General features: G+C 40.5%; 13 protein-coding genes and 4 non-coding genes across 29 annotated transcripts; 6 read left to right on the top strand and 11 right to left on the bottom strand.

Annotated features, from left to right (window-relative positions):
- Positions 1-5230: 5230 nt before the first annotated feature.
- mfsd8l2 (major facilitator superfamily domain containing 8-like 2) lies at positions 5231-21165 on the bottom strand. 2 transcript variants are annotated; one of them, XM_086172437.1, is made up of 11 exons: positions 20953-21165; positions 20577-20762; positions 19563-19625; positions 19349-19468; positions 19046-19125; positions 17868-18153; positions 11822-11934; positions 11249-11462; positions 9708-9830; positions 9430-9560; positions 5231-8133 (listed from the first exon to the last, which is right to left on the bottom strand). In XM_086172437.1, exons 1-11 carry the CDS (start codon positions 21089-21091, stop codon positions 8053-8055), a joined length of 1536 nt encoding a protein of 511 aa, XP_086028563.1. In that variant the 5' UTR covers positions 21092-21165; the 3' UTR covers positions 5231-8052. The 2 variants fall into 2 exon arrangements, with proteins under 2 accessions (XP_086028563.1, XP_086028564.1); XM_086172438.1 differs by having other exon boundaries at positions 11822-11895.
- A 3958-nt stretch (positions 21166-25123) lies between these two features.
- Positions 25124-28614, top strand: kcnmb3 (potassium calcium-activated channel subfamily M regulatory beta subunit 3). The gene is made up of 4 exons (XM_086173129.1): positions 25124-25295; positions 26009-26212; positions 27488-27662; positions 28258-28614. The coding sequence occupies exons 1-4, from the start codon at positions 25216-25218 to the stop codon at positions 28612-28614; spliced, it is 816 nt and encodes a 271-aa protein (XP_086029255.1). The 5' UTR covers positions 25124-25215.
- Positions 28615-30242: 1628 nt separating this feature from the next.
- LOC147219145 (phosphatidylinositol 4,5-bisphosphate 3-kinase catalytic subunit alpha isoform) lies at positions 30243-42262 on the bottom strand. The gene is made up of 21 exons (XM_086172400.1): positions 41877-42262; positions 40604-41019; positions 40158-40367; positions 39791-40041; positions 39253-39498; positions 39045-39130; positions 38858-38963; positions 38219-38371; positions 37752-37886; positions 37513-37637; positions 37308-37389; positions 36974-37138; positions 36713-36816; positions 36382-36553; positions 35024-35130; positions 34669-34790; positions 34224-34302; positions 33815-33985; positions 33546-33663; positions 33301-33452; positions 30243-33088 (listed from the first exon to the last, which is right to left on the bottom strand). Exons 2-21 carry the CDS (start codon positions 40953-40955, stop codon positions 32818-32820), a joined length of 3207 nt encoding a protein of 1068 aa, XP_086028526.1. The 5' UTR covers positions 40956-41019; positions 41877-42262; the 3' UTR covers positions 30243-32817.
- A 373-nt stretch (positions 42263-42635) lies between these two features.
- LOC147219144 (calcium-activated potassium channel subunit beta-2-like) lies at positions 42636-48975 on the bottom strand. 3 transcript variants are annotated; one of them, XM_086172468.1, is made up of 7 exons: positions 48639-48975; positions 46671-46758; positions 45755-45826; positions 45231-45350; positions 44972-45142; positions 44631-44826; positions 42636-43932 (listed from the first exon to the last, which is right to left on the bottom strand). In XM_086172468.1, exons 4-7 carry the CDS (start codon positions 45287-45289, stop codon positions 43648-43650), a joined length of 711 nt encoding a protein of 236 aa, XP_086028594.1. In that variant the 5' UTR covers positions 45290-45350; positions 45755-45826; positions 46671-46758; positions 48639-48975; the 3' UTR covers positions 42636-43647. The 3 variants fall into 3 exon arrangements, with proteins under 3 accessions (XP_086028594.1, XP_086028592.1, XP_086028593.1); XM_086172466.1 differs by lacking the exon at positions 45755-45826 and adding an exon at positions 45475-45680 and having other exon boundaries at positions 48639-48663; XM_086172467.1 differs by lacking the exon at positions 48639-48975 and having other exon boundaries at positions 46671-46924.
- Positions 48976-52215: 3240 nt separating this feature from the next.
- LOC147219143 (F-box-like/WD repeat-containing protein TBL1XR1-B) lies at positions 52216-72704 on the top strand. 7 transcript variants are annotated; one of them, XR_015108702.1, is made up of 16 exons: positions 52216-52455; positions 54374-54437; positions 59001-59104; positions 59258-59403; positions 59591-59819; positions 62142-62274; positions 64906-65047; positions 65323-65386; positions 65467-65564; positions 66144-66204; positions 66750-66871; positions 67150-67224; positions 67378-67505; positions 68131-68296; positions 68883-69932; positions 70928-72704. XR_015108702.1 is itself a non-coding variant. In XM_086172431.1 (16 exons), exons 3-16 carry the CDS (start codon positions 59047-59049, stop codon positions 69709-69711), a joined length of 1551 nt encoding a protein of 516 aa, XP_086028557.1. In that variant the 5' UTR covers positions 52216-52455; positions 54374-54437; positions 59001-59046; the 3' UTR covers positions 69712-72704. The 7 variants fall into 7 exon arrangements, 6 of the variants coding, with proteins under 6 accessions (XP_086028557.1, XP_086028553.1, XP_086028559.1 ...); XM_086172431.1 differs by having other exon boundaries at positions 68883-68984; positions 69685-72704; XM_086172433.1 differs by lacking the exon at positions 52216-52455 and adding an exon at positions 52658-52857 and having other exon boundaries at positions 68883-68984; positions 69685-72704.
- A 3961-nt stretch (positions 72705-76665) lies between these two features.
- LOC147219142 (lactosylceramide 1,3-N-acetyl-beta-D-glucosaminyltransferase A-like) lies at positions 76666-85740 on the top strand. 3 transcript variants are annotated; one of them, XM_086172445.1, is made up of 3 exons: positions 76666-76837; positions 76978-77025; positions 83194-85740. In XM_086172445.1, the coding sequence occupies exon 3, from the start codon at positions 83467-83469 to the stop codon at positions 84637-84639; it is 1173 nt and encodes a 390-aa protein (XP_086028571.1). In that variant the 5' UTR covers positions 76666-76837; positions 76978-77025; positions 83194-83466; the 3' UTR covers positions 84640-85740. The 3 variants fall into 3 exon arrangements, with proteins under 3 accessions (XP_086028571.1, XP_086028570.1, XP_086028569.1); XM_086172444.1 differs by adding an exon at positions 81163-81278 and having other exon boundaries at positions 76666-77025; XM_086172443.1 differs by lacking the exons at positions 76666-76837; positions 76978-77025 and adding an exon at positions 81035-81278.
- Positions 85741-88541: 2801 nt separating this feature from the next.
- eif4a2 (eukaryotic translation initiation factor 4A2) lies at positions 88542-93167 on the bottom strand. The gene is made up of 11 exons (XM_086172442.1): positions 93072-93167; positions 92156-92213; positions 91938-92070; positions 91575-91714; positions 91027-91195; positions 90718-90827; positions 90250-90393; positions 89763-89900; positions 89583-89672; positions 89377-89456; positions 88542-89300 (listed from the first exon to the last, which is right to left on the bottom strand). Exons 1-11 carry the CDS (start codon positions 93098-93100, stop codon positions 89156-89158), a joined length of 1236 nt encoding a protein of 411 aa, XP_086028568.1. The 5' UTR covers positions 93101-93167; the 3' UTR covers positions 88542-89155.
- LOC147219141 (small nucleolar RNA SNORA81) lies at positions 90020-90203 on the bottom strand. Its single transcript, XR_015108761.1, has one exon. It is a non-coding gene; the product is annotated as a small nucleolar RNA SNORA81 (small nucleolar RNA).
- Positions 90480-90660, bottom strand: LOC147219140 (small nucleolar RNA SNORA81). The gene has a single exon (XR_015108762.1). It is a non-coding gene; the product is annotated as a small nucleolar RNA SNORA81 (small nucleolar RNA).
- LOC147219139 (small nucleolar RNA SNORD2) lies at positions 91277-91351 on the bottom strand. Its single transcript, XR_015108758.1, has one exon. It is a non-coding gene; the product is annotated as a small nucleolar RNA SNORD2 (small nucleolar RNA).
- LOC147219138 (small nucleolar RNA SNORD2) lies at positions 91801-91873 on the bottom strand. The gene has a single exon (XR_015108759.1). It is a non-coding gene; the product is annotated as a small nucleolar RNA SNORD2 (small nucleolar RNA).
- A 3160-nt stretch (positions 93168-96327) lies between the features above and the next one.
- On the bottom strand, positions 96328-98241 carry setd9 (SET domain containing 9). Its single transcript, XM_086172462.1, has one exon. The coding sequence runs from the start codon at positions 98206-98208 to the stop codon at positions 97348-97350; it is 861 nt and encodes a 286-aa protein (XP_086028588.1). The 5' UTR covers positions 98209-98241; the 3' UTR covers positions 96328-97347.
- A 282-nt stretch (positions 98242-98523) lies between these two features.
- On the top strand, positions 98524-102681 carry dcun1d1 (DCN1, defective in cullin neddylation 1, domain containing 1 (S. cerevisiae)). Its single transcript, XM_086172470.1, has 7 exons — positions 98524-98567; positions 99174-99387; positions 100498-100666; positions 101230-101360; positions 101458-101540; positions 101623-101719; positions 102022-102681. The coding sequence occupies exons 1-7, from the start codon at positions 98565-98567 to the stop codon at positions 102096-102098; spliced, it is 774 nt and encodes a 257-aa protein (XP_086028596.1). The 5' UTR covers positions 98524-98564; the 3' UTR covers positions 102099-102681.
- A 571-nt stretch (positions 102682-103252) lies between these two features.
- On the top strand, positions 103253-114038 carry ccdc39 (coiled-coil domain 39 molecular ruler complex subunit). The gene is made up of 23 exons (XM_086172405.1): positions 103253-103427; positions 104099-104218; positions 104317-104463; positions 104556-104714; positions 105104-105196; positions 105364-105492; positions 105623-105814; positions 105936-106039; positions 106117-106249; positions 106364-106558; positions 106645-106809; positions 106894-107031; positions 107578-107786; positions 108145-108268; positions 108354-108513; positions 108624-108730; positions 109362-109502; positions 109638-109817; positions 109971-110059; positions 111026-111720; positions 111853-111936; positions 112007-112086; positions 112173-114038. The coding sequence occupies exons 1-20, from the start codon at positions 103329-103331 to the stop codon at positions 111177-111179; spliced, it is 2838 nt and encodes a 945-aa protein (XP_086028531.1). The 5' UTR covers positions 103253-103328; the 3' UTR covers positions 111180-111720; positions 111853-111936; positions 112007-112086; positions 112173-114038.
- A 1777-nt stretch (positions 114039-115815) lies between these two features.
- On the top strand, positions 115816-118886 carry LOC147219133 (uncharacterized). The gene is made up of 5 exons (XM_086172482.1): positions 115816-115954; positions 116832-116940; positions 118139-118249; positions 118326-118404; positions 118646-118886. The coding sequence occupies exons 1-5, from the start codon at positions 115857-115859 to the stop codon at positions 118735-118737; spliced, it is 489 nt and encodes a 162-aa protein (XP_086028608.1). The 5' UTR covers positions 115816-115856; the 3' UTR covers positions 118738-118886.
- Positions 118887-119406: 520 nt separating this feature from the next.
- On the bottom strand, positions 119407-127854 carry LOC147219132 (Y+L amino acid transporter 2). 2 transcript variants are annotated; one of them, XM_086172436.1, is made up of 10 exons: positions 127698-127854; positions 126895-127425; positions 125354-125479; positions 125092-125236; positions 123600-123723; positions 123295-123398; positions 123081-123177; positions 122822-122971; positions 120951-121134; positions 119407-120826 (listed from the first exon to the last, which is right to left on the bottom strand). In XM_086172436.1, the coding sequence occupies exons 2-10, from the start codon at positions 127391-127393 to the stop codon at positions 120732-120734; spliced, it is 1524 nt and encodes a 507-aa protein (XP_086028562.1). In that variant the 5' UTR covers positions 127394-127425; positions 127698-127854; the 3' UTR covers positions 119407-120731. The 2 variants fall into 2 exon arrangements, 1 of the variants encoding a protein (XP_086028562.1); XR_015108703.1 differs by lacking the exons at positions 119407-120826; positions 120951-121134 and having other exon boundaries at positions 122943-122971; positions 123273-123398.
- Positions 127855-128167: 313 nt separating this feature from the next.
- ripk2 (receptor-interacting serine-threonine kinase 2) lies at positions 128168-139250 on the bottom strand. Its single transcript, XM_086172423.1, has 11 exons — positions 138582-139250; positions 136099-136252; positions 135331-135486; positions 134982-135139; positions 134536-134585; positions 134292-134453; positions 133610-133695; positions 132179-132280; positions 131962-132052; positions 131044-131256; positions 128168-130949 (listed from the first exon to the last, which is right to left on the bottom strand). The coding sequence occupies exons 1-11, from the start codon at positions 138788-138790 to the stop codon at positions 130555-130557; spliced, it is 1776 nt and encodes a 591-aa protein (XP_086028549.1). The 5' UTR covers positions 138791-139250; the 3' UTR covers positions 128168-130554.
- Positions 139251-139984: the final 734 nt, after the last annotated feature.

Below are 139984 nucleotides of genomic sequence, written 5' to 3'. Positions count from 1 at the left end.
TCGGACCATCATCTGCCAGTTGATCTCACAACTTGCGGCTAAAACCTTATGAAACGGAACATCAGAGAGAAATTGGGGTGGAGGATAAGGAGGGAGAAACCAAATCTGCGACTGGGTTCGCCCCTCGCCGCTAACGCCGTAAAGTTACCTATGGTTTACGGCCTGTCCATTTGCGGGCAATCCAAACAGAGGATTTACTCCCCCGAGAAGCTTTAGAAAGCCCTTTAACTGCCTGACCTTCCTGTGTTTTTATGGACCGGGGAGCAATTTGACATGTTTTAGTTTCTCGGCTACGACTGCGAAGATGCAAGGATTGATACGGGAGTGAAATCAGCCCGCGGAGTCGGTCCTCCGTGTCTGTTGGACTCGAGCCCTTATCGGCCCGAAACATCTCGACCGCGGCCGTCAGTGCTCGACCCTGGCGGGGAAGTCTGTCCAGCGTTGGTTTATCATAAGACTGCCTTGAAAGTGCATTATGTGATTACCTTGAAATCTAAGGGCGCTGTAATAGAGACATTCAGTTAGCGTACGATGACGCAGAGGCCCGAGCAGACATCTGACTGCATCGGCAATTGACATGGAGACTGGGTTAGAGAAAGGGAGTCTCTCAAAGCCTGCAGACTCCTAGATAAAGAAGCTGTCATGCGGCCACAGCTCCGGTTTGTCTTTTAATTAACATCTCATACGCCAGGACAAACACGCCATCAATAATGCAACGCCGACATACTACAATATTAATGTCAGTTGAGATGAAGTAAATAGACAGCGAATCTATTCCGAGCATATGGCCGGCAAGCGGCCCGGGAGGAAAAAAGAAAGCGAACCTGCTAAATAGAGCCATGAGAAGGAGAGAGCGGTTGATCCCCGTGCGCGACTGTCCCCGACGGGAGGGGACCCGGGGCCAGCGTTTTGCTTGTCAGGATGAACAAATGGTGACAAACGATGGCAAATTGGAGTGAAGGCCCCCTGCTGTGGTATGGTCTGCACACCGGGGTCCCAATGGAGTCAGGGTGCCAGCCGGGGAGAATGAACGCACGCTCGCGTATAAAGTTATCGAAATGTAATAAAAGTTTGGGGCGTGGCGTGCATAAAGAAAGACCTTTGCACGATATAGAAAAATTAAAAAAAAAAAAAGATGGCAGAGAAAGGAGCTGTTGGAAAAGGCAGAGATGACAAACACAAAGGCTCCCTCACTATCTAATCCAATGTTTCACATGAAAGACTTGAGCCTTACCGAGGACTAAAAAAGCATTTGGACTAATCCTATGAATCTATATGATGGAGACAGATGGAAAATAAGTTCTCTGTCTCTGGGAAAAAAGAAAAAAAAAAAAAAAAAAAAAAAAAACAACATTCTGATCTCAAGCCTTCTCCTGAAGCGGAACTCTCTGCGGACTGTAGAAGTAGTAACCGCAACACGGTCATAAATAGATTCTAGGGGCCGGCTCCCGCCATGTACAAAAAGTTTATTTCATTTAATTGGCTGGATAAGACAAAGATTTTTAATTTCCCCTGAGATTCGCACAGCAGAGAGGAAGAACTGCACTCGGAGTGGCGCCAGGAATTTACAATGTTCTCCTTTCCACAGGCGATGCGGTGATTTTTCTCCTTAGGGAGCACCACAAATATTGGATTAATTATGCAGGTGTTTAAATATCAACCCCGCTAAAAGACTCTTACAAGTCTGCGAACCCCGGTGTGTCTGTGAAGGACCTTCCTCGGCACACACGACACACACTTTTCCCCTCTCCCCCTCCCTCTCGCTCCCTACCTTCACACAGACAGGCCATTGTGTGCGGGCACAGATGAGATTTGCATGCGTGTTAGACTGGATTACACACGCAGGCTCTGGGAACCTGGACCCCTGTGGCGTTCCTTCGGTAAAAACTATGAGCTCCCTTTTCAATCTGTGTGTTCAAACAAATCTCACAGCTTAATTGGCTCAGGAGGACACAAAAAAAAAAAAAAAAAAAAAATGGAGGTTGGATTCCTTGATTTTGGAGGAAAAACTTTCCTTGGGTCCGCAGCCGCCTGCCCCCCTACGTTTTTTTTTTCTTAACATCCATCGGATTCATAACTTGGGAAAGATGAGAGTGTAAGAAAGGGTTAATCACGATGAGAAGCTTATCCTTGATCTGAAGATTGTGCGTCTAAGAGGATGGAGATAACAGATAAGAAGTGCCAAATCTCCTTAAAAATAGCTGACATCAAGCAGCAGATGTAACAAACATTTGCAGAATTCACTTTAATTTCATATTGCTGCCATGTCGGTACTTCCCTTGATCATATTTGTGTTTGTGTTCTTTGACCAGGCCCGTCCATCAGCCGTCAGTGTATTTATAGTGCGTTTGTTGACAATGGAACGCCGCAAAAGTGCCTGCAAACAGACAGTGAAAATCTCATCCCAGAGCACGTGTGTCATTTCATTTATACATATGAGCATTAAAGAAAATTGTCAAACGCTGTCTTCTTTAAGCAGCTGAGCCCCACAGAGCCTCTTTGCTCAGCAGGATTATAAATGAGATAGGATTTGATATTGATCCTCGACTGACCTCCTATGAAGTTCTCATCATTTTATAATATTCTTCACACATACAGTTAATGGGATCAATGGGCTCCCACAGGTCCATCCGCAGATAAACCTTGACCTTAGCGCTGCAAGACAACAAGCATGACGGAGCCGTTTATTGCCGGGAGGGTGGAGAAGGTGAAGCGAGACGTGAGGACTCGTCGTGTGCTTTTGTTTACGGCGAATCGGTCACATACAAGAAGGGGTTTCTTAGTCCTCCGTGCGGCGGGTTTGTGACTCTACCCGTGAAAAGAAAGCTTCAACGCCATTACATTTTTGGCTCCGTGGCACATTGAGCCCTAGCTGAGTAGCAGTGTCTTCTAAAGGGCCGGAGCGTGAAATATTGGATAATTTTACCTCACACTGGAACGAAACTGGTTGATGAGCAAATTTACTGTCAGTTCTGAGTCTCACTGCTACTGCCGCTGCTTGTGGAAAAAAAAAAAAAAAAAAAAAAAAGGAAAGAAAAGAAAAAAAAATCTCTCCCTCCCTGTCGGCTGCTCAAAGCAAAGCAGGGTTCATAGGCAAGCCACAAACCTAAATGAGTCTGATAATTATCTGGATGCATTTCCATCGCTATTACAATAGGCTCCAATCAATGCGCCTTAAACTCGGTGCTCATGTTTGTCCCAAAGGCATTAATTTCACCGAGGCCCACATACGAGCACGGGGGCGGATTGTAGGTGTGGGTGGAGGCAATTGATTCAACGTATCTGAAGCGATGCCAGACGAGCAGAATGCAAACAGAAGCTATATGAAATGCAGAGAGGGGCTACCTGAGCGACCGTAGCCTCCGCACATATGCATACTCCTGAGTGCCAGTGTCACATGTGATAAATCAAATCACTTACCTCCCTTGCAGCGCGTACTGTTTTTGAATCTAAAGCTGCTTATGAGAAAGAGACATGAAAAAGTGTGATTTGTATTCATCGATACAGAGCCATGGGCATAGCCTGTCCTTTCTCCTCTCTTCTATTTTTTTTTTCACTCGCCTGTCAGCTCATTAGCAGCCCATCTCCATATTAGTGCTTTCAAACTCTCATTCCTGCTCAAACACACACAAGTGCGATTTCGATAAAGGCAAACTTTCACATAATTGGTCGCAAATTTCCCTCCCAAATAATTGCTCTAGATTTCTCTCCCACTCACTCACACACACACACACACACACACACACACACACGCACACATATATTACTGGATAGGAGCCACACCCTGGCAAAGACATCCAGGTTATTAAATCAGCAACAATGATGGTGAAACAGTAAATCTCTGGCTGAGCAGAGACCAACCACTAACATCTAGCTAAAAGATTCTTGAATAAATGGCCCCATCCAAGGAAGCAGAATGACACCCTGAATAAATATATTCCTGTAAAATTAAATCACTCGGTAAATGATTTGTAAGGTGGCAGCGCGGGGGAAAAATGTGAATTATGGGATGAATGTAGCTGACCTGATTTCATCCCCTTTGTATTCTTCACCAGTGTTACCCATCTATCATCTACAAGCCATTAACAACCATCTTCAGTCCAACTAATACCATCAGGAAGAGCTCTGCCCCTCCGCTGCCACTAACATAATTGTTATACATCGGCTAGAGTCAAATACTGTTTTTCTCTTTTCCACCAATTACCTTTATCTTTGACAACGTCAATTTGCCTTCAGAGCTAATCATTGCAAATAAATTAAAACGGCCCGGCTACGTTTCCCCGGGATCCGAGAAGGGCATTTAGCAAAGATGGAGCACTCCGGTGCGGAGTGAACCGGACTGAAGAGTGATATAACGGGAGCCCCTTTGTTCCCGTCTCACTTTGGGCCACACGAAAAGACGATTTACATGCACGATAATGGCCGGAGATCGGGAGATATTTTTACACCCCGCTGCACGACTAAAATACCTGCTTGTAGCTGAGTTATTCCACTCAGACGGCACGGAAACTGTTGACATCCCAGCGGATGGAAAACACACCGATCCATTTATAGTCGCCTCGTAGTACGGGGTGCTACACCTGCATCTTTTCCACTACCGCTGTCTCCGATCTCCAATTACATAACATCACTTTATCTTTGGCTTTACCTCGCAAACTCCCATCTCCATGGAGACAACCTCTTGTTGAGGGTTCACAGATATTACTGCTAGCTCCGGCATCAAATGGTTGTTCTATGTATCTTTAAAATTTCATAACTTTTGCATCTGCGCCAATCCTTTGGGACATTTAACATAAAAATCCGGGGACTCGATTCTTCTATTTATGTCCCGGGGGAGTGTGTGTGTGTGTTTTATCTGTGTGTGTGTGTGTGTGTGTGTGTATGTGTGCAGAGGGGGTTAGATGTAAGATAGCTGATGCATCCAACCAGGCTATTTTTCAATTGGAGTGTGAGCATCTCGAACGCAGCCGCCCTTTTGGCTTTTGGATTATATTGAAAAGATGGACGGTCAAAGCGGAGCCTTTTTGTATTTAACATAGAGAACACGTGTTTGTGTTGCTGCACTGGTTTATAAATGGTCGGTGCTCAACAGGAAAGAGTTAACATCATATATTCTGCGCACTAATTGAATTTACTGTAGGAAATGATAAGATTCAAACTGCCGCCAGTCTGGGCTGTGCACCTACTTATTTATTTATTATGCACATTATTGATATTGGTTTTCGCCCTCTAACCATCAACATTTTAGCCTATAACTTAAAAAAAAAAATGTTTTTTTTGCCCCAAACGCAACAGCAGGGACCATGTGTAAGTGTTGCATCAAATCTACAACCAACATGTCTGGAATAAAGGAGCATATCATGGAATAAAAGCCTGAAAATATCTGAAAATGTTCAAGAAATTGGCAAGAAAACAGCAACAATACGGCCGGACCCAGGTTTTTGAGCGATCTGTCCTTGTCGGGCTCTTCACAACTCACCGAGGCTTCCTCTTCGGTTCAGAACAGCGCGATCCTTGAGTTTTGTCGACGAAATGCTGTCCAAGTGTCATCTAAAAAGGACACTGTGTCTCAGATTATACCATCTACTTGAGTTTTAAGAGTGCAGACCCAAACTGCAAAACAAAAAAAAAAAACTCACTCATCAAAAGGAACCATAGCTTGGTGTGTTTTGAAGGTTTACATTAAAGCTTCATAACAATCTTGCCATTGTGAACTTGTGCATTCACAGTAGAAGTCAAATGAGTGAACCGGTGCTTAATGTGGAAGAAAATGTTTTTTGTTATTTGTTTGGAGATTATATTATGCTAAAAAGCAATAACATAACACCCTATTCAGGCATATTTCTGATGTGTTGAATTAGTAAGAGGTTCCACAGGACCGCGGGTGAGACTCAAAGGCAAAACCAGTTAAACGATACAATTCTTTCAAAGTTTTACTGCCACGCTTTAAAGATCAGCACCGGGGGAACTATTCGCAGAGTCTAGAATCTTTTTCAAATATCTTCCACAGTCGGGTGGAAATTAACATCCCCGGCACAATAAGGTTTGTAAAGTCAAACTCTAAACTAAAATCACTGAACGATGATGATGAGCGACAGTTTCTGTCAACCCCTTGTTATTTAACGCTCTCGGTGCCGCATGACGTTGACGGTCAAATATTTGGACCCCAGTTTTAGAGATGAGACGCTAAAGGATTAAAAAAATTTAAAAAAAAAACGAAAACGCGCTTATTAAATAGCCTCCGTCATCACAAACTCTAAACCCTGGAACCCCGCCTTGACGGTTCATTACCATTCTTCCAAAATACGACACCTTTGCAAAAATGGATAGAAGCAATATTGAAACGGATTAATAAAAAAAAAAATCTTTTTTTTTTTAATTCCAGTCAATGATTTCTAACGTGATTAACTCTTGATACGTTTTGATAATACGATTGTTGATTTGTTTCGGTGTTCGGTGTCTGTCCGCTGTAAACGTTGGGCTTTTGAAGGATTGTCATTTTACCAAAGCCAACTCTTCAAACACTCCGTCATTTGGATGGTAGGTGATGCCGGTGTCGAGCGAAGACTAACATCCACCCAAAACCTCCAGGATGTGCTGACTGTAGGAACATCACACATGACCCCCCCAATTATTTCCATAATCATCAAACAGTTCAGTGACACCCCTCATCCGACCACCACCCCCGAGCCCCCGTGGATGTGTACACTGTCATTTTGCCGCTCCGGTGAATATCTCAGGTTCTTCCTTTAATTTGTCACCCGTCTGTATTCCTTCACAAACACACACCGGCGAGAATCACGCCGGAAAAGCGAGCTGGTTCAAAGAGCGTAAATTCAGGTTTGACCTGATTCTATAGACCCTGTTATCTCCCTTAAAATGTCAAGTAGCTGAATACGCTGATCAGGGCATGAAAGTACTTATAAATATTATGTCCTTGAGTCCCAGAGATTAAAATTTCCATTTCAGGCGAAAAGCCTCTGGAAAGCCAAACATCACAGGCTGAGTGGAGAAAACTGGAAAGGTTACTGAGCCTTATCTGCAATTATGCAAAAACACAGAGATTGTCCAAACCCGTGATCAGTGGTACAAAGAGAATCTACAATGCCTTGATGTTGCTTACAGCATTTTCCCCTCAGACACAAATACTGTATGTAGCTTGAATCCCGTCCCTTAGGAGATGACGGCCGAGCGGAGACGACTACCGACAACCTTCCTCTAACCGATCGACACGGGCGTTGGTGCTGTTTTAAATCCCACGCCGCTTTCAGAGATAATAAAATGGAAATGGCAAATTAACAAGTATTTTTCTCAAATTTGGTCTCATTTCAGTTGCTTCCCACTTGCACACACTGACAAGGGAGGAATGTAGTCTAATATCACCAACTTTACTTCGCGAGGCTTTGTGTTTAATTTGAATGCACTTTCTCTCTCCGTGCAAATAAATACAAAGAAATTCATGAAGCCTCACACTCTTTTGAACGTTTTCTTCTACCCGCCATAATGACATCAAGCTGTCAAGCCCTCTTCTTACTCTCTGTGTGTCAAGCATTTAATTTCAGTGATTTTTTTTTTTTTTTTTGGAGTGTGCGGGGAGGAGAAAGACTGGCGATATCTGATGCACGGGTCACACGGAGAAACCTGCTCTCTTATCTCTCCATCAACACCTGGGAATATAAATAGTTTGGCTTAAAAATAAAGGCTTTCATCCTCTATTTTGCCTTTGCATATTCAACATGAGAGCAACAGTGCCCCCTAGTGTACAATACATATGCATAATAGTAGAGAAAGTCTGCCAGTTGTGTCCATACAAAGTAAGGTGGCGATAAAATCTACAGACACAATAAAAAAAAAAAAAAAGACTGTGCAAAAACCAAATGACTAACTCTTGGATTTTGGGGGTGCGTTGCTCTCCATGCTCTGCCGGAGTGAATTATCAGAGCATTTTTATTCCACAGTCTAAGATCTTCCACTGCAGAAAAACTGTATTGATTCAGTGAGATGAAGGACATCCCTTCTGTTGTCTTCAGTCTCTTCAGACGTGGTATGGCTCTATCCTCCGCTGTCGGAGCTTTGGGCGCAGTGCACGACCCGCGGCACGGCCAGACGCTCGTAGGATAGAAAAGTCATGACCTGCAAAGTGGGAAGTGAGATGTCATGTTGCAGAACATGGCGTGCTCAATAATAATAACTCTTCACCAGAAATGGCAGATTAGGGTTTTTCCAATTTTTCATGTGAAAAATCTCCTATTTGTAATTCTAAACTCAAGTTAACATCTTTAACTTTACACTCTGAATCAATAGGTGACATTGAGTTTGCGTCTGCTTCTGCGGGGGGGGAAGCAAACATCGGCTCCAATTATACAGAAACGAAAAGGAAATAAACACGGAATTGTTTTGTGATGGAAGTAATGTGAGAAGAATTTGCCTCCGACTGGCTTAGAAAGTTCTCAGAAAGCCATTCAATAAAAAGCGCTCAGAGGTCAATTGGATTTTTTCGCAGAAGGATGGCAAGAATATTGAGTATTCAGTACATAATGTACAGTTGCAGTTTTTTTTGGGATTATTATGGCGTAGCAATTAGTCGAAAACAAAATTATGCATGCGGATTTTTTTTCATTTTATTATTTCTTTATTTCCGTTTTCATTTTTGATGTTTGAAAATCATCTGGCCAAGTCCCACTGTCTTGTGTTGCCCCCCCGCTGCCCCACCTTTGGGGAGCCCTGCTTCCAGGGTGCTCTTTCCAGTGGACAAAATGTGATTAAATACCGCGCGGCTGCCCCGTCACGTATATTTGATGTTTTGCCCCTCAGACAGTCTCAGTCCGCTGCCACAGCCTTAAGGTGATTGTTTTTTCCATAAAAAAAAGCTATGATGAATGTAGAGCTATAGAAGAACTGGATTCATGTACACTATGTCAATCCCAGCCTCTTTGCTGTATTAAAAATAAGACAGTGGTTTAATATTCTTGATGAATGTGAGGATATTCCATTCCCACAATGCATCTCGATTCAAAGATACGACCGAATGCCTTATGAGGATGAAGTATCAGCTCATTCGAATTGGTTCACGTTCTGCATCGGTAAACAAAGAGATTTAATAATTCACAAATTATAGGGCATGTAATGAGAAGTAGCACCTTAAAATATGTAAGAAAACTTTGGAAAAATAGTGATTTAATTAGTTAACTCGCTCTTACTCCATATCCTTTAACAGACTGCTGAAAAACAGCTTGATATTTTGACTGGGAAGTGTTGGATTTATGTCTTGCGATGAAAGAAGAGAGATCCGAAGGCTCGGTGAAAATAGAGAGAGAAAAAAAAAATCTTTTTTTTTTTTTTCTCAATCTAATCTGCCATAGTTAAAAAAAATACAACATAAAACTCCTTTTGTCCAGAGCTGAATGGTTAGAAAAGGAAAATGCTTACTGTGACCATTATGAGGAGAGCCAGCATCATGCCCAGCATTAGGTATAAATTATGGGTCAGCCCTCCGGCCCATAAGGGACCCAGGATGGTGGCCAGGCCCCCAACCGAGCGTCTGACACCTTGGCTGAACCCTTTTGATGGAAAAAAAAACAACGACGAAAGCTTAGTTTCCCCCGAAATGCCAGGTGAAAGTGCAACTTTTGCGGGCTATGTGTTTCCGTGGGCGTCCTTTTGCCTATTTCGGAGATGCGGGAGGTGTCGAGACGCAACTTGCCAACCTTGAGTTTTCTCTGCGGTGACTTTGGAGAAAAGGGACACCTGAGACACGGCGACGAAGGGGAGACCCAGCAGCTGAAGAAACACGCCGACGATGAAGACGAACAGCTGCCACCCGTAGCCACCTGGCGGCATCACAAACACGATTTACACCTGACTTTTTTTTTTTTTTACGGCACAATTTCACTTAAGGTCGTCAAACATCTCCGTCGCATGGCCGGGACTTATTTAATTTGTAAATATCCCCGCTATTCAATCGCTTTTTCTTCCTTTTTATCGCTTATTGCGAGCGGTAATGAAAGCATGTGACAGATTGTACTTCAATTATCCAGCCTCCTTCTCTCGGTTTTTAAGTTCCTTCCACAAATGGTTTGGCAGCGTCGGTGATAGCTCTATCTGAAAACGAAACCACTGCCAAGCTGGCAGCCTCGTGATTTTTGTTCTCTGCTGCTTTGCATCATGCACACGTTTGTGTGAATCTGTGCCCACTCAAAACGTTGGATGTTCCTATCGAAACTGAAAGCCTATAATCTTATCATCAAAATTCAATTTTTGCCAATCAAATGTGTGCCCCGGCGTTCCGAGACAAAGTCAATTCTTGTAGGTATCCTTCCTCTCCATTCCTTTAGCTTCTTTAGCTGTAACTGTAACAAATAGCAAACAAACGCATGATATGCTTTAACAAATAGCATTTTTGTCTAATTAGATTACTGTAATCCTTTTATATGTACTCAGGCAATCCCCTGCTCCGGCACCTGTCACTTGTAATCAGAGTGATAAATGTGACATGCTGAAAAAGACGCGGGCCAACGTGAACACGCGGGATCCTGTTTCTCCGTACGATCTCCTGCCCGGCCTCCGACGGCTGCGTGATATCATTTACATTCAATTCGGTGTGTAACCCAATATGGCTGCACGGTGCATGACACACACTGGCAACACCAGCCACACACACACACCGTTTGGCAACAGGAGGGTCAGGCTACAGTGAAAAACAAGAATACAGAGACATTCAGACACCACTTTGTGATAGATAGATAGATAGATAGATAGATAGATAGATAGATAGATAGATAGATAGATAGATAGATAGATAGATAGATAGATAGATAGATAGATAGATAGATAGATAGATAGATAGATAGATAGATAGATAGATAGATAGATAGATAGATAGATAGATAGATAGATAGGTGATTCTTCAGGCAATTTGACATTGATATTTTTGGGGAATAAAATCTTGAATGAATTAAAATCACGTATGATTAGATTAAGATAGTTCTTCAATATTTTCTTATTTTTAGACACCTGATAATATTCTTGGTTTGTTTTATTATAGGTTTTTGTCCATGAACTTAACTTCAAGGGAAATACTAACAAACTAACGAGCATAAAATTTGTCTCAAAATAAATCACGATATGATATTACGGACTTAACGTAGAATATTTCAAGCTCAAAGCTGAATAGGTGCGTACGTTTCCATCCATGTATTAGTGTGTGTATGTGCATGTGTGTGTGTGTGTATCCTGTGCAGGTTCGCACCTCTGAGGTTGCAGAGGAAGACGAGGCACCAGATACAGGCCATGCAACAGATAAGCAAGCCTGCAGCCAGCACGACGCGGTCCGCCACCTTCTTGCTCAGCCAGCGAACAAAGATGAAGCCCAGAATGACCTCCACCCCGCACAGGCTGTACATTAGACTGTTGCCCAGCTCGCCGAAGCTGAAGTAGTGCTGCGTCAGAGGAGTCACCATGGTCTGCGGATTTTTAGAAATATGTTGGCAAGGTCTCTCAGACAGATGAAGTGATTCAGAGCTTAACAGAGCCAGAATAAGCACCTTTAAAGCTCTTCAAATGCTTTCAAGTCAGATGAAAAGAATTATTCTGCAAAACATTCTGTGATACCGAAATGATTATATAATCCAGGTCACTGCAGCTTAATGAGAGAGAAGCCATCTTGGCTGTTGAAGACTGACAATATCTCGCTATTTTTCGGCGACGTAAGGTAGCAGCATTTGTGGAGGGGAAGGGTGATTCTGATGCGCCTTGGACAAAAACCCGAGGTAAAACGGCGTGACATTGTGTGTGCGGTGGAGAAAAACTCTGGTGCTCTCACCTCCAACGCTGTTTGATTGAAGAGAGTGATGAACTGAGCCGTGAGGACAACAATCACCTCCTCCTTCAGGAACTCTACGGAGTAAGCAAAGGGAGAGAAGTCATAAGAAGCGACTCGGACGCCCACCGTCGCACCGGCGAAGGCTGGCAAAATGAAATCGCTGAAAGGGAGAGGAAAACTTGGACAGTCTGGAAATAATGGTGAGACTAAAAGAGGCAGGCGCTCGGAATCCTCTGCAGAGACCATCTTCTCCTTCAATTAACTGTATTCCTTTTTCTAGACATGAGTCCCTCACATGGCATCACACAGGCCAAAAAAATCTATTTTAATCAATCCCCAATTTCAATAATAGCTTTTCCTGGATAAAAATCCCCCCTCCGTATGGGAGCTTGGAGGAAAGGAAAAATGAACTGGGCTTTCTGCTAAATTTGGATGAAGGTGACAGATGGTTGGAAGAGTGGTTTGATATTACAGTGCATGATCCACCGCGTTATCAGTTATCTCTGACTTATTCATTAGAACCTATTTTAGAAAACTGCTGGTGGTTGCAACAGGGTGTGCCAGTACACGTGTGCATTTCTGCACATAGAGAAGAAATGCCTATTTTGTCACATATGGCTATACATAGAGCACAATATCAGTGACAACTGTCTTTATCCCATCATGAACAGAATGCAGCTAAGCCGGGGGAGCAGTTGGATGTTCGGCGTCTTGCTCAACAGCACTTCGACAGGCTCGGAGGAAACGCTATAACTCACTGCACCGTGCCGCCTGGCGGGTACGAGTTTTAAAGGCAGAGCCGCTTGTCTTTTTTTAACCGGTGCAAGGCCAAGATGCTCTGATATATCTCTGGAACCGGTCGGAACATAGACATATTAACAACCTATGGCACCCGGAGGCTTTCATTAGCATCCTCTTACAGTCACCTGGGGTTCACCTTTTACATTTCAACTATACTTCAACTATACTTCAACTTCAACTATACTTTTGAAATTTACTAGGTCATTTAACGCATTACTCGCTCTTATTTATTGACTCTATATGTAATAACGTTCACTAATTATGATATACTTTTCATAGTTGCATAGTTGTATTCACCAGCAATGTATCTTCGTTTCAGAGACCACATGGTTCTACCATGCGATGCTTTTTATGACTCTATTTATACTGCAGCTTCAGATATCATTTCTAATTCCAATAAAATCAATGTCTAATCTCGAAATTATTATGGATGTTTCCCGTTTTGGGCTTTTAGTCTTGATTGCTGCTGTCATCACAGGGATGTCTGATTGCTTCGTGGGAAAGGTTGTGGCTTGGCAGCTCTTCCACAAATGGACCCCATCATGTAATTTTGCATGTTACTCTGCCCAGTGGAGAGGGAAACCCCCTTTCCCCTTCCCTCCTCTACTCCATTCTATATAAACATTTCTGGGAAACTATACATTATGCTGATGACTGCATATAGCAACCCAAAATAAACAAAAGATTAACTATCTGGGAACGCTGGGGATTTTGGCGGCTCACATATTTATCTTTGCTGTGCACCCAAAACTCACTAATTCAAGATCTGAGGTTGCGCACACTGCCTCTTATCTAAAACACTGAATCCTAAATTTCCCAGAGTGTAACTTGGAGGTATTTTCTTCTGTCTGTTTTTTAACTCCCTGACGGTTCATTCAAGCGTAAAAAGGTAAGTTTACACAAACCCTGAACCAGCTTATCTGTCGGACACAAGAGCAGCAACCTCATTTCTTCACAATAAATCTCCTTACGTCGGTAAAATAGGATATGTAGAAGGAACAATTATCATCATTATTATTATTATTATCATTATTATGTCAGATTTATTTATTTGTTCAAATAGCTTAGAACAAACATATAAAGATATATTGAATTAAATTAAAATCAAAAAATCAAAATTAGACTAAATTAGAATTATACAATGACAACTAGAATACAATAATTGGAGTTGTCGACATGTCACACACAACATGAGAGACGTAGAGCTGGTGTTATAACTAACAATAACTAATACACCGCTCGATCTAAAGCAAAAGTATAGAATAATAGCCACTTACCGCTGCTGCAATACATAGAATGAGATATGAGACAAATCTTCAATTCATTGGCGTAAACACACTCCAAGGAACATCCCCGTAAAAAAAGAACACACAATAATCACAACCCAGTATATGTGAGAAATAAATAAAAAAAAATAACAGCAATCCAGTCCCGTGAGGTGGAATGTAATTTTGAATTCCTCTTAAAAAATGATTCCTTGCGAGCGTTTTCCCTCCTGTCCTCATACAGCTGAATACAAAAGCGGCCATTTATATTTGGAAAATAAACTTGAACAATGCATTTAAACAAAGTTGCTGAAAACACAAGGGGGGGGGGTATTTTGGTAAAAACTGAGGCCAGATAAAAAAAAACAAAAAAACAGTGCTTTTCTTCTATGGATAATAATTCAATAACATTAGCTTATCTTTAATAGAGCAGTCTTAAAGTAAATATTACCTCCTGCAGAAGGTTCCAGGGTCTTTTTCAAAGAATAAAATTGAAAATGGCTGAAATAAACCGCCCTTCTTGTCTGTGCACCCTCACAGATCGTAATACCTCCCAGTTCCCTGGTCCATGTTCTCCATGCACCCTTTAACTTCTTCACACTTCTCACACCTGTATTGTTGTGACATTTCTTGCAACAAACCAACCGTGCTGCTGGATCATCGACCGCGGGGGGAGGAGAGGAGGGCGCGGCACGCAGGGAGTTTTCAAAGATAGGGCTGAAAACCAATATTTCAAGCACACCTGCTGGAGACAGCAATTCTGACAGACACGGGGAAAAAAAATCGCCAATTTGTAACAAATGACCATTTAAAATGAATCAGTCATGGTAAGTGTATTCATTTTTGCCCAAACGCTATGGCACGTCTTCTCTTTGAGGACACTCACACTTCACATTTCTTTTATAATTACTATTTTCCAACTGCGCGGCGAGTCTTTCGTACTTGTTTTCGCTGTCGGAAGACGTACGATAATATCATTAAATGAATGTTTAGAATGCATACACATACATTAGTATTTCCAACAGTATATAATCTGTCAATATAACCTCTGCGGTTTAGATCTAGATACACGGTGGCAGAAACAAAGAGAGAACAGTCAACGTCTCATCTGGTGTGTGTGCACTGAAGAAAGATCAGTGCCGTCCCAATTCTGCTCTCATTACTTTGGTCCCTTGAGCTTCCACAAGCCTGAAGTTCAAATTTCTTCCATGTCACAAAAAGGCACACAATTAGGAGGACCTCGGGGGCCCATATGGGTTTTGGGATAGGGGCCCTCCATGAGGCCAATGCATTAATAAGAGGAACTGAATGAAAATATTAGAGTCCCTGTTGGGTTGAGTTTCTTTTTCACTTTTTTGTAGGTCTTGCTATGCAAGCTACCCTAGCAAAAATTCATTCCTTAATGTCAAGGAACCAATTTTCTAAGTTATAGACCTGCAATTGACCCATTTTGCACTGCCATCCATGATTATGATTTTTTTTTTTTTTTTTTTTCACCTGGATGGATTCATCTGGGAGTTTTTGAGCATTCGTACACCCTCCGAAAATATCCTCAGTCGGTCACATGAACAAAAATTACTTCAATATAGTTTCTGTACCACCGAGTAGCTGCAGGAGGTAAATAGGACGCGCTGCGTGGATACATCTCTAGAGGGAGCTCTCTCATTTACACAGCCCAGAGAGGAGCATCGTGCAACAGCCCTCCTTCAGAAGAATGGACTGGACTCTTGGAGCCCTTGATTGTGTTACAGAGCCTGCATTGCCATGATAAGTAACAACAGACTCCAGCAGTTAGAGAAGAAAATGGGTCAAATTGTGTGGAAGACAATCAGAAAACAGTCCCATTGTTTGCTTGATTTTGTACCTCGGTAAACATTTTCCCAAACAGTTTATGATCTTGAGTATCAGTTTGGCGACTGTCAGCTCAGGGGATGATATGTATAAGCGTGCATTTATCTGGGATCCTCACGATGCTCCATCCAATCTTGCCAATCTTGAGAAATTTCCAAATATTGTCAAAAAGAAATTCAAATTTGCATTTCAATCCACCCCTGTGCAGCAAAGATTAAATGATCTGTCGGGACAAATTCAGAGTTTCTGTCTCCCCCTCCCATGTACAGATCCGTCGTCTTCTTTTTTTTTTTTTTTTTTCAAAAAAAAAAGCTCGTCATTCATTCATTCAGTTCTTATCAAAACTCATAAAGAATTTATCAGCAGCGGTTTACTGACTGAATCCTGATTGGATTAGAGTGTGTTTTTGAAAGATGAAAAGAAGTTTCCACTTTTTTGCACACTTCAATCGTTTCTGGCCTCATATTCAAATGTCCCGCAGTGTTAAGAAGGGCTGGGAAATCTTCAGAAAAGAGAAAACCCATGATATTCAGAGGCCAATTTCTTGTTATCAATACACAGGACAATACAACAAATGTGTATGTCTCCAGCATAGCAAGTATTAGTTTATTCATTTTTTGTAAGGGGGCTTTGGGTCCCTTCCAAATACGTCAGCTATTAACAATTCACATTTAAATCAGCAAAACTCTGGAATGTTATTATTTATGTGTTTTTTTTCTTTTAAATCTATTATTGAACTTGTTTGAAATGAAAAATGAAAGAAACTTTGTTTTGTTTCCAACTTTATTTAAACTGCTGTATTTTGCTCTCAGAATTTTTTGATTGGTTGATTTATGTATACTCTTTCATTTTTTTTTTTTTTTTAGAATTGTCTGTATTCCCACCTAATTTTTTTTTAAATTGCACAAACAGGAAATGTTCCTCACAAGCCATTATTAGATGAAACTCATTGATAAGCCTCGGCCCGACCCATTCATGTCTCGGATGGATTCCCTTCCCATTCTCTGCACTGGACGCCACTCATACCTCAGTTTTCGTAAAGAAACACGATAGGAGTGAATCCGCCTCTGCGTTTCATCCTGCTCTTTGGCACAGAGCTCATTGGCTGCCAATGAGCATAGCCATGAGCATATATACATGGCATGCATATCTTGCTAATTTAAAGCCTTTTAAATCATCCATGTTAAACAAGGGGCCGGGGGGAGTTAAAACATTGGACATTAATTGAATTACTTGTGCATATGTTTACATGGTTAGGGTACACTAAAATCATAGATTTAAAGAGTTCCTCAAAAAGGGTTTGCACAACATTTTAAAGTTTCTCCCCAATACACAGAAAGTAAGATCAATAATTCAGGATAGCAAACACCAGGCTCACTGTAACAGTGAACACACACTCCTGCAGAATGTGTAGGAGCCCCACACACCCCACTAGTTTTGCTCCGGAGATTCTGCCATTGTAGACTTTCTTCAAAACAGAAAGGAATCAATACAAAGAATGTTGACCACATTACCAATTCTGTCTCCATTTCATCCACAAGTCAACCACAGCAAGATCGTCAATAAAAAAGGAAGTCTGCAATCCATCCCTTTGCTACATCTTCAAAGAGTGAAAGAATCAATAGCCAGGTTTGACAGTGCATGCACACACATGTGCACACACTCACACGCACACACACACACACGCGCGCGCACAGCCCCAGGTTAGGAATCAAAGAACCAAAAGTTCATCAGCGACAACATACTGGATGAACAATGCTGCCATCCTTTGTAATCTTAGTGTGAGATGAATCAAAAAGGACATCTGACATTACACACACACACACACACACTCACACACATGCATTCTGATATGAACCAGAACACTGGTCCAATCAATACACATGGAATCTGATTTCACATGCCACACACAATTCTAGAGACAGCCAAAGAAAAGAAAATGTGTGTGAGCCTGAGTGTGTGTGTGTGTGTGTGTGCGTGCGTGCACGTGTGAACGCGAACTTGCATGAAAATCAATAGAACAGATCGGAAACATGTGCATTGGCGGTGACACCTCTTCCTACCTGAAATAAGGCAAAGTAAAGCAGACAGTCATTGCTCAGGACAGGCAGTCAGACCTCATCTCTTACCACTGCTGGCGCTGAACTTTTTGAAGAGGTTCAATACTGAGATGCCGCGGCGGAGAGGCGGCTCAGACGAGGTGGAGTTCTCCAATTGGATGGCGTGTACTGCTCTGTAGGTGAGCACCGGTTCCTTGTCCAACCCCATCAGGGGTAACTCCTCTTCTTGCTCCTCCTCATCCTCTTTAATTTCCAACATTAACATGCCCCCCTCTGTGGAGCTGATGGGAGGCACATCCCAGTAGATCGCCAGGACGACGAACTGGAGCAGCGTCCACAACAGGCACATGAAGAGCTGGAAGAGAAGTAGCGATGTGCTGCAGGTTACGGTAGCTGCAAAATGACATTGTGATTTTTATTTTTTTTTTGGTGGGCACAACTTATTATCTTGTGGGAACAAGAGACCTTGTTCACTCAAATTATGCATGATTACTTTTTTGACCCTGGAAAATGTTCTATACTATTACAGGGTCCCATGAATTACAAGAGAACCATCCATCCATCCAGCCATCCGTCTTCTACCATTTACCCTGCACTCAGGGTTACAGGGGGGATGCTGGAGCCTTTCCCAGCTGCCATCGAGAGGCGAGAGGCGGGGTGCGCCCTGGACTGGTCGCCAGTCGATCGCAGGACCACATATACAGACAGATAATCATTCCCTCACTCAATCAATCTGGGCAATTTTCCCAATTTTTTTCCAGTTAACCTGCTGCGTGTTTTTGGACTGTGTGAGGAAACCGGAGAACAAAGAGAAAACACACGCAGACACGGGGAGAACATGCAAAGAACATGCACATGCAGGCCGAAGGGCTAAAGAGAACCATCAGGGGTAATAATTATTTAGATGTTGATGTAAACAAATCACCTTGCTGTGATGAAACTGTATCAAATAGTGCAAAGGAAAGAAGGAGGGCAACCAAAATCACATCTGAACTACACCAGTGTTACAGGTGTTGTGCTTAGACACTGATAAGTGAGAAAGGATCGATATAGAGTTTAACGGGCCCAAGTTGCTGCAGGTGTTTTGTGCTCCTTCTCCCCAAAGGAGAGCAAAGGAAAGATGCATGTGGGCCAGAAGGGGAGCTGAGTGTGGAGGAACTATTTCTGAAGATTGTTACTGGATTCATGAGGCTTTCAGACAAAAAAAAAAAAAAAACTTAGATTACTGATCATCTGGATGTGGTTACCCCGGGAGACGTGTACTTGTTCACAACAAAGGGCCCGAGTTTGAAATCACACAGCCGTAGGAACAGGTTGAACGCCGGCCCTGGAGAGACAAGAGGAAGTGCTATAAAGAGGAGGTTGGGAGGAAAAAATACACAGGATGTGGAGACAGTAGCCTCCACCTTAGCGATTTTTTCCTCACTGAACATCAAAAGGGACATCACAAAATGCTTCCTAGTGTCTGATATTTCTCAAGAGACGTAGGAGGTGGAGAGAGGTGAAATGATGCCATTCTTTCTGTTGAGATTAAAGGGGGAGAAACTGACCGACAAGGAGGCCAGCCTGTCGACAGGCCATAATGACTGCAAAGATACCGGCTCGCTCTTCGGGTCGAGTGGTCCGAGTCAGGAAACCAAAGATGGAGGATCCCGCTCCGGCTCCGACTCCTTAGAGGAACAAAAAAAAATCCTGTATTACAACAAGAGCCTTTTGAATACGGATGTTATTTCTTTGTGTGTGTGTGTGTGTTTACGTCGTCACCTGCGACAATACGACTGCAGAGCAACATCCATTTTGAGTATCCAACAAAATACATGAAGTTACCTGGGGGAATAAGGATAAACGTCATGTGCGGGATCACAGTGTGTGAAACAAATGATTGACTTGAAGGTCAGCTATTAGAAAACCGCTGTCTCTGTATTTCAGGTGGAACAAGTTACACGTTGGACTCTGCAATATCGTCCATATAGAAAAATAATGTAATAGTTTATATATCGCTGCATCATATTGGACCCTCTTACGTACATGGGACACAGAGGAGGAAAATGCTAAAAAATCAATCCATTATTAAGTATTGCAATCGCAATGAGTTGTAATAAAATAACATCACGGCCCATAAAAACCTGATCCGTATAAAATTGTTGCTAGGAGACAGCCATGCTCAGTCCGGACAGAAATATTTGAGAGGTACAAAAAACATCCAGTTTGAAGTTGTCATGTCTATTTTTGTCATCCTTTTTTTTTTAATGAGCAGTGACTTAATTATCTAATTGGAAGGAGTTGTCACTCAAGCTGACAGCCTTGCCAAACATATGCCTCCTCCATATTGTTTTTTTTTTTTTTTTTGTATGTGTGTATAATAAATTTGAAATTTTTCATTGTTGTTGTTTTTCCAGAAACATCTGTATTCTTCTCAATCAGTCAACCGCTTATTTGAGTGTTTTAGCGATTGTGCAAATGCTAGCAATTACCAGTGAGCTCCCTTCACTCACTGCACTCAGGTGACCCCCTTTGTGTTGTGTTGTAAAAAATGGTCAATAAAGGCAGCAACAATCCATGATGAATTTTGATGGCGGGCAGATGAAAGAAATAACCTCAGACCCAAAATTGTTTTTTATTTTGCCATTTGAGACACTTTATCACCCTTGACATGGAATTCCAATTGTAGTTTACAGAGAAATGTGAGTAATTTTTAACCAAACCCCCAGGAGCCAGCGCTTCGGGCGTGCGGCTATAAAACCTGTCATTATTGGATTTTTGGGTTGACAAACTCACCGGCAATCTCGAAAAGATTTGAGAGAAGGACAATGGTTTTTGTGGCTTTGCTCCAATCCGACCACAACCCGAACAGCGGGCCTGTGAGCAGCCCGCTCAGACTGAACGCAGAAAGACCCAGGCCCAGGAAATATGGAGGGGCCTCCAGAATCTGGAGATATCGCCATATTGTCGGCAGAATGACAGCTGGGGGGCGTCGGGAGGGGGGGGGGTAAAAGGGGGAGAATCACAGCCAAATGTATTTCAATTAAATTCAATGCAATATCCACTACGATGAGAGCGTATAGCCAAAATGCTTGTAGATCTAAGTCCCAGCCCGCTAATGAGGCCATTATCTCATGTCTTCAAGTCTATAAAGCTGCCGTAATGAACTCACCGTACTCTATGCCGTTCAGTGTGAATATCAGTCCAATAGTCAGAAAAGTAAGATTCCTCTTTTGGTGATTATCCATTGTGTTCGGTGAGTTAGGCTGCCTCCGTGCACCGTGTGGATCTGAAATGCTGTTCAGCGGCATAATCACATAATAAGAGTCACAGCATGTCTAATTACAACCGCTCTCCCAGACAATCGGGGATCTGTCACACCCTGGAACAAGGTCACGTCGCAACTTCTTACGGAGTAGTAAATAGGGATCATGTGAAGTTTCTCCGTGCGGAAGAAAAAAGATGTCTGTGGGAGTCCGTCTTCATCAGGCTTTCATTTTAAAGATGAAATTCTCTTTGACTGGCGTCGGCGGAGAAGCACCTTCATGGCCGAGACTAAGTCTCGGGTTACCATCCGTAAATCGAGCTTTATACATTTTTAATTATGTTTTCTTCACATTCGTCAAATTCACACGGTTCTGCTGCAACGCCGGGGCCGTGTGTCCTCTCAGACTGGGGCAGAGCACGTACCTGCACGAGGTAGAGCAAACAAAACCCAGATAAGTATTTACCCCACAAACCAAAAACCCCAGCCTCTCGACAACTGAGGAGAGATGGGGTAATGAAGAAGCACGAGGGAACTGCCCTCAAGGCGCAGAGATATTGATTTTCACTGACTGAAAACCACTGGGGGGTATTAGGTTGAATCATTTGTTGCAGGTAATTATGAGAATTATTGAGAATTAACCCTCCCTTATCTTAGTTGGGCCGAAAGAGTATGAACAGGGGAAGTGGCGACGACGTGAAGTCGTAACCTTTGTTTCTTTTTTAATGTACTAAATTGACTGCCATTATGTAAAAAAAAAAAATGTTAACACTACTTGGCACATTAATAAGTGACTTCTGTTCTGCTCGTCTGCAGAGAGGTCATTACGGCCCATTTCCTGAGCCGTCATGCCGGCTCGACAGGGGTGTCATCTGTGCTGTCGCTCGTTCTCCGGTCCATTTTAATATTATTGTCCATTAAAACAGAGAGCACACTCGAGCTGTAGCTCTGACATTCTTCCCTCTCGCTACGAGGAGGATACATTTCGTCCCCTCTGGGGACTCTGCGGTTGCCTGGAGGTACAATTCAGCAACATGAGTACTGGGGCCCCCTAGTGGTGGCAGAGCTCTCTGAAGGGAAACGGTTGACTTCAAGGGTTCGCCCCCTACGGTCTTATCTGTCTTTCAGCTGCTCTCTCCTACCCATATTCACAACAGACCCTTTGAAATTTCTTGGCGCACACATCAATAACACACTCAAAAGGAATATCAACACAGACCACATCACCAAAAGACCCATCAAAGTTTGTTTTTCCCGAGCTCTGGAGAAAAAAAAAAATCAACGTCAGGCAAAATCATCTCGGTCAGGTTTACAGAACCATCATAGAAACAATATTCAGAATCCGTAATTGCTTTGGAGCTGAAGGCTTGGACGGTCACTCGGTCAAACATCTACAGAAAAGTAGCTGGTGAAGAACCTCCCTCGAATCGATCCAATCATTATGTCACAAATGCTCCGTCGAAGCAGCACGAATCACCACCGACTCGTAAACATAAACCGATCCAGCTAAATCCCTCTAGGAGGCGCTACAGATACCATCTATCGAATCATTCCCTTTCTAACTTCCCATGGCCGACCCCCACCGACATGAAGATGATGAACTCTCTGCACCGCCCGCAAAACTTCATACTCCGATTGTCTTTTTGGCGCATTGATAAGGTATTGTTTGTCTTGCATCCGTGTGCTTTGTCTGGCATCATGTGACACCGCAGTTCCAGCGACGCTTGTTCGTGCTCTCGGTGATGAATGGCTCGTCCCTTCCTTGTAAAAGAAAAAAAAAAAAAAAAAAAAAAACGATGCCAACCTCTAATTTTCGATTAGGTGATCGCAAACACATCAATTACCACACGAACAATTCTTTGCACGCACCACTCAACATTAGTTTGGACAAAAGCAAGGCTGTAATTTAATATCCCCATGACACGGGCCTAAATAGCAAAAGTGCATTTATTGGCCGCCAGCTCCAGGCCACCACTCTGCGTAACAACAGATGTACATCAATCAGCAATGTGTTGCTGTTTATTACTTCCTGCAGAGTAATCAGTGGATTCTTTACGCCCCGTCTGAAAACATCCATCTTCGCCACCTCATCCCTTCCTCTGTTGTGTTAGTATATTTATGGCGGCTTACATGGCTATAAATCATATGCAAAGGTGTATCTTGGAAATACATGTTTTGTAAATGGCGTGCCTTTTGACAGAGTATCAACCGAGAACCGCCCGCTCGCTAAAAGGCCCCTTTTCTTTTTCTGCACTGTAGACGAGGCACTCTGACTCAGAGCACCGAGCGATACTTCATTCTCTTGGTTCTAATAATATCTGTATTTACACACCACTTATCAAAAACTACTTGAAGTTAAAAAAAAAACCATACATGAAAACACTGCCGCTGAAGTGCTAAACAAGGGACAAAATTAAAAATGTCACACGAATTTAATAAAAACTGGATTTAGATAAAAACAGAAACGGCAGTGTGATAAAAGTAAGCTTTGATTTAAAAAAAAAAAATAATAAAGATCCCCCTTCAGCCTACAGTATATCCTCAGGCAGGGTGTACTCGAGCCTTGGGATTCTCATTTCAGAAGCTCCGTCCCCCCTTTCGTCTCCGGCTGAATAAGAGGAGCAGATAACGAGGCACGGCAGAAGATCTTAATGTACAAGAAGTGTCGTACGCAGATAAAGTCCTTCGATAGACTGAGAAGTTCAACCACTGAGTTGATAAAGGACCGTTGAAATTAAGATTTAAAAGAAATGACGGGTCTGAATCCAGCGTGGAGAGGTTGAAACCAGACTGATGAGCTAAACCCATTTTTTTTCTAGTTAAAGCATTGACAGTAGCACATAAATCTAAAATTTCTGTGCATGACTGTGATTTACACAAACACAATGCGGTATCATGTTACTTACCAATGTATTACACTCAACTTTTTATTTGGTACAATAAACAGATCGTTCAAAAGGGTAAATGCCCATTATTCCGGAAAATCCGACAGCTTTAAAGTAACCAAGCTCTCCTCCCAGATTCCCATTTGCTGCTCATTTGCATCTTGTCGACGGAAACTCCGATGGTGAGGCTGACGCTGCGGTCACCATGACATCTGAACTCGGTGAAAATCTGCTCCCTGGTGCAAAACGAGGATTGACTCAGCGGTTGCATTTAACAGCATAGCTGTATGCCAATTATAAACACCATTAAAATGGAGCAGGAATTTTCAGTATTAGTTTGTTAGGAGAGCTTGCCGATGAAATATGTTACTCACAATAGAATATACACTGATATGAACTCAAATTCAAACATTGTGGACGCCTGTTTATGTGACATGGCAGGACGTACTCCCTGTAAGGAAACAAAAGTTCCTTTTACCTCAAGGACAAACACAAGACTTCTCAGGGAAAGATGATTCATCTTCACCAATAAAAATGTACTAATAATTATTGTGTTTGGCGCCTGCTGAGACACTTTTCTATATCCATATTGTTCACATGCAAAGGCTTCATTTGAGTGTGTATAAATGAAATTATTCAAATGCCACTGTGATTTCTTTTTTAATGAGCGCCTGGCTCCATTTTGAATCTCCTGCGTTGTTCCTTGCCTTCAGCATTCGTATCAAACAGTACCGACACCATGTTAATACATTCATATGTTTTTTCCAGCGGCCCATGAATAAAACAAGAAGTTTTGATTGTGTGAATAACACATAACTCACTCGTCATCTCACGCGTATCCTACGGTGTCGGAGGAGTCGGAGAGGATTTCAACTCGACGGGCTGGTCGAGATAAGGTTACGTGGAGCCGCGCCAATTTCGGCGTACGTCAAAAGCACATCATCGACATGGTGTTGATACAGCTCTGCTTTACCTGCTTTGCAAAGCTGCTCATGAGGCAGATCGTCACAAGCCCGCAGAGGGGTCATTAGCATCTCACCTGGCTTACCTGTGTTTGTTTCTATAGGAACAGATATGAGGGCGGAAAGTGTTTCGCACTCACCTTTGAGCCTTGGTAAACAACAAGGTGCTCCCCTGCGATTAAGGCTGCAGCGCGGTCCACTCGGCCAGTCACTATACCGCCTCAGATGTTCAGCTTTGACAGGAGGACATTTGACTTTCAGATCGAGAGGAGCTTGTTAGGTGGATATTTGGTGCCGAGTGGCGGCTGAGAATCGGCGTGGGCATGTTCTCGGCTTCTCCCCAGAGGTCATTCAACATCCCAATTAACATCAACCTGCAGGGTCCTCGCAGGCGGCAGACGCGGTAAGGGGATGATCAACTTGGTCAGGTATCGAGGTTTTCAGTCCGTACAGTCGGGAGTTCATTACGAAAGAAAAGAGAGAAGTTTCACAAAAGCGGAAAGTTGCACGAAGTTTATCGCATGATTTCCGGCCGGCCACGGTCAAATATGAAAGTCCGTATAGCGATTGGACAGAAAGGTCAGAAAAGTTTCGTTTCAATGATATGTATTACTTAACTTCCGAGAAGCACACTGTGGAACTGAGAAAATATCCCCGGTGAGGCGATGGCGGCATGTTTTCGAAAGACATCAGGGTTTTTTTTTCAGGCTTGGAAAACTTAACGAAACATTCTTGTCTTGAGTGCTGGATAGACTGGCCTTGGCCTGCTGCTTTACATTTCCCCCTCGAGCTTGGCTGCGGTATGAATTTGAAAACATATTTTGGTTTTGAAAGGCCTTTTGACTGCAAAGATAAATTAATAGACTTAATTCCAGCTGGAACAGTATTGCTGTATTTAACCATATTACTGTGCAATCTGTGCAACTTTAGAAATGAAGATCTCAGTAGTCTTGTACAGGATATTTTCTCATGAAGCCTGTAAAGCAAAGGAAATTAATGAAATGTAGTAAATTACTTCTCGGGTAATGAGTATTGATGAGGCACTGGCACTTGTACTGCGTGGCGTTTTTTTTTTTTTTGTTTTCTTTTATGGGTGTGTGTTTATGAGAAACACAGAGAGATTGCCAACATGGTGGAAGTGCAAGAGCAAGAGTGGAGCAGCGGCGGGGACTCGCGCGGAAGCCAGCGAGCTCGAACCCAAGTGCTGGTCTCCAGCGTGGGGGAGGACAGAGCCATCCTGCTGGGCTTCGGCATGATGGCCTTCTCCGTGCTCATGGTCTTTGTGGTCGGCATCATTCTGGTCAAACCTTACGTCAACAGGTACGGCCTGACTCCGCAACAAGACAAAGAGGGCCGGCTATGGAGCTGATAAATGTGGAGAGGAGATGTCAGCGTGCGTTTGCTCGCTCGTGATTCAAGCAGTCTGAATCCAATGAGGTAGCAGAAGTAACATTTTATTTGGGCGCGAAAAGTAATCGCTTTTTCGTGGCTTATCAAACCGTATCATCCGACTCTCTGTTGATCTACTAATAAAGTAATAAATTTCAGAGAAAAGTAATTTTATGGTTTACACTTTACATATTTACTATAGCTATAGAGGCGTCTTTCTGGCTCAACCACCACCAACAAGTTCGCCAGTGAAGCTGGAATTAATAAATCAAAGTCAAACAAGGTGGGAGGAGGAGCCCCCACGTTTGGCAATAAAATGTGGCGAATTCGGCAAAAGCCAAAATGAATAATATTGAAAAACAAATGTCATAACAAGGAAAAAACATTACTGTACTTTTTTTATAAATTATGTGTGTGTTTTTGTGTGTGTGTGGGGTGGGGGGGGGGCAAAAGTTAATTCAGGGTATTTTTCTTAAGGTGTCAATCAAAGGCCCCCGAAAAGGATCATGAAAGACAGACAGAGGCGCTGTGAATGGACACAAATAAATCATGCCACTTACAAGAAAAAAAATCAGGACTTTATCAAAGATTCTGGAGAAAAAAAATCAATTACTTTTTGCTGTCAGACAAAAATCAGTTGCTCTTTTTTGTTGTTTTTACAACTGTATTATCTAGTATTCATTTAAGTCCTTCATTTGAATTGAGCATATGATAATGATTTCCCTTTTTTCTGTGCAAATTCACTTTTTATAGCTATCTCCCCGAGAGCGAGCCATAGGCAGATCCGCCTCTATTTAATCAAGAGAAAACTGCAAACTAATAAAAAGGGGATCATCTAAAAAAAAGGAAATATCAGCAGGGCATATTACGGAGGAAGACTTACAAGGCTAGGACACCTATAAATTAAGTGCCGGGACCGGAAAAGGTTGTGTGTCCCCTTGTTTGGAGACTTCTCTTTACATATTCCAAAGACGTCTTTTTATCTTGAAGAAACACTGAGCAAGATCCGACGGGGCACGAGCGGCCATCTTCCTCGATCAGCCGGGTTGAGAGGAAGACACAGCTCGCTCTCCATGGCGGAACGCATAATGATAACATAATTTTGAATTATCTTTAATCCGGCGTGAATAACTATAAAAGAACATTCCTCCCTCGTAGCAATAATCTAATAAGACGAAATGCGTGTCTCTCCGTTGTGTGTTCCAGTAAGTGGGAAGAAGAGGGCAGCTGTGTGCTGCTGCACACCGAGATCCTGGACGAGTGGGTGGACTGCAGAGGTGTGAGCGCCGTGCCGTGCCTCAGGGTGACCGTTAATCTCACAACCTCCAATCAGAAGGCTTTTCTCCACTTTGACGAGGAGTCGGTTCTTCTAACGCCCGGGGTAAGGATTTACGGAGGAAAATTCCAGGTACATTTAAGACCTTTAAGGCTGTGAGGTTTTTACCTTTGGGTTTGAATCTATTTCACACCGGCTCGTGAGCGTTTAGCGTAGAATGCCAGGGCAGCAGCCCTCTTAGAGCAGACAAAAAAACCTAAACGCCTCCCGTGAATAAATGACACGGATGACTGCCGAGCGTGGCGGCGTACGTCTAACTTCTGCTCCATGAGACTCTTCCCGACCTAAATTTCATATTGTAATCAAATCAGTGCGCCCCTACACCTGTGAGAATAATAAAATGCAAAAACCTTCCTTGATATACTCATCGGATGCAAAAAGAGATTGATTTGTGTACTTTGGAGATCTTGTAAACAAGAAAGCAGGCTATGTCAGAAGACGCTCTTCCCGCAGAACCAGGAGAAGAGGAGAATTAATAGAAGAGGGGATTAATAGATTTCATTCGTTGATGGACAAAAAAAGAAGTTAAAGAATCTTGCAGCTCTTCTCTCTGATTGCAATCAGGGAATTTAGCAAGTGGGCCAATTGAAAGTAATTGCACTTGATTTATATCGTCACTTTTTTTTTTTTTTTTTTTTAGTGCTTCTACGTACCAAAATGTCAGATGGACCAAACTGATCTTCAAGATGAAATGCAGAAAGTAAAAAAGGCGTTGGACTCCAAGATGGGGAGCGCCTCATCGTGCTTCGCCGACCCATCAAGGCATCCGGGGGACGTTATCCTGACCAGGAAGTATAATTTGAGAAAGACCTTGTTGGCTTTGCTGTGGCCCGGACTGATGCTGGCCGGCGGAGCTCTCCTGGTGGGCCTGGTGAAGCTGACGCAGTGGCTCGCTCATCTGTCCTCCGGCATGTGCGGCGACAGAGCGGGCGGCAAGCACACTTTGAGCTACACCCGGGGCAAACTGTATAAACTCGTCCAGAGATCTCCCACCTAAATCCGGCCCACAAGACAAAAACGTTTAAAATTGAGAACGATTCTAACTGGGGCCCCTTTTTAATGTAAATATCCACTTTCTGTTGATTATCTGGAAGCAAGCAAGCTTTTCCATTTGGAACAAGAGGTTTTCTCATGAGGTGTGTTGCGGTTCCAGTTTATTACGGGTCCCTTTTGGTATCTGGAAGATACTTTAAACATGTTAAAGAGGAGGTTGTCAAAAGGCTTCCACAGCATGATGCCTGACCTACCTGGGTCTTCTTACTGTGAAGGAGCGGCACTGCATCGCGAAATAACCTGGCACCTGTCTGAAGTCCTCACTCTCCGCTGAAACAACCTGCGTGGGATCGGCTGAAAACTGCTTCTCTCTTCCCAGAAAGGAGCGCCAAGGTGAAGGTTGGGAATTAAATATTCAGCACAACAAATCCAAACTGCGGCCAGATACCCCTGCATCCGGGAGCGCGTCTCTCTCCAAACCAGATGGATCGTTGCAGTTTTTTTGTCAGGGTTCCATGTCTGCTATCTGGGAGGTTCTGATTTTCATCTCTGCCTCTCCACACTCTCAAAATTATATCAAAAGCAGAGTAACACCCCCCTCTCCCTGCCAGTGTGTTGAGATAATGTCTATGAATATCAAAACCGGAATGGTTGACAAGAAGCAGCCCTGTTGGCGCGCAGCACCGACTGGCAACATGTTTGGCTTCCTGCTGAGCTTATATGCCCAGTGTGGACAAGCACTGTCCAACGCTGGACTCCAACTCATGACCAGATGTGTTGCAAGGAGGCCAAAACACACAATGCAGTTGTACTCATTCTTGTAATCTTCACTACTACAGATGACTAAGTATGCTTTACAGAGTTACTAACCAGTAACACAAATACTGAAGACAGCTGTCATTTTGGTTGCATAGATCCATCTTAGATGGCACATAAACGTAACAAACACCATAAACACCCAGTGCTCACAAGTGGGAACTCCAACGCTTACACGATGGACAAAATGGATAAACTCTATCTACTCATCTAGAAACCCAATGCTGGTCAGAGCTGGATCAATTGTCCACTCACACCACAGAGCTCCGGCAGTCCCAGACCTCCGGGCCACAGTAAACCAAGACAGTCCTAAAAAATCTCCAGAGCCTGTAGCATTTTCAGGCAAATCTCATCCACGTTGTCCTGCCAGCGAGGAGCTTTTTAACCGCCGCAGAGCCCCATCGGGGATACAGCCGAGGCCATCTCCTCCACAGAGGGGAAGGCCAACGGGGTTTAGGAAGTCCCACCACCTGATGGCGCTTATCCCTTCCAGGTCAGTAGATTTCAAGAAAATCAAATCCAAAAAGACTTTGACCGAACACTTGTCATCTTCTTTAAGAATTATGAATGGTTCATAAAATGGTAGTATATTTACCTTTTTTTTCCCCAAAACATTCTGTCGCCATCAGAAGCAAATAACTTTCCAGTTGCAAGCAAGTGGCATAAAGTGTGTTAAGCTGAAATATAATACACAGCATTAAAAAATAAATAAAATGTTTCTCTACCGTTTTTAAGTCGTATGTCGCCAGTCTAAATCCTAGCTCACTGGTATTATGGTCTGTTTCAAGTCTCAAGTAATATCATAAAAACATTAATAGGGAGAGATGTTTTTCTTTATTTGACAGTACAATAAATGCTTATAGATTTTTATGAGACAGCCACATGAGGATGACTAGAACACATATTTCAAGGTTTCATATATATGTATATACATATATATACACACACTCACACACACGCACACACACACACACACACACACACACACAGATGATAGATAACTAACATGTGAATCTTTCTTTAAACATGCAGGATAGCCTCTTTCTCATTATTGTGCTTCCAGACTCCCACCAGGGCATTGCTCACTAAGTGTGAAAATCGAACTTTGACAACAGCATTAAATCCTTGTCCTTCATTCAACAATTCACCGCAGCTTTGTCATTCATATCATTTCAACAACTAGAAGCTGTCTACTTTTGTATGCGGATGGTTCCACGATGCATGGTTCCTCCTTTTTTTTTTTTCTTTTTTTTTTGGTTAGCAGTTACATATGAGTTGGCTTATCATTAAAAATACAAAAATATATTACCTCTGTAGTTATTCAAGGAAAGCATTTGCACATGTAGTAGCAGTATCTGTTACCTTCATTGTGAATTTGTTGTACCTCACACAAGTAACAAGGTATTTTCTATACATGAAATTCAAGTAAAAAAAAAAAAAACAAACAAAAACCTCCGGTCAAACAAAAAAAAAGATACTCAAGGACCTCATGCATAATGCATTCTGAGAAAAACAGGGAAAAAAATAACTGTGACAAGTACAAAGGAAAATAGCATCTTATAATATTTCTTTCCATAAAGTATATATGTATGGGGTCTAGTTTTCTCAAATTGAATGGGTCCAGCCCACGGTCCTGTAACCTGTACAGAAACGCATGCATCTCAGTGGATCGGTTTCCTGAGCATTTTTACGTCCTTACCCACATACAGAAAAGCATCCTCTGGACTTTCACAGATTTGAGGGACAAAGAAACCGCCCTTGTGTCATTTGGTAAAGCTAGGAGATTTACTGACCTCTGACCTGCATAGACTAGTCTTCCACACATAAGGATAACAATCATAAGCAAGAGGAGGGTAGAGGACACTTGGAAGGTTCCAAACAAGTTTTTTTTTTTTCTGGACATCTTGAACCAGTACCACATGGCAAATATGAAAAGAGCCCATTCTTTTTTTTTTTTTTTTGAGTGCGTTGTTTAACTACAGGGAGACCAAACCAGAACCGAAAACTAGCATTTCAAAGAGTCAACAGATCGCAAGACCGTAGTTGCAAATGGAAACTTGTTAGGGAGAAGCAGAGGAGACAAAAAAGGCATTTCTTACCGTTCTTTTTCATTTTACCAGAAGTAAATGATACCGTTACAGTGCAGCATTGTGCATTTTTTTTTTTCTTCAGTGTTCAGTCTGTACACATTTCAGACACACTTCCGTGTAAGCATTTCGGGGAGATACTGTTGATTCCCACCATTTGATTTTTTTTTCTTCTTTTTTTGCTGTATATAATATATATTAAGATCACAACTTGCATAGTGTAACAGCGGAGCACACAAAAGAAACACTGCACATCCTTCTCCCAATGATTCCAGCTTTTTAAAGCGAGAACTAAACTTCTAATCTGCAGTGCAGCTGGCCATCAGCCATCTGCGTTCCTGCTGCTTCGGGTGGATGACAGACAACATGGCCGAGAGAGGGCACTGAATAATACTGATAGACAAAATGAAACAAAACCAAATACTGCAGAGATCAGTGCTATGAGTACACAAGACTTGGAATAGAGGCGATTTTTTTTTCTTTTTTACAATAAGACTGCAGAGTATTGGGGTTATACATCTAGTACTTTGGCTCAGTAGAAATTACACTCAAAAAAAAAAAGGAATATGTGCACCACGTGCATTGTGTCTTTGATTATACTATTGTACAAAAGTGTTAATGTCAGTTTACTGGTATCGGATGAATTCCAAAACCAAGGACAGATCATCTGTTGGCTACAACAAAAATGTCAGCAAACTGAATGACCTATTGACTAATTGAATGCTAGTTCAGTGTTTCCAACAACACTTCCTCAGCCAGTCCTCTACTTAGTATTTATAACTGTTTCCTTTCTTTTCAACCTGTATGAGCCGCTATCTCCCATGACTTCGTTAGATCCAACCAGGTAGTGAAAATAATAGTCAGTTCGCTGGATGAAGCCAGATGTGCTCGCGGAGTACCACTGTAAATGAACTAAAGGCGGTAAAAAAAGTAAGTGGGGGGGTGTCTCTAGTTTGTTAATATGAAGAAGGCCAAATTTGTTGAGGTCCATCGCACTCGTTTAGTTCCTATGAAGAAAACAGATGAAATATAACTCCATCCTGCCTTCTTAAATGTATTAGTGCAGGGAGAAGAAATCAAGACACCTGAAAAAACAGGAGCGTTTAGGCGTTATGACCCTGATTTTGGCTCCTCTTAGCACTCCTATTTTATGCTGCACCGGCAGATCTTGTTTCAGTCACATGCTGGCAAAATATTAACCAGGCCATAATGTCTTTAGCTAATAACTTGCTGCTGCTCTTTTGGTTCTTAGTGTGCTGTTTGCTGTTTTCACAGTCCTTCGCTTATGTCAGTTGGCTGCCATTTCAGTTCATGGCGTGCTGGCGGATCGTGTGGAAGATCCAGTCCATCTTGGTAGTCCAGCCGCCATGGTGAGCGTCATTCATCTGCTTCATGAAGTAATCGAGGGCCTCCTGCTCTGACTTGTCCAGGGCCAGGGTCTTGCGAATGTAAGCGATGTCGTCGAATGACTGAAGCTCAGGCATTCCGGAGCCCAGCATCATGGAGAAGAGGTTGATGAAGAGGTTGGCATGTTGCCGGATTGCCAAGTATGCCTTGTAGCACATCTCCTGGAACCTGAGGCGCCGATGGAAATAACTTTTAAAGGAAGGATTACGGCATGGAAGTATGGCTAAAAAGACAAACGTACCCAAGTTGTGGCAAAAGGAAGACTAGGATTATAAACGTTTAACCCAATTATGGAATTAAATTGGTTCTGTTGCACTCTGTAAACCATGCATGTTTTTTTTTTTTTTCCTAAATGAATCGCATTTTAGCAGTTTTGTTACCTTTCAAACTCCCTTGTTTTGGTGCATTCTTGAGTTCCTTTGCTAATAACAATCAAGAAGTCCTGCGTCAGCACGAATGGCACACGTTCTCTCTTGTAACCAAACTTCTTCTTTTTATGGTCAAGAAAATGTCCAAAATCTATGTGGAACAGCTGTAAAAAAAAAAAAAAAAAAAAAAAAAAAAAACATTATTTAGCAGCAGCAAAATAAGACATGTGGAAAGGTTGTGAAAACCTGATCTTTACCTGTCCATCATCTTTGACCATGATGTTGCTATTGTGTCGATCGCCTATGCCCAGTATAAATGTAGCTACACAGTAGCCTGCACATGACCGGGTGAAGAGATCAATGGCCTGGTCATACCTGGAACCGTAAACGGGGAATTTCAAGCAAAGGAGGGGCTTCAGAATGTGCTTGCGGCTCTATTCTCAGATACACAGATCATTTCAGGGATAACATCTTCACATTGGTCATCACTAACAGGACAACCACCCTGTGCACTAGGTCCACTCACATCTCTCCCTTGTTTTTATCCTTAAGCCACTGATGCAGTGTGTGGCTGTTAAACTGCAGTGCCCCCTTCAGGCCTCCTTTACACTGGATCTGCATGATCGTGTGAGAATTCCTCACCACCTCAATCAAACCCACACAGTCGCCAATTGACAGACAACCGTAGGGGAGCATCCTGGAGGAAAGAGGACAGAAAGCATAAACAGAGGTAGAAGACAAAGAAAACCTAGATAAGAGATAAGTCTGTCATCCCACACATGAATATGGATGGACTTTATATTTAATGACCCGAGGTGGCTGGCAGGGGTTGCCACTAATCTGCATTTAGCCACAGAGTAAGAAACATGAAAGGTATGCAGCGCCTGTTAATGTGTACCTGCATCCTTGCTGCCATGGTGAAGTAAGAAGCCTACCTGAGATCAAGGCCCTGGTTCTGCCAGATGTTCTCCATTATCCTAATGATCTGCAGCGTCAGCATGTCCTGCCTCAGATCTGCAGAGGCAGAGAGAGACAAGGAGGTGGGTGAACGGGGTGGTGAATATCAGATGCGAGCTGCTCTTTGATCAACCATGTGATGCATTATGGAGCAGAGCTATCAAAGTCAGTTTGGTCACAGATGGTGCAGCAAAATGCACAAGGTGCTGCAGTAAAGTGCAATTCAAAGGACATGGCTTTTCCTTTTGGACGCCATGTAAAAAACATGAATGCAGTTGTGTTTGCGTTCCATGATAGTCCCCTACAGGCCAAGCATTCTCATGACATGTAACTTTTCTGCATGCATGTGTGTGCAACAAAGATGCTCATTCATATATTCATTCATTCATTGATAGAGGGACTGCAAGAACACATTCAACATACCGTCCCCATTTTTGAAGATGATTTCATTGTTCTGAAACAGGAGCTCTGACATCATATCTGGGTTTTCCCAGTTAAGCCACAGGGGTCGCTTGGCTGATGACATCATCCTGCATTCCTCCAGACTGAAACGAGAGAAAGGAATATGTAAAGAGCAGAAGGGAAGGCAGCGAATGAGCACAGCTACACCAGAAGCACACACACAGCTTTATCCAAACACAGTCATGTAAGTAGTGGTTTCTGCATGTTCTACAACTTCATTTCATTTATTTATATGCTTTATTCACAACCCCAAATGTTTGAATTTGAGGTAATAAAAGCTAATGAAGCAAATGCAGTCAAAAGAAACATAACCTACCGGAGGTTTCCCAGCTGATGCGCTGGATTCAGAGGGGAGGTGAAGCTCTGCAGGGCATCCATGTAGTCCGGTCTCCTCATCTGCTCCACCAGAAACTTCATCTGAACCTTAAAAGAAAGAAAGATGACCACAGATAAAAATACCTTGCTGTTACTTCTCCGAAGTGACGAACTGCTGCCGCCCCCCCCATTCTCATCATTCCTTCAACCATTTCACACTGACAACTTCAGCTGTCCTGGAGGCAAAATACTGTCTCTCTCCTAGATGGCCAAAACATCTGCGAACGATGCAGAAAATCATTAACGCAGAGAAAAAGGGAATCAATAAGAATCAAATTGCTCTTACAGCCTACCGAATGTTTCTGTATAAAGGAGAACTCAGGAGGGATAGGCTTGGAATTCAGCCTAAAAAGATAATGTTGCAACAACGTTGATCATGACAAATGCCCACCCAGCGCTACAACGGCAAGGTGACGATCATTTATTTGTTGTCAGGTTTTGCACTGTCTCTCGCTCGGACACTGACACAACCTTTATCTGAGGATCGCCCACACGTTCCGGGTGAGCATTATATAAAGGGATTTGTACTTTCACTATAGTTAATGGCAATAGTTATTATGCACACTATATGTAGCCTTATCATTGGAATTTTGGAATCATGTGCACGAAAAAAATTGTCCCCATAACTTTGATGTACATGCTAAATAAATTAATTATATCTGTGATCAAGTTTTTATGTGCCCTCCATTTTCGTGAATTTGTTGGTGAATTAATAAAGTCTGGGTCATATTTTTCCCTATTTCAAATTTCCCTGTTCATTAGCGGAGGTCTTGTCAGTTGGGGTTTTTATTGCAAACGATTTTTAATTCATCCATTCCATCATAATTTACTAGTCATTTCTCTAACCATGTAAAAACGGGCAGATGATCACTCACATAATTCATATTAGTCCACCTCTTCCGCGTGATTACTTTGTGAAAATATTGTCACGGTTGCACCGCCCCTTTTTGAATTCTACCGGGTTGTAATACTAATGATTAGAAAACCAAACTATACATATTACCAACAAATTGTGTTGTTCTTTTTTATATGACCATGAAACTTCAGTGAATCAATGTGAAGAACACAATATTGTTTTTCAAAGTTTTTCCATCGAACGTTTTCTTATATTCAATTTAATATGATAATTTTGACTTTTATTAAGTGTTAAATAGACTCGGGTAAAAATAAAATGAACTGTCTAAAGTGTTTCTCTGCACAATATAATGATACCTCTGTGGCCATTTGGTCCAGATATTGACAAGATTGAGCTCAGTGATTCAGCAGATTGCCATTAAGAGCTGCCAGCAGTCGGATTACCTTCTGTGCCTCATCCTTCTTCTCCTGTTTGAGGAGGTCAGTGAGATTGATGAGCTTCTCCATGGCCTCCACCTGTCTGCTCAGGTGCTTCAGGTACATACCACAAGCTCGACAGTATGACTCCAGCAGAAGGCCAAACCGCTGGCTAACTGTCTTATTGTGCATCTCTGATCTGAATGCATAAAGGAGAAGGAAAAAGGAGAAGAAATAGATCAATAATTAAGTGACACTCAAGAAAATATTTAACCTTTCAAGTCATTACTGCATCCATAAACATTGAGTCACATTAATATAAGACATTTAGTTCTACAATAAGTAATGTTTAACTTACTTTAAGTGCCAGAAGAAGAAATGTCCTATCCTCTGATTTGTTAATGCCTTTTTCAGAAGGAAACGTGCTAGTGGATTATCAAGGTACTGCTCATACTTCAGAACCTACAACAGAAAATGCAGAAGTATTCATTTTAATTCAAGGACATCTCTGGAGCCGTTTATCATGTTGTGAAGTCACTGCCTGAATAAATAAAAAAAAAAAGAACGAAAGAAAGCCTCATGCATATTTACAGCACAAATTAATGAGGACGCAACACACCTGAACCAGTTGAATTAAGTACTGGGAGAGTTTGTCATCTGTTAAATATTTATCAAGGCACTTTACAGCAAACTCTCGAATCATGGGATCAGGAAAGTTGCAATCTAGCAACTCCATGGCTTGTTCCGGCTTGATAGCAGGCCACTCCTTCAGAAGGCAATACATCTAGTCGGAGAGAGAAAGCATTTGCAGTCTACGATGCAGAAGACAAGGGTTGAAAGTATAAATATAAAGAACATATGTTCCCTGAGGTGAGCTACAAAGACAGGTTTCTTTTCCTCCAACAATTGTCCAGCCAGATAAAACCTGGCGGTATTTGGAAACCCAAACTTACCTGTGCAACCTCATCTCTAGAGTTCCATTTCACAGCCAGCAGGATCTTGGGAAGGATGTCGGGCATACTGGCACAGTAATGTCTGAAATGGTTTGGGAGGAGATACTTAATGCAATCACTGTAACCTAATCATTTTTTAATCGCGTTAAAGGTTGTAATGAATATCGAACACACCCGTACTGCTCACTAAGCACATGCACGTTACCTGTGCCTCCATAGAAAGTCTTTCTCCTGCTCAGTGATTTCAGACAGGGGGTCCCTGTTACACACCTGGCGAAGCTGCTCATTGTCGCTGTCTGTAAAGGGGTTGTCTCGTGCCACCCTGTTACTCTGAAGTGCATAAGAAAAAAATGGGGTCAAATGAAATTGGAACATCGGTGTCGCAGCTGTTTACACGATCTGCTTAGAAGGGAGCTTTATCTCAGGGTGGATGTGCTCTCTCACCAAACTGGTGTGGCAGTAATTAAAGCCAAGCTCTCTGGATATATTCCAGTTTGCATGGTCCTCAATGGTGGTCATATCAGGGAACTTGACGGGGCAGCTGAAATGGTCGAACTCCAGCTCCAGACAAGGTGTTTCCTGTAAGTTTAGATGATGGTAGAGGGTGAAAAGTCATTCAATGTATTTAAAACAGGTGCCTTCGGTGGGGGCAACCGATTAAAAAGTAATTCATTAAGTCAGATAAGCAGCCCGGTCGCTTTAAATAATGGGTAGCTTATATCCAGCACTGAAACTCTGCAGGCTGTTAACACTTACCTCTTCTCTATTAAAAACAGGTCATAAGTCTTAAGGGTAAAGCACGGTACATTATTAAAAAAAAAAAAAACTGCAATAAGATGTATCATAGTACTAGAGGCCCAACCAATAAGAAAACACAAAGAGTCCATTTTCCCAGCTGGTTTAATATTCACCTTATTTGGGTTAGAGCCTGTGACGCCAATAGGGTTGAGCAGGTCTTCCAAGCCATGTGGGACAGGCCACAGGTTGAGCGCCATCTTCCCTGCTACTAGTGTGTGGGTGTAGTCAAACAGGTTGATGTTGCCCCAAGCTAGAGGACAATGCTCCTACAGGACAATACCAGTTAGATGATTCATATACAAATTATTAGAAAACGCAAGAATCCCCAGGCTATGAAGCAGACAGGTGTAAAACAGGGGCAGTTGTTAGGCTTCTGTGCTGTTGCTGACTGCCTGCCTTAACTGTTTTGAACTTCAGTTGGAATAAAAAAAAGGCAAATATAAATCTGGAGAAAAAATGAAGGTGAATATAGATGTTCTCTATATGTTAAATGCATTCACCACCTCAGCTAATTTAAACAGCCATCTTATGGATAGGGGATTGTTGTGAAAATGATGCACAGCTGTACTCCATGAAGTCTATAAGTCTCCGATAAAGTATTTGCTCCCCTATGGCTGTTCTGAAAGATTAGCAAATCAAGGAGTGTTTGTTTCTGAATGATGCTGGGTTTGGCAGTATGAAACTGCACTTACAGTTATCCCCAGTGACCAGATTAAACAGGACAGAGATTGGACGCATTTTTCTCTGCTAACCTCTTTAGCTCCCTTTCTCCCTTTCACAGAGCAGATGGAGAGACAGAGTCGGGCAGCACGAGGGATTTCTGGAATGTACATGTCGTAGTTCAGCCACTCATTCCACCTGCATAAATGGGGGGTGAATGCAATAACTACATCAGTGATTTGCAATCTTGATAGTCGGTGGCACAATATGATACAATACCTTGGGTTTGAACAGGGCACACGTTGAGTGTTGACATTGTCACACAACTGCTCTCCACCATGGTATATCCCAGTCCTCACATAGATCTGGAGGACAACGTATTTATGAAATTCATTTCAACTCCTCCTTGCATGAGGTCGGAGGACTTTATGAAATGTTTGCACAACTAATTAAACATGGCATAACAGGCTTTTTTTTGCGTTTGTACCTTGTCTATGTCTCTGATGTTGACATTGACATATGTGGCACAGAGTACCCTGATGCGCAGTGTCCCATTGATAGTCCAGAGAGATTTGGTGGCTGTTTCTCCGTTCATGTAAGGCGTAGCTGTAGATATTCGCCTTGCATATGACGGCATGGCGAAGTTGTCCATTGGCAACTGGGAATACAGGCTGTCCTTTGCCATTAGCATCAGGTTAGGCATCCGCCCCAACATGATGCAGCTGCGTATGTACTATTGAGGACAGACAAGGTGACATTTAGAAAACACATCCATCCATTTCTAGATTATCAGGCTGCAGATTATTACATTACGCAGCAGCAAATACGGATGCGGCGCTTTGTATGTATCATGATGTGCGCATTCCATTGATGGATCAGCAAATTTTACAGACATATTTTTACAGACAACTTAATCTGAAGTCATTTATGTCAGAGGCATTTAAGAGATGATTCTGATTAATATGAAGTGAGTCCATCCCCCCTGTATGTACAACTGCATCAGGCCTGAGATTAAATTAGATTACCTTGTACTGACTCAGAGGGTATTTCTCCAGTAGGTACTCGTCACAGCCACACACTTTGAGGATGTACTTTCCTTGATACTCCTGCACACACATCTTTAACTGCTCCTGTGAGAGCAGCATGCTACGTGTCTTCTTCCGAATGGCTTCAGCAATCACCTGCTCTGGCACGTAATCATGGTTGATCTTGAGGGTGTATTTCTGTTTGTCATTGCTGGGTGACACGATAACCCAGATGACAACAATTATCTGACCTGGAAAAATATGTATATAAAAAAATTTGACAACAACAACACACAAAATTTTTGCAACATATCTCTTCTCTTTTTAGTTAAAAAACTTTTTTTTCCCCTAGAAAACTATATCTCACCTTTATCAAGTTTATTATATATGTGCTTGGGGAGTTCTGCTGAAGATTCTACATTGGGGGGATAAACATATAAAGCTCTACTATGGGGTCCATTACAGTCTCTGAGGTCCACAGCCTCTTTGCATACATTCAAAATGTTCCTCCTGAAGTCTTGTACTTCTGGGTCTTTCACCAAATCAAACTCACATATGGGCATTCCAATAGCAAAACCTAAAAGGAAAAAAAGTGTTAAACACAAGTTGGCAGTTTTCATACATCATTTTTCATCATGTCAAATAACATCTGAAAGTTGATGAGTGCAAAGTTATACGGAGTATGACTGAATACATGCCAAACATATCACTGTTATTAAAATCCCCCTAATAGCTGATAATGCCCTTTTAAAGGCCGATTGACACTATTACATGTGAATAGATGAGGTTGTAAGACTTAAGATGGTACCATACCTATTTCTCTATTGAGAATTTTCTCTTCTCTGTTACCCACTGGCTCAATGACTTTGAGGAAGGCCTGGAAGAGTCTAAGATCACACAACCTTCTGGTTTCATCATAAAACTCCTCACGCTCTGCCTCTTGGGTGACACTGACAAAGATGTAGGAGCTCTCCTCTTGTAGTAAATGGTAAAGTGGATATTTCCTAGCTTCTTTGAAAAGCTCATGCTTGACTGTGATCAGTGTGGCCTCCCGGAGGCACTCCAATGTCAGAATCATACCATTTGGCAGGAGACAGTCAACCAGGATGCTTGGGGGCATCAAGTGCATCCCCCATAGCTCTCCCGAGGACGGCCTAGGAGGCATGGTTGTGCAAGCAAATCCGCTTTTATCAAAGCCTGATAACTATGGAATCAGCAAAAACAATCAGCTGCAAAAAAGAAGAAAAACAATCAAATAGGTATAATCATGCACTGAGCTTGTTGTGAATATTATATATACTGAGCTGCATAGGATCCGTATGCTAAACATGTATGCATTATTAATACATTGTATAAGTAGTCTATAGTTAGGGGTGCGCCACTAAAGAAACATAATGTGGTCGTGCGACTGTGTTGGTCTTAAACAATTGGGATTCACCCATTAGAATAAAACATGACTATGCCATGTTGATTTTGTACAACGCAACCATCCCATTACTGCACTTATCAATATGACATCCAATATGACGTTTCTGGCTGACGCTTCTAGCATCACGAAAGTATGTCAACACATACACAGAGGCGGATCCTAAAACAGCAGCAGTTTGGAAAGTTGACAGTCGATTTTTAAGAATAATTTTCCCTCAAATATGGTAGTCATCGAGTGGACTTGGTCGTGGATGTTTGGTTTAATTAACGCTTCATCGGGAATCATGTAAACAAACTTATCGACAACTAGCCTCTATCATACCGCAAGTGAAGTGCATCTCACAATGCTAAAATTCATATTTTAATCAAAGCTCGACGGTCATCTCGATCGATGTCGTGTTTGTATGCAGCATGGTGTGTACACGTTAGTTTTTGTTTGTTAGCAACGTTGCTAACCATGTTAGCCAAGTTCACTTAAGCAGATCAATGTCATTTGCAAAATGAAAACCTCGACTCATTCCTAGCGCCGTGTGCGCCCGTATAACATAAATAAACGCAACTTGGTAAAGTTTTGTGTCATGATCTTGATGACCGCTGAATCATCAAAGTAAACACATAGGAAACAAGGAAATATAGATATATACATAGCGCTAACTACCTGTGTCAGGGAGCTAACGCCATCCGGTTGGCCGCGATGCTAGTCAGCCTGCGCAGCCATTAGCAGCGGCTAGCTGAGCAAATCCCATTCGTGCCAGCTCTGGAAGGCAAACATTTGTCCATCCAAATAACGATAAGGGGGGGGCGGTCTGTCCGGCTCTTGTTGAAAAGTCGCCTCTAAATCCCGGTGATTTTGCCAACGCCTAATAGCCGAGTTTGGCTGTAATACTTCATGATGTTCTTGTGTTGTCCTGCAAATGAACCGCACAGTATGGTAGGTGGCTAGCTCAACACACACACAAATACACACACAGCTAGCAGCCGCTGGTCAGTGCTGCCTGCTAGCAGACTCGACATGACGGACCGCCCTCTCCAGTCAGTGAGTAAATGTTTGCTGCTGGAGAATGCTGTTTGTCATGGGATGAGGCTGAAGAATTTGCTGGAAACTGCCCGATCACTGTTTTCTCTTTTTCTTTTTTTTAACCCCAGCCACCGATTAAATACTTCTTTAAAAGCGCCATTTGAACACATGGGATGAAAAAGTGGCAATTATTTTGTGCTGCTTCCGAGTCATATGCAAAGCTTACAGCAAATGATTTCTCCAGCATGGCAGACTCCTGATACAAGCTCTTTGCAAATGTATATGTCTGGCAATCGGTGAAGTTATATGTAAACAAACCTTAACTTTGCGAAAACAACTCTTAAATTGAATGTCAGGAATGTAAAACAATCAGAAAATAACAGCTTTGTATTTGTTGGGATAATCCATTATTAGTTATGATTTGGATTAGAACATTTTCAGTCTTCTACAATTAAAAAAAGAAAACCGTACAACCCAGGAAATTACATTTTCTCATACATCATAAAAAAGGCAGTAGTTTGGCCCAAAAGAACATGTTTTTCCAGATGGTATGTTATGTTGAAAATGCAGAATCTCTATTTTTTTCAAAAGCCTAAATTACAGTCTTTATTTTCATTATTAAATTGCAGCTATAATGCACAGTAGGAGATTTAGGGATGTACTGAAAAGACATGAACTTAGTCGGTTCTGAGAATGCGGATTAAGGCGGAGGCAAATGATTTGCTGCGATGACCCCTGAGTGGAACAACAGAAAGGAAAAGAATTATAATGCACAGTATTCAATTATAAGGTATTTCTTTCAATGAACACCCAAAAAAAATGCAAAGAAGTAGCATGAAACTGTGAGCTGATGAGAACGATATTCAAGAAAAATTACTTTCGATTTGTGTGTATGTCATGTTTACTCATGATAAAATGACAATATTTGGTCACGAGGAAAATTGGGAACAGAGATTGGAAAACTTAATTTTCTCTAAGAAAAATTCAAGAAAGTGCTCAAAGTCTGAACATAGGTCTACAATGTCAACATTTTTCAAACAATAATGCTTTGCTGTGATTGGATTATCATTATTTTAAACCATATTTAGCTCAAAACACATAGGAAAAAAAACAGTTTTTAAACATACCCAAACCTATTTTCAATGTTACAACAACATGCAGAATCCGGTAATACTTTTCCATGTAACTGCTAGTTCCATGTCAGAGAGTTTCCTCCTCTCAACATTCAGTCGCTTTTCTAAACAGTTACATCCTCTATCTGGAATAAAGGTCAGCCGTCTAAAGATCTCAGCCAGAGAAGGAAGTTTGCAATAGGTCACTAAAGGAAATTTGGTTAAAACAGTTCCTTTCATGTCCCGTGTCCATCACCAAATGATCATATTGTTTGGCTTTTGCAGCTGCTGCACATATTTCACCTCTTGATCTTCCCTATCTCTTCACACAGCCTTGAGAGGTACTGTGTGAGCTTCACCATCATGATGATGAGGGCCCCTCCTGTGAGCATGCAGGAGGGCCAGAGCAGCGAGTGGAAGACAACACTGTGGTCATACAGCCGTGTCAGGAGAACGGTCTCCTGCTGATCGCCGGGGTCGTAGTAACAAGAGACCTGCTGGTTCACCTTCAGGCGCTCAGAGATGTTCATGATCATGGTGTGCATGGCGGCGCTGTCTTTTTGACACCTCGGCACATAGAAACACTGCAATGATAGGATTGAAACGGACATTACCTTAAGTGCAATTTGAGAGAGCTCGCCATTTGTTTCGGTACCACTGGCTAAAGACACGCCGCTTTACATCGTGATTCATAATTTCACAGTCTACATCCGGATCACTTTTTTGTTTCAGTTCATGGTTTTTAGAATCATGGACAAATGCAAAGTGCAAACTTGAAACTTGAAATATAAAAAAAAATATTATATTTAGACATTTTATATTGTTTTTTTTTAAATGTCAGAAATTTCAAATTTCTGGTAAGTTGAATTGTGTATTTAAAAGATTGTTTCGGGTTAGTCTCTCTCTTATTTCCCTGCCTTCAGAAGGCATATATGCAGATAAGACGTTACCAGGAACAAACTCACTTTGTATTTGTTGTCTTCCTAATGTTTGATTCTCCGCACAAATTTCATGTTTGATATATATACCGGTATATGATATGTATATATATGCAAATAAAGAAATGGGCTCTGAATATCTATGATACTTTTTTTTCTGCATCATCCACCCTTTCTTCATACATTATCTTTCTGGTTTTTCAACTTGATCATAAATTATCCATATTCTATTAACATTTTCTATTGTTGTTGAAGTCTACAACTAGGCCAACATTTGACAGCCGTTGTCATCATTTGAAACGGTCCAGTAACTGCCAGTATTTTCCCTCAGGCTCTGTACTCACTTCAGAGCTGGCATCCTGGGTCTCTTCATTGTGAGATAAGCGGCTGACGCGGCCCGTATTATTGACGCTCACGTAGACCTGCAGACAGGGGTATTTGGAGACTCTCCAGCAGTCTGACCCACAGTTGTAGGAACAGTTCATGTCTGATGTGACGGTGGAGTTGAGCACAACACACACACCTTCCTCTGTCCACACACTGTATTGACATTTAAACGAGACCCATTTTAATGCAGAGAAGCAGAGAACATCAGGGGGATCTTATGGTGTGAAACAACGCTTGGGATGCTATTGATTTAGATAAGGCTTCTATGTTCTGCTTTTCATTTTAAGAAAAACTGTACCTGTCTGCATAGGAGCGTAATATTGTGATCCCCAGGACAAAGTACATCATGACAGAGGAGAGGATCATTCCCAGACCCAGGAGAATGGCCCGATCCTCTCCAGGCTTGAGAGCTGTCACCGTCTTCTTCTTGTCCAATAAATCAACCTCGCGGAACTTCTGATAAATGGACCTGATGGTGAGAGAACATATGAGGAGGAAGCATATCATTACCTAAAAGCCACACTGCAAACATAATGAACATGCAAGACAAATTGCACCTCCTTTCATTTCCTCCTCCTGCTCCCGCTGTATTTTTGGCCCCTGCCACGAAGAACATCTTTCCTGATGATTCGGGTCCTTTATTCAGTGAAGCAGAATGGAAGGATTGCTGGAAGGACCTGTAAATAATCACAGCCAGAATACCATTAGCACAGGATGGAGGTCTTCATCTTGTAAAATTGCTGTGTATATGAAACAAAACAGCACACACGACAATTAAGGGAAGAACACGTTGTACGGTACCTTTGGTGCATTTTGCTGCAAAATCTTTTTGTAAATATCCCTTAATACTTTTCCAGAAATTAAAAATATGCCTCTCTTCATAAAACTGCACGCAGCCCGTCCTCATTTTCCTTGTACTATGTGTTTGAGCAGGAATCACTCCTATTATAATGGACTTCCTGGTCCCGGTCACGGGTAAACATCACATTTTCCACACAAAGAAAACACTAAAAAAAGGCCAACCAGAGGACAGACACATAAAAGGTGTTAATGCTGATGATGTTCTCATTGTAAAACCTACCTGTTGTATCATGAAGATTTCTGCTGTCAACACAAAGTCATTGGCTCCTTACATGTGACTCCTCTTTGCTACCTTTTGCACAAAACACAGTAGTAACTACTATGAGCTGTTAATTTTGGCAGGTGTTTAACAATTCAAAGCAAATAGCCATTTTTTTGTTATATTTCATTATATTTCAATATTTTGCAATGTAAGGAATATATTTTTTCATGTGTATATATATATGTGAATATAGGGGTTAATGTAGTATATGAAATACTAACACTGATTTTTATTATCTCTTTTCTTTTCCTCCTTATTTTGTAGCCAAAATATGCTGTTCCCAATAATTGTAAAAAATAATTGCTGTTTGAAGGGTTATCTGTCTACAAATGAGTTTCATCACATCCCTAGTTCGAGATGAACTGTTGGATGAGATAACTACTCTGAATAGACATTGATTTAAAAACATCCTATGGAATATATTTATGGAGAATGTCAACATTCTATGAGGTCACACTGCTAGTTATTGTGTTACTATCAAGAGTATTAAGAATACTACCAGTCGGTTAAGTTAAAACAATCCCGACTTATTTTATTAATACAAACACTGAATATCTTAGTACAGTTACCATGTTTTACGAACACGTGAGTTGAAAAAAAACACACTGTTTTCATTTTGCGGGGGATCATTTCACTGTCTGCCAAGAGCAGAATAGTTTGAAAAACAAGCCAACAAAGTTCTTCGTAGATGAGTAATTTCCTCATTGTACATTCCCAGCTGCTTCAGGGAAATGTTGCTGAGGGACAACTACAGTGTGACACAAGACCTCTGAAGGAAACCATGAATGCATAAATACATAAATGCAGTTAATGCTCTCCCGGAAACATTCCATACCATTTTGCATGCATACTTGCCTTGAAGAATCACACTTACATGAATTTTATGCTCTGTCTTATAAGTTTTCTCCTCCGAATGAATATGTTGACCATTGGCTCCCAAGTGCCACAAGTTCCACACATACCTGTATTGATTTCAGCCAAACATGGACACACACATTTTGAGAATGACGCCTTACTCCTTGTACCAACTGTACAATCGTGCCAAAGTTCTTAAAGGTTTTTAAAAGTTTCGTGGTAGTCTTGTAGTTGTCTGTGCTTCACACTCCAGGGAGGCTGGACTTAAAGTGGTAGGTGACGTCCTACCTTATTGCTCATATAGAATTCCAAAGTGTCACTCAAAATTATGATTCATAGCACAGGAGGGCAAATGGTTTCATTGAGACCAGTATGACCTTGGAGAGTTCCGAGAGGAAACAAACTTGAAACATGTAAAGCACACATTTTTCATATTCCTGATTTGCCTTCGTGCCTTTCCAATAATTTGCCTATATAATTACATTTTATCAACGATAAATCCCAAGTCTATTAAGTGTAATGCTCAGTGGTTTTGCTGTTTGGTAAAAAAAAAATTGTAGCCTATTGCAATGTGTAATATATTCCCGGGGACACAATGCTTTTTGGATTTTGATACTGGGTTGAAAACAATTTCTTACGTCCATATGTCTAGCATCTTTCTGAAGTAAATGTTATTTCTTTTTTAATTTAAACTAGATTACTAACATATGTAGTTCCAACAGGCTATTCCACAGTATCTTATTAGGATTTTATGCTTCGATGTAACAACAATTGGATGCAGCTCAAATATAATCAGTTTTATTGATAACAGAATCTATATGTTTTTTTTTTTTTCCCAGGTGTCAGTATAGGAATAGACACCTCTTCACCCCCCCGTAAAAACAACGGCATAAATAAAGGAAATATTAAGAAAGAAAATAAAGTCCAGGATCAACCTCTGGTCATCTTATCTATTTGAGGTAACAAAAGTTTAGTTTGGGGTGTGAATCTTGCAAAACGTGCTTCAGGTGAAGCACCTGTATCGATAGAGTCATCAGATAAACTGTTGATAGGGAGACAGTATTGTGCAGCTGATGAGATACCCCAAGGCTTGGCAAAGTATGAAAGTGTTTACCCCAGCAGGAACATATTGTTCTGAGCTGAGACAGACTATTATCAGTTAACTGATCCGGGTGTGTCTTTGGTTCATATTTCTTCCAGCTGCTTCCCTCTCATCCTGAAAGCGTGAATGAATGAGCAATGAATCAAGATGACATGTGACAGAACACATAACTGTAAAGCAGGTGTTTATGGCTGTTTGTAACTTTATTTGGATGTCCCATAGCTCATACAACTTGTGTAGTGAGAACATGTGCACCAGACACAGAGTAAAACCTGACCTACAAAACATTTGGCATTTATCCTCAAAAAAAAAAAAAAAAACAGTTTAATATATATTTCTTTGCATTTTGTGAGCTTAGCACGATGGAATTTAAAGCATGGCCCACTCTTAACATACTCTTTGATGAAGTACGTGACAGGATATATTTTTTGCCCTGTCCTTCCAGTGATTATTACTCCCGTCAGGTGTTCTTCTGTTTGATGTCTTTAAATAAAAGTCACAAGCTCCACAACGCAGCACCCCGCGGTTACAAAACGGGGGGACACTTGGCTCAAGCACACAAAATAAGCATACAATAGACTGTATGTCTCTGGCATGAGGTTCATATATTTACAGAGCGTTATCTGGGACAGTTTCAATGTTTGGTCATCCAGTCATAATAGGGTATTGGGATGATATTTACTGCCTTGTTGTTTTCCAAACAGACAGGTAAATCAATGTTTCATGCAGACACCCAATGATGAAGCAATTAAGACTAATATAGGCAGCTCTAAGACACATAGAGCCTGTGAAACACTGAGTCAATCAAAACACTTGAATTGAAATGAAAAAAAAGCACTGACATATTCCATTTCACAAGAATGAGGGAAGTACGATGTTAAATACCTTATACTGCCAGCTATGTGGCAGGAGTTGACCTTCCATTGGCTTCTATTAACTACATGGCCTGTGATAATCTGTATATCCCCTATGGTTCTCAATGGTGCCTGCTATAATCTTTTTCTTCGGACATCTAAATTATGATGAGCCCCAGCTTTCGTGCATGACTAATATACATACAATCCTTAGGATCCTACCTCCTGTTGCTTCGTTGTTAGTCCAAACATTTGCTACAAGCGGTAGTTGCTCCCCAGCATGCCCTGGGCTCACACGGACAGCAGCTGGCCACCGTTTATTTAAACTCTTACCACAAGTGAACAGGATGCCTACCATACCTGTGTTAGTAATACGAGTTCCCTGTACAATGTCATCTAGCTCAAAATGAATTGGTCCAAGCACAATGAGTCTTGGTTATACCTCCAAATAACTGGGGGGTTACGCAGCCTGGGTCCGGGTCCAAGTCTGTTGCAGGCCCTCCTCCGAGCCAAAGAAGTTAAAGTTATGAACTTTAACATTTTTTGTATAATTATTTTCTCAAGTCCACTGCCTTTCCATGTCATATATGTAAAATATATAGAATATATTCCACTTGAAATTTAGGACCCTTTTCAAGTTAAACATAAAAACATTGCTACATTTGACCACTAGATGTCTCTGCAGCCTCAGAAACTAACAGATGCATTCATTAAAGAGGGAGTTCCCTCCTTTCGAGGTCATCTGCTGCATTACAGCAACAACTCCCAAGGAATGCTTCGATATATGAGGGGAATCTTCCATTTGTGTAAAACTGCAAGAGTCTGAAATGATGTGTGAACATCACCGTGGGAGGGTCAGTCCGGTCAACACACTGGTCATTAGTGTGGGGGATTTTTGTCCTAATTTAATTGGGGCAATTACATTCATTGTTGTCAAGAGAATGCACAGGATTTATGGTGACAGTCTAGGGGTTAGAGAGCTTTCCTCTATAGCCTGTGATTTCCAGGACAGACAGCATTGGTCTGACCAGCTGCGGGATTTTCCCTCGCAGATGAGCCATCTTGGCTGCAATCATTGCTAATCCCTCTTGGTGCATGTGATTATGAAACACCAATAGCAGATGAGATTCTGCTAAGATTGTCGAACACACACCGTTTTTCATGCATTGCCTCTTGCAAACCTCATTCAGCGGATGACCAGAGAGAAGGGTATATTTTTGGGCAATCTCCCAGAAGAACTGCAGAGATCCATCCTGTTCCTTAGATTGGATGCTTTCCCTTTAATTAAGCCTTGGCCTACGATTTAGCCTTGGAAAAAATAACAGACTCTGCAGTAAGACAGCAGGAAAATGTACATAAATACAGCAAAATGGCGGTAAAGGGGACTGAATTGGCAAATAGAGAAGCATTCATACTCATTTGATGTTACACGTAAACATAGCTGTGTTGAAGTATGGTATGTCTGCAAATGCCACATTGGAGGTGGAATGAAATACAGAGGGGATGAAAGGCAATTCTGCTTCTTTGTTTCTGTGGCTCTAAAAATAGCTCTTGCTGAGCAGGCAGTTAAGCCAAGATGCAGTCCCTTCTTTGGTTCCCTTTCCTGTTTTTTTCTGTCACTTGCTATCTCGGTGCATAGTGGATGCATAATGGGTTTCTAATCAAATGTGTTGCAGTTTCAGCTCTACCCTCAACACAAGGAGTGTTGTTTATATTTTCCCAGTGATTGAGTATTGAGTCGCCAGTGCTGCTGTGTATCGCTCTGCTGAAAGGTATAATAAAATGGAGAATTGGGAGTCTCCAATGTTCATATTTTGCATCAAGCTTCTGATCTTCCATTTGATGTATTTGTCATGATAAATGATACAAGTCTCCCCCCATAATAAAGTGAATACAAATCATAAGTCTGCCACCGTTTGTATTCTGTACATGTATACGAGCAACAGGGGAAACCCAAGTAGGCATTATACATTCTGAGTGGTTTAAGGGGTAGGGCGTGGGGGGCGGATGCTGATCTCTAATCACCAGTTTATTTTCTGTCCTCTTCACACACTAACGTGCATACAGAAATGTATGGACAACACTGCTGTTGCTAAGGCAGTTGGGAAAGCTTTCTGTATCCAAGCAATTACACAATGCCAACAGGTCCGGCACATCTTTATCAATGTTGCCGCTGTGCTTACATCCCTAGCAACCTCATGTTATTGTCCTGCAGATTAGTTCCCCGCCCCCACACAGACACCATACTGCTGAATTGCTTCTGGAGACACATTTATAGATGGAAACAATGCTCAAATCTCCTTTTGTTGAGATTTTATTTGGAATGATAGGTAGAAAAACCTAAAGTTGTGTTTTTTGATATTTGTATATGTGCATTTGCTATTTGCTATATGTACATATAGATATGGATATGCATATGTACTATGTCTGTGTGTAAAGCAGAAGAACAGGATACAGGAGGAGGCAATAACTAAACAATGTGAATCACATAGTCAGTGAAGTGTAGCATTAAAAGGCATTTCCTAGCATTTTTTTATCTGTCAACCAATTACCTGCGACACGAAGAGTGTCTGTTGTTATTGTTGTTGTCTTTTGTACCCCCCCCCCCAGTATCCAGCCTTCTTGAAAGGGGAACAAGAGAAAATGGCCATTATTAGAATAAAGGACAAAAACATATAAATTGGGCCAGTTGTGCAAATGATTGCTCCATTTCAATTCCTCCAGAGAAAAAATTATGTTGCATTGCGATCGCCTTCACCAACTCCTATTTATGAATGTGTGTCACATGATTTCACAATGCGAATTGCAAAGATATTGACAGAAACCCAGATGGGCAGGGAAATAATCGAGTAGGAGTAGCAAGCACCTCAGAGGATGGGACTGCAGCAACCCCTGTTCCAGTCCTGGTATCTATTTCTTAACAGCACAGTGTGTAGCCCATCATAGAACTGTCTATCTTACATGCAAATAAAAGCCAACCTCTCCCAATTTTACTGTCCGACTGCTTGCAAATATTGAACTGCTGCGATACACAACCTAACAAATTACCAATAGATGATGAAATTTGACTGAATGCATGGAGAGAAAAATACAGAAAATAAGTATTCTTAAATATGTTAACGGTGGTTTGAAGAAAACTAAAAATGCAATTGTAAATGTGTTGCGGCTTTTAGGACATTGAACAACTAATCTAATATCCCAGTTTAACATTTCATGATATGTCATCATCTCACATGTGAGACAGAGGCAGCGCTGCCTTCTACGCGGGGGAACGCCAGTGATCACATTTACATAGGAAAATGTAGCCTATTCGACACTGAATTCTGAAGGTCAGCACCTAATTTTTCTTTGAGATGAGTACATTTCTTGATTCATCAATGATCACGACAGAACATAAATATTTAATAAGGGACACCGTAGGAAGTAATATGGATTATGTATCCAGAAAGGAAAAAGGAAAAAAAAAAAACACCTCAGTGTAAAACAGATTGCAATGATGATGTAAGCTTGTTGTTGACTTTCCCAGTCTGAATGGCTGAGCAAAGGATGGGGGGGGTGGGGTGTCATTAATCCATGGCTAGTGGTGACCAGACAAGCTAAAATGGGGTGTAGTGGGGGATGGGCGAGGACTCTGTTGTTATGACTGGTACTTGGCTGCGGGACAAACTTCCAGAGGCCTCGGTATTTTTTTTTTCCATTTTCGTCTCATTGGTCGGTTTCATCGAGGAAATGTGACTCAAATTTTCGGTGAACCTGCCATACGGACTGGGAGCTAATATAATCTACACCAGAGGACGGCTTTCAGCTTTTTCATACCACGAGTCGTGTTTGATGTTGTTCGAAAATAGGTTAGTTACCGATGTGGCGATTAATGTCTTTCCGACTCGTTTGCGCGGGCAAGCAGTGAGGTCGACGAATGCGTTAAAATGTGTCGATGCAACTGTTATGTGAAAAAACGCATTATTTAGTCGACAAAATGGTAAATGTTGTGCATTTTGCTTGTGGCGCCTTGAAATAACAGTGGTTACAGGCTGCTAATTTTTGCATGTCAGGTCACCCAGTATGTCGAATGTCTGAAGCCGTTGCTGGCTTCTTACCGCCTGGCTTTAGCTTTAATATTATACCCTAACGATAGTTAATATAAGTGCGTAAACGCCCTGTCTTGCAATCGATTAAACAAATAACATGATCTGATTTGAGCACAACATCTGTGGAAGATATCGTCTATTTGAAAGGTTTAATCCAAGTAGGTACGAGATCATAGCAGCACTGTCATTAGCTTAGCGTGCTAACGTTAGCGAGCTTGTTAGCAGGTTTAACGCGAGGTTACGATGATAGCGGGTTGACTGTCTCATAGTGCACTATTATAAATCAGATTGTTAAGAAGCTAATGGCGCTATTTTTGGAATCAAGGTCAATGTAATTAATACTAACAGCGATGCATGTAGCTTTGACAGCACAAGTGCTGTAGCTAACGGTTGATGAGCCGCACCAAATTAATAAACTGAGACCGCCTTGCCTCACTGGTATGTGTGGTGACGGGTACGGCCGCCGCTAATGCTCCTCTAACCCAGTGGATACTGTTAAGCGGGCCTTAAATAAGATGTGTTTTTTTTCATTGGTCGAGGAAAATAACGCGAGGGCAAAAGACGCCCTTATCGGGCTAACACCTGAATATTATCGATGGCGCTTGAAAACCCACTCCCTGTTTTCTCGATATATCCACGTAACATTATTGGTACATGGCATATTGTTAGCCTGGCGTCACATTAATCACTCGTAGTTTCACATGATTTTATTGCAGAACGGTGCGGCATTGCATTGTCCTTAAAAAAAACTTTAATAACTGCTTCCGTGTAGTAAATGCACTCAATCATAACGAAACGACCGTAGCGACGAACTAGTCCGTTCAACCAGCCGTTTTTTTTGTTTTTTTTTTTACATTACACACTGTAATTTGTACAGCCCATTCACTCGCCACAGAGTATGGGGGATGGGCAACGTATTCCTGTGACTTGCTAGCATGCCATGCTATCCCGCTAATTTAGCTACCGGTAGATTAGCACGGTGACATAACATGCAAGCGTATAACTCGCACGAAACCCTTCTGACCCTCAAAGGATCAAATTATGCATATGAACACTTATACACCTTCCTTTTTATATATAAAAACGCTCGTTAAAATGAAAGCCGAGTGACGCAGTTCAATGTCGGTAAATTTTAAATACCTTTTTGATGTGACACATTCAAAAATTAAATCTACAAGGTTATACAACCAATGGGTTCTTCCGTTTTCGTGCCAGTCCTATCCGCTGGCTGTTTTGACTTTACGTTACTGACCCAGTTTCTTTCGTTTGGCGACACACCCCTTTTGTTTGGAACGCTTTCTTCTGGCCGTCTGTTCAGCCACTCACCGACACACCTCTGCAAAAATGTCCATTTGAATCAAACCCGTTGCCCCAGCGCTGCCAGTGATTGTCCATCGGAAGTTGTGTTTTGGATATCAATGTATTTGTCATGTTCATTGGGTATGAACTAAGTAGAACAACATTCATTGTTACAGTATAGCACATGACCAAGCTACATCATTGCAGATGAGAAGTAAGGCGTTGTAAATCGGGCTTGTGGGTGATTACTGTTCTCTGTAAAAAGTCGAGTTTTAGAAGAAGTGTAAAGAAATGTGTAGTTATAAATACATTTTTTACATCACTGTTAGAACGATTACGATGCTGGAGTGGAAGAGTGACAGTCATCTTCTCTTTTCAGGGACAGATCGTTCTTGAGGACAGCAGCGCAATGATGCACATCTGAAGATATCTTGATCACATGGGTAGTGTATCTAAGTTTATTACATTTTTTGAAGTACCATACACATTTTACCTTTCTGTTGAACATCAGGAATCCAGATCACACCAAGGTAGCAGACCAGTGGGGGCATAGTGGTCAATATAGTGTCAACCGGCATTTTTACATGTTTCATATGACATGTCTGGTTAATGTTAGCAGGGGCATTTTTACCAGTGGTTAAAGATGAAAACATGATTAGTCACTGTCATTCAGGCCAAACATAACATGGAGGGACATTTTGGTCGTGGGGGTATTCTCAGTATCGGCTCCATGTTGTACTTGTCCCCTGTAGTATTCTTTGCCAGTACTGTGGTGCTTTCACACAGTTTTCCTCAATGTGAACCAGTTCTAGTCAGTGAGCGTGTGCCAGGAACAAGGTTATAGATGCTTAATGTGTCATGCAGTAGATTGCCAGGGTTAGCCTACGTGATTGGGAGCTTAAGTAAAAGTACAGTATAAAAACAGACTGACCCATTGGGGCTATTGTCCTATTCAGTGCTCTTTTATACAAGTAAATATGTATGAGTCTGTGATTACATTTTTTTTTTGTCTCATTCTTTTGTATTTTTTTAGCTGCCTCAGTGTCCATAGCTATTTTGATGGCCATTTGTTTTCAGGTTATTTTCTACAAAAGAGACATTGACATGCACAGTGTTTCAGCCTGTAAAAATACTGAAACTTGTTCAGAAATGTAAAACAAGTTGTTTGTGCTTGCAAGTGACTTCTACTATTTCGCTTCTGAAACTTGTATATTTATTGATGTGTTAATACACTTGAGTTGTAAGCCCTTCATATTGTTAGTCATCTCTATCAATAATTTCAAATACCATTCCTCTTCATTGTTTTTAACACAAACATGACAGCAATTGCAAGGGTTAGTGTCTTCACCTCTATTGTGCTCACATGCTAAGTTGTATCTTCCATAAACTGCTTTAGCATATTAACACAGAATTACAAGAGAGAGATGTAGAAACTGCGATCTTTCTGCTTATAGTCTGAGTAGAATTGACCAATCGCATATGAATGGGCCTGGTATTGCATGCAGATCAACCACAGGCAGAAGGAAAAAGGAAGGCATGTAACTGTTATTGGCTGCTTACCACAGATGAAAAATATTGCATTTTCAGGCAGCTAGCTGATGGGCTCTGAAACGGGGTTATTCATCTGTTCCATAGGGATGGTAAGGGGTGGCGTAGCGCAGGAGGTAGAGCAATCGTCTTTGGAACTGAACGTTTCCGGCTCCTCCTAGTGTGTCTTGTCGAGCAAGACACTGAACCCCTTACTGCTCTCCTGGCGCTGGTGGACGGCAGCCTACTGCTCATGGTTCATCCTTGATGGGTTAATTGCAGAGAACGAATTTCCTCACAAGGGACTAAAAAAAGGATAAATTATTGTTCTTATTAATATAAAGAATCAGAGTCCAAATGTAGAATCCTCAGACTGTTGCCAGGGAAATTTTTCGGAGAGGCCCTTTAAGGGTCATGATAACTTTTCTTGCGAACCAAAATGAAATACAGATAAACTTTAATGTTTACTAATGGAGGTGGGGCGAATTAACCTTAGCATTTTTTTCCTTTTGGAAAGAACTCGGGATGCATCAATGCCATTTTTTCTAGGTCTAGTCTGTGGATTATAAATGTCAATGTTTTCTTGTAATACGGTTTAATTAGATTCATAGATGAACATGATTATAGGTACAGCCACAGATATCTCCGATTTTTATTTAACAAATTAATAAGTCGAGCCCCAATCTTGAGTTGGTCATTTACGAAAGGTAACTTAAAATAATAGTCAGAATGCATTATGTCCTACTTCATTTAAAATACTTGACTTTCATCGGACAGACAGATATCCATATTGATAATTCAGCAAGCAGTCTTAAGTAATTTTCCATTCAATATTAGTATGGTACTTAAAATGTAAATCTTTAACATGAAATCAAGTCCAATGCTTGTAACTTTCTGGATTTCTTTGAACTCAGCACATACATCCCTACAAGCGTTAATATTTTTTGCAGGATACTGGTATGTGGTAATGTTTGGTATTTTAAATGTTATTTGAATAGATCCTTTGTGACTTATTTGGTACTTAAGGCAGCTTTTTAAAATCTTTTTCGGGATTGATTTTTAATTCTTTAATATATGTTCGGTGGCCATGGCTCAGGTGGTAGAGCTGGTGCCTCATCGGTCGTAAGGTTGACGGTTTGATTCCTGGCCCCTCTTATCTGCATGCTGAAGTATCCTTGGGCAAGACACTGAACCCTTGCTCCCAATGGTCTGGTTAGTGTCTTGGGTGGCAGCTCTGCCCCCATCTGTGTGTGAGTGAACGGGTGAATGTAATCCAATGTACAGTGTTTGGTAACAGCAAGTTGATGAAAGCGCTATATGTATGTAGACCGTTTACCATGTTGCAATGTGTGTGGCATTTTTGCTTTTGCGTGGATTTGTGTGTGCCCACTATTAGTGCTTTTAAAGTAAACCATTGAATCAGTTTTGAGAACATTGGCAGTTTTCCATTTCTAACTGACTAATGATTCTAAGTCAAGCTAGCTAGCAGTGCCAATGTGTGATTGAATTATATATTAATGTGGCCAACTGGTTAGGATCAATTACTAATATAGGCATGTTAACCTTACAGACACAGTAGAAGTCATTTTGTCCATCCTTTCTTAATCAAACTGATAGATGCAACAAATATTCATCAACTTGCTCTCTATCATATGCACCTGATAAGGTTCCAAATTGTATGTGTCTGGAGCTTCACATTGCCAATTGTGACTAAAAGCAAAACTGAAACTGTTAAACAGTTGAACAACAGTGACCCCAATCTGATATTGTGCTTTTCATGCAAACAGCTAGGTGTGATAACAATCCCCTCCCTGAACAGGGTGTCTAAACAGGGCTTATGGATGCAGTGAGAGTGAACCAGAACAGTTGTGTTGCAGTCGGACAGCTAAACAACAAAGTGTAACTCACCATCACCTTACCGTAAGGGAAGTCAGTTGGTTCTACGTGGCTTTTATGCTTAAAGTCATACATTTAAGGTAAACCTTATTTCAGATAGACAGTTAAATATCTTGAAGCCCAATTAATATTACAGAATAGTTAATTAAAGCAGTCTGACGGCCTCTTACTTCACCTTATATTAATCATTGGCTGGCTTAGCCATTAAAATTCATGTTAAGGTAAAGACAACCCTGAAAGTACAGTAGTTTCAAAAAGATCTGAGGTTGTATTTTGTGTTAAAGTCATTATTGTGGTTTCAGTAAAAGTGGATTCATGTCCTTCTTGCTTTAACTCCGTTAACTGCAAATTAACCTTTTTGGTCTTGTAGGAATGTACCCTGCAAGAATACTAATCAACATGGACTGGCACCAATTAAAGAGGCACCTCAACACAGGAGATATGTCACGACTGTTTAGAGACTGTGAGATAGATTCATATTAGACCTGTTGTGGGTCCTAATAAGCTTCTGGAAAAACGTGGCACATATCCACAATAGTAAAAAAAATCTATGTTAAGTTATCTTTTATGTAAGCATTCCAGTTGTATTTAAATCTAATGCACTAAAATCTGATAACTACTAATAATCAAAATTGTGCAAGAACAGTATCATTTTATTTTAATGTGATTTATTTTTTTTTACATTTAGTTTTTAGACTATTAGTATAGATAATTATCATGTCTTGTCATTCAGAGAAATAAAATCAGTAACATTGAATTTATTTACCCTGCTGTGCCAGCACCTAAAGCAGCATTGCTGTGTAAAAATTGCTTCTAACAATTTATATCAACACAAGCTTCAGCGCTGAAAAGTGCCTTTGTGTAAGGACCTGATGACCCTCTCCTTACAGATAGCTGAAGTGCTGTGGACAAGATTGCCAGCCTCATGGTTTAGTTGGTCTTGGATCTCGGCCTCTGGGTTGCTGGACGAGACATGTTGACTTTTTCAGTGGGCCCGCATGATGGAAACAGTAGAAGTTCTGTCCCTCATACAGCCCCCTTGTTTATTTCCACAGGCACATTGAAACACTGCTGGTTCTGCATGAATAAATATGGAGCCTGAAAGCAAACCCTGCAGGATCAGTTATTGCTGTGGCTTTTATTTCCCATCTATTGAAGACTTAAGTCAAAAATGCCCCATGAGGCCTGCCTCATGAAGATGGCTAGTAATTATTTCCAGTTGTAGGTTAATGAGTGGAAAATAGTATCCTGCCTTGAGGCTCCTGCTACCAAAAGTAGAAAAGTACCAAACATAATTATTTAGCAAATGGCACATCACTGCTTGTTTGCCTACTTTTCCAAACTAGGGCAGACACGGTGATGTGATTTCCAGTCTCTTCCACTTTTCATCCTGTTTGCCAGTTTTATGGTTAGCTATGTAATGAGCTTGTGTAGTGTAACACCATCCTCAGTCCGTGTGTGTGTCAGCTCTCTTTACACCTGGCCCAGTGCCCCTGCTCGTTACTTTTTACCATCCATCTCTCCATGTGTTCACGTGGGTGATGATCTTTCAGCTTCTTACCGCATGTTTATTTCTTTTGCAGACTCCTATCGTGTGCTGACCCAATGGTTTAATCACCAGGACTAAAAATGAGCATAAGCAGTGATGAGGTTAATTTCCTGGTTTACAGATACCTACAAGAGTCAGGTAGGTCGGACATCAGGCTTTGGAAAAAATCTGTGCACAAAATTATGGTTGTTGGCATGATGGTTCTTTTTGAAATATTGAAGGTTACAAGACCTATTTTGACTGCAAAATTAAACCCACGTCTTTCTCTCCAATTATTATTGACTCTTCTAGGCTTTTCACACTCAGCATTCACCTTTGGCATAGAGAGCCACATTAGCCAATCGAACATCAATGGAGCCCTGGTGCCCCCTGCTGCCCTCATCTCCATCATCCAGAAGGGCCTGCAGTATGTGGAGGCCGAAGTCAGCATCAATGAAGTTAGTTTTAACTATCAATTGAATACATTCTTATAAACAGGCACATAATTTGCAATTTCATTTTGATATAAGCCTGTCTTCATTAGTGATAGCAGCACCAATAGCCAAAGTAACAGTACATTTATGTTATGTTTTGTTTTTTGTATCGGGAATAAAACTATTTATGGTGTTTCATGTTTTTGTGTAGGATGGGACCTTATTCGATGGTCGGCCCATTGAGTCTTTGAGTCTGATCGATGCTGTGATGCCAGATGTTGTCCAGACAAGGCAACAGGCCTACAGGGACAAGTTGGCCCAGCAGCAGCAGCAGCAGCAAGTTGCAGCTGGGAGTGGCAGCGGCACTGGGTCCCAGGGAAGCAACAAGAATGGAGAGGGTGCTGCCAATGGGGAGGAAAATGGATCTCACGCCTTAGCCAGTAAGCAAGCCTTGATGGAAACAAGAGTTTTTTGGTGCAGTGTATATAAAACCAACTGCGGAAAGTCGGTCGTCTGTTATTTACCGCTCAATTCAATGTCTTGAAGTGGTCAAAATGATGTTTCTAAAATACTTTGTGCAGTATGTCAGAAATCAGAAATGCTAGAGATGGAAATTACTCTCTTGCTCTGGTGCTTTTCCTCCCACTTTGTTCTTTACTTCATAGTTTTGAACTGCCTTATCGGCTGCACGTATTCATTTACCTATTTTTGTCATCGGTTGTTGCTTTTATTGCGGAAAGGAGTGGGAAATAATAATCAGGACTGCTCTTCTTTCCTTTCAACCCCATCCTGTTTTGCATTTGAGTCATAACACATAGATAAACATTATCTATATGTGCACAACATCTCATTGGGTTATTTGAAACAAGATGTTGATAAACATACTCAGTGCTGAGGGCCTGTTGTGGTTCACAGGAAATTAGATATCAGAATGTCTTAATGGGCATACACCATTGATATAATGGCTTGAGGTGTCCCAATGGCTTAGCGGTTACTGAAGTGTAACAGCAGGATCATTTCGTTTTTTTTTTTTGTTTTTTTTTTTTTATTTTGTTTATCTATCCAGCGTGATACAGATATACAAAATGGACAAAACTTGTGGGAATTTAAAGCAAGTTTAAAAAAAGTAGAGTTACACTTGTTTGGATTGCAGTTGTGTCATGTTACACATTTTTTTTCTGCCTTGAATTGAGAATTTCTACATCCTCGTGGTTCAGGCAACATGACTGAATAGTGACTCCCAGAGGAGTCCATCTGTCACAAATATCAGGAAATTTATCCCAAATGTGAAAAACAAAAATATCATCAGACTTATTTTACTCCAAACTGATTGGAAAAGAGGTTGTCCATGTGCAGTTTAGTACCAATCTAGTCAGGTTATCGGTCACAAGTTCTGTCATGATGAAATTGAACTTTCATTAATATTTTTATTAAATCTGTAAATTTCAATGTTTTAATATTTTTAATGAGCCTCACATCATGATTCAGTATCAAAATCCTTTACATTTTTAAGAGGACATCTGTTTGTAGTGGATATCCAAAAAGTCGAAAGACATCTTCATATGTAATGTAAAATTTGCTCCAAACGATACAAGTAAAGTTATTCAGATTCACGGCATATTCTTAACCATGCAGGTAAAGTAATATTCTTTGTCCCCTGCTTGCATCTGGGTTTTGACTGGGCATTTCCACTTATAGATCTGTTAACTCTTGCGCCCTCTAACTGATCCCTCACAAATGCAGTCCTTAGTTCAAGCAGTGCCCAATAATTGGTCAGTCACTGTTGACTTTGAAAGAGAGACTGATGTTAATGATGAGTTTAACCATCCTCACATTGCCACTGGCTTACACCCAGCCTACCACTTGAAATTTTCAGTTTGTTTCAGTGCAGAATGGAGCAAAAGAGGAAAGGAAAAGTCTGGTGTTAGTGATCAACTGGCAATAGGAAAATGGTCAAGTGCTTTTGTAAAGGTTTGTCTGCTGAGAAAGGTATTCATGTGAACAAGGAGAAGTAAAGCCTTTACTTTTAAGCCCAGTATTAACTGTACGTAAAGAATCAGTCTGCAGTGGAGTCATTTTCATTTCAGGCAATGCAGATTGTCAGAACTAGAACGAAATCACGAGTCACTGACACCTCAGTATCTTATGGATCGCTTTGCTATTTGGCCAATGCGCTGATGCATATGTTAATTGCTTTACCCTACAAGCCACCCAAGGAGAAGACTAACAGAAAAGAACATAGTTAGAAATATCTATTAGGATGCTATTGTTGCAGGTGATAACAATGAACGACTTGATCAAAAATGTCTCCTTTTTCTTATTGTATCAGTTGACAGTTACTACATCATTTTTAAACGTTGAGATTCCGCCTGATGGTTTTCCTGTATGCCTCTAAGGTATGAGGTGGAGACTGACTCATCCAGTTTCTGAATATCAGGTGTCGCAGACACGTCGACTTTAATTTCTAGATATTCCACTGCACAGTGTTTGAGAGAGGTTTATCAAGCATTTGGGAGGTTTTCGATTTGCTTTTAAAGACAACCTCTTGGAGAACCACCAGCAAGTCCAGTCTTGTATGTACAGTGCACACTGTATTACTTACCGGTAATTTATTTACTTGTCTTATATTTAATTTTTTCTGAAATACTGCGATTTAACAAATTCTCTTAAACTCATTTTACCCCAACAGTATTTCTTCATTAACCGTATTTTCGTAACACTGTTGCATAATTTAAAGTATTTTGTTTCGCTCTCTCCTGTAGATCACCACACAGAGATGATGGAGGTGGACCGGGATGTGGAGATTCCCCAAAGCAAAGCCATGGTCCTCAGGGGCCACGAATCCGAAGTCTTTATCTGTGCCTGGAACCCAGTAAATGATCTCCTGGCTTCTGGGTTAGTACCAGCTTCTGGGCTACAATCTTATTAGGTTTTAAACGCAGCTGACCCAAGTGGGTCTTTAAGTCAAGTGTTCTTCTGGGTAACTGCAATTAATTCTGTAGTTTTTAGTATTAGTAGTCTTATTATATGCACGACTATTAGAGTATGCCAATACATTGTTGCTGATTTTTTCAAACGAAATTGGAATGTTGTTGTCTCTAACACCATATATATGAAATTCAAAATATGCTTTATACATTTTTGACAAATCATGTAACCTCTAAGAAACTGATTGTAACAAAACATATCCGCCTGTAGATGTTGAAATAATTGTTTAGAAAATAGCTCAAAACTTCGGTTGCGTATTTAAATTTTCTGTTCAATGTAAATGAATTTTTCAGTCGTACATTTTTAGTCCAAGTAACCAGATTTCATTTCATTCCATTTGCGAAGCAAACTGAGAACTTGCTATGTATTTAAATACCCATGCACCTCAATAATTGAGTTAAGGTTTTTTTTTTGTGTGTATGTCGGCTAGATTGTGAACCTACTAAGAATTTCCTTTCATCCAAGTTTTCTCTCCACTTATAATCTTTAGACATTGTATAGAGACCATTGATGTGTCATATGTCGGTAATTGCTGCAATGCTTCCCTGAAATGCCTGTCTAGACTGAGGGCCTTATCTACAGTGTGTTCTGTGATGGAAGCAGCAAGAAAAAAACAGCAGCAAACCGGTTCCTTCAGTTATATTTATGTACATGACTAAGTATAGTTCGACCAAAAATGACCCCCATTAGCCAAAGAACGGAAACTCTTTGCAGCTTCTTCTTAGCAAACCTGTCTTCAGAATGTAATAAACGCTTCTAAAAAAGGGTTGAAAAAAAGCAACCTTTTTTTTGTGGCTTGTTGAAACACTAGTTGAATGAGAGGAGAAGCAAGTCTACTTTTACCCTCCTTTTTAAAAAAATTTCCAGTGTTGTTATCCCTCCACAAACAAACAGAATCACAGAGAAGAGTCACATACTCCAGATTAATTCTGTGATTTGACCGGAAATTCAAGAGGTTTCCAGTAAAAAGTAGTGACTAATGGATTATTGACCATGAATAAAAACAAAATGGCCAAGCACTTATTAGTCAAGTGATAGATCAGAGGAGCCGTAGAATCGTGCTGGTTGTTCAGTGCATTCCATGTCTGTCTCTGATGGCTAAATGGTGGGACTGATGCACCACATGACATTCCAAGATGTTTTTGTTGACTACAGATTCACCACTTTGGGCATTTTACGCCACTTAGACAAAACCATGCTGATGACTTTAGGTTAGGGTTGGGTCCAATAAACCTCAAGCTTTACTGCACTGATGTTCTTTGTTTCTAAAGGTAAATTCTTGTTTTGATTTTTTTTTTTTTTTTTGTAGTAAAATATGAATGCATAGATTTTTTTTTTTGTTATTGTGTTTAAATTAAAAGTGATGATCTTCCTGTTGGTCAAAAAATTTAGATTTAGATAAAGGTGACAGGGTGTTGCAGGTTAGCAATGAAATATCACAATAAGAAGGTTCCTGGTTTGATTTGGACTTAGGCTCGTCTGTCTGAGTTTGCATTTTTTTCCTGAGCCTGTTGAGGTCTTCAGTGTGTTCCCTGATATTCTCCCACAGGCCTAAAACATGCGGTAGGTTTATAGAAGAATCTAAAATGTATGTCGTAACGAATGATATCGCGAGTGGTTCTGTGTCTGCATATATGGCCGTATGATCGACTGGCGACCAGTTCAGGATGTGCCCCGCCTCGCACCCAATTAGAGCTGGGATTGGCTCCAGCACCCCCACAATTCCATGTGCATGATAAGCAGTACAGACAATGAATCAAAGCTGAATTTTAGCTGATGCCGTCAATTCATGTTGGACTTAAAGTTTGGTGGTGTTTGACTGCTTTTCACATGAACAACGGTGGCTGACTATATCTTTAAAATGTAAAAAAAAAAAAAAAGCATCAGTTTGATACACTCCAGTAAAATAGTGCCAGAAAGTGATCGCTCACATGAGAACATTCACTGAAAAGCTAGTGTTATACTTCTAATCTCAGCACGTCCCTGAGGGTGGGTCTACAGAGCAACAGGGGCACTAACTACACATGCACTTGAAAATTAAGTTATATATGAATGGATATCTAAGTCTACCCTCCATGTCATCTGGACCCTTAAGAAGTTTTTCGTTAGACGCGCCTTTGTTTCATTGGTGTGTCAATAAATCAGGCTTATGTTTTGTGTTGTTTTTATATTATTATTAATTCCCGCAACGTACCAGCTCGAGTCTGGATGCCCGAAAGATTGAAAATGCTTTTAAAACAATGTAGGACAGCCTTTTCTGGACAGTGTCGATCAATTCAAAACATGTGTAGAATGCAGGCAATGTGAAGTATAAACAGAAGTACTTCGTGTCTGTGGGGTCGGCTGCTGTCCATGTCTGAGTCCCTATGCACTAAAACATGAACCTGAAAAAGCAACCGCATCCACCTTTTCTTCTTTAAGTTAAACGTTGTATGTCTTACAAATGCTTTGGCTCGTTTTACAACTCACAGACAGGAAATATGACTTGGTCAGAAAAATAAAACACCATTTCAATCCATTCTTATTTGACTCTACCAGATCTGGGGATTCAACAGCACGGATCTGGAACCTAAGTGAGAATAGCACAGGCGGATCCACCCAGCTGGTTCTGAGGCACTGCATTCGGGAAGGGGGCCAGGACGTACCCAGTAACAAAGACGTCACCTCACTAGACTGGAATGTGAGTATGTGGTCAGTTGAGTAGTACAAATGTATGTTGAACTGAGTGTAGTTCTTAGTTTTTGTCCATTAGTGTTTGTCTGTGGCGCATCTGAGAATTCACATGTGTAGGTGTGCATTCTTGTGGCCCCTGACTATGCCAAATGCATTCCTTCCATCCAGCTACGTAGCATGGACCATTCCCATGGGATGAAAAAGGGCTTCTATGATTCTCAGCTGCTGCAAAGTTTTAATGTAACTGAGTTTGGTCTTATTCGCATTATTCCTCTCTTTCAGAGTGAGGGTACCTTGTTAGCAACAGGCTCATATGATGGCTTCGCTAGAATATGGACAAAAGACGGTAAGCCTATCAGCTTCAATCCCATCAGAGATGTGTATTTTAATAATTTCTTTCCATATTTGATTTGATTGTGTTATCAGGTAATCTGGCCAGTACCTTGGGCCAGCATAAAGGTCCTATATTTGCACTCAAGTGGAATAAGAAAGGAAACTTCATCCTTAGTGCCGGTGTAGACAAGGTAAGGCTTTTTTGTTTCAGCACCTACTTGTCTGATTCAGGGTGGTTTCTTCATGGTCTTTGTAAATCCTACCACTTGTATATCATTCAGCTTTTTCAAGCTGCCCTGCCCTTAGCTGTTTTTGTTTTTTTTTTTAAAAAGGTCAATGGGTATTAAATGCCTGTATGGCAACTTCGAAACATCATGTGTATGTTGTGCTTGTAGGTTATCTAGGTCCATGCAGATATCATGGACTATTCTCAGTCTGTGGCATAGGTGCGTGTCAGGGTCTGCACACACTGTCACAAATACACGTGATGGGCCGGCAGCTGCCTGAGGTGCATGTTGAACAAAAATCGAGTTGACAGGCCTGTTCCAAAAACAAATTATTTTGTTCACTGCTCTAAAGTGCCATCTAGTGTATGCTTAAACAGTTACATGTATAAGATGTCACTGTTTTGGGGTAATAAAATGCCTTAATGTGTGTGACTGTAAAACTCATTACAAAATGAAAATATATTCTATGTGTTTGTTTTTTATTTATTTCATGTTGCAAGCGATGTTCCTTTGGTATCAATAATGGAAATGTTTTTTTTACAGACTACAATTATTTGGGATGCCCACACAGGAGAGGCAAAGCAACAATTTCCTTTCCACTCTGGTGGGTGATATGAGTTAGCTGCATTGTCTCTTGGTGTCGTTTATCAGCTGCTATTCTTTTGAAAAAATGCTTAGCGGTTAAAATGATGTGTAAACATCAAGACATTCAATTTCTTTTGAGCGCATTTAATCTTTTTAAATATATGATCTGTACGTTTCACCATTTCAAGGACAAAGTAACTTTTTTTTAACGCCTTAGCCTGACACTTTAGCATAGCTTGCTTGTGTCCACTGCCCAGCAGATCCAAAATTCCTTGTGATTAATGTAGGCCTATGAATTGTTCATATTCTTAACAGTGAAGCAGCAGTTTTGTATCAAGCTAACACTAATAATTATAGGCATTGAAACAACATGTAATACTAGCAATTTGCCATCTAAAATGCTAATGAAATGAAAAGTTCTTCATTTCTATCCCTAAAATTTGCATTTTCAAGTCGCCGCCATGTCTTTCATGACTCTTGTGCATTACAATTACATATAAGATCTCAGAATAATATTTTCTTCACTGTCACTGCAGCAACTAAGCTCTCTGTGCCTCCCAACAGCACCTGCTCTGGATGTTGATTGGCAGAGCAACAACACATTTGCCTCTTGCAGCACGGACATGTGCATCCATGTATGTAAGCTGGGTCAGGACCGACCTGTCAAAACTTTCCAGGGACACACGGTAAGCTTTTGTTCTTGGTACTCTTTGCTCCCAGCTAGGGACATGGAGAACATTCACCTGCCAAATAAATTGAATAAATTGAAGAATTTGAAGAATTTGTAACAACAGTGGGTACCTGAAAAAACCTTGGCATATACAGGAAAATCTCTCTAAATGTGATGGATAAGATCTACAAGCACACTGCTTTGTAAGAATTAAATGTGGTTCATTGAGAGATTCACACTGGAGAAGTGTATCCTATTTCATGTCGGTCTTAAAACGCATTTTGTTTGCTGTAGAACGAGGTGAACGCTATCAAGTGGGATCCCACTGGCAGCTTGCTGGCCTCCTGCTCTGATGACATGACACTGAAGGTCCGTGCTCACATCGACTTATACAATTCCTTATGGAGTGAGGTCACGTATGTCTATCCATATGTGATCCCAAACCTGGATCAGGCTCCCAAGTTTTGCGCTGCAACTTCTCAATCAATTAGGTACTTTTGTATTTTGTCTCCTTTCTTGTAGATTTGGAGTATGAAGCAGGATCTGTGTGTCCATGACCTCCAGGCTCACAGTAAAGAAATCTACACCATAAAATGGAGCCCCACAGGCCCCGGGACCAACAACCCCAGCGCCAACTTAATGCTTGCCAGGTGAGACTGCAGTACTCCGCCTATTTGCCTGTATTAATAGAAAAGTCACTTGCTTCAACTTGTTGTTTGCATACTTGTGCATTACTATGCCACGCTAATTGGATTAATAAAAAATGTGATGTAACTGCTTAATATCTTTTCAACACTTTATGCATTATTGTCCCCAGAAAGCAAGGAGTTGTATGGACTACAATTGCCAACTGCCAAAAATCTATACCAATAACATGCACATGTTTTTTTTTGTTTGTTTTCTGATGGGGGGGGGGCATTTATATACATCTTCAAGTGCAGGAGCTTCTATGAGCACATCCTTCATGTCAACTCTGATATTTTTTCTGAATGTGTTGGTTTTATTCCCACAATTGTCACACTGGCTAATGACAAGCAGGCCGAATCATAAGGGCTCCCAGCACAATTGACAAGTATAATACTCTTATTCTTATCTATTTAGTGTAAATTGCCTGTAGAAGAAGGGTATCTCCACCTAGATGCATGGCTTTTGTTTTGGGTTGTCATCCATACTTTCTGTACTTTCTCATTGTGTCATCTAAGGGCGTTTCACATGACCGTTAATTTTTATGACACCCAGCTCACTTTTTGTCCTGTGCTTGTTTCCCTTTTTCAGTGCATCATTTGATTCAACAGTGCGTCTGTGGGATGTGGAGCGCGGTGTGTGCATCCACACACTCACCCGCCACCAGGAGCCCGTCTACAGCGTGGCTTTTAGCCCTGATGGCAGACACCTTGCTAGCGGCTCCTTTGACAAGTGTGTCCACATCTGGAACACCCAGGTTTGGCATGAGATTCTTCAATCCTACTGTTAAATACCAGCCCAGATGTATTTCTGACTTTCTGGCTCCCTGTAGTCATGTAAAAATGTTAGCCCCTGCATTTTGGCCCTACAAAACCGGGGGAACCACGCGTAGTAGCATGCTTACATACAACACTTAGGAGCTATAGATCTACATATTGTTTACAAGCACAGAGCAGTATGGAAAACACGGATGTCAATATGTTCAGACATATTATCAATATGTATCTAAATACATGCTTAGTTACCAATCAGTTTTGTTGAAATTGCAGCCACAGTCCGAAGCCCATCACATGCATTTAAAGTAATTTCTTGCAGATGTTTTCCAGATTGGATACGTAGGAGTTTTTTTTTTGTTTGGTTGGTTTTTTTTTGTTTGTTTTTTTTTTTTTTACTGAATTAATTTTTTCAACCAAGTACTGATCCATTTCCAGATGTTCATCAAAAAAGATGTATAGTCACATTTACAATATCAATGTATCCATATTGAACTGTCCCAATTCGCGTGTTAAATGTATATTACACAATTTCTGCCCATAATTACTAATGTGTGTGTATGTCTTTAGACTGGTGCTTTAGTCCACAGCTACCGAGGGACAGGAGGGATTTTTGAGGTGTGTTGGAATGCCACAGGAGACAAAGTGGGAGCCAGTGCATCAGACGGATCTGTAAGTGATGCTCCATGTACCTTTGTCACGCTCATGTTAATGACCGCTGTAAGTAACACCCTCCTGACACCAGCCGCCTGAACCGAGAGGAGAGTGGGTCACACTGACCTGAAGAAGTTAAATCCATAAAATGCAACCGGTCACCCTTGACTCCCGTATCAGAGGGGCTGTCCAGGATGGTGCTTTCAAATGACTGACACCATTGCCAACATTTCTACTATTTAGCTGAAGTCCTCAGTATCCTCAAGAGTCTTTGGTAAACTTCAGCAGAAATGGTGCCCCTCACAAGTTGGGAAGGCTTTCGGAAATCTGAATTAATTAAAAAAAAGATTAGATAGTATATATCAAAACATCTACTAGAAAAAAATGTTTGCCCCCATACGTTGTGATATCTGGAAATGTCCTGGATATTGTTTGTCTCCATCACATTTTTTATAGATTCTAAATATTTAAGATCTTAAATAGATTCAGTGTCCATGTAATGCTTGAATGATAACTCTTTTGATTTCTGTATTTACTTTCAATTTCGTAATCAATCAAAGGACAAATCATTTGAGCATGTGATGCCAAAAACTACGAAGAGCCGAAGCCTTGATCCATTTCTGACGGAGGGATTTTGGGACAGAGTCAGGTACAAAGACTGTGAGAGCTTTCAAAATGCAAATGTATAACACCACTCTTCTCCATCTCATTTCGGCAGGTTTGTGTATTAGACCTGAGGAAATGACACTCGTTCGGGGGAGCCATGGACCGACTACGAATGTGTACATAGCCAAAATGACTGACTATCCCTGCCTGTCCACCACACTGCTGTTGTCCCATCAGATGCCATGGCCCGCCACTACAGTCAGATGGAGCGCTGCCCCCTCCCCTCAAGTGTACACAGGAATATGGACCACACCGTTCGCCACACCATGTTGTTCTGCACATGCGTCAGATATACATCAGGTCTGTATGGACACCCATGTCCTGCTTGCAGATCTTCAGAAAGAAGGCCCTTCTTTCTGCAAAACATTTTGGACCCATCTCATTAAAACCAAAACACTAGGATCTTTCTCGCTTTTTCTCTTTTTATCCTTTGTACCAGAATTCTAAAGATTTTTGTTCTGTTGATGTGTGCATATTGCATATGTCAGCATTTGGTGTCCTGTGGACATTGTTTGTTTTGAATTTGGATTTTATTGCTCTCTGTAGGTTTTATATCATGGGGTGGGAGAGAAGGGGCAGGACGGTTGAGAGTTTTTTTTTTTGTTTTGTTTTTTGTTTTTCCCTCCCGTACAATGGGTGTTCGCTTTAGTTCATTGCAACATCCATTCATCCAGTTTTCAGCACTCTCCAAGGTTCATAAATGCAGATGTATAGTTCAGAATGTTTTTTTTTTGTTTTGTTTTTTTTTTTCAATTGTATTTTTATCCATTAGGGTGTTTCCATTTTTTTTTCTCCATTGTTAACAAATTATAAAGCAGTTAATCAAAAGATGAAATGTGCTCATTTCTGTCTTTTGCCCTCAGAAATTAAGTTCAGGTGTTAACAATTCATCAGGTTAAACTAGAGCTCTAAAGAATGAGAAACCTCAAGGCAGAGCTGTTAAACATGATTACAGTGCTGCGCTGACCAAGCGTCAGCACAGCCTCTCCAATTCAGATCTGTTTTCCAGCTTCCAAACAGGCTGCAACTTTGTGTCATTAGTGCAGTAACGTGGCGCAGGAACGACTTGCTTTCTGGCGGCAGTGCAGTTTCTGGGATCTGTGGGAAAAGAGAGAGAGATGGAGGCTGTGGGTGGGGGGTAGAAACAGGAAATCAGACCGCTCGCATTCATTTGAACAGTTAATAGTCATAATTGTGTTTGTTTCCTCTAATCGTGGCTTGTTGCTAACCAATGCTGAGTGATAATCAGACTGAACCATTCTAATTGTGTCTTTGTTTCCCTGCTTGGTCATTAGACATCAGGACATCAACTGGAGTGTCACTTCTTCTGTGGTCACACTTTGTCAAACATAGTGACAAGGCAATGAGTTCAAGATTTGCTCACGTCGTCTGAAAAACCTCTGAACGGCAACGTCATATCAGTTGTCCCGTCAAGCAGTCGTTCATGTTCGGTCTATTTTAAAAAAAAAAAAAAAAAGGGTCCAGATTTTTAAGTCATTGCTGTTGGCACTGAGCTCATAACCGGTGTTGACTGTAGTAGATACTGCAGATCCTGCTTTTATTCGCTTTCCTTAAGCAGTTGTTGCCCCACATTAGTACACACGCAACCACACACACACACACACACACACATTGGAGACAGGCTGTTTTCAGGCCTATGCACGGATAGACAGTGCTTTTGTTTGTTGTTCAGAATTGGCAGAATTGGCGTTTTGAGGCAAGTCTGTGCTTGGTAATATGCTGACGCACCAGACAATATAACACACACACACATATATATATATATATATAGATATGTATGTATGTATGTATGTATACACACACACAGACAGGTGTGCGTGTGTGTGTGTGTGTATTTATATATACAAACAGACGACAGATATGTTTGTATATGTGTGTATGTAGACCTATATCAATTTATACACACACACACACACACATCTGTCTGTGTGTGTGTTTGTATATATATATATGTGTGTGTATATATACATATATATGTATATACACACACACACACACACACACACATATATATATATATTTCACATCACAGGGGATTCTTTTCTATGCCGCTCGTGGTGGATTTTAAAGTAACGTTTTGGAGACGCTTGAAATAGTGTGTGACGTTCTCGTGCATGACCAGGGGTCATGACCTTAAAGAATGGGCTTTTTCTTTTCACTTTTTTTTTTTCTTTTTTTTTTTTCTTTTTTTTTTTCTTTTTTTTTTTTTTTTTTTTATAAAATACCATTAAATAGTCATAGCAAAATTAAAATACCAGCCCTTCAAAGGGTTTTTTTCTGCACTTTAGACTAAAATGGAGAAACAGGGAGGTGTGTTTATTCAAGCCATTGTCAACACATCTTACGTTAAAAGCTCTTTAAGATGAAATGCAGAACGTGTTCCAGTGGGATGAACAGGTGAACTGTGTCTTGCCTGACTCCTTGAGGTACGTTGAAGTCAAAGCCAACTTCATGGCATTCCAGGTCCCATCTCACAGCCATAACTCACGTCTTACGGCTCAATACACAAATTGTCAGACATTTTAGAGGTTTTGGTCGGAATGTTACTTGTTTTAAAAAAATTTTGTATCGATGCTATGAAGACTATTTTGACGTTTGCTTTAATACAGCTGATGGCGATTGAACTGTACCACAAAGACACTATTTCAAATGAGGTCTATGACAGTGGAATGGTATTTTATAATGGTTTGTTTTTAGATGATTAACTTTTTACATGCAAGTGTAAAAAGTGTGTTTGCTATTTTTTGTTCCTACCGAAAATACTAACGTCAATTCTATCTTTGCTATGTTTAAAAGCCCTTGAAGGTTTTGTACTTCTCAAAAGTTTTATAATTCTGATTATAGCTACATACTCAAAATGAACAAAAGTATAAAATCTGGATTTAATTGTTGATGTAACACAAATGTAAATACCAATTTGCAGATCTCTTTTCTTGTTGTCTTTGCCCTCACTTGCGTTGTACTCTTTCTCTCTCACTCACATGGTTGCAGTCTGACTGTCGGAATATCAGTCAGATCTCAAGGTCTAGAATAAAATCTATTTTGATAATATCAACGTGTTCTCTCTCTTGCATTTTGTCAGTTGGTCTCGGAATTCTTTTTGCCAAAGGAGTTTAGAGTGTGTGAGGCTGGAGCAGCTGTAAAAGCTATGTGCTGCATGTCACACCTGTATGGTAAGAACGCCCTGGATTCAATTTTTCACAGTGCAGAGGCTGGAGGAGTCGGTGTCACTTCACTGTCACATCACTTCTGTCCGTCTCAAACGAGTCATGTGAAATGTGTCTCGCAGGCCCACAATTTCATAAGCACCGTCAGATTGCAGAAAACAAATGGACTAAGGGACGTGAGGACAGACACAGAACATGTTAGATTGTAAAAAGAATAAATCTGCTCCCTTGAACTAGAACTTTAAAGTCAGAAAGTGGTTTCATAGTTACCATAAGAGATTTCACTTGAAAATGAGCAAGCACGTACCTCGAGATAAATGAAAATTAGAAATATATTAACTAGAAGTAATCTAAAAAGGCAATGCTGAGTAAATAGGTTGGATGACTGATTTCAAGACCGTACACTTCAGGTCACTGATGGAATTATTTCCCCTATTTTGGGTAAATCATTGAAGACTCAAATGACTCAGGGTTACACAAAAAATACCAAATGCAAAGCTTCCAGAAAGGAGTTCAGAAAATCGACTCCTGCAGTGAAATAAATATACCCAGAATTGCCAGACGCTGAAATTTGAGTTGTGATATCTGCATTCTCAACACTGATACCTTGAATGTCGTTAATATCAAGCACTTATTCGAAGAGAACTAATTCTATCAAATATGCCACTATCTATTGCTACATAGTTTCTACTTTACCTGGTGCAGGCTATTGCACACACTCTAGGGACAGAAAATTGACAGTAGACATATGATGAAATTAAGTGTAAAACAGAAGAAATCAGGTTTAGAGATAAGTTGAACAATTAAATTGAAAAACCGTATGCTCATTTCAGCATCTTTAGTTTTCATGACCTCAGTTTGTGGTATGTCATTGCTAGAAACAAAAAGGATACAAGCTGCACCTGCAGGATAGACCGTAGTGGAACAGAACAGCCTGTGTGGTCCACCACACATCAGTTGCAGCTGCCACAGGTGTTGCATACGTATTTCCTTGCCGGAAAAGCTGCATATAATGGTCTGACATTTATACCACTTAATTGCATTCCTTCTTTAAAGGTGAATATTATCTATCCATTTTAAGTTTTTTTTTTTTACAGTTTGCTTAATGGCTCATAGGACAACAAAAACCTTCACTAGTTGAATGGATGTTACTTTGAGAAATTTCTTCTAAAAGCCCACCAGTTCTGTGTTTGGAAAGGCGAAAAATACTAGTTCTCTTTCCTCTGCACATTTGATGTATGTCCAAAAATTGTCTTTTTTTTTGGATTGCTAATGAAATACACTGTTATTTCAATGGAGGGATATAAAACTTAGTAAAAACCTTAAAGGGTTAATTGCTTGCGGCAACGGTTAAGCCCGGGTGTTATGAGTTACAGCACTTGGCAACCAACCATGAGTGGAGTTCAAGCAACTCAGTTTTTTTTTTTTTCTTTTTAAACCGTCAAATACTGCAAAGGAGAAAAAAAAAATCAATGTTGTAAATGTAAAGGTTGGACAATGTTGTCCTTTTTTGCCCTTGGGTATGTGGAATAATACATCTTAAGACCCCAAAGCCTATTGACTTAGGACTTTAAAAGGCAAAATATGTTTTTGGTTGAGTATAGCTGTCACTGTCGTCCTAACGACGACTGATCACAATTCATTAATCAATCAATGAGGTATTAAGATTTAGTTCTGTTTATCACACATACAAACACACATGCTGCACATGATGGACAATAACTGGCCTGAATTAAAACAATACCAACCCTTTAAATTGCCTCCCTATCTATTCAATAAAAGCACTTGATTTTATTTTAGTTGAATATAGTTTGAATAGTTTAGCTCAATGCATACAAATATATAGCAATAACTGAAATGTTACTTAACTACTGGGGACATTAAAGCCAAAACCTACAACAAGTGCACATGTTATATATATTTTTTTGTTTGTTTTTGTTTTTTTAATCTTGCTTGATTCTTAAGCTCAAAATGTTTCAGTAAGAATTAGTAGTTAAAGTTCTCAGTCATTTTTGTTGAGAACAATATCGGCATATACATATATATATATGTTGATATTGTTTACCGGAGGCCCCACATATTAAGCTCATTTCCACCTTTCTTGTATTGCAGCAATAAAAGTCCAAATAATAAGTAAAGAATGAGAAATACTGACTAGCATCTAGAACAGTGATAGACACATTTTAACTAAATATTACCTTTAGTATACTTGGCAGGAACCCATGGAAATACTCTATAATGTTGTAATATAGAATTTGTAGGGTATCTGTTTATTGACGGACTAAAGTTTATTTATTGCATTCAAGTACAAATCATGTTTATTTTATTTCAAAAAGCAACACTTTTATTTGTGATATACAGGCTATTGAACATTGATGGAAATTAAGTCATTAATTCAAGTGCTTTATGTACATTGAGGTACATATACTTTAAGTACTTTCATGTCACTTTATACACCAGTCAAATGTGGTTAGTTTTATTTCATTTTTGTCAGAGATAAACAGTGTTCTTTCAAATTATGTGTATATGCGTGTGTGCGTGTGTACGTGTGCATGTGTGTGTGTGTGTGTGTGTGTGTGTTCTTTCCATTCATATTTATAAATATACTGTATAGAGAGAGATTTAGCTCTTGATTTAGTTTCACTTGTGTCCGCTGGTATTACTACGTTTGTGAAATGAATGAACACCTTTATTTATGTGTATATGTGTATGTGTGTGTCTGTATGTGTGTGTCCTTCATGTAGTCTAAGGTTACTGATTTAGTGCTGATCTATGACTTGCAAAGTAATTAATTAGATTGGATTTCAAACATTCATGTGTGAAGGCTTCTTTCAAACAGCAGTTTAAATAACTGACATGATACACCGGCTTTTAAGTCCTTCAAAGTTTTTGTTTCATTTGTACATAATCATACTTAATTAATCATACGGATTAATATAATTTATTATTGTGTATTTCTAATTTGAAAAAAATATCCAAAATGAAAAATTTATATATAACACTTTTAAACATTTTAAAAAGCATAAAATCTAATATCTACCATAGCAGCCAAATAATGTGCAAGAAAAAAATCTAAAAAGGAAGTCTTTAATGTTTCCTTTGAGAACATGGCTAGAAAAGCACTCAGAGCAAGCCACAACATGTGGTTTCTGTTTTTGAATCATGTTTTGGAGGAGGGGTGGACATGGAGTACCTGTTTGTTAGATCCACATTAGCTGGGACAGCAGTGGTGCTCGTCCACATTTCCTCGTGTCATAGACTGGTCATAGACATTAAGTAGTTTCAAACATTTATTCCAGAAAATGTGTTATTAACTGGGAATTCCACCAAAGTGTTTTATATTTAATTTACCCTCAAATTTTTTGGTCAAAATCTGAGTAAAATAGAACAAAATTGACTCAAATAATTGTGAAATGATTAAAATGGTTAAAAGTGTTCTTATCTGAAGTGTTCTTTTTTTTTTTTTTTTTTACAAAAAATTGAAGTATACAAATGATTCAAAGAAAAACAGAATTGATCAAAATCCTTCATTATTTCTTTCAAAAGGCGAGGAATAAAAAAAGAAACAGGTGTCTTAGCAGCCTGTTAAGTGCCGAGAAGCTGTGAAAATGTGATTTAACATTCAAGATGAGGTTTAAAAATATGGCACTGGAGAGAAGGTATGACTCAGCTGATAACAGAACTCATGCAGCTCCTACCTGAGTGATAAAGAATAAAATATGATATTGCACAATCAAACATCCGCCTGTGGGAAGTCCAGAGAAGCTGTTATACTGATATATCATTGATAGCGGGGAGAGAAAAATGCTAGAATGCTGCTGCAAAGAGCAGCAATGCAAGGAGGCACAAGAAGATGGAAACAGGACTGGAAATTGCAGGATGAGTGCCTCAACATCTCATATTGTAAATTAATGGAAGCAAATGGTGAATGAAAGATTAATGTGCTCATTGGATAAAGGAGGAAGGGAAGGAGCGGCATTGATGATGTGTCTCGGGAATAAAGTCAGCAAAGCTCAGGTCAGAAAAGAGCGAGTGGTTGCAGTGACTATGATCTGCAAAGGAAGATGACATGATGCCGAGGGAGGGGCTTCTTAAGGGGTCTGTGAGGTAACGGATTACTGTTTTCATTAATGGAGAAAAACTATTTGCACAAATAGATGGTGGGATTCATCAACCGGACATGCAGAACTCCTCAGGGGAGTATGGTAAGTTCAATCAACTATTCAGTATGTTTGTACAATCTTTTCAAGAAAACTTAATTTTAGTTAAGACAATTCATATTTCATATTTCATTATATTTCTTATTCTTCCTTCCTCCCTGCTATTATCTATTACTGTTATGTTTTTTACTTGAAACTCTGGTACAATTTCCTTCGGGATTCATAAAGTTGTTCTCATCTCATCTCATCTCATAAAAAATGAAATCAAGAAAGAATATCTATAGTTTTTAATTTCTTGAGGGTGTTAAATATACAGCTGATATATAAGGGGATGCTCAACTTGGTCCTGTACGGTCGAAATATGTGGACTTGGTCGGATCAAGAGGAGGCCACGGAGGTATTGTTTCTGGATTCTCTGCCGGCACACCTGCTGCCGAGAAGCGTTAAAAATAATCTGACGATAATAATAATAATAATAACAATAATAATCTGAAGACGCGCCCTGATGTGCACACTCCCTAAGTCCAAGCCGATGACATGTGACTGAGGCTGGGACGACGGCAAAGGGTGGCAAGTCTCTGCATGAAAAAAATACCAGTTCGGCCAAGAAGGCTCTCCAACCGTACCGATCGAGTTTAGAGCAGAACAGCAGGTCAAATTTCAAAAGATTTAGGAGTGTATGAGAAACAGCAGGCGTGCGTCCCGTGACCAGGAGTTTAAGAATTTTAGAAGATTAATGTACAGGTTACAGACCCTGTTCATAGAAGGTATGAAGATCTGACTGTGTGTGTTACAGCTATTAAGCGGGTAGGCAGGAAGACAGTGAACTTAACCTTATTGATCCTCAAATGGCAACACTGGGGCTGCAGCTTTTTGTAAACACTATCAATCACTTAAAAGCGGATGATCATCTGTGTGTGTGTGTGTATGTGCGTTTGTGCGGGCGTGTGTGTGCCCATGCATTTGAAATATTACGAGCATTGAGATGGGACCCTGGAGGGAACATGAGGTTCTGCTCTAGGAGTTGTTGTTTGCCAATTCAAATGTTGTTCAATAGGGGAAAATGTAACTGTGGTAGTGTTTCCAGCACATTGTGACATCATTGGAGATAAAAACAGAGAAAGTAAAATTTATCCATATGATGTCAATATAAGATTAGCAGTGTCAGAGAGGAAAGTCCATAGGTGGATCTGAAGTTGTAGTTCAGATGAGGAAGGGATTTGGAGTCTGGATATCTGCATCCAGTCCAGGGAAGAGTAACAGAAGAAAAAAAAAAAGCAGAGACATTATAGTAACAGACTAATGAGGGTGACAATAATATGGGTAATCCATCGCACTGAGGCTCGAGCAGAGAAGCAGGATGCTTTAACGCGCAAGAATTACGTAGGTGAAAAACCAGACCACGATCACTGAGATGAGATCAATCAGGTGGGAGAAAGAAACAGTCAGACATATCCTGCAGGTCGGAGACAGATCTGAGAGAATGAAACGCATATTGTGTTCACTACAAACAGCTAGACTTGATAAACGGTATTTTAAAGTGATATAAACTGAAGGAGGACAGAGGTTAGCTGTGAAGGGTTGTTCCGGCCACCTTTTTACAGAATAACTCATTTTACATCGATGGCCATCTTCCATGGGGATAACAGAATCGCCATGTTACATCACCGCCATTTTACAAATGTTGAAGGTCTGTCTTTTTAGAAACGAAGAAACAATACTAAATAGAGTTTTAGAGAGGGGACGATTCAGCTTTCTGAATACAAGCTGCTGTTTAAAACTGTACAGTATCTGCAACAGTGTGTGCGCCATGACATCACCGCCCGCTTTGTGATATCACAGGCCCTTTTCTGCAAAGATTTCAGGGTAGCAGCGCAAAACAAAGAGAAAGTTTACATGATTTGACACAGTGTGTGTCCCAATGTGGAACAGATGTTGAGAAGTTGGTGCCGACGGTTTGGAGGTTTGAGGGTGATAGTCGTGGTGTGTATTTCATTTTTTGCATCAATGCAATGCCAAGAATTGGGCCCACATTTACTTGTCCAGTATCATCCATGCCAAGCCTTTTTTATCAAATTGCTGAATCACAAATCATATTCAGTGTTCTTGTGACATTTCCTTTTTTCATTATTGAATAGTTAAAATCCAGGACAGATTTGGACAGTTTATAGGTAAATATAAAATACATTATCATCAAAATAAGTGCTGCAACAGTAACCAAATTATTTTTTGAGAAGTCTTTAGAAACTATAATGTAAATATTACAAAGAAATATTGTATTCTTCTTTTCTGTGTTATTTCCTTTTCTATATTAAGTTTTTCACAATAATTACTCAGCAACAAATATTATAAAACATGCAGCAGTGTGTACAAGAGTGAAACTGTAGAAACTTCGATCCCATCACACTTGTAATAAGATAAGATAAGATAAGATAAGATAAGATAAGATAAGATAAGATAAGATAAGATAAGATACCAAGATTGGTTGTTGTATGCAATGTGTGCACACTGCAATACCTTCAATATTTGTCTTTCTAATATCCAATTTTGAATTGTCAGAGGCAAGGCATTATATAGCAAAAGGTCAGTGCAAATCAAAATAAAATAGTAACAGGAAGTGATGCAAAAAAACGGTTTCCTGATGTTAAACGCACTGAGCAGCATGATAAGTTGGAGAGGAAATACTGTGGTGGTGCATTTAGAAAACTAGATAAAAAATCTAAGATATGACCTGCTAGTTTATTTCAATTCCTTTTATCTTACACAGTATAATTTCTATCATTTCATAACTATATCTAATACATATTTTAGCCAGTAAATTCTGTCTTTCCTTTCTCTTGTCAGTTATTTACTGTGATTTTTAGTATTTAAGAATAGCCACACCTTAATTCTCATTTGCTTCATAAGGCATAGATAGTCCTTGCTTGTAATAAGGTCCAAGAAAACTAAGCAAACAGCTTCATAATGCTTCGTATCCATCAGAACTTTAATTATCATTAACTATTTCTAAAATATTAATCAACAAACTCGCTAACCATCAGCGCATGCCTTAATCATCCTACTGCATTGTAATATATTTCTAAATAGTTTGTTGGTCAGTAACAAGCACGCATTTTGCAGCTCTTAAAAGTCTTGGCTGAAAATCATTTATTTATTTAACAATTTAATTATCTATACAGTATAAAATTAATCATTAAATAGATTGTATTTAAGCTTAACAAGACAGAGCCGTTGTAGCTCAATAATCAAGGAAAATAGATTTATAACTGGTTACTATATAGTTACTCTTATGTGTACGGTCGGAGAAAAGGTGTACATGTTGAATAAATATGATTATGAAATGTGAAAACAAATGTATATTTCTCAACATTTGTATTTAGGGTATGAAAAAATACTGTTTATATCAGAATAAACAGACTATAAATAGCGTAGGACAGTACAATGGCTTAATCTTTCAACTGTCCTTGTCATGACCCTCTTAATACTGTTGGATTTAACTGTATGTACAAATCAGCTCTGAAATCATCTCTCTGCCCCATTCTGTGTGTTCAGTCAGAATTCCTCACAACTCAGAAAAATGTTTTCCATTCATGTTATTGGAGATAAAATGAGAGGTATGTTTGTGTAGTATCGCCAGCCGGTAGATGTCTATGTTTAGTATTCAAGAAGCCGTTTTAAATATAGTCAGCAGTGATATACACTTGGGAAGTTGAAATACTGCTTCCTGTCATAGTTCTCTATCAAGTTGTCTTTTTCTTTGATTTATTGTCAGACGCTTTTCTTTACAAGGGGAAGCTTTGATATTATGGTTCACATGAGAAATGTCTTGGCCCAAAAGGATAATAGTTAAAGGCTTGGCCGGGTGGCGGGGCCAAGAAATAAGAGTATCTGAAAGCTCTCCGCTTCATTACTAAAGAGGAAGTTGTGATGTCACACTCCTGCACACACACACACACACACACACACACACGGATACAATACAAACACACACACACACACACAGAGGGAGGGAGGGAGGGAGGAAGCAAAGCATCCAGCACATTGAGAGGCAACTTGTGCTCAACAGACTCAGGGCAGAGGACGGGTCAGATAAAACGCTCCCACAGCAACGCACTGACCGAGGTTTTGATTCCCTGGGACCGATGCCTTTCTGACAAGCCTTTCACCTCCTGTCACCTGAAGGGAAACAACCTGGAGACAAGAGGAGAATCTGTGCAGAAGAATAGAAGAATCTGAAGGCAAAGAAGACTTGCTTCTTTTCCATATGGGATTCACACACACAAGTTTTAATTTGCTGGGTGAGTGCTAGTGCTCATTTGTGAAATGGTATACCATTTTTGAAATGGTACACCCCCCCCAACCTTCCCAACCCCCGTCTCTGTTAAAAGATCTATTTATACGAATGGTGGCTCTCGAAATATGGCGGTGGCATGCTTTACGTTCATGGTGCGGGGTTTTAGATTCGGGATCAACACTTGAAGGCTTGTGTTTGTAGCCCTGCACAGGCAGCATTTGTGTGTCTATGGTTTGCTCAGCGCACGATAAATAGCACCGGCACCAGACGTGATGGTGACAACATCCTGAGATGAAGATAGCGACTGTTTAACGACAGAAAGTTGTTCTTTTTTAATATTAGTACTTCTAGAAAGAGCCCAAGGGGTGAAAAATAAGGAAAGCAAAATAGGCCAGACAAGACAGCTTTATTTGTACCCAACTTCATGAAAGCGGCAATTGAAAGTGCGCTTCAGAGAAATAATCCCATGAAATACACAGATTTTTGATAAAAATTAATAGCACGGTTCCATTTGTCTTCGTCTTTGCATCCACAATTCAACCATTTCCTTTGGGATAAATAAAGTTGTTCTCATTCTTATTCTTATTCATTTCTGGACGATAACATTGCAGACCTGAGTCCCTGCTAGTTTGTTGTCACTTTTAAGGTCACAACTTATTCCAGAAACATCACGACACCCACCGTGAATCTGGACAGCATTTTGTATTATCATGGAAGGAACTTTTTAAATATATAGAATATTTAAACCTACTCAAATTCGACTCTAGTCCAGGTTGGTCATTCATATTTCATCTGTTGACTTTCTTATAAGCGACCGCCGCTACTGAGTACAGCTGTGCCACGTTTAGGCGTTATCTTAACTGGTCAACGGGAAGAAACGTTACGATTGCCGGTGAGTTGATCGTAGAAACACGAAGATCTTGCTCTCCCGTGTCATTTAAGTATAAGACCGCCACAGTTTCTGGACTGATTCTGACAAGGAATAATGAGAGTATTTAGAAAAATACGCTAAATCCAAAATCTGTCAATCTCCTCCATGATGCTGTCACCACCGGTTCCTCGTATTCACGTTATGCGGATTTTGGTCAGACATACGTGCTTGTGTCATCGAGAAGCTTTGTTTTGACATGTCACATAGCAGAGGTGAACTGCTTAATGATTTGTGAGAGAGCGGATGTGAAGCAGAGGTGAAGTTGAGTTTCTCATCAGAAGGTATTGTCTGTGAGGAGAACCATTCTCAGCTACTGACCCCATTAGGCACAGACCAACCAGTGATGTTTAAAAAGCTCTCGGGGTGCTGTGGGAGTCCCAGGCCCCGGGCCCATCATGATCCCCTCTTGGATTTAGCCCAGGCCCGGGCGGAAGCAGGCTATTCTCGTCCCGCATTGTGCTGCAGAGCTATTCTGACACTGACCATTGTGTCCGAATGCTTTCCATGACTCTCAGCGATTTCAGATGGTCTGCAACTTAAACCCCTCTATTATGGACAAGCTTGTATTCCAACATTTGCTGTGTTGGCGTTTTGCATTCAGTAACCCCCCCTCACCCACCCACCCACCCCAAACTCCAGCCCCAAACCCCACCCACTAACTTTTGACTTTTCAGCTAAGGCTACTACTGTTCCAGATAAACACCAAACAACCACTAGACACACAAAAAGCTTTTGTCATACTGACAAAAAACAAACCGAAAAAATTTGCTGCATTTATTAGCTGTAGCACTTTATCTCTCCGGTCAGTGCGTGATAATATGCTTACACTCTCATAGACGAAATTCAGATGCGCACAAGCACGTCCAGCTTCGCTTCCCCATTGAGACACAGATTTTAAGAGAAGTGGCGCTTTCAAGCTGCCTCACGTTCGTGTGTCATCACTGTCACGAGCAAACCGAGTCACCTCTCACCTGCTCTCTTTCCCCAGATGAAGATGACCGACCGGCTGCCGACAGAGTGCAAGTGTCTGAGTGATTGTGTGACGTGCGGACTTTTCCAGTGAATCCTGCCGCCTCCTCTGCCTCCTGCTGAATGCGGAAAGCCTAGGATGGAAGACTCACCAAGTGCTACACTGAGGCGTTGGACAAACTCTCTCAACCACCACAACCCCGACCATCAGGCCTCCTCCTCGAACATCAGCTGCTTCGCCGCCGCCACCAGTCAGACAGGGACCACCGCCACCGGCTGACAACATTCCAGGATGTTCGTGAATTTCCGGCGGATACGAAAATGCCAGTGTGTCCAGCTGATGACCACCTGCCTGGTGCTGTCAGTGGTGATGGTTTGCTGGGAGCAGCTGGACAACAGTCTAGTGAACCATGTCAAATCCTACTCCTACCGCTACCTGGTCAACCGCTTCTCCTACTTGAACAAGAGTCTCACCATCCCACGTGAGCAGGCTCAGAGCTTCAGTAACTTTCGCTACCTGCTTGACCACCCGGATAAATGCGCCAACCAGAACATTCTGCTGCTCCTCATTGTCAAGACGTCCCCGGAGAACACCGAGAGGCGTAACGCCATCAGATCCACCTGGGGCAACGAGACCTACATCCAATCCACGCTGGGAGTGACAGTAAAGGTTGTGTTCGCCTTAGGAGCCCCTCACAGCAATAAGGCTGAGCCATTCTGGAGTAAGAGGATCAGGGTCGGCTCTCAAGAGCAGCTCATCCGAGAGGACCGTCTCCACGGCGATTTGATCCAACAGGACTTTTTAGACTCCTTCCACAACCTCACCCTAAAGCTGATAATGCAGTTCCACTGGATGCACAGCAACTGCGCTCACGCCCGCTTCCTCATGACGGCCGACGACGACATCTTCGTACACATGCCCAACCTGGTGATGTACCTGCAGGACATGAGCGGCAAAGGCGTCACCGACTTCTGGATCGGTCGAGTGCACAGAGGCGCGCCGCCCATCCGAAGCAAGGACAGCAAGTATTACGTTTCGTTTGAAATGTACCAGTGGATGTCTTACCCCGACTACACAGCCGGCGCCGGGTACGTCGTCTCCAGAGACGTAGCGGACAAAATCTACCAAGCCACGCTGACTCTAAACGCCTCGCTGTACATAGATGATGTGTTCATGGGTATCTGTGCCAATGCGGTGGGTGTGTCGCCACAGGAACATGTCTATTTCTCAGGGGAGGGCAAGGCTCCCTACCACCTGTGCATCTACGACCAGATGATGACATCGCACGGACACGTGGACGACATCTACGACCTGTGGAAGGCAGCGACGCACCCGCAGGTGAAACAGAGCACCTCTGGACTCCTGGGCAGACTGTACTGCATAGCGGTGAAGGTGGCTTTCCTGTGTCAACCGTACTATTTCAACACATACCCCTGCAAAGCAGCCTTTTTGTATTATTACTAAGGTTTGTTAGTGCATGTAAGAGAAAGAGTTTGTCACCGGACGCAATGAAGTGAGGATCACCGTTATGAATATTACCTCAGACAAACCCATGTGTGTGAAAACGCCAAGGGAGTATGTTGGGTGTACAAGCAAACCACCGACCCACACGACACATAACTCACCTCCGGCTGCGGGCATTTCATGATTTAATCATATGGACTAAGTAAAGACGGCAGAATGTGTTGAATTGAAACTCATCTTGGTCGTCGCACCAACACCACACCAAAGTTTCCGCTCCTCGCATTGTATTTATTCAACGATAGAAAAGAGGTGCCGAAAACGATCCGTTCAAAACCATTCATGCTTCATCCCGTGTTCCAAAATATGGATGCTGTCTTTTGCTGGCAAGTATTTGTTTAAAAATATCATTTGGCCTACATCATGAGGGAACATAATTTTGTTCCTTTTTTTGTTTGATTACTAATCTACTGTAGGTCAGTCGCGTTTCAGATCTACAAACTGTCAAAGACGTTACGAAGTGTAAAATTTCACACGGTGAAGTAAACTGTAGAGTAGACGTGTAATTGAAAAGGCTTTACAAAGATTTCCTGTACAGACAACCATGATAGGAGGATGGTAACAATGGGCAACCAAATATGGGATCTAAATAGTTTCATTTTTTCACAAGACTGATCTTTTTTAATGTAACGGAAGAAAATGTGTTTTTAATGAAATAAAAATGTCCACTCCTGTGGTGTAATGGTTTCGTGGAATTTCTTTATAACGTTTTTTTCCCTCCCTTTTTTTGCCTGTCTGCCCGATTGACAGACAGGAAACATGGCGGTTACGAAACTTTGGAGCTGCTAAAAGTTTTCACTGGCTCAGCTGAATAGCTCTTCTCGCTGTCTGATTTCAAAATAGATATGTTCACGTCTTCTCAGATCCTCGTAACCAAACACTGGGAAAAGGAACATCCTTCGCAGTTTCATACAGTTTTTTTTTGCATCTTAAAATATACCCCCACTTTCTGATGATAAAATAAATACATGTATTTTTCTGCTTAAAGCATGAAAATGTTATCAATATTGTTACATACTGAGTTACGCACAATAAAATGTTTTATTTGCACGCAACATTTTCATTCTGATTTGTTCATTTTTAGCAGATTTCAATGACAGAGCAACATCTTTTTTCCTCCGTGTTTATGCTGTAAGTGTCAAATCACCTCTGTGAAAAAAAACAATCTTTGTCATTGCCCGTCACTAGACAAAGGTCGTACCACAAAGCGGCCGAAATTGTCACACATCACACTCCAACCCATTCATGCAGGAAACAAACAACTGCATCTGCACAGTTCTGTGGACGCTCGTGTTTGAAAAGCTTTTGTTGCCGAGCAGCAGAGACAACGCAGGTGATGCACAAACAACATAAGAGTGTGAGCATTCTTTATCCATGAAAGATAATATCACACCCACACTCATCTTTATCTTACTTTAGGTGAATGAATTGCCAGAGTGTGTCTACTGGAGCTCAATAGGATTTTGTGTTAAGAATTGACCATGTGACACGATGAACCAGAACAGCAGAAAGTCATGAGTATTCTCTGAGGTCATATGGCAAATTGCTCACGGTGTCATTACAGACGTAACTGCTCCTCTGTTCAAATGCTCAAACCAATAACATTCACAGGCACAGAAATCACATAAATGAACTGATTATCCTCATATGAGGAATTCAATCATGAGAATATCATAAAACTAGAAAAACCATTTGGAACAAACTATATAAAACGTACATCTCTGTCCTTTCTAAGCGGGGGGAGACATTTTCAGAAATTCCTTAAGTGATAATGGCGGTCTGATGAGCCTTGTGATATTTTCATTTAAGGTGCTTCAGACCTAAATTGTTTGAAAACTCTTATACTGGAGTGCTACAAGGGGGGTAGCTGTATTTTTTCACTTCACTTCAAGTCATTGTGAAAACTCGATGTTTATTTATGGCACCTCATCTGGATTAGCTGTTCTCCGACAGATGCTCTGTTTCCAGGGTAACGCACGAGGGTGAATAATTCATACCGACTTTTTAGCCGGTTTTAAAAACATGACCAGCTGCCTATATCTGTCCACTGAAACCAGTGAGTGACTTTTCCCCTGTGAAAATATAAATGCATAGGTAAGAATAATTGGAAAGGCATTTACTTTGATACGGGACATATTCTTTAAAGCGCCACCATGTTTTGGGGGGGGCAGAGTCAGGAAGGGTAAAGGCTGTTGTTTAATGAGTCGGGGACTTATTGCCATGACCACCATCTACAGGTCACATGAACAGTATTCATGTGTGACTCCTTTCTTTCGCCTGAATATGATGATGTCCATAAACATCCAGCCGATATTAAATATAGGCCGTAAAAGTTCTTGCATTACTCATGAATTACGGGGGTTCCATATGATCAAATAGAGAGCAGCATTAGATTTGTTTAGCAAGACACCGGGGGTTTAGGTGGAAGCTAAATGATAATAATCACCTCTTCTCTGGCCGAGGGCTATTAATCAGACAGATTATCCTCTGGTGAGGATGAAATGGCTTAGACGGTCAGGGAAAAGATCTGCTTAGAATATTAATTCAGGAAACACATGGCACGGTTTTGGAGGCTTGGCAAAGGCATGTTCTCGAAGGTAATCACGGAGAGAATTAGAAACCATGGCCACTGTTTAGAAAGCCCATGGCATCTAATTTCTTTCCTATTACAACCAAAAAGTTGACGTCAATGTAATATATATGGATTACAGTCGAATATAAACATATACATCAACAACAGGTCAATGAGCTTAAGGGATGTTCTATACATCTGGATCACAATGTTATAGTTCATAAAGTCCAGGTAGGATGATCTGTGCAAATTTCACCCATCAGTACAGTCTTGATGGACCTTGTTTTCTTTGCCCGGGGGAAGTTGACTGTTCTGGTTGGAGAATGGGGGGCCCTCCTTCAACTCTTCCGACAACAGTGGGAGGTTATCAATCTACAAAATGCCATGTTAATACTTTTTCAACGCTAAAGTCCCTGTGGAGCAGCCCATAACAGCAGCCTTGTTCCACTAACATTTGCACCCCAGCAGGTGATATTCCTCTGCAACCTAGACTTGTCCAGAATCACTCCGTGGAACTGCACCATTGAAACAAAGTGAGACTTGACTTGATATGGGCCCTTGTGTCGTTGGCACTTAATGACACAAAACTATTAATCGAAACATTGATGAAAATTCATTTCACACTTTTGTTGTAAAAATAAATTAAACCCTGTATTTCAGAGTTAAAGTTTTACAAGGTAAATAATCAAAATTGGGACGTTACTGATATTTGCTCAGTGTAAATTGGCAGATACATTTTCACATGTAAGTGTAATGAAAACAAACACCAGTTGCCAATAACGATAATTGGGCTGAAATGGGCTAACAGTAGCCAAGTGCCTTGATGGAGTGGCCACTGATAAGGCAGCCTCACCGCAGGCACTGCCTTTCCAACCATTAGGATGAAATCGAGACACAAATGTAAATAGACCTCTAAGCATAAAAATTGTCTCAGGCCGCGGAGCAAAAGGGTGGTTTTTGGTAGAAGGCGCTTTGCGAGGACTATTATTCAATAATCATGAATCTCTCACAAACACACATATTTCTAAGTCCAGCTATTTGGTTTTAAATCATTTCCCTCCAGTATCGATATATGCCACTGAGCCACACCCTGGATCCCCAGTTCAATTCAGGCTGTACATCACCTCCAACAGTGGGGGGCAGTGCTGCATTTCTTCCAGCTTTATCCATTCCCTGCTGTCTCGTGTAGCCATATCGGTTCAATTATCAGCTCTGTTCGTACCCAGTCTCATGAGTGGACGGCAGGGTGGGGGAGTGTAAATGAACAACACAATTACCTTACAGCAATCTCAATTTATTAGAGGGAAAAGGAAATGGGAAATTGGAACTGTGTAAATGGCAATAATACTCTGGTAAGGGTAAAACCACATGTCGGTTAACTATGGCCAACCAGTGAGGAATTCTGAGCAAATGGGATAAAAAATATACATTTAAATAAACACATTCACATATGATAACAAAAAGTAAGTGAATCTACAGCATACCATGACAAGTGCCTCTAACAAGCAGGCCTAAAATACATCGCACATATGTTAGCATAACATAATTTGCAGACTTTATACAGCACTTATACCTTTTAGTCCACAAGTAAGTTACTAAATGGTAGAGAACATCGAATATACGCATTTTAATCGAACATGAAAAAAAATACCTGATAAAGACCGAAATGTTTACAGACCCCATGGCTTTGTAGCTCCAACCAGCCAGCTGTCGAGGTTAGAATCTACAACTGTCCAAGAGGGACCACCATAGAGTTCACCTCGCTTTTACAACATACCAAAACTCGGATCCAAGGTTTAGCATTGAGAACCCCCCCTCCCCCTCCCCGAATAATAAGCACAATGCAAGTGGACAATCGCTATCACTGCGTAAAAAAAATCTCAGGACTCAAATCAGGTCAGCCACATTCATAGGCATCTCGTCCACCGTCGTATTGTAAAACGTCTCGATGTCCCGAAGAATCCGCTTGTCCTCTTCTGTGACAAAGTTGATAGCAACTCCTTTTCTGCCAAAACGACCACCACGGCCGATTCTGATAGAAGATGACCACTGTTAAGATTCAAGAAGGATACTCGTGTGTATTTAGCACACTGAGGGATTCAATTTACCTATGAATGTAGTTCTCTCGGTTTGTAGGGAGGTCGTAATTAATGACCAGGGAAACCTGCTGAACATCAATCCCACGTGCCTGGAGAAAATAAAGCAATTACACATTCAGGTCCACGTTGCAAGACCCTAAATGTTAAATGTATTATATAAGTTCATTAAGTGGCTGTATGATTTCATTTCTCATGCTAGACTGAAACCCACTTACCAGCAAATCAGTAGTGATCAACACCCTGCTTGAGCCAGACCTAAACTCTCTCATGATCACATCGCGCTCTTTCTGGTCCATATCACCATGCTGTGGATGGAGAGGAAATTAATTGAATACTTAATTCAAATAGTTAATTTGTTTACATAATCACTTTGGGCAAAACAAAACAAACCCTACCAGAGCAGAGACTGTGAAGTCTCTTGCATGCATTTTTTCAGTCAACCAGTCGACTTTTCTCCTAGTGTTTAAGAAGATAACAGCCTGGGTGATCGTCAGGGTTTCGTACAGATCACACAGAGTGTCAAGCTTCCACTCCTGACAAGACATGAGGGAGAACAAAGACAAAAAAAAAATCCAGGTTAAGTCAATGAACAGTCATCTGGAATTTCTGATTCATAACATGTGGTGACAATAACCGTGAAAATTAGCTGTTGACATGTCACACAGAATCTTGAGACAAAGGAAACTGGACATTAAGAAAGAGGTCCCTCCTAGACTCATTTCAGAGACTGTGTCTTTAGTCTTCTTCCCTGGTGTACCCATACTAACATACCCACATGAGCTAAACCTGTGAGGCTTGGCTCCTGCAGTTTCAGCAGGGTGCTTTAGAGAGAAGGTATATTCACACTAAAACCTTTAGCACACTAAAACAAAGTGTACTCGCCTCTCGCTCCACATTAATGTAGAACTGCTTGATACCCTCGAGGGTAAGCTCTTCTTTTTTGACCAAGATGCGAATGGGATCTCGCATGAACTTCTTTGTCACCTCCAGAACATCAGACGGCATGGTGGCAGAGAGCAGCACAACCTGAAATAGTCACATTAAAGTGCCACAAAATTCACAATTTCAGAAATAGAACAAGAAAGCGTTTTTATGTATATCTTTACAAATTTGTGTGTGGCACTGAGCCTTGAGAGTGGGGCCAACGAACATTAAGAAAGAGGTTCGACCACATCTCGTTTCCAGCACAGTGAGCGATTATCTCCTTCTGCCCAATACTCTGCTAGCATTATTGCATGAAACAAATAAATCTGAATCACACAATTATAGCAGACTTCTGTTAATACAGAAGAGAATTTGATTAACATTAAAATGAAGTCCTGAGGACAGAAAAGCCACTGAGATATATACCTGAATGTTTGTGCTCAGTTTCTGGAAGATTTCATAGATCTGATCTTTGAAACCTCGACTCAACATCTCATCAGCTTCATCCAGAACAAACATCTTGATCCATTTTGGTGCTGTGAACATAAATAAACAAGGTCTGCAGGAGAAAACGGTTTGTTGAAAATTCTTACTGTGGTAGCTAGAATTGGTTGATTTAATGAGATTAACCAATTTCAGCTACTGAGTGCCATGGGTCGGATGGCTGAGAAACTTCGCAAACAGGCGTTCAACTGATTAGATGCTTCCTGCTGAATAAAAAGCAGGAATACTTACACAGATGTCTCCTGTTCAGCATGTCAAACACACGACCAGGGGTGCCCACGACTATATGAGGGGCCTCGGCCTGAAGCTTCTGTATCTCGCTACGAAGATTGGTCCCTCCAATACAGGCATGACAGGCTGCGCCCATGTAATCCCCAAGCGCCAGAATTACCTTCTGGATCTATTGAAAGATTGCAGAGCAAAAAGTCAAACATAATGCAGGAAAGACAGCATTGGTGGACATTGATGAAAGTTGACTTCAAAGTGATCAGTATGAAAGTAGGAACTCTCCATCTCATGAGTCAGTCCCGAAAGATGGTATACCATCATATCACTCAGTTTTCCACAACATGTTACTTCAAGCACACTGAAATCAGCGGAGCAGGATAACCTTGTAGACCAATGCAGCCATGGATAAAGACTACATCAGTCTTAGGATATCTTTAGAAAATTTTGACAAGTTTTTAAATAGTGGTACCTTTGTATTTGAATCAGTGTCCTCAATAGGCTGCCTAGGTCTGAGACACTGTTGAGGTATTCATGACCTCAGAACAGCATACCTGCTGAGCCAGCTCTCTGGTAGGAGCCAACACCAGAGCCTGAGTCTCCTTCTGCTCTATGTCCAGCTGCTGCAAGATAGAGATGGCAAATGTGGCTGTCTTGCCAGTGCCAGACTGGGCTTGGGCAATGACATCAAAGCCTGAAGGGAATAGGAGAAAAATAATGAGGGAAAAAAACACAAGACCGGCCCACTGTTCTCTAAGCGGGGGAAAATCTCTTTTTGTTGAGTGATCAGTGTTGAAATAAATATCCCCAGTATCGAGTAAGTCCCGAAAGATGGTAAGACATCATTTCACTCCACAATATATACAAATTGTACCTGTCTGGCTAATCAGTTTTAAGCCAGTTTGGTATATACGTACCTTTGATGCATGGAATAATCGCCCTCTGTTGAATGGCAGAGGGCTTCTCAAAACCATATGCGTAAATTCCCCTGAGAAGGGTCTCCTTCAGGTTCATATCATCGAAGTTGTCTGTAATCTCATTCCAGTTGCTCTGAAATGTGTTTTAACAGTTATGTGAATTTAATCAACCCTTTCACTGTGAGGTACTTGTCGGTTTACAAGTATAATTTCTTTACCTCAATGACACCATCAGGCTCCATTCCATCAGGCCCCCCATGGTCTCTGTCTTTTGAGCTGTCGGAGATCCAAATACATTCATTATTAAATTTACAATTCTGTTGAACAATGGGGTGTTAAGGCCGATGCGCAGACCTCTAAGCAGTGAGGAAATATACTCTGGCCACATGAGGAGTCGTGTCAAGAACGTTGAGCGAGATCTGCACACAAATTCAGTCCGAATTGGGGACCAAATGCTACATTGAGGCAGAGCGGGGGGAGCTGCGTCAGAGGTGTAGTCCGCCGAATTCGGCGGGGGGGGGGGCGACGCCCTGAATATCTGGTTACGCTGTGCGAGGTTTCGGCGAGTGCACGTGTCGGATTCCACGCGAGAATAAGACTTAAGAGACACGTGAAAATGTGACGATTGTGTAACAACGCAATGATATATCCCATCAGGTTGGACGTTCAACTCAGGGGTAGAAATCCGTTCACATTTGGGATTCTGCAATATGGAGCTCTGCTTCGCTCGTGGTTAGCCAACATGTCGGACAGTCGGGCCTCCTCTGGCAACGTTGGCTCCCGATGCCAGATATTTAGGCCGATGTGCGAAGCAGTCTAATGACACGTTTATATCTCAACAACCACTGGTAACCTTCCGCAAACGTTATTATAACCAGTCAATCCCCATGTAACTGTATATTAATGAAGGAAACCACGCTCGTTTCGAACTAACGAAAATGGCTAGTTGAAACTGCGGCACGAGCGCTAACGGTAAAAAAGCTAACGTTCGGTATCAGGTCTTTCTTGAGCCTAGGGCCTTGGTAGATAATAATGACCAATTCGACTTCATACGTAGTAAACTCTAAAATTGTAGACTTCTAGACACCAAGTCATACAACACTGTAAAAAGAAACCCAAACAATACTCGTTTACCTGTTGTAATCAGCAGAATCGCTAGACATGGTCCGTTTCCAACTTCAGCATGCGACTGGAAAGATCGCCGATGTCGATGTCAACTGGCTATATGCAGCCGGACTACTTTCATTGATCAACGTAATACTAAATGTCGTAGGCAAAACTGCTTCTGTTAACGGGATGACTGTTCTGCACACATTAACTTTATTTTAATTCCTACAAAATGCAGATATACTCTTTTATGGTGAAAAAAAATGTAGAAAAATGTTGGGGACTATATTTTTTAGCGGAAAGATTTCACCCTAATAAAATGTGCTTCGGTCGCTATGGCGAATCGGATGGATCAAACCTCATCCTGACAAGGTTGCGCAACATATTGTCAGGGTTTGTTCGAGGCCACCAGGCCGACCACTGTGATGGCAAAGGAAAATAGGACCTGAAATGCACTCAGAGCACCATCCACACATTGAAGTTTGTCTTTTTCAAATTGTGAACATTTCTAAAATATCGGGGTTAATAACAGGGGAGGCTACGGAGCGTTTACACAACAGGAAAAAAGGAAAAGGCATCGAGGGTTTCACTGCATTTACTGTGGTAGAGCCATTCCCCGCAGTCATCTGGTATTGTATGTGCCCCTCATTGATTGTGTGCGTAAACAAAGGAAATATTTTTGCTTACATTTCTTCCCTGCAATGATTCCTGTTGCACTGAAAACATTTTGTAACATGTGTGCTAAGCATCACAGATTATCCCCCCATCGGTCAAAATGATCATAATCTTATCGTTCCCATTATTATCACCACTTTATACCGCATAATTCATCACATCTTTATTGTACATGCTGTCTATCTAAACTTTTATCCAAATGTGAACATTTTGACATGATAATTCAGTTTATTACCTTGTAATATTACTCTATGGCAGGACAATGTTATTACTTTTAATCTTAGTTGTAATGGATAGAAGTGTAAAAGTGTCCTGTATTGTGATATAAATTGCTATGAATAATATACATTCATTCATTACCTATACTGATTATTAAACCAATTAAACTGTCTCATCCAAAACGGAAGAGAGCTGTTTATTCCTGTCAACAGAAGCCTTTGTATTCAGAACAAAGGGTTCTGTATTATCCTCAGTCTGAATTATTCTCTTCAAGGAATACATGCTGATTTCTTACTGAAATAATCATTTGCTCCATAAGTCTTATTTAGTAATTTCACTGCTGTGAAATTATTTCTTTTTGTCTTTCATTATCCATTTTCACAGTCATTTTTTTTGTTTATATTTCAAGCAAAATTATTCCTGTTCCCATAGATTCTTCTTCTTTCGGCTTTTCCCATCAGGGTCGCCACAGCGAGTCAACCATCTTTATCTAACCCTATTCTCTGTATCCTCCTCTCTCACTCCAACTACCTTCATATCCTCTCTCACTATGTCCATGTCAAGCATCCGTCTACCAATATATTCACTATCCCTCCTCTGTACATGACCGAACCATCTCCATCTGTCCATCTGGCTTCTCTGACCTTCTCTCAAAAACATCTAACGTGCTGTTCCTCTGATAGACTCATTCCTGATCCTATCCATCCTGGTCACTCCCAAAGAGAACCTCAACATCTTCATCTCTGCAACCTCTAGTTCTGCCTGCTGTCTTTTGGTCATTGTAACGGTCTCTAGGCCATACAGCATTGCTGGTCTCACCATTGTCTTGTGCACCCATCCTTTCATTCTGGCTGATAGTCTTCTATCACATCGTAACCCTGACACTTTTCTCCACCCATTCCAACCTGCTCCAACCACACACTCTGTTGCTCTGGACTGTTGAGCCAAAGTACCTGAAATCCTCCAACTTCTTGATCTACACTCCCTGTAGCCTCAACGTTCCACCCGAGTTCCTCTCATTCACACACATATATTTTGTCTTGCTGCGACTAACTTTTACTCCTCTCCTTTCCAGAGCATACCCCCACCTCCCTAGATTTTCCTCTACCTGTTCTCTGCTCTCACTACAGATCACAATGTCATCTGCAAACATGATGGTCCATGGAGATTCCTGTCTAACCTCATCTGTCAGCCTGTCCATCACCACTGCAAACAAGAAGGGGCTCAGAGCTGATCCCTGATGAAGTCCCTACTCCACCTTGATCTTCTCTGTTACCCCTACAGCACACCTCACCACTGTCTCAGAGCTAGCATACATGTCCTGCACCAATCTAACATACTTCTCTGCCACTCCAGACTTCCTCATACAATTCCAGAGCTCCTCTCTTGGCACCCTGTCATTTGTTTTTTCTTGGTCTACAAAAACACAATGCAGCTCCCTCTGGCCTTCTCTGTACTTCTCTATTAGCATTCTCAAACCAAATACTGCATCTGTAGTACTCCTTCTAGGCATGAAGCCATCCTGCTGTTCACAAATGCTGACTTCTGCTCTCAGTCTAGTTTCCACTACTCTTTCCCATAACGTCATTGTATGGCACACCAACTTTATCCCACTATAGTTGCCACAATTCTGCACTTCCCCCTTATTATTAAAAATAGGCACCATCACAATCCGAACACGCCTTCCTCCTTTCCTTCTTTGACCTACAGTAGCCCAATTTCCTACCCTGTAGGTCACTGGTACCAATGGCGGTTGTTGTTAACCCGGTCCTCGACCGATCTAGTATGATCTGATTATTATAGTTGATTCGCATGTTTGGTTTTGGCAAACGTTTTATGCTGGATGCCCTTCCTGACGCAACCTTGTGCATTTATTCGGGCTTAGGACCGGCTCAGGGAGACACTGCTCCGTGCCCCCCAGAGGCTGGCCTGGGGAGACACTGGCCAGTGCCGTCCTCAGGCTGTATTTCCTGTTCCTGATAACTTCCATAGCTTGGTGGATTTTTCCATTATCCAGATTACACTAAGTTTCATTCTGTGTGATGATCTTACTCAAATATTCTTGACCTTATGAAAAGTGTTTTGTTTTCCACCTTTCTAATTGTACTATTTTGTCCCGTTTATCGGCATACACTGCACCTGTTGTAACAAATGTCCCTTCAAGGATGAGTAAAGACAATCTCGGGTATAGTCACTTTTTACCTAATTAGATTCTAAGGTTCATTGGTGTGCATTAAAAGGGGGGAACGTAAAGGACCTTTTTGAATTTTGCACAGGAATTTGATATTTTGAAGAAATTGTAAGGGATACATCTTTTCCAAATTCACATGCATGACAGGGTAAATGAAAGCTTGTTTTCTTTCTTTATTCAGTTAATATATTGTGATTACATTGACCTGTGAGTCTTTTCATATATCACACTGAAACATGGGTTAGCTTTAAGTTCACAGTCCTAGCCAGGGAGTAATTTTGTATTTCAGTATCGCAATTACCACTCAAGCAAAGGACTTGATTCATTTATTCCTGTCTTGGTGTGATTCTGCATGGCGGACTGCCCTTTCACAGAACAAATAGACCTGACCTGAATAATTATTATCTATTTCTCTTACTATGTACAGAACAGGGCTTAGCAATAAAGAACAATCTAAATCATATTAATGAGCCCCTTTTTTACAAAAATCACATTGGATGAAGCATCAGAGATCTGACCCATGGTACTTTCTTTGGTATGATCCTTCGGCCATTTTTTGTTGTTTATATTGATGTATTATTGATTTTTGAGGTCATTTATCTCTAGCCTAAGCTAAATTTCTATAAATTTTTCGCTTCACTTATCTTGATTTACAAATTATTTGTCGCTATTTTTTCTCTCACCAAGTTTCTTAGTCTGTGATCCTTGTAGATCTTGTTATGGATTATTGAAAGGCAAGAAATCAAGGCAATTTACTGATGTGAAAAAGCAAATGAATTTTATAATTTTATTTAGGGGGGGGTTGAAATAAAAAAAAAAAAAAATATATATATATATATATACTAGACAATAGTCCTGGTCTGTATGTCGACAATATAATGTATCAGATCATTCATTGCCTGTGCTGCTTATCCTCAACCACAGATGTCATTGGGTGAATGAATTTAATTTAATAGATCAGTGAATTTAATTTGAAAGAATATATATCAAGTGACCGTTGTTCAATAATATTGTCCTTCAATACGATTTGGAATTATCTCTCAACCAGTGTTAGCCATAATATATTAAAATTATATAAGGCAATTTAATCAAAATGCCACTTGCAGTTTACAGTGGAAAGGCAGGTGATGGTATAGATGGTATTTCTTTAAATGCTAATTGAGAAAAAGTTTGTTTCTCAATCTAGGTCTGCGCAGTTCGTCAACGTGGAGTTGCAGTTTAATGGACAATAGTGTAGTAGTTGGAGAAGAGCTCCTCTCCAGCAGTAATGTCTCTTAGGGACACCAGGACAACACAGCGGAGAGGCCTCTGTGTGTCTCGGCTGTAGACAACATTAGGAATAAACTGCCACAGCTCCATGGGAAACTTCTTTGGGACGTCATACTCCTGGTAACACACATTGGCGGGCCACTCGTTGGTGCAGTTGTTGACATATTGACCCACAGCCAGTGGGTTTTGGGGACTGTCTGTCAGCCAGCTGGTGTCACTCATCGTGAAAGGCCCCATTCTGTCCCTCCCGCTGCACGACTTGTACACCATCTTGGAGATACCTTTGTCATTTCCATCGACCAAAACGCCGTCAATGCATCTGAAGACAAAGGGGTTCCTGATGGACTGAAGAAGAATAGGCTCGTAGGCTTGGTAGATTGTGCCAGGATACATGGCAACGGTGGTGCCCTTGGGTACGAGCCCCCTGGTGACAAAAACCCCTGTTCCTGCAAAAGGCAGTGTGCTGGGCTTCCGGTCAATACAGAATCCCAGGGTCTGCAACATGGTGTCCAGTCTACACGCTGACCTACCTCCACACTGGCCATGGTCACCTGTAACCGGTGAAATAAGGTGTGATCTGTGAAGTGATAGGTCCACATAACTCCCCTCCTGATCTCTGTGAAGGGCTTCGAAGAGCTTCAGCAGGCTCCCTGAAACTTCCTCGTCTGAGACTAGCTTGTCCCGGGAGTGCTCGTCCACTTGCCGAAGAGTTTTCTCATTTTTAGAAATGTTAAGTACAATCCACGGCACGAATCGGTGTCGGTACGATTTCCATTCGAGCAGGAATCTTTCCAGAGCGTTTCTCAACATTCAGAGAAATGACAGATAGCTTCACTATTACAGAATTGTAGTATTTTTGCGAAATCCACGTCCACTTCCGCCATGGTATTTTAAAATTAATAGCACAACTATAAACATCCCCAGTCTTGCAGCCAATGTATCTACACTTGATAAAATAAACTTGGAATTAAAGACTATTTCAATCTAAATATGGGGAATTACGTCACCAGGAAACGTATAACGCGAGACATTAATAGGTTGCTACCGCCTCTTTACTTTTATTTTGAAAGAATGTTTTTACCCGGAATTATCTTTTCGTTTCTCCTAAAAACTTTACACTCTTTAGCCAGCTGGATGGGAGGAAAGGGAGTCGGGCAAAGACAAACATGGTAAGATTTTTTTTGTTTTCTGTATTATTGATGCAGTTGTGCCTACACTATGGGTTTGTGTAGAAACCACATCCTTGTAAATAATACGACTGTTTGTTGTTTTTGGTCCTAAAAAATGGGCATAAAAATAAAAGTGGATATCTGTTAGCAAGAGCTAACAAGCTCACGATAACAGTAGCCAACTCACCTAGTTAGCTTCTACTTGCTAGCTAGCTTTTAAGCCATTTGATCAAAATTATTACCTTTGTAACGGTGATAAGTACCGATCATATCAGAATGGTTTTGTTAAATTGCATTTCTTCATGCTAGCAACCAAATGCCAGTCAACACATTGTCAAGACTGTGAGGGTAGCAGGTTATTGCCATTTATGAGATGTATGTTTTTTTCTTGGGTCAGTATTAATGTAGCTAACAGCTAGCTAACAGCGAGCTCACTGTTCGTGGTTACAGTTTGATATCATCACAGTTAGTTTATGTCGGTGTTGCGCAGCTTTTTTCACATTTTATTTTAATAATTGACAGTCATAGTATTAGTAAGCTCTGTGGTCTTTGACTTTGCTGTTTATGTCATAAGTCTAACAGTTTGTATTTCTGAACTATCTGCAGAACAAGCTGAAGTCCTCACAGAAGGATAAAATTCGCCAATTTATGATTTTCACACAATCCAATGAGAGGACTGCACTGACCTGCCTGTCACAGAATGACTGGAAACTTGATGTTGCCACTGACAAGTTTTTCCAAAACCCAGACCTCTATGTTTCAAATCTTAAGGGGACGTTAGATAAGAAAAAACTTGAACAGCTTTACAACAGATACAGAGGTACGGAAAACTGGTTTAATGTAAGAGATATGATTAATCTATCAAAATGGATCTCTCAAAAGCTGACAAACACGCAGACCTGGCAGTGATATAAATTCTTGCTGATAGCATTACCAGTGGACAACTTAAATACAAGTTAGAGAGGATTGTCCATTAAGGAACGTTCTCAGTGTGAATGCTTATCAATATTTTTAAAACCTGGCAGCGTGGAAAGACTCGCTGATATTGATTTTTTTCTTTTTGAATTTTTTTTTTTAAGTCACTATATCTCTCTCTTTATTTCTCTCGCTGTAAATCTAATTAGTTTAAGAAGCAAACCTCCAACCATCCATCCACAAGCATCTTGTGTGCAAAAGCTAGTTAAGAACACTGTTTCGGTGTTAGTAAAGAAAAATAACTTTGGTGCTGATTTGGTTATTTGGATGCAGAGGGAAGGATGCCAGATTTCACTTTGTCCTTCGAAATAATTTCTCCTGAGATTAGATTTCTTATTTTTTGACCTAGTAGTAATTGCAAAATAAAACCGAAAGCAGGGCTGAGAATATATCAAATAACTGTGACATTGTATTGTGCTTTTTGATATAGAAACTTGCAATATGTAATTTTGTGATTTTTAGGCCAGACACTTTTTAGGCCAGTACATTACTAGCAGATCATTTTATTTATTATATTTTCCTCACAATTCTTTTAAATTAATCTTTATTCATTGAGAATTTACTGAATGAGTTTTCATTAATTAATTCATTTAACTATTTACAAAATTGCTGGAAAATCCTATTATTGTATTGGTAACTTTTGAAATTAGCTAAACCCACCCAAAAAATTACTTAGCATTTTAAAACATTACTTAAAATTAGTTTGTACGTTGTTTATATATCTGTAAGAATTTGTTCCAAAATAATTGTTTAAAATTTACCAGTAAAAAATTACATTACATTAACATATTTCCTACCATTGATAATACCTTTAAAAAATCAGAAAAATTTTAAGGACCAACGAAATAAATCGTTTTGAATAACACCTCATTTTGTTTGTAGACCCTCTTCCAACACATACATCTAAAACACTTACAATTGCTGTTGAAAAAATGTCACATTTTTACTCTCTTAGACCCCCACGATGACAACAAGATTGGCATCGACGGGATCCAGCAGTTCTGTGATGACCTTGGTTTGGACCCTGCAAGTATTAGTGTTCTGCTCATAGCATGGAAGTTCAGAGCAGCAACGCAGTGCGAGTTCTCAAAACAAGAGTTCATGGATGGAATGGCAGAACAGGGGTAAGAAAACCTCTTAAAGTCAGTAGACAGAAGAAAATGTCCAGGGAGGAATCTGAAAATATTCCCCTGTTTTTAGGGAATTGAAATTTAACAGGTGGTTTTGACCTCTCTTAGTAAGATTCACCCCGTGGCGCTGACCTATCAGACATTTAAACCATTTGCCAAGACCAGAAACCCACACTTGACACCCCAAGGGCTCCAGCTCCCTCTATTTTAACAGCCTGCCGCATCTTTGGTCTAAGAATAAGTACAGCTTGACGCAAAAAGATAATCTATGTACAAAACAAAAATCTGCTATAGCCTTAATATAATTACAAATGCTCTTTTATATTTACAAGATTCTGCCTTAAAACTTGTCGGTTAGCAAAAAATTCACAAACCAGTTGAAAAGTGGTTATTAATTATTGTTAGAAATTCCTTCCAAATAGGGCAAAATACCTGACAAAAGAAAAAAAAACATAACATCTGTGTTATGTTATGCTAGGCTATGAATTATTATGTAAGTGCTGTGTGGTGTGAATAGATGCATTTTTACATTTTTATATAAAACTTTGTTTCCCCAGATGTGACAGTATAGAAAAACTAAAAGCTCAGCTGCCAAAGATGGAGCAAGAGTTAAAGGACCAAGGAAGATTTAAGGATTTTTATCAGTTTACATTTAATTTTGCAAAGAATCCCGGTCAGAAAGGTTTGGGTAAGTACCTCTGTGGCTCCTCATTTTAAGGGGAGGAAAGACATATCACATATTTACTGTATATTTTCACTTTACTTTTTACCCCTTTCTTTTCTAGATTTAGAAATGGCTATTGCATATTGGAATTTAGTACTGGCAGGACGATTCAAGTTCCTCGACCTGTGGAACACATTTTTAGTTGTAAGTTCACTGCCTCCCACTGCGTACACCTGCTGTGTGCAAGAGGTAAACCTACTAAAGTGCCATGGACTTTGTGTTGCAGGAACACCACAAAAGATCGATTCCTAAAGACACTTGGAACCTCTTACTAGATTTCAGCACAATGATCACAGACGACATGTCAAATTACGATGAGGAAGGTTTGTACTTCACAAGAACAACCTGCTTTTTGGGGGATTCTCTGTTTGCACTGATCACATTGTAGGACCAGAGAATGGATGTATAGTGGATGGAAATACGCCCTCATTAGCCGTCATAGAAATACATATTAAAGCATCTCAAACTCTTGTGTTTACATACTCACCCATTGTTTCACCTGCACATAAGATAATCAGCTTTGTGACGCACAGACAGTGACGAGAAGGATATTTAATATCTCACTATGAAAATTGTGATAAATTTGTGAATTTGTGTGAAACTTTCACTTTTCTCTGGTTAACAGGAGCGTGGCCCGTCCTCATTGATGATTTTGTGGAGTTTGCTCGGCCACACATCGGGACCAAAAGTACTGCAGTCTAAGCCCCTCTCTGAACATCAGGGCGAGGTTTCTGCAACAAGTGCCACAAATAGAGACCTAGTGGACTAGTGCACTGAGCTGAGAACTATGTTGCCTTTACAACCCTCAGGACTGAACTATTTTACACAGCAGAGACTTTATATATGTATGTGTGTGTGTGTGTGTTTGTACATATATACAGAAAAAGGCAAATCACTGTCAGTCATTTTGTGGTGATTTGGAACTTTTATCTACAGTATTGGGCTCTTTGTGTGTGCGCTCAAGCCAACTAGAGGGGGCCCCGTCTCGGCCCGCCTGGTTCACTGATGTGGCCCGACTCTGCTCAAAAGCAGATCAGCTGACACTCTCCTGTTCTAGCTGAAACACAAGGGTTTTTTTGTTTGTTTGTTTTTTTTTGCGATGGAATGTCCTAAAAATATTCGATTGAATTTTAATACTCTTGTGTACATTCCTTATTTTGTTTTATGATGCATTTGTGTGACAAGTCAGTATGAAACTTTGTTTGTAATTTTTTAAGCCTAATGCTGTTTCTTAAAACACGAATGTATAAAGATAAAATAAATGTTTCAGTTTGCTCTCTTTGAACCTGTCAGCCCCCTATTTGCTTTTTGTATTGCATTAATTGAAATAACTTTTGTTAGCCTGTGCCCAGAGATATTATGATGCATAGGTTCCATGAGAAAGTACAAAAACATTTTGTTACTCCGCTTAATGCATATTATTACAAACCATTTTCCTGGGTTATAAATATCAGGTCATTATCGTTTAAATTTTATTCATCAACAAGGGAATCTGGCTTTTTGTGTATGAAGAGTATTCCTGGTGTAGTGCACGTAACAATCTCCACAAGTCTATTTTAGGGCAAAGCAAAGGATTGTTGATGAAAGTATTTCCCCCAAATTAAAATGAAAGTAACAAACAAAAGCCCAGATGGAATGCCTTTGGACCGTTTTGAAATTCTTAAAATGTCAATTATTTATAAAAATATTTTGCTTAAATTCCATTAATCTCCTCAGTATCTTCCTGAGCAGGTTTTTATGGTGAGTTTTGAAATAAAATAATGGGTTTTGCCACAGGTGCTGCCCTCTGGCGGCAGCATTTTACGGCTTCGCGCTCCCGCCGTTGCCAAGGCGACAGTCAAACAGCTCCTGGAACACAGAGGAACACTGAAGCGGCCCAAAGATACGACTGAAGATTTATTCTTTTCCATCTCATCTGATAATATTTTGAAAATGTCGAGACTTGTAGGCGCAGTCTTATCGGAGGTGGGCTGGGAGCAGCGCTTTGCCATCCCGGAGCCGAATTCTGAAAACAAGGCTTTGATAGAAGAGGTAAAAAATATGAAGTTTAATTCATTCACTGTCCTTTATTCACAGAAGTCATTTTTCGTTTCGTTTATTGCAAAACAAGACTTATCAAATGCAGAAAGTTCAACAGAGAGGAAAACTTTGTACTTTTAAATTGATGACCAGCAATAATAAACCCGTGCAACGTGACGATTACGTTTAGTTTCTACAGTATTGTTTTTATTATTCACATCCTGTTATCTTATTTTTATTGCTCACTCTTAACACTAAATGTTGCAGAGTTTCGAATTAAAACCCAATCAAATTTCAACTGGATATAAAAAAGAAGTCTCGACAATTAGATAGCAGGAAGAAATTACAAAAAAGGCCAAAATCTTATGGAAACGTTTCTGTGTCAATTAACCAGCATAAGCAAGAAAATGAGTAAGACGTAAAAAATAAAGAGTGTAAAAAATATACAAAAAATGTAATTAAGATTCAGCATTAAAGGATTTTCTCCTGAACGTTTTTTTAATCATATGTATAACATATGTATATATATATTATATATACATATATATATTTGTTTGTCATTGTGTATGTGTTTACATTTGTATGGACACACACACATAGATAGATAGATAGATAGATAGATAGACACTTTCTTTTTAAAAAAGGAAGGTTAGTAAATTGTTTTCCTACATTGTTGTCCACAGATTCTTGAAAAAGAGAAGTGCATGGTCCAATTAGGAAACAAACTGGAGCATAATAAAGACCAAAAGCAGTTAATGACTGAATTCCTCCGAAATGTTAAACGGGAACTGGAAAGCACAGAGGTAAACCCCTCCTTGAATATAATCGACCCGTGTGAATATTTATTTTCATGTATCTTTAATGTGTCTCCATGACAAATCTTCTCATTTTGATTTTGTAGGCTCTCTGCAAAGCCAAGGAAAGGGAGGAAGAGGCGATATCCCACATGACGGCCCTCGCAGCGAGAGAGCTGGGCCGCCTGGGGCAGGAAGCTGCCAGGATGGAATACCAGCTTCAAACATCAGCAGGGAGGAGAAACATGCTGGAGGTCCCACAAACAGTAGCCACATAGATAGAATCAGCTGAACAGGTTTCTGAAAGTAGCAACTCAAACTTTTTTTTTACAATTCACATCACCAGAACCAGATATTTAAAGCCGAACAGAAGCTTGAAGAGTTTAGGAGTCAGATGAAGTGGGACCAGCAGACCCTGGATTCTTTTTTGGAAGAGTCCACACAAAAGGATGAGGACACCATGGCCATCCTCAAGTACGCCCAGCAGGACGAGCAGAGGATCAAGGTGAGGAGACGAGGCTTGAATGGAGAGTCTGCACAGCGGCAGCACGCACACACACACACACACACACACAGTGTATATAACATCTGTTTAAAGCAGCCTATTCCATCTGACGCCAAGTGCTCTGCCATTTTTAGTTTTTGTTTTTACCACTTTTCCACCTTTATTTTTTTTTCAATTTTTATTGCTTCTTTTAAATCCGTATGTTAGTTATATGAGTAATTTAAACTCTCTAGCAATTGATTTTCATGCTGATTTCTAGATAGTTTGCCAGTTATTATTGGGGAATTTTTTTGACTTATTCTCAAATGACTCATGTACTTTGGTTGGACAGTATTCAGTGTGCATTGCTTGATGTGTTTGTTGGTGTGTGTCCATCTGTCCTCCTGCAGTCACTCACTCTGGCGATAGAGAAGAAGAGACTGGAGGCCAACGAGAAGCGCAAAGCCCTTGATAAGGAACTGACTGAGACCATTTCTGCACAGGTGGTGCAAGAAATCACATTGTCCTTTCAGAAAACAAGATTTTTCACCCAATAAGCTTGTTTGGTTGTCTTGTCCTTCTTTTAAAACAGAGGCCAAAAACAGTATGAATACTTGTAATAAATCTGTCGATCACGGGAAGTCACGTGTCTCTCACGCGTTCCTCTAAGATCGCTTTGGACAAAACCACCGAGAATCTGCAGCAGGTCCACCTGGAAACTCAGCGGCTCATCCAACAGTGGGAGAACAGCCTCAAACAGATGAAGCGACGAGATGCTGAGATGCAGAAGTGTGCGCTGGTAAACGTGGTCTATGACCTTCAGTTGCCGGCCTGAGCCAAAGCACATTCACTCCTGAATGATGAAAAAGTATATTAAATGTGAACAGAGCAAAATTCATCACAGTCTTCTTTTTTTTAAACAAATGTAGAAACTTGCTCAGGTCAACATGGAGCTCCGAGAACGGAACACAGGAATCACTGAGAGGAAGCACCTGCTAGAAACTCAGAGGAACAACAACAAGGAAACCGAGAGGAAGATAAACGCTGCGAATAGACATGCAGCAAAATTGCATCAGGATTTGAAGGAGGAAGAGAAAAACGTCATCAGACTGCAAGATGAGGTCTGCCGCTGCTCACCCTGACGCGGGAGTCGATGTTAAATGCGTCCTCGACACGTCACAAATCACTCACGGGTCCTGCTTTGTTTTCGAGGTGTGACACACTTTATTTTCACATCCGCAGCTGAGTACCTGCAAAAGCACCCTGCACAGAGTCACTTCTGACGCTGCATCCATGACGTCCCACATATCCAGACTGAAGAAACACTTCCAGGAAAACGACGACAAGTCAGTGAGATCTTACTTTGCACCCCAAGGTGTGCTAACCCCGTGTTGACCCAGCTGTCTGCCTGTTGGCATTGTAGGCTGGAGCGGGCCGGGACCTACAATGAAGCTCTTGTGGAGAAGTTGAAATCTGTGACGCAGTCCGTTCTTAGTGAAGAGGAGAGAGCTGCTCAGATGGAGCAGTACCTAAAGGATGAGGAAGAGGCCATCAAGGTGAGAAGGCTCACACCTTGTTCTCACAAACTAGCTGTTAAAATCTCCAGAATGCTGATACATACATATATATTTTTTTAACCCTACATTTGAAACCATTTCTATTTTATGTAGGATCTGGATTCCCAGCTGCGCAACTGCAAGGACGAGCTATTTCGATGTAAAGGGAACATAACGGCGCTTAAGAATAAGGAGAAGAATTCTGTTGCCCAACTTTCACGGAGCAAAACCACCATCATCAGCATGGACAACCAGCTCCGAAAGCAGGAATCAGAACTGATCAGACAGCAAATGACCTTGAGCCAACAGGCACGCCTACACAAACACAAGAATAGGTCTATCTGTAATAAAACTGTTACTTACACAGAGTGTCTGTTTTTTTCTGCAATTTGCAGGACACCCAGATCAACTCTCTTGGTAAAAAGCTAGCGCGACTCCAAGGTGATATCGATTCGGAGGACAAACAAGCTCTGGAGACCAAGATTGACGAACTGACGAAAGCCTTGGAAGAGAGGAAAAACACAGCCAACATGTTGGCGTACACGCTAAAGGAATCTGAGGTCGGACCAGAGGCTTGTTTACTCATCGCTCTTCCTCTCCTTCATCTTGTAATTATAACTGACCTGTGAATGTGGCCCGCACAGGATGGGGTTCGCTGTTTGAAAAAAGAGATGGAGAAGTCAGAGGCTCAGAAGAGAGATCTCAACTGCAAAGTAGAGGAGCTGATGCTGATCCATAACGCCACTGAGAAGGAGCTGAAGAGTCTCCGGCTCAGGAAAAAGGTATCCAACTGCTTTATTGGGTACGTTGTGTTTTCCTCAGTGATGGCTGACACTCGAGGGACTTGAGAGGAAACAAGAAGGAAGCATATACCGGACTGTCTCAGAAAATTATAATATTGTGATAAAGTTCTTCATCTTCTGTAATGGAATTACAAAAACAAAAAATGTCATACATTCCGGATTCATTACAAATCAACTGAAATATTGCAAGCCTTTTATTATTTTAATATTGCCGATTATGGCTTACATCGTAAGAACACTCAAAAATCCTATCTCAAAATATTAGAATATCATGAGAAAAGAAATTTTAGTTTTTTTAATTGCATTACAGAAGATAAAGTACTTTATAACAATATTCTAATTTTTTGAGACAGTCCTGTAATAAGGCAAACACTGCCAGAAGACCAGGAGAGATGAAATTTTTGGGTTAATCCCCGCAGTACTAGATGTCAGTTGTTGCTGAGAAATCATAAAGAAAGGGAGAAGAGACATTTAAGGTGTGTGAAGCAATTGCGAATGAAAGTTCAATGTGTCTGCCCTCATCAGGACAAACTGGTGGAGCGAAACATCCTGAAGATGGAGGTGAAGCGCATGAGGGACCTTCTGTACGACAAAGCCAACAGCGTCCTGTCTTTGGAAAAGAGGAAACTGAAGATGCAGCGGGACATGAAGGAGAGGGAGGATGAAATCAAGGTCTACAAGGAGATGCTCGGCCAGCATCTAAAGCTCACTGAGCAGGAGAGACAGAAATTCAGGTGAACATCTGGAGCTAAGAGTCCAACTAGCATGGAGACCTTGCTTTTCTTTTTGATTACTAACTATGCGAATAAATTCTGTAGTGACCGAAACCAGAACCGTACCAATACTGGACGTTTGTAGCCAATACGACACAATCTTTCTTGATCAATCGTCCAATATTCTTTTTATATTAAGTACAGCTTTGGGCAAAAGGCTAAAAGTAATTCATTGTCAAAATGTGCCCATTAGCTTCATATTGGCCCAAAACAAACATTTCATTCACAAAATCTGTCCATATGTAAGCTGAGACAAACACACACGCAGATGTGCAGTATCTGACTTTTAAAGATTAATTTAACTTTGGTTCTCTCCAAGTGTGGAACTGAACGAGAAACTGTCTAAAGCTGAACTGATGAAGAAACGTTTCGACGCGGTGACCCTTTCGATGGCAGCTCCCGAGGGAGAAGAGGAGCAATCCCAGGCATACTACATCACAAAAGTGAGAAGATGTTTAGAAAACACACCATTGTGCCAATAACAGATCTTTCTACACTAAGCGGGTCTGTTCTGCGTGTTTTTATCAGGCTGCTCTGGAGAGAGAGGAACTCAAGCAGAAGGGAGACTCTCTGGACGACAGAATCCGCAAGGCCGAGCTGGAAAACAGAGCTCTGGAGAACACCATACAGTTATTCAACAACAGTAACTCTGCCTTTCGCAAATCTCTCAACAAAGTGAAGGAATCAAGTACGTATGATAACAGTTTATTCAGTCATCTAATGACTGATCTGCAAAATAAGGGAAAATATTTCAAATTGGAGGCGGTAAATTGATGCAGAGCCGCTTATTTATTTCAGGCCCGGAATACCAGGAGAAGCTGAAGCTGGAAGACCACCTGCGACAGGTGGAGCAGACCCTCAAATTCAAGAAGAAACAAGTGGAAGAGCTGAAGCAGGACTTGCAGGTTTCTTCCATCAGACACAAACATCTGAGGACACATCACTTTTCCTTATTTTGGAGGAAACCTGATTTGATCAGAGATTTCCTTGTCCTAGTCACTTCATACTTTGCGCTGAAAAAAAGTTAATGGAAATATGATGAGGTAAAAAGTTTTAAAATCAATGTCATTTCTTATATGTATGTGCAAGATTTATTCCAGCTTGCCCTTAGGGAGAAACTGACCTAAATAAAATTCAAGTTTTATGCTCTGCTGGCAGAACTGCAACATCTTTTGTGATTTTGACACGTTATTAGGTAATATTCCCATCAACAACCACGTCTCTCTTCATTCACTTCATTGCTTCTATCCAGCATATCAAAAATTCAATTTGTCCAATAAAAAAAGTGTCCAGTCTTTTTCATAATAAGGCCTAAATGAGCTAATTCCAAGGTGACAAGGTATTATTCTTTAATTCCTTATTTCCTGTCTTCTGATGAAATTTGATACAAGCTGATTGTTTTAAGAAAACCAGATTAAAAACAAAACAAACACTGAAATAAACACTTAATTGCGATGACGTCAGTAAATGTGTGTGCGCGCGCGTGTATGTGTGTGTGTGTGTGTGTGTGTGTGTGTGTCTGCTCTCCATGTCCAGGAAATGACCAACAGCTCGGAGGGTCTGCTGCAGGAGGAGCAGATGGAAACAGACAAGATTGAAAGCAAACAGTTGCTCATCAGCAAACTAAAACGGGAAATCGCCTCCCAGCAAGAGAAAATAGACAGAGCCTCAAAACAGGTCAGATAAAAAAACAACATCTATCTGCCACTATACGATGATGTGAATATACTTAACAATGGGGCTTGTTTTATCCAGTTATCAAAACACTTTATCATTGATTGTCATAATTCTGTTTTGCTGTTGTTTCACCAGCGCTCCAGACTGACCAAGCAGATCCGCTTGGCGAGAAACGCAAAGGCTGAGACGTTTGAGGAGAAGGACATAAAGCTGAGGGAAGCGAGAGAATTCAACAGACGCATCGACAAAATGCTGCTGGAGGCTGTGGAGGACAAACCTGACCTGAGGTCAGCGCTGGAGAAGTACTTTATGCAGGTACTGAACTGCCAGTTGTGCTTTATCCAAGATAAGCAGGTAGTACCTTCATGGAACAGCTCCTTCAGGGTAAAACATTAACAAAGTCTTATGGCAAATACAAACTCTCCTTAATAACTTGTTTATTCTTCTCCTTTTGTTTTGTTCTCTCAGGCCAATCTGCCCTTTCCCTCTCATTCCTCCACTCCCACAAGCTACCGGAGCTCCAAATGCAACTCCGCCTGCAGCTCCGCCTCTCTCAGGTCAGATGGCAAAGAAATGTATCTGTTAAGGCAGATGTTTGTGTGCAATTGGAAAATATTATTTGAAAAAATGACTTTTTTCCGAGGACTTTTAGCTCCATTGCAGTTCACTGCAGTGTTACCGCACTTAAGTCACTGTTATTAAACCTTGTTGTTTTTTCACTGTTTGCATCTTAAATATTGTTTACTTTTACTTTTCTCACTTTGTTCGTCATTTACTACCACATTAAAGCTCTCTCTAATGTCGATCGTGAGTGAGGACCACACGACTGATGGCGAGGTGTCAATAATGACAATTCGAGTCATATTGAATTTTTATAGTGCATAATCGCGACAGTTGTCTCAGAAAACTTTCCATGTGAGCAAGTCCGGACTGCACTCTTTAAAATTTGACAGAAACCCAACATTCACCTTTTCATCAGGAGGAAACCTCGGACAGATCCAAGCTCAATGTGGGCAGCCTTCTGTCTCGACCGACACGGGAAAAAAGAGAGAACGAGAAACAAGAGAGATAGAAGACGAGAGCGTGATAGAGACAGAGGCTGGATCTAGTGCTACTAACACATGTAGCGCTAAAAGTTACACAGCCAGTTAATAGCTGAAATGATGCAATTGTAGCTTCAATATTCAGAAATAATGGTGGAAGCCTGGCAGGACCGCTGCTGTAGATCAAGCCGTACCACCCTGCAAAATGAGAGGGCCCAAACACGTTGGAGAAGATTTGAGGTTACTACCATGCATCGATGAGGGAACATCGAGTGCTGACAGGATAGGAAGACCGGGAGGAGTAAGGAAAGTGCATCATGGGATGGCTGTTATGGCAGCGTAACTAGGGTCCAGCTTGAAACTAACAGAGTCTGGCTCCCCTTGATGGAGATTGGAATCTGGTCCACAGAGGAGGAGCTTGTGCCTGTTCTGCTTTTAGAGACTGCAGAGACCTGAGTAATGTTTCTCTCTGCATTGCAGGTCTCCTGCGTCCTCAGCCAGCAGCAGCCCCAGAGCCTCCGCCCTGAAGCCGGTGGAGCTGGGCCTGGATCTGAACATCGCCTCTCCTCCCCTCACCACCTCCAGATGTTCCAGCTCTGCCAGCAGCACCGGCAGCAAGAAGAAGAAGCCATAGCGTGCTGCTATTCAGTTACAATTGTGAAAGATGAAATAGTGTCCTCCTGTTAGTTACAGTTTGTTTTTTTATGTATTAAGGTGTTGGATTACTTTAAACTACAAAAACACTAGTGATCGTGTATTATGTAAATTATGTAATTTAAGACTTTAATCAAACACACTCAAATGAAGAATTTCTTTGAATTAAACGGGAGCTTCGAACTTTAATGAATTCTTTTTTTTTCTGAATGAAAATGACAAATCATATTTTTACCAGTTCAAACGGTGCATTGGTTTCTTGTGATTCCTCAAATAGCAGGTTTTGATTTTGGCCTTGATTCAAACTGGACAAACATAGACTGCCGTTTACGTGCCACACCTTTTGGAAAGAGGCCGTCCTTTTCTCCCATGGAACAAAAGTTCCCACACAAAGTCAAAAGTCAGAAGGAACTCTATCCCGGGAAAAGGTTTCACGCTTTCTCTTGAATCCAGTCTCACCATGCAGCTGCTGGTCCTGTTCGCCATGGGTTTGTCATCATGTGCTGCTCAGTCCGGTACGGGTAAGAATCTGTTTCTGGATTATATTTAAGATTTGATTAATCTATTATCTACTATTTGAACTATAAGAAAAACAAAATCCTGTCAAGCTTTAAATTTTAACATGGTGTAATTCTATCCAAATATTTTCTCAGTTTCTTTTCCAACCTCCCTGGTGTCAGTCACACAGTCCTCCAAGCGATCAACAGAACTGATATCACATTTACCGTCCGACCAGGGTAGGTGTTTTTACTCTCGGCCTTCCAGACATACAAGTCCAACCGGAAACTGATTGCTTTTATCCCGCAGTCGCGGTTTTCCTGCAGGTCAGCGTTCAGTCTGAGTCCAGTCAACTAAATGAACAAAACGTCAATGTGATATTAAGCAAGGTGACTCGCAAACTCCCAAAACATACATCCATTGGTGACGCCATGGGACCCGGATGTAATTTGTGTATCTTATTTGTGTCTTTCAGCTCAGAGAAGTAATCCATCAACTGCAACCAAATGCTACTTTCACTTTAACTGTGAAAAACATTGTCAAAGTCTGAAAATCCATTTTGGTTGCTGCTGGATGGAGAAGCATTTATTTATTTATACCAATCTTTTCTGATGATGTAGCTTTTGTTGTGTTCATTAATCATCCGCTGTTGAAAAAGCCAGTGTGGGACAAAATGGGTCTCTTTTGTAAGGTCAGGCTAAAATATTTTTACATGAGATATGGCATCGTGTTTATTCTTTATTTAATTCAAGAGATTTATTCTTTATGATATTTTTTTGCATGTCAATGTGTGATGGAATGTGATTATTTGTTGATTATTAAACATAACGCACTAACAATTCTTCAATGAGAGCATCAGAGCCCTAAAACCAAGTTATTATATTATTGATAATTTTGAGTCAAACCAATATTTCATGTAATTCAAGAGCTCTATGATTTAATGCACAAATTGAAAAGCAGGGTTTTTTTTTCAATTTAATTTCCGGCAGATTGAAGTATTTGTTTCAACAAACTGGGCTGTTTAAAAATGAAATCACTTCAAGAAGACAATGAATCAGTTGAAAAACAGAAGCAAAACAACTGTGTGATAAATGTTCAATGTTCTGTTTTTTATTTTGTCTTCTTTGATTATAATAAAAGAGACATCAAGTTTGTATATTACTATATTGTGTGGCAAAAGTTCCAAAATGATTTAGTAAGTTTACTTAGAACGTCACAGTTAATTGTCATCATTCAGTTACTATCAGATTACAAATTAATCCTGACCCATTGAATGCTTACATAATGTGTATTTATAATATGTACATTTTCTTCCTCATTTGCAAAGCAATTTCTTGCCAGTTATGTAATTGCTATGGATTGTACAACATACATTGGCTTATTATTAAAAATATACCTTTGCAAAGGAACAATTGCATTTGAACGGGATAATTAAAATGACAATAACAATTGAATAACTTAACATTTTCAACAGATGATGATAATTTTTCTCAATAAAAAAAAAAACAACTTTAGGGGTTGTGTACTTTCAGGCAAGCCTCTAAAACTGAGTATCACTTTTGCAACTCACTTGCCTCACCTCCACTAACTTGGGATTGCTTCAGCTACCACAACCTCTATTATTATGAGAAAAACCTCACATGCAGTTTGAATTCAGGGGGAATAAAACCTGTTATTCTTACTGATAGTGGCAAACAACCGCCGTACAAAACACGGAAGAACCAAAAGGTGCACTCACTGTGTTATAATACATGTTTAAACTGTGAAATCTAATCAGTGGTTCAGACTGAGGACCAAGATGTTTACTGGGCAGGACAGAGAAGGAGGAAGGAGATACTATCACAGCTTGACAAAAGAAAGAAAGAAAGAAAAAGAAAGAAAGAAAAAGAAGTTTGAAAATGAAAAGACAACAACAAAAGAAAAGCCCCTTAAGATCAGCCTGGATGTGAAAAGGTGTTTTCGAACAACCACGTAACAAATCCATTAGAGGTACACTTGCATCCGTCTGATGATGAGGACATTGAGTTTCTGTCACGCACCCTGTTCACTTCTGATGATTTTTTTTCATTCAAAGAAATTCTCATTTTAAAATCCCTGACAAGATATTTATAATGAGTTGGTCCGTGGATCTCAAACATGAAACATTTGGCTTTCAAAGCATCACAGGATTTTGTAGTTTATCGTGCACATGTATGGATTAAATGCGCTTTCTAGGCCGTTTACGATTTACCCATGAGCAGAGAGGGAATTTTATACCAAATGAATTTTTCATGTTTCAATAAATACTGTAAATGACTGTTGTATAATTGCCCGACCTGCTCACCTCTAAGTGCAATGTTGTAATCTTATACACGTTATTTATTTATTTTTCTAATTTTATGATTATTATTATTATTTTATTCTACTTGGGTTTTCATATGAAGAACTGTAACTCTCTAAATTCTAAAAATTTCTGAAACACAAGTATATTTTTCAACTTGTTTGGCCATCAATCTCACAGTCAGAATAATGCACTGCATGTGTTATTTCGTACGTTTTATTTGTGGTATCTCATTACTCATTTCTTTCCAGTTTGAGGAACCGAAAATTGTGTGGCGGCTCGGCGAAACATCATTCATATTAAACTAAAACAGCTCTGTGAAAATGTTCTTATCTATTTAAAAACATTTTAAGCACATGGCACTGCAATAATTTGTGTCCTAAGTCAGTGACGCTCAAATGCAGTTCCTCTGAGAATTGAAAGAATCAGCATGAAGGTTTGCAGAAGAACTGCTTGAGTCAGGACTTTAAACCTTGACGATGCAGGAAACTGCAACACCTAGACTGTTATGAATCATTATGAAATCTACCAGAGGAAAAAAAAAACACCGTCCATAGAAACTTGTCATTTGTTCTCCCTTTTAGTTTCGTGCCGAAGGCAACATCTTCTCGATTGCAAATTCAGAACCCTCCTCATGACTTGTGTCCCTTGTTATAAAATGGTAACAAAGTTGTGTTTTTGAATTATACTAGACCAGGGTGAAATCCAAGTACATGTATATCGTGTCACATATGTGATCCACAAACTGCTGTCCAAAGGAACCTTCTCAGATGACAGATTAAATAACATGAAGTAATAATATTTCACCAGTTGGAGGCACTCGAAGCACAGAGACGTGTCATACTGTCGCGCCTTTGTTTGACCGAGAAATTGATCTGCAAGACATGTCTGGACACATTTAGCAAATACTGTCAGTTTATCAAATGATTGTTCACTGTATTACCACCTCTAAAAAAGATCTATGATTTCTTAATTAAATTAACATTAGATTAACACTGAGCCAAAAGAGTGGCTCATTTTGACCACTTATTTTAATTGAAATGTAGGACTTTGTAACTGCACCACAGCAGAGTTGAAAAGATGCAAAAAAAAAAAAAAAAGCTTCCTATGGTGCTTCGTTTCTACAGATCCATGGGAACCCCCAACCCCCCCCCCAAAAATTATACTTAAAGTTAATTGAGCTGTGCATTCCAGCCCTCAAGTCTCAGCGCTCAGCGTTGTGAAGCACATACAGACTGTGGAGAAGCTGATTTACCATTTCATGGATGTGTCTAAATAAAGACAAGTGGAAATATGGGAATGATTGACTTTGTCAAGCAGTTGACAGTTATCCCTGTCCGGAACTCAACGGAGAGGGATTGAATGTTTTTTCTTTTCTTTTAAACTAAATCTATAGAGTGTTTAGAATGGTAGCGTTCAGGAGTGTCTCCCTTCAGTTCCATAGCTTACAGACATTTGAAACAAATGAAAAGAAATGGATAATAAATGTTATATGTAATAACCGCTGGTGGTTTTCCACTCACACTGTCCATACTGGAGTGATGGTTCTGCTCTGCACCTATTTTACAGAAGATAACATGAAATATTGAAATGAACACAAAAAAAAAAAAAAGAGTCGGCTGATTCTTGTGAAAACGCATGTGGAGTCCAGACCTCGGTATGAAGATGCACCAGTGTGTCGTCCTCATACGCTGCCATCCGTGGAAATCAATGTTCCCTTTTTCAATTCTTCACATGACCCTCGCGCTGCCCATTTAAGATCCCCGGGATGTCCTGGACGTCATTTGGACGACGAGCACACACCCAAGCACACCGACCTTGGATGTACCTGCTGGAAGCATGAACCTGAAGTTTCTGTTTGTGGCCTCGGCCGCCCTCCTCGCCGCCGCACTCACCGTCTCTGTGGCGGACCGAGCCGCAAAATGCAAAATCAAATGGTAATGTTCATTCATTTTGCACATGTCCTTAGTTTATTTTATGTTATGTTTAATTTTTAGCTGAGATGCAATCTGTCTGTTATATCTACTGACCATTTAAAAGTCACAATAATTAACATTTTAAGCAATATTTTTTAATTATGATGCTATTCTTTCAACATCAATACTAAATAACCATAATAAGAATCTAAAACCATTGATTTTAATGTTATTAATCATTATTAGACAATAAGAAATAAGATTATGTTATACATTGACTTTAAAAGAACGATTAAATGGATCTGACGTTTATTAACAATAGTATTTCTCCCTAGGTTTTAAACATTTTTAATCCGATTACCCTTGTTCATGCTCGAGCTGGTGTTTGTGCTCCTGCTATCATGAGAAAAGCTGGAAGATGGTCATCGGTGACCGTGTGAAGATGGACGGCGTGAAATCCATCCCCGTCACACCGCAATTGGGTCAAATGCCTGTTAGACAAGGTTACATACCTTGAGAATTCTCAATAATGTTGCTGAACGGAATTTATATTCCTTATTTCCCATGCTTGTTGTATGAGAAGATTCCATAATTCACATGACTCGGATTAGAAACAAACCAAACCAGAAAAGAATGAAAAACTGGTGTTTTGGAGTTTTGAGAGAAACTTCAGCTGTTGTCATTTGAAAGGGGGTTTCTATCAATATGAAAATATACAGTTTATAAGTAAATATTGACACAATTCAAACACAAGTGGCTTATTCAATATAATTCAAATTGTTATTCCATTATTCAGCACAGAGGAAAAAAGAGGAAGAGCTGCGCCGTCTCCATATGGAAATGTAAATTTTTTTTTATTGTTTTGAGAAATGAAACGATGAACCGCTCTGCTCTACAGGTTGTTCGGCATCTCTTGTGAAGTTGTGCAGAATGAGCTAGTGAGCCAGATCAAGGCCTGGCAGATCAGCCAAAGTTGCCTCTACTTGGGGGAGAAGTGCTCGTACGAGGTGGGGTCTCCTACACTTACAATTCAAAATGGCTTTACACAACATGAATGTGAGATGCTAGGGAAAACATTATTTTTACACCCCTTTTGAATCAAAATATTGTAGAGTTTTAGGCAGGGAAACACCAAGGTGACGGTAAAATGTCTGTTTAATGAGCAATAGCTGTTGTTGGCCGCAGCCACACCACACAAGACTGCAATACTTCTAACTGTTCCCGCTCAATTACAGGTAAAAAAAAAACAAAAAGCAAAATTCATTGCACCCCAAATCACATCCACATCATTCCCAGCAACCCCAAAATCACACAGAAAACAAGCATCAACATAAACCCCAACATTCGTGACTTGCTACAATATGTTTTCTGAATTTAAGGTGTAATTATTGTTATACTTGAGTAAAAATATATAGAGCTATTTACAATTACCCTTGAGGAAATACATACATAAGTAAATTACTTGTGAAATTTTGCTCTTATTCAAACAAACTCTTGCTCTCATCCAGTTCAAGTGGATCGGACTGAACAAAAACTTTTCATTTTACTAATTGATAAATTAATTTTCTTTTTGTTTTAAAAAGAGGGTAATTGGCTTGTTTTCAAAAGGCTGTAATTGTTTTTTTTTTTTTAAATATGCTACAATGTCTGGCTTAAAAAGTTTCTTTACTGCCTTTTTCTTCCTGTGTCTTTTATTCATTTCAACCTGATATAAAATATGACTGTGAGTAAAATTATCTTGAGCTATCTACAGTTGCCCTTAAGGAAATACATACATAAGTAGATTACCTGTGAAATTTTGCTCACATTCAAACAAACTCTTACTCTCATCCAGTTCAGGTGGATCGGACTGGACAAAAACCTTTCATTTTATTAATTGATAAATTAATTGTTTTTTTTTTTGTTTTGTTTTAAAGAGGGTAATTGGCTTGTTTTCAAAAGGGATGTAATTGTTTTTTTTGTTTAAAGAATATGCTAAAATGTCTGGCTTCAAAAGTTTCTTCACTGTCTTTTTTTCTTCCTGTGTCTTTCATCCATTTCCGAGCTTTATCAAGAACAACTGAAAATTTTCTTTAAAAAAAAAACAAACAAAACTTTACACATCTTCACGCTGACCTCTCCACACGCCAAGGCGCGGGCCGTGAACGCATCACGCACCAGGCCCCGTCATCACGCAAGGCTAATGTTTCCATCTGCGTTTGGCAGCTGGTGTCCGCCGTTCCTTACGCAATAAAAGCGACGCACACCTCTCCAAAAACCAAGAAATTCAGCGACCTCCAGTTCCTCCTGGAGCAGTCCACTGTTTGCAAAGTGACGGTGAGTTCAGGGAAAACAAAATCCTGACGCTTCGCGACATATGGCGTTAAATCGTGCGTGTTTATATGTCGCGCAGGGAGATGCAACTTCCGAGTTTTCCAAAGACCCAGCCGACAACAGCACCAATTTCTGCAGCCTCCAGAACCTGATGGATGGTCAGTATCATCCGATGTGGCTTTCTCACCGAGATTCTGTTTGTCCCTCCATGATTTTGCAAGTAAATATTTAAAAATAGCAACACAATTCATGAGATAAAGTATCCTTTCAATCCTCATTTCCTGATACCTCATTACTCCGGTGCATATAAACGTATCAAATTAGATTATTCTCATGACCTGGATCAAGCTCTTCTACCTCTGTTGTGTAACATCATGATAACAAGGTTTCTTTGTGCAGGGAGCCACCTGATCGATGCCGAGGGCTACAAACAGTTCAGCAACAAGTGGATCTGTCCCGGTTTTGACACGGCAAACTGCACTTTATCTTAAGATGACCTGATTGCTATCAATTCTCTATCTTTTCCTTCCTTTTTCCAGTAAGCATCTATAAGCATGTTCATGTATCATTTACAAATTGTGTTCACATTTTTATATTGTAATGCCATTGGTGATAAAGAGTTATTAAAATTATAAGCAGAGTCAATGAGGAAATAGTATTTTGTTCTCTGGATCAACACACCAAGTGTGATTAAATCTGTAAAACTCTGCGGTTTGCACCCGGTTTCACTGAGCCAGTGAAAAAAACAACTGAAGTTAAGTTTCACATCAAAAGCCACAGATGGTTGCAAAGATATGAAGTAAACCTGTTTGTAATGCAACCTGTAAGACAAGTTGAAATGCACATGTAAGCACACTAGCCCTTTTCATTTAGTTATTTAGTTATTTAGGCACAAAAACTATACAATTCATGATGGTGAAGTCATTTCAGGGGGCTCCTTTAAAAGTATTAGGAAGCAGATTTTGTGTCATTTTAGGCCCAATATTCATGATTCAGAAGGCTGAAGTGGAAAGAAATAAAGCCTCCATGTCACAAACACAGAATGGAGAGATGAGGACAGTAGTTTGATAGTTAATTCAAACCAATACAATAAAATGAAAAAAATATATTGAATAAATTGTAAAAAAAAAACTACAATCACACCAAGTGCCAGACAGTTGTAGTTTGATGAAGTGCTTTAATTTTAATTTGTTTTTTCCTCTTTATTACTATATGCCAAAAACAGCGCACTAACATTTAATTGGATATTTTAGAGAAATTAAAAAAAAAAAACATTAGACAAACTCTAGTCATATAGTTACCTCAAGTCTCGAGAAAAGGCACATCAACCTGTTTAGTTGGAATTAAATCGGAATTCTTGTGTTGTTTGAAAAATGAAATTGTTCTCATTGTTAAAGCAGAGGAATGAAACGTTCATATCGGTAGTCTTCTATATCCTTCCCCAAAAATAACTGGATATGAGTCATGTTTGACTAAGAAATCCAGTCACCATGTCACAGGGGCTTCACAATTTGACTGACACACACAAAAACACACCTCTTCACGTCAATAGCTTCGCTTCTATGTGGATGCGTTGCTTCATAAAACAACTAATGAAAACGTCAATTGCCTCGTAAATAACTCACTCAGAGCGTGTCTTTGCGCTTGATGAACATTAACTAATTCCACTCACTCCCTTCAGCATGAATTTTTGAGCAACTCTGAGTCAGTGTTTAAAATTTCCTGGTAGTTGGAGGCGGCCTGGCGGACAAATGTGTGGTACACATGAGCTTTACTTTGCTGCAGTCAGGGGGCCATGGGCCAGATGTATTAATAATCTATATAACTATTTATATATAGATATACATGTATCCGAATTTGGGGAGGGCCGTATTCGGGAGTGTGAAACAAGCATGTTAGATTGATAGGACTGGTTTCTACTCGTCTTTATCATCATCACCACAACATTAAAACAAATACATCCAAATTAATGTCTAAATCAACCAGTAAAAAAAAGCGTCTCATCTATATTTGAAAATATTAGATATATTTTACAAACGATATCTCAACAAGTCCCCAAAAGCAGCAACAGTAAGAGAACAACTCCGAAGTCAAAAAAAATAATGAAATAAAAAAAAGTGCAACCTTCGAAATCGACCATTTGAATGAAATCATTCCTACCGTGTCTTTCACATTTAATGTGGTTCTTCAACCAGTGTATTGAAAAGTGTTCATGTGTCTCAGAGCAAAATTACATCTACTGCAGTTCTTTCCACAGGTAAATTTAAGTCCTTATATAATGTGCTCCTGGATCTCTGTAGACAAAGTCTATAGCATTTCCAGGAGAGGCTCAATTGCCTTATTCATCGTGGGTCATTTGAGACGGCAGGTCTTTTTATAACTTGACCTGAAAAGAGGTATCCTCCCAAGTGAGTACAAGGTGTTCCTCCCGGGGCGAAGCCTGCTACGGGAAGCCGGCGACTCAGTGATGCCGTTTGTCTGGCGCTCACTGCTTTTTACCTCCAGGCTGCGTCGCCGTCTCTTTGTCAAACTCGGTCAGGCAGCAGTAGAGCAGCTTCTGGCTCAGCACGGTGATGAAGCCTGAAAACAAGAGCAAGGGGGACGGTGAGGATACTCACAGTCAAAATGTGAGAATCTGTCATGAATCCAGCTGGATTAAAAACAGATCATGCTGCAGGGCTATGCAGTGAGATATATCTCTTACCATTTAATTTGCTCAGGATTTTGGGCCTCCTCTCCTCAGGCAGGTAAATGGCCACGTAATAGATGGGAATCCCAGAGAGTGCGATGCCTATCCCTATCAGGGAATTGATGGTGTCTCCGTACAGGGGAACAATGACCAAGAACAAGCTACACATACAGTAGATGGCGGGGAAGATCAAGGACAGCTGTGGAGAGAGGAAGATTTATATAAACAACTTTGTTAATATGACCTATTTAAAAAAAAAAAAAAAAATTTTTCCTATGCTTTTTGACTTGATTGGATTTGTGACTGTCAAAGTCCTGATTCAGAGAAAAACTCATGCTACAAACACCACGAGAGGACTTTCTAATGCAGTAGGAAAATCTGTGCTGGGGCTAAACTTTCTTATTTAAAAGAAAAAACAAAAACATTCCCAAATCTTCATGAGAATATGGATTCTTATTTCTTTGCTATAATCTCTTTCAAATCTGTGTTTTTCCGCTCCTAATGTGTTGGAATATTCTGAAATAAAGAGGTACTGTTAATCCATAGCAAAACCTTAATTGGCCAGAAAGTACACTAAAAATCAGTTTGTAAATGCCAATATTGAGTAATAGTGTCATCACAAGGTTCTCAGAGCTGCTTCGATTCTTCTTCTTCTTCTTTCGGCTTTTCCCGTTAGGGGTCGCCACAGCGAGTCAACTTTCTCCATCTAACCCTATTCTCTGTATCTTCCTCTCTCACACCAGCTACTTTCATATCCTCTCTCACTACGTCCATAAATCTTCTCTTTGGTCTTCCTCGAGACCTCTTGCCTGGCAGCTCCAATTCCAGCATCCGTCTACCAATATATTCACTATCTCTTCTCTGTACATGACCGAACCATCTCAGTCTGGCTTCTCTGACCTTCTCTCCAAAACATCGAACATGTGCCGTCCCTCTGATAGATTCATTCCTGATCCTATCCATCCTGGTCACTCCCAAAGAGAACCTCAACATCTTCATCTCTGCAACCTCTAGTTCTGCCTGCTGTCTTTTGGTCATTGTAACAGTTTCTAGTCCATACATCATCGCTGGTCTCACCACTGTCTTGTACACCTTTCCTTTTATTCTGGCCGATAGTCTTCTATCACATAGTACCCCTGACACTTTTCTCCACCCATTCCAACCTGCTTGGACCCGTCTCTTCACCTCTTTTCCGCACTCTCCGTTGCTCTGGAGAGCTGCTTCGATTACACGTTGATACTTTTTAAAACCTTTTTTTTTTTTATATTTGCCTTTAAAAAAAAGAGTAGCAAAAAATTACAATATGTGTAGATTATATAAGGATTCAAGGGGTCAAGATTAATTTGTAATCTGATTAACTGTGAATGTCAAAAATTAAAAAGTTCAGAGCAAATGTACTTAAGCATTGTGTGCATGTGTGTGCGTGAGCACATTAATTTGTGGATGACATCATCAGATTTCAAAATTCCATTGGGATTAAACAAACTGGAAATACGGGTGAAATTATCAAAATAATCATCATATTGTTATCAGGTCTTACAGTTGTGATGTGGTTCACAGACAAAACACAAAAAATTGTTCTAGATAAATTGTAATACAGCTGAAACTAACATCACCGTTATCACTGCAATCTTGTATATTAATTATAATATTAGATCACAAAATTGTAATTGCAACTCATATTACTCGCATTTCCGATATTCTCTGATTTGTTTCTACTTTTTTCTCAATCTTTTATAAAAAAAAAATGTAATATTACATTATATTACATTAAATTACTTTTGGCAGACGCTTTTATCCAAACCGACTTACAATAGTAAGTCATATAGTATAGTATACATATACATATAGTAATATATGTATAAATAATGAAAAAAAAAAACTACCTTTACAGGCCTGTATCTGTCTGGCTGGGTGACTCGCAGGTAGATGAGTCCGGCCACAGACAGACCCACGTAGAGCCAGTAGCTGAAGCTGAAATAGTTGATAAGCTGGAACACGTCTTCCACACACAGAAAGATGAGTCCCATTAAGCCCTGAAAACAAATGGCACATTTGACAATCTGTGCTCCTGAGGGTGATGTTCATATAATAAGATCTGAGGCGCTTGACATCAATTTGTCCTGCAACAGTGAAGCTCCTCACATTGAACAGCAGTGCAGGTATGGGTGTGTAGCGCTCCAGGTGGATCAGACTGAGACTGTTCGGGAGGTGACCTTCTCTTGCCCCGACGAAAAACAGCCTGAGAACACGAGAGGGTGAGGGACATGTGTGTGTGTGTGTGTGTGTGTGTGTGTGTTGCTGGCTTCATGATGCAGTGAACATTAAGTTATGAACCTGTGCAATATTTAATTGTTACCGTGACGCAGCGATGATAGAGGCGTTGAGTCCTCCGTAGCAGGACATGGCCACCGAAACGGGGATGATCCAGCTGAACGGGCCCAGGACCGCGTTCCCAAATGTCTGCAGGATGAGATTCACACAAAGTTCTCACGCCTCTGGGTCAGGAAACCCGTCCAGAATTTAAAAACACTATTATGGCCGCCAGACACGATATAACTAAATGTAGTATCTACAATTTTTTTTTATATAAAAATGATTTTCCATGCAGGACTATATTTAACAGCGGAGTGACTCGTCTATCTTAAGCTGTGTGAGACTCACCACAGCCACAGCGTCACTGTCCAACAGAGACGCCATGTCCAGCACTACATAGTACGCCACATTGGTCAGGAGGTAAATGATGGTCACTATGGGCATGGAAATGGCAATAGCCAGAGGCAGATTCCTGCAGCCAGAAAGGAGGGACACACACACACACACACACACACACACACAGATGTGAATTATTTACCGCAAAGCTCAAGAAAACTGACCACTGGAGACGTGTTTTCCCTTGAGTGACTTGAAGACAGAAAATGTTATGGTGGAGAGCTTTTTTTTTTTCCTCTAAATCACAGTTTTTCTTATAAATGGGGTTTATTTTATATTGCTGGAAACAACGGCAACATATTCAAGCTGAGTTACGGTGCAGGGAAAAGAGGAAGGAGAAGGAGGACAAGAGTCACAGAAGCTGTAGGAGTGTTTCTTTACCCTTGCTGACCTCCTGTGGAATGGCCCGGAGGATCCAGCCACTGATAAAATTGTCTTTTTCATGTGTGTCAAAAACAAAAATTGAAAAAAAAAAAAAAAAGATTTATCAAAGAGATAAAGCAGATACAAGGTTTGGATCAATTGAATTTTTTTCCACGTTGTGCAGTCAGAGTGGGCTGCCACATGATCCGCCCTGATATTTTCATTTACATCTGATAAACACACTCTCCTCTGCATGTTTTTCATTTCAGGGTGAGGAACTTTTGCGTCTGTCTGCTTTTGAAAATTCCCATCTACCATGACATGAGCACAATTCCCACCTCCACACAGACAGTTCATTATTGTGCCACCAAAACTTTCAAAATGGGATTCCCATTCCTGAATGCACGCCATCTCCTCCAGCTTATATCTATCATATGAGTCAAAACGTAAAATTAAAGAAACAAACTCCTCTTCTTGTATGATTAGCAAAGGAAGATGTTATATTATTATGGTCATTCTGGATGCCTGCCATTGACCAGATTCTGTTTGGTTCTGGTGCTCTATCAACATCCACCCTGTTTATTGCCGAGCATCACGTATAACCATTGCGGCATTATTCTGGAAATCGAAAGAATACTTTGGCTTGAGTCATTCAACACTGCTGTCTCATCCTTAAACTAATTCGCAACTTTTCTTCCTCAAATTTCGTAATTACAAACTACTTTCTGTACAGTAATACTTTCTAGTTACATTGTCCGTGTGCTACAATGACGTTGTTGGAGGATATTGTTAAATGCTGGATATTTAGGGAAAAAAACAAAACAAAGATAAACACGAAATAAAATAGAATAAAATAAGAATTAAATAAAACTGCATATGAAAATAGCTGAAAACACCTGAACATTGAAGAAAAATACTTTATGAACTGTAGAAAAAAAGGAAATTGCAATGCAGATATTTCCCCTACATGCATTTTACATGCATGACAGACAAACAATCGACCAGCATCGTGACTCAGAGAAAATCTCTAATGGAGGAGCTGACAAACGCACGAGCAGATAAAGCAGCACTGACGTATTACCTCTCTGGATTCTCGATCTCCTCCGTGACAAAGTTCAGCGTGTCCCAACCCGAGTAGGAAAAGAGAGCGGAGTAGAGGGCGAGAGCGATGGCCCCGGGGTCAGTGGAGGAACCCTCGAACGGATTCTCCAAGCTCTCTGTTTCTCCTACTCACACACACACACAAACACAAACACAAACACACACACACAGGTTGGGATTTAAACCACATGAGGTATATTTCACAGTACGTCAGTTTCTTTTGTCAATTCTTTGGTGCTCACCGTGAGATATTTTCAAGAGTCCCACTATTATGATGAGAAGGAGTGCTGCGAGTTTGGTGTAGGTGAAGATGTCCTGGACCAGGGTCCCCCATTTAACGTAGGCACAGTTGATGAAGATGAGCATGCCTGGGTGAACCAGTGGAATTGGATTATGTACGAAGGGCTGATGAAGCAAATCATCTCTTTGCATTCTACATTTGGATGTTTAAAACTGAGATCCTAAAACAAAAAATGGATGGAAAGTGGTATACCAAAATAGTTTTTCATGGTATTTATTTGCCATCTGAATATATGAGGCTACTTTGTATTTCTACTTAATTTCTTTCATTCAAAATCTCTGTCTCATCACATTTATTTGGCATATTGTTCTACTTTTTAGATGGAGAATCTTCCAAAAAGAATGATCTCTGATAATCTATTAACATTTTCTCGATCCTTTTTTTCTTTTGTATATATAATTCACATTTTTCTTTAATTTACAGTATAAACTATATCAAAACATACAATTCACTTAAAGTTTATATGAATGTATATCATATAACATGAAGCATTGTATCTAAATAAGGGTATTTGAAAATGGATAGATTTTGCTTTTAATTCTTGGTTTTCAGTTCAGGACTATTTCTTGTAAATGATTAATTTTCGACCAAAAAATTGCAATATTTACTCAAGTAATGGATTAGAAGTATGTGGTCCCCCACTATTAAACAGCGCATGATGTTTCCATGGCCACCACATTAGTAAAAACGATCTCCTGTGACACGTGGCTCACGTGTTTGCGTGTGGCCTCTGCTGCCCAAATAACATTTCTGCCATGACATTCCCAGCAGCCAGGCTGACTATCGTGGCATCTTAGGCAGTCCAACAGCAGCGGGCCACAGATCAGTTTGGTGTGATTAGATACATGACAGTGCACTAAAACTTCTCCACCTCTTATTTGAGCCCGTCTCAGCATTTTTGGGTTGAACTGGACTGCTGGAAAATCAAGAGTGTGATGCATCACTGAGTCACCAGCCGAAGGGCTTCAGTGTGAAAGTAGGGTAAAGTGCAGGGGGTCTGGATCTTGCAGGTGGAGTGTCAGCCTATACTTTAGCTATATTTGTTATAAATAGATATAAATCAAGATTAAATAATTAATTTTCTGTCCCCCCAATATCCAGTAAATTGACTTTACTGTTTTTCCATTGAGGGTTTGAAATTTATCAAAAGGAATTAGCCAACACATTTGAAAAGATTTGAAGAAACAATCTTTTTTTCTTTGAAAATAAATACTGACACTTTTTTTTTTCAAATACCTGTAAGATTCAAACACGTGAGAGGACAATGGGAAGCAAAATGCCTTGAAAACCCTTCACACAGTGAGCTTTAAGTTATATTATACATTATATTCTGTATGCAGAAATCAGATTTTGAAAAGTTATTGGCAGTGCAATCAACCTTTTCTGCACAAGTGGTAATATTACTGAAATTCATGGAAAACTATTTTGAGGGGTCTAATGAGGCAGGCTCATCTCGCAATCGGACACAAGAGTTTTCCTTACAGAGGCAGGCTGCGGCAATGAGCCGCACAGCGTCGTACGGGGGTTGGCAGGTGGGATAAAAAGCCTCCACCAGGTAGTTGGCGAAGGTGAGGGAAATGACAGCCTGGCTGGCCGGTTCAATCAGCAGGATGGACGTCCACAGGCGGATGAAGGCCAGGAACCCACCGAAGGACTCCAGGATGTAGGCATAACTGGCTCCGGATTTGGTGATGGTGGTGCCCAGTTCGGCATAGCACAAAGCCCCGAACACGGAGAAGATGCCCCCGAGAGCCCAGATCAGCAAGGAGAGCCCGTAAGAGGCGCTGTGCATCAGGACCCCCTTCGGCGAGACAAAGATCCCGGATCCAATCATGTTCCCGACGATGAGACAAATGCCATTGATGAGGGAGATTTCTCTCTTCATCTGCACTTTCTCCACCTTCTCTCCCTTCGAAGCCTTTAAATCCTCATCGGATGGCAGTCGGGACGCTGGGCACAACGTCTGGGACATGACCCCCATCTTATGCCTTATATCCCCCCCCTTTCGTCAAACTGTGCATAGGGGAGATCATAGATAAAAAGGATTAAAATGGTATTCCTCCAAACAAATTTAGCCCAATTATTTTTCTTCTTTTTAAAAAAAATAACTGGAGTGACTCTTAACTGCCTGCCAAGTTGCCAGGTCATAGATGTTGCTCAAACTCCTACAAAGGCGCTCTAAAATTACATTTATCTCCACAGTTCACTCTTACACATGTACAATTGATTCACAAAGAGATGAGAAGAAAATGAAACATCCAAAAAAAAAAAAAAAGCGGGCTTACGAAATTGTAGCTGACGTTATCTCTGAAACCTCCTCTTTCTCAGATCAGGCTTGCTCCTTCACCCCAGGGTGTGAGGCATTGGTAAAATTACATTTGAGTGGTAGCAACGAGACGATTGGTGTCGCAATCTCTGCCACCCGGCGCAACTGGGGACGGGTGTTTTTCCAGCACCGCACGACGCGAACTCTCGTGTTCCCCCTCCGTGCTATTTTGAGAAACAAGCAGACCTCTTCCCTGCCCCCAGGGAGCCCTCAGCAGCAAAGGCAGAAAGAGTTTGAGCTGCTTCTGGGTCAACACACAACATATTCAGTCCGTACAGTGAGATTTATATCAACATTATACCCTGATTAAAGATGCATTCATGCCAAGCCAAATACAAATTCCTTTATGAATTCACGAGTTATGTGTGCACCTTTAAATAAAGAAAAAGGATATGTGAGACAAAGCAGGAAGCCATTACTAAAACATGACAGTTCCCATTTTAATGGAGTTTAAATACAATATATGGAAAATAAAACAAAAAAAAAGAACACATCAAATTTCTTTTAAAAAACACAGCTAACCACCAACTGAACATGATGTGGTGAATCATATTACTTGATTATATGTTATTAAATGGCCACTGAATAATGCCAGTATTAGAGAAGCTGAATGTATAAATACAAAAAAAAAATATATAGAAGATCACAGAGAAAACGAGAAAATAAAGTGAAATAGCAGTAAAAAATACAATACAACATATTTAAAGCATCAAAGCTTATTGTGTTTTTGTTAGTCAAAATTGCTTGATATGTGTGTCAGAGGCTTTTGCATGCTAACTATATCATCGTATAGTTGAGGCCAAAAGCAGAATACGAGGCACGATTATCAGACAAGGCAGCACGAGTCCAACAATATGAAAGACCATCTGCTCATTGACATTTTAAATTATGTTTCGTATCTTCTAACAATGTGTTTTACGGTAATTACCAGCCCTGGCCGACTTCCTGCTAGGTTGTGTATCCTGTGATTCGGGGGGCGTTAGGTTAATTCATAAATGAAAAGGACCAGAAACACTGTTGAACCGGGGTGAATTTATGTACAGGCTACTATAGTTTAATACGAGCACCCATTTAGAGGAAGTGAAGGCAGCGATGACGACAGCTATACTTTTATACAAAAACAAAACCTTATATGTAAGTAAAAATTGAAGAAATTCACTTATTGAAACTTTGTGAAAGCAACTTCAATCTTTAGAAAAAAAAAAAAAAAAAAGAAACACGAATATGTATGATGATGACTTCCGGGAAGGCGAACTCCATATTTTAGCTCTTTCAAAAACAAGTTTTTATCAACTGATAGTGAAAATAAATAAAAACAGTCAAATGCACAGGAGTAAAAGAAAAACTGAGGGTGTCAAGTGAATTTCGGAAGTGTAAATCTCTTGAAACTTAATGGCACTGTGTTTTGGCACAACTTGTACAACATCTACATGTACGGATATAGACCGGGAAAGCCCTTTGCCTTTGAAAGTACATAAAGTGGTGCTCCGGTTCTAAGTGAATCTTGTGTGCTCTCTCTTGTGGAATGATATAACACAGGTGTGGTTGTTATTCTGAGCACATCAAGCGGCACTGCTACAGTAGGAAAGGTTGCTGCCCAAACTGTCCAATGAACAGACAGGCTGACACTTTGTTGCAAACACACTGGAGGCAGCGGTTCAACTCAAGGCGAGGAAGGATCGGTAAATATGTTCATAGAAGACCTGTGATGGTTGATCTCTTTACAGTGACAAAACTACTTTACAAGCATTATTTTTTGTAGTTCTGTTTAACAGCAGCAGTCTTTTGACAATTTAAGAGGTAAAATACAGGATGCTCACTGTTCAGGTTTGTTCCAATTATGGCAATAAGAAATAAATAAGAAAACTTAGCAACCCCATTATCCTGCATCAATATCACACGGCGAACTCAGCTGTCAGTCAGTTGAAATAACGGTTAACTCGGTTTTCTGGTGACGTACCAGCGTATTCCCGGTAAGCTGTCTCTTTACGACACACTGATCACCCATCGGGATGCGGGAGGAGAGTCTGTGGCTTAACACTCAAGGAGATTGTGCTTATTACATTGTGGCTCCTCTACTTTGAAACTAGTTTCACAAAAAAAAAAGCACCTGGTGACATTTTCAAATAGCTGCTCATGATCTATTTCTTTAGACTAACTGTTAAGGGGAAGAGTTTTAGATTTTCTGATTTCAATTAAATTTTGTTTAATGTAAATATGTATGCCTATGATTTGTTGCAGCTGTGATTTTTTTGGAGGCTGTATAAATAAGTTATTTACATATTTCCCTCTGGGGTTCATAGGGTTCGTATAGGTATAAGTATCAGACCATTTTTTTTTATCTGCATTTCCCCTTGTACATGCACACAGTCCTCTGGCAACTGATATAAACCAAGCGTTTTGAGAAATACACACAATAACACGCACAGCATAAAACATGATTCTACATACCTCTTGCACTATGTATAGTGTCAAAAAGAAAAATAATGTAGCAAAAAATGACGCACTCCACTGACTGGCCTGACTGCATTGGAAAATTGTAAATAAAAACACCAACTCAGTCTGAATCTTTTGTTTCTGATTTAACAGGGGAAAAAGTTAACTCTGATTCTACCCCGCCGTAGATTCCCTCTAGAGGCTGTTGCTTCACTTTGACACCTGTGACTGTTTTCGCAGAACCTGCCATTCTTCTTGTCCTACAGGAAGACTAGCAGGATTCATGATGGCAATCTCGATGTCAATGGAGCCACCGAAACTTAACCGTAGAGTCCAATTGGCACAGTTTATCATCTAGACCATTTCCAGCAGGTGGAGGGCTACATGTTCATAGGAATGTTGCAGGATATTGTCACTGAAGGTCGGCTGGAGATCATGCTAGTGTTTGGGCTAGGCAGGCCGATCTCGGCCGGGTATGGCTGCAGGCCCATCTGCTTGTTGTCGTGGAGCTTACGGACCACGATGCGGCAGAAGTCCTCGCTGTGGCGGAAGCCGGTGTCCAGGAGCTGGCGGACCTTGGCGGAGCGAGTGAGCTGGTTGACCACCAGCTCATAATCCTCCCGCATCAGCATGGAGCGGGCGAGCAGGGCATCCAGGCTCTGGTTTAGGCAGGCTTCTGTCATCTGTGCCACGATCTCCTCACGCCGTACCGCGATCCACTGGATGATGGGGCCTTGAGACGGGACTAAGTGTTCCAAAGAAGGGCAACAATGTGCTGCGCGGAAGGAAAGCACGGAAAAGGTTGTGTAAAAAATATGAAATTATTAAGTTGGAATGAACAAATGATGTTTCATAGAGTAAGGACTCACCAGCTTGGGCGCCTTGGGGCTGAGCCTTGGTATTGAGAGCCAGATTATCTAGTCGTGTCTCACACTCTGTCACTGGCAGGTCAGATTTGACAGGTATGTTCAAATTGTGCATGGGCGTGGCACTCTGGTAGCCATTCAGATTATTTAGAGTGCACTGGTCTTTCAGCGACTCGGGCATTTCCAACGAAGGAGCAATGAAGGAAAGTGGGAGCCCTACAACAGGGAACGTATAACGTATACTTAGTAAGTATAATTTCAAAAGATGCAAAGCGAACTGTCTTATCGTTCTATTTTATATCACTGGTGTGACAAAGTGTGGTTCACATGGGCAGATACCCGCTATAGAACAGTATAGAATATTCCTTTAATCACCCACAGTTGGGAAAATTCAATTAACACACAGCAGAAAGTAAATAAGATATACAAATATCAGAAAGAAATATGAAAATATAAAATGGAAAATTCAATTAACACACAGCAGAAAGTAAATAAGATATACAAATATCAGAAAGAAATATGAAAATATAAAATGGACAAGAAACAAAAATAAATAATGTGAATATATATAAATATAATATAATATGATCAATATAATTAATATGTAAACAGTATCAGCATGTGTAAAGGTGGTGACTAGCGACATGAAACAATACTTACACTAGCAACACCTATGGATGTCTGAGTTAATGGGTGAGTGAGTGAATAAAAGAATGAATGAAAAGGAGTCTATTAAGCGCAGCAGAGCTGGGTGTTAAACAGCCATACAGCAGCTGGAAGGAAAGACCTGTGAAATCTCTCCTTCATACATGTATTTATAATTATATTAGCTGAAATCTTGACAGCTTGGAAGTGCTCCAAGTATCCAAATGATCCCTCGATAATTTTTTTCTAATGAGCCAACAATTATCCTTGTATTACCTTTGGAGGGTGCTGCATTACTGCTGGTGAGGGCGCCTGGCAGTGATATTTCTGTATCTTGGGAGGAACAAGAGCCCGAGGGGGAGCTCTCCTGTTGCAAAACATCGATGATTAATCAACATCTCTTTGCACAGAGTTCAATTGACGATTCCATGCCTAAAAACCCTCAGTGACCTAAAGGTATAATAGATGTAGCTGAGGATCTGTAGATACTGACCGACCGGGAGCTGTGCGTGTCCTTAAGCGTATTGAGGGACCCCTCGTCACTCCCACTTTCACACATTGGTTGGGCTTGACACCTGCCCGATTGCCGTATCAACTGTTGCGGGAGAAAGAGTTTGTGAACGAGGGAACTAATCATACTCACAGTGACAATAATTCAACGATGAGCAAACACTTGGGTGATGTGATAAATCCGAATTGCCAGAATAGAAGTCCATATAACTTGCCAGGCCACCGACATGGTGATAAATGGATTTTACAAAATAAATGAAAGCGATTCTTAAATGACTGAACACATAAATAAATAAAAACATCAAAAGCAACAACAGTAAAAGCACAACTCTTGCGTAAAAAGTAAAAGAAATGATGATGACTTTTTAAAAATGTTAAGACATTAAAAAAAAAACTTCTGTCCTGTAACCTGTGTGTAAAGCGTAACGCAGTCATGCTATATGTTACCACAGTAATGTACCACAGAGCTGTGAGCAACCCACTCACTGAACTGTCTGCATAAAAAGAAAATGAAAATAAGACCTTTTATGACTAACAACCAATTGACCAAATGGTGAACAAGTAAAATGGGGTTTATCATGAAGCAGCCATGCATCTCAATTTAACTTAACTTACAAAAGTAAAAAATATGTATTGGCAGCAGTTCTGCCAATATCATCTCTGCCAAATGCCCCAATATATCATCATTTCCTGTATTTCCTTGGCAACAGCAGTTTGGACATCTACTGTGCCCCAACTGTGCAGTGTACTGATGGCTGTACAATGCAAATTTATTTAGAATGATTACAGCTTACAGTTGATTCTGTTTCCTCATATAATGGCCTCAAATCCATACAAACACGATCATGCAGCCCATGCACTCACACACACACACACAAATGTACACACAGGCACGCACGCATGTACGCACACATACAGAAGCACACTATAAAAAAGCAGAAGGACACAAAATATGCTTGTGTGAAATTATGAAGTGAAAAAAAGACCTTCTCATTATTTCAATATCTAAATGAAAGTGCCCCATATTTTACACACTCATACATACATACACACACTCACACACACACACACACAAGCCACATTTCTGACATGTTCTCATGATCTGTTAAAACAAGTCATTCAAAATGGTAACATTGCACTGAGGCATCGAGGGGAACTTCTTCTCTCCCATGTACGCAACAATTTCGCAATGGCTGCTTACATTTCACTGAAGAAAAACAGCACCAGTGACAGCTGCAAACACACAACACTTTCTTAGATAAGTTGGCTCTTGTTCGATTTTTGGCGACAGGTCTGTACTGTATCGCTTCCAGTAACTCTTCCCCACAAAAAAAAAAAGTATAGCTTCCTGACGGTCCACATCATCATATTCACCATTTCTAGTGTATTGATAAAAGCAGGATCTTGGACTGACCTTTGACCTCTTGATCGCCAAAACTGCTTCCATGAAGTCAATTTCGTTGAAATTCCTCACCATGGGCTCTAGCTCTACCAAGCACTCTAAAGCAGCAAAGGAATGGTCATAGAATTACTGTTATTGCGAGGTTAAAAGGTAAGTATGTGTGGGAAGAATGGTATGGAGAGTATGCAGGTACTTCCCTTACTCTATGTTATATGATTCTTCAGATAAGCGATTTTGAGGATCGCCACATCAGTGATGTTTAACCGCACTCACCTAACCTTAACCCTAATAACCATGATTTTTTTTTTAATTCTTCAAAACTAGGGTCAATCATCTAGTGAACCAGAGCTCCAGTTGAAGCTCCAGCCTTAACTCTTACTCTGAACTATAATTAACAGTTATACAGTATTTGATCAATATATATATTACACAGTTCAACTCAGGACCACTGAGTTTTGCATTTTCTTTGTGACTGTTGGCATGAATGAATGGCGTTTCAGTGACATCGATACTGAAAAGGTCAGCAATGTGACAGGAAACTGACTGTTGCTGTGCACTCAGGATTGCACCCGGTCATGAGAAGTAATACTGGCTCACGAGAAATCATTCCAGACTGAGACAAAAAGTGAGTGATAAACAAAAATCTAGAGTCTTGAAAGTGACCCTGAGTCATCAGGCACGACTTTCTTCTTACTGAGAAAGGAAGGTCGTTCATCTGGGTTAGTGGTCCAGCCGCAAGTCATCAGGCAAATGAGGGTGTCTCTGCAGGGGATCTCCGCAGGCAGGCAGTCGAGGCTTGTGTCGGGGCGCCTTCCACGCAGCACACTGAACATTATCTGCATGGGGTTGGTCACCTCTGATACACACACAGGTAGCAATAAGCACGTCCAGTTGTGGATCAGAAAGCGGACATGAAGTCACTGTCAGACAACAATTACCTTCATAAGGGATCTGCCTGGATAGCACTTCCCACATTATGATGGCATAGCTGTTGAAAGGCAGGAAAGGCATTGCAGAACATTAGATTTCAGGTGATGACAAGTCATACACACACAGAGAGACAATTATGTCATCCTTCTGGTATTTCAGAGCTGAGGTACTTTCCAATATCTTCTCCAAACCAGAAAAACTGCTCAGAGGAGTGGCAAACCCAGTGGTATCAAAAACCTGGCTTGATTATGTATTGTCTTTCGTTGTTAATATTTAAATGGAAGCCATTATTAAAATCGACAGTATTCTGTCAAAGCTTACCTGACGGGAATGAGTTAAGACAACATTTGATTATCATGTATCAAGAATATAGATCATGTGCAAAGCCTGTGTACTATTTTGCTGCTATTTGCGCATTTTTCACATGCTGTGTCTTTGAGATTTGAGCCCTCACCTGTACATATCGTGCTTTACATCTGCCCGGCGGCTCTTGGATGGTTCGTACTCCTCGGGGGGCATGTAGATCACTGTGCCCCCCATTTCCGTGGTTTTGGACCCCGAGCCTTTACTGACAGACAGCTGCCGCCACTTTGAAAGACCAAAGTCTGCGATCTGGAGACAAGATCCGCAGAATGTCAACAAGGAATTATTGAAATAATCTGGACAATCTGGATTGTTGTAAAATCAAACAATAAAAAACACATTATCAAGCTGTAGAGGATTGTTTATGTCCACGTTGCGGCATACAATGTTTCAACTGGCTCTGCAAACTCACACCAGAGAAAGCACTGGGACATACAAACCTTAACGTGAAATTCACTATCCAGAAGAATATTCTGTGTCTTAAGGTCATGGTGTAACAGAGGGGGGTTCATGTTGTGAAGGAAATTGACCCCGAGGGCGATTTCATACAGGATCCTCAGTCGCAAAGGCCAGGCGAGCACAGGGTACATGTCCTTCTGCAGGCAGAGATGACACACTATGTGAGACCACTGCTATTGTTGGGGTGTGAGAGGAAAGTATAAACCGAGGTTTTATACTTTCCTTACGGTCACTATGTGGAAGCTGATTCAGCGATTCATGGAACCCCATTAGAAACTGGGATAACTGTTGCTATTTTTGGTTGACAACCGATCTAACCCAGGAAAATATGATCTGTTGTGTGATTATGGACAATTAATTGGAAGTAGAAACATTATAAGAAATTTCCAATAATTGGAGGATAGCTATTTTTGAATGTTTTTTTGGTTATTGCTGTTAATTTTCTGCTTTTAAAAAATAGCAAAGTAGCATGCAGTTACTCTTACCTAGCCAAGATTGAAATTTACAAAGAAATTATAATAGGCGTTTATTTTATAGATTTAATGGCATTTTTACCAAGTAAAAAAAATTACAACTACATATTTAAAGGCCAGATCGTGATACTAATCTTTTACTTTAATAGGAATGGGAAAATAATGCTGGAATTTCAGGAGATTGAAAGCCATGTCAAACCTGAAGTTTCAGCCCTGGAAACAAACCCTGCAAATCATGCAACTATGAGGTGACATAACATGACGCTACACAGCTACCTCGTGGAGCAACAGGTCCAGGGAGCCATTGCTCATGAATTCTGTGACGATGCAGAAGAACTCAGGCTCATTGCAGATGCCAAAGATCTGGATGATGTAGTTGAACCTGGCTTTGTGGAGGACCTCTGCCTCCTTTAGCAGGCAGTTTCTCTCTCTGAAACAAACATTGATACAGATCTTTACACACAACCTGATAAAAGAGATTATTGATATATGACACAAATAGAGTTAATTGGGGTTCAGCAAACGTTATTAGTATGATACTTTAGGATTAATTAGTGGTTAATGAGAGGGACCCAAGTGGAATGGTGAGGCTACAAGTAGTGGAGATAAAGAAGGTGGAGGATTTTTAATACTTAGGGCAAATAGTATGGAGCAGTGGAGAGTGTGGAAAAGATTTGAAGAAACGGGTTCAAGCAGGTTGGAACGGGTGAAGAAACGTGTCAGGGGTAATATGCAATAAAAGAATATCAGCCAGAATGAAAGGAAAGCTGTCGAAGACAGTCGTGAGATCAGCGATGCTGAACGGTTCAGAGGCAGTGGCGTTTATGAAAAGACGGGAAGCCGAGCTGGAAGTGGCAGAGAAGAAGATGTTGAGGTTCTCTTGGGGAATGACGAGGATGGATAGTGTCAGGAATGAGTCGATCGGAGGAAAAGCACATATTAGATGTTTTGGAGTGAAGGTCAGAGAAGCCAGACTGAGATGGTTCGGTCATGTGCAGAAAAGGGTTGGTGAATACGTCGGTAGAATGATGCTGAGGTTGGAACTTCCAGGAAGACGAGCCTTGAGGATGACCAAAGAGAAGATTTATGCATGTAGTGAAAGAGGACATAAAGTTAGTTGGTTTGAAAGAAGGACACAGAGAATAGTACGACATAGAGAATATTGATTTGGTGTGATGATCCCTGAAAAGAAAAGACGAAAGGAAAAGAAGAAGTCTCTAAGGTTAATTGGACGGAAGATATTAAATACAGCGGAGCAAATACAAAACAATCCATCACTGGTTCAAAGAATGTCTGTATCCTTTACTTATGCAATATATCGAGCTACATTCATTTTACATTGAACCCTGAGATAAACAGTTTCATCATCTATCTGATTGTATCGGTTTATGGTCTTCATTCTTTAGATGACATTGATCATATCATTCTACTGCAATTCTATTCGGACTCAGTAGAAATGTCAGTACCTTTACTTAATAATACATAGTTTATACATAAAGCAGTCATGGTTTTGCTTTTTGGAAAATAAATCTTGCCGGTAGTCAAAATGTTTGGAAGCTACAGATCTTGTTTGCATTTGCGGACATAAAGCAGGTTTCTCTTTAACCACAAGTACAGAAAGAAATGTTGTTGTATTTTGATTTAGATAAAAGTCCTCCATTTGAGTTGGTACATAAAATAGTAATTGTCATAGAGATATGTCATGTTATTAAGCAATGTAAGACGGTTATTAGGTAGTAATGCCCTGAGGTCCAGCATGATTCTTTACTTTCTGTTAAGAAGACTATTCTTAATAAAACCATCACATCTTTATTATTATATTGTCTGGAAACAAAGAACATTAATCAACACCAGTTGAGCTTGATAGATTTTTTTCTAATTAAAACTCTCTTACTGAGTTTTATTAATTCATTGAGATTTTACCCATTTTTTGGTGCTTCGACCATATCAATTCATAAAATATTATCAAATATCATCAATATGAACTGTTAATAGTGAGTGCCCAAGCTTTTATACAGTTGCTGCAAAAAAACGTATTAATGATAAGAACAATAGGTTTCGTTGCTATGTAATAAAATAATAAATGTGTATTTATTCATGCTCTTTCACAATCTGTCAGGTGTTATCACAAGGCATGTTTTTGTGACTTTTATAGTTTTACAGTTTATGATAGATAATAAGGACATGTATCATTTGATGGTATTTTGAGGCCCTTTTTAAGAAACATCATCACATCATCTGTCTCCAAACTTTGATTCATCATCAAGCCCTTTGGTGACCTCTCTTCGCTTGATAGTTGGGAAATATCACAATGCCACTTCATCTATATACTTAAGCCTTTCTCGAAATGTTCCACCCATCTGAATCAGCACAATGTGTAAACAAAGTATACACAGCACATATGGTCACAGATTTCAACACAAATTTCATCACAGAAATTAGTCTAATGAAATATTTGGATTCTGGTCACATCATGTAGCCAATGTTGTGTCGATCAGAATCCATACGACAGGATGTGAGTCTGTCTGCAACAAGCGCACATTATTTTTCATTTAATGTGTGTAGTAGGAAAGTTCATCCTTCTAAGTAACAACAGGAAGAAATTCAATGAACTCGACCGCCAACGGGGAGCCTGATCCCCCGTCGTCACGACAACGAAATCCACCTGTTATAGTGGCTTAACACCCAGCAGCATGTTTAAGACAAAACCCGCCTTGTATTATTACATGATCACATTTTCCCAGCGTCAATGAAAGTACCTTTCCCCGAACGGAGAATCCAGCTTCAGGCACTTGATGGCCACGGTCGTCCTCCAGTCGGAGTGCTGCGCCTTGAACACCGTGCCGAAGCCCCCTCTGCTCAGGTAGTACAGGTCGGTCAGTTTCTGGTAGGGGATCACCGGCAAGGTGCTGGTCAGACTCCCAATGTTCACACAGCCAGTAGCCGCCAGCGGCTCCATCGTTGTCATCGCGCCTTTTTACAGGAAGTGTTTGGCGATTTCCTATTAGCTCGTCTTGTCACAGAACGCAGGACTGTCTGCTCGGAGAACCTAACGGGGAAGAGACGCTCTTTTTGACACGCATGACATTATGCTAGCAGGCTAAGCTACAGTTAATGGAGCGGGAAGGGGAACGAGCGACCGGCTGAGATACTTCTAAAATGATTTTTTTTTTTACAGTTTTACTGTCCCTGCCACTTATCCGGCATAAGCGACCGATACGGGTATGTTGATGTGTCAATAGGCGGAGACAAATGAAAAACGAGGGTGCCAAGCTCCGCTGAGATTTAAGGCTGGCAGGTGGGTTTGTTGTTGCTAATGACGACACGCTTCCGGGTTACCAGAAGATGCGTTCACGCCCACGGTTTTCGCGAGTTTTCGATAATAAAACTTAGGGTTTTAGTACTATTCCCTCATTTGACGTCCCTCGGGGGGAGTTATACATAAAGTGCCCAAACATGCAGTGACATACCAAAGTACAGCTATCATGTGATGTGTTGGAGTTAGCCTAGTGTAGTTTCAGTTTCATTTGAGTATATCTACGCCCACAAGCTCAATCGGGAATTTCCCAAATGGTGGGATTTCCTACATTTCTTATACATCATCGTATTCATGTGACCATGTTTTATTGTTAACTATTAATAACGGCAATACAGGTCATGATGATCTCAATATCCCACTCGTTTCAAATTACTTTTACACTGATTTGTATGTTCTTTAATTTAACGGAGTCCTCCAGCTTATAGTGTCGCCCTCCATAGGCCTCCACATGAGTGCAAGTTTTTATTCAGGCTCCCTTTGTGGATTAAGGGGGAATAATTTTTGAGGGATTTTCCCTGACAGTCTTGCTTAAAAAAGTGTAAATATACTGCAGCATGTCTTAATTTAGCAGTTGATCAATGGGCAAGTTATGAAATATTCACCTAGGAGAGGCAGTGGCGAAAAAAACAAACAAACCTGAGACTTTTGTAAAACCTGCTGACATTGTGGTAAATTTGCATCCCGCTTTATGTAAGATTTAAGATTCAAAGATTCAAAGAGTTATTGTCAGAAGTACAGTGTGGAGACGTGTTTCCTGTGCAATGAAATTCTTACTTTGTTGTCCACACTGCATTTGGATATATAGACAATAAATAGTAAGTGTAAACATTGTTATAAATGTGA

This window comes from Fistularia commersonii, chromosome 25, assembly GCF_037954325.1.
Source record: "Fistularia commersonii isolate RoL2024-O1a breed Wild chromosome 25, RoL_Fcom_v1.0, whole genome shotgun sequence".
NCBI classification, from domain to species: domain Eukaryota; kingdom Metazoa; phylum Chordata; class Actinopteri; order Syngnathiformes; family Fistulariidae; genus Fistularia; species Fistularia commersonii.
The sequence above is the reverse complement of the archived record's forward strand: the minus strand, read 5'-3'. Positions and strand labels throughout refer to the sequence as shown.

Bases quoted from the DNA above. Each gene is read 5' to 3' on its own strand.
- LOC147219143 (XM_086172427.1), top strand. From the start codon at position 59,047: ATGAGCATAAGCAGTGATGAGGTTAATTTCCTGGTTTACAGATACCTA. The intron at 62,275-64,905 runs GTTAGTACCAGC...TGACTCTACCAG, and splicing joins AATGATCTCCTGGCTTCTGG to ATCTGGGGATTCAACAGCAC. The intron at 65,387-65,466 runs GTAAGCCTATCA...TTGTGTTATCAG, and splicing joins TAGAATATGGACAAAAGACG to GTAATCTGGCCAGTACCTTG.
- ripk2 (XM_086172423.1), bottom strand. From the start codon at position 138,790: ATGACAACGATGGAGCCGCTGGCGGCTACTGGCTGTGTGAACATTGGG. The intron at 135,487-136,098 runs GTAGCTGTGTAG...CTCTGCCTGCAG, and splicing joins TGGACCTGTTGCTCCACGAG to AAGGACATGTACCCTGTGCT. The intron at 133,696-134,291 runs GTAAGAAGAAAG...TTGCTGCTTTAG, and splicing joins TGAACGACCTTCCTTTCTCA to AGTGCTTGGTAGAGCTAGAG.
- dcun1d1 (XM_086172470.1), top strand. The intron at 99,388-100,497 runs GTACGGAAAACT...TTACTCTCTTAG, and splicing joins GCTTTACAACAGATACAGAG to ACCCCCACGATGACAACAAG. The intron at 101,720-102,021 runs GTTTGTACTTCA...TCTGGTTAACAG, and splicing joins GTCAAATTACGATGAGGAAG to GAGCGTGGCCCGTCCTCATT.
- setd9 (XM_086172462.1), bottom strand. From the start codon at position 98,208: ATGTTGAGAAACGCTCTGGAAAGATTCCTGCTCGAATGGAAATCGTAC.
- LOC147219133 (XM_086172482.1), top strand. From the start codon at position 115,857: ATGAACCTGAAGTTTCTGTTTGTGGCCTCGGCCGCCCTCCTCGCCGCC. The intron at 116,941-118,138 runs GTGGGGTCTCCT...TGCGTTTGGCAG, and splicing joins GGGAGAAGTGCTCGTACGAG to CTGGTGTCCGCCGTTCCTTA. The intron at 118,250-118,325 runs GTGAGTTCAGGG...TATGTCGCGCAG, and splicing joins CCACTGTTTGCAAAGTGACG to GGAGATGCAACTTCCGAGTT.
- LOC147219142 (XM_086172445.1), top strand. From the start codon at position 83,467: ATGTTCGTGAATTTCCGGCGGATACGAAAATGCCAGTGTGTCCAGCTG.
- eif4a2 (XM_086172442.1), bottom strand. From the start codon at position 93,100: ATGTCTAGCGATTCTGCTGATTACAACAG. The intron at 90,828-91,026 runs GTAAGTATTCCT...TTATGTTCACAG, and splicing joins GCTGAACAGGAGACATCTGT to CACCAAAATGGATCAAGATG. The intron at 90,394-90,717 runs GTATATATCTCA...TGACTATTTCAG, and splicing joins AACTGAGCACAAACATTCAG to GTTGTGCTGCTCTCTGCCAC.
- LOC147219145 (XM_086172400.1), bottom strand. From the start codon at position 40,955: ATGCCTCCTAGGCCGTCCTCGGGAGAGCTATGGGGGATGCACTTGATG. The intron at 39,499-39,790 runs GTAATCTAATTT...TGTCCTCAATAG, and splicing joins ACCCTCTGAGTCAGTACAAG to TACATACGCAGCTGCATCAT. The intron at 36,554-36,712 runs GTAAGTTAAACA...TTATGCATTCAG, and splicing joins TTCTTCTTCTGGCACTTAAA to ATCAGAGATGCACAATAAGA.
- LOC147219144 (XM_086172466.1), bottom strand. The intron at 45,143-45,230 runs GTGCAATTTGTC...TCTCACCATCAG, and splicing joins GGAGGAGGAAATGAAAGGAG to GTCCATTTATCAGAAGTTCC. The intron at 44,827-44,971 runs GTACAGTTTTTC...ATGTCAATACAG, and splicing joins TTACGCTCCTATGCAGACAG to TGTGTGGACAGAGGAAGGTG.
- kcnmb3 (XM_086173129.1), top strand. From the start codon at position 25,216: ATGTTCTCGGCTTCTCCCCAGAGGTCATTCAACATCCCAATTAACATC. The intron at 25,296-26,008 runs GTAAGGGGATGA...TGAGAAACACAG, and splicing joins CCTCGCAGGCGGCAGACGCG to AGAGATTGCCAACATGGTGG. The intron at 26,213-27,487 runs GTACGGCCTGAC...TGTGTGTTCCAG, and splicing joins GTCAAACCTTACGTCAACAG to TAAGTGGGAAGAAGAGGGCA.
- ccdc39 (XM_086172405.1), top strand. From the start codon at position 103,329: ATGTCGAGACTTGTAGGCGCAGTCTTATCGGAGGTGGGCTGGGAGCAG. The intron at 108,269-108,353 runs GTGAGAAGATGT...TGTTTTTATCAG, and splicing joins AGGCATACTACATCACAAAA to GCTGCTCTGGAGAGAGAGGA. The intron at 108,514-108,623 runs GTACGTATGATA...TATTTATTTCAG, and splicing joins CAACAAAGTGAAGGAATCAA to GCCCGGAATACCAGGAGAAG.
- LOC147219132 (XM_086172436.1), bottom strand. From the start codon at position 127,393: ATGGGGGTCATGTCCCAGACGTTGTGCCCAGCGTCCCGACTGCCATCC. The intron at 125,237-125,353 runs GTGAGCACCAAA...GTGTGTGAGTAG, and splicing joins ACTCTTGAAAATATCTCACG to GAGAAACAGAGAGCTTGGAG. The intron at 123,399-123,599 runs GTGAGTCTCACA...CTCATCCTGCAG, and splicing joins ACAGTGACGCTGTGGCTGTG to ACATTTGGGAACGCGGTCCT.
- mfsd8l2 (XM_086172437.1), bottom strand. From the start codon at position 21,091: ATGCCGCTGAACAGCATTTCAGATCCACACGGTGCACGGAGGCAGCCT. The intron at 11,935-17,867 runs GTAAGAGATGAG...TGGGCGTCCGAG, and splicing joins AAAGTTCAGCGCCAGCAGTG to TCGCTTCTTATGACTTCTCT. The intron at 8,134-9,429 runs GTAAGCATTTTC...CCCACTTTGCAG, and splicing joins CTCTCCTCATAATGGTCACA to GTCATGACTTTTCTATCCTA.